Source organism: Equus caballus, chromosome 18, assembly GCF_041296265.1.
Source record: "Equus caballus isolate H_3958 breed thoroughbred chromosome 18, TB-T2T, whole genome shotgun sequence".
NCBI classification, from domain to species: domain Eukaryota; kingdom Metazoa; phylum Chordata; class Mammalia; order Perissodactyla; family Equidae; genus Equus; species Equus caballus.
In genome coordinates, this window is record NC_091701.1 from 11082702 (window position 1) to 11184618 (window position 101917).

Genomic DNA, 101917 nt, shown 5'->3' on the forward strand with positions numbered 1-101917 from the left:
ATCAGTTAGGGTGAGCCATGCTAGCTGCTGAGCTGCAGTAACAAGCAACCCCTCAAACCTCAGGGGCTTAACCCAATGAAAGGTTATTTCTCACTCATTCAAAGTCCAAGGCCATGTTGCTATTCCACACGGTCATTCAAGGACCCAGGCTCCTCCTCTCTGGTGTCTGCTCCATCCTCTGGGGAAGAGTGAGCATATGGGGAGTTGTGTGGGCAGCTTTATGGGCAGGCCTGGAAGTCATGCCCAACACTTCCACCCGCATTTCATTGGTCAGGCCCAGTTGCATAGGCACACCCAACAGGAAGCTAGAAAAAGTAGTCTAGCTGGGTGCCAGGAGGAAAAGGAAACAGGTTTTGATGGAAACATAGCCATTTCTGCCACAAGAGAGGGCTCCAATAAAGAAGAAAAGATTCCAATGATCCGGGTTCATGCATGCTAGCTGTAGGTGATGGGAAATGAGCTGCCCCTCACGCTTGGGTCTTCTCAGCAAATCTTTTGTAAAAACTCTGAAGATATTGAGTGTATCATTCTCCCTGGCCTGTCCTATACTTCTAACACGTGGACACAAAGCCTTTCTATACACTTGTGCCACGGGATGGCTCCACAGCTCCAGTTGGTTGTTGATCGGCACTGAAAATGTGCAGTATATGCAGCAAAATGTCTTTCATGATTCAAAGGAACGAAGCCCTAAGGATGGCATTTCAGATGTTCCTTCTAAGCCTGGAGTTCCACAGTCATTGCTGGGCATCACCCCATCTTCACCCCACCAGACATATCAAGAGAGGTCCTGCTGGCCCATCACAGCCAAAACAGCTCAGAAAGATACGTGTGTAAAGAAGGTCTTCTGAAGATCAATATATCTCAGCGAGATCTCAATATTTTTCCTTTGATTCTTGTTCTAGGAATTGGCTTTTTCAATAGGAACCCTAAGTTCCCCACACCTTCCTTTCATTACAAGCAAGGACATTGTCCTCCATTAAAAAAAAAAAAAAAAAAAAAAAAGAGCTTCCCAGGCCTGTTCCGAGAAGGTTGTGCAGCTCCATCCTATCCCACTCTGGGAAATCATAAATGCCTGTTTGCCCACAAGGCTGGCCATGTGAATGCTGTTAATAACCTGTTACTTTCATCTAGAAGCTTTGTCATACACAGCTGTTGAAAACCATCAGCGTTAAAGAAAGCAAAAGACACACTGGACTGAAAGATCTGGATGATCCAGGAGAGATGGATCCACGCACATGTGTTGTACAGATCTTGCAAAATCTGTAACTATGGGGAGAGCAGGGGAGAGAGAGAGCAAGAAAACAATTGAGGCCCAGAGGCATCTGGAAATGAATGCTAGACTGTGTCTGGGTGTTGCTCAACGGTGACCTACCTTCCCAGGGGCCTTGCCAGGCTCTGGTAAAGGATCAAGCCCTGCTGATGGCGCATTTCATCCCTGCTGGAAGGAACACAGGGAGCTGGTTCAGGGTTGCAGTGTCCTTTGAGCAGCAAAGATCCAGCAATGCCAGGGCATGAGAAGGGCATCTCTCTCAGGCAAGAGAGGTGAGCAGACAAGCATCTACCTGCACAAGGTGTGTTTACAGAAGGATAGAGAGGTGTCTACTTGCCTCCAACACCTGTGGTCAGGTTAGAGAACAGAAGCTCATTCATTCCTGATTTGCCCCAAAGGCTAACTCTTTTCCTTCAGTTGCCTGGAGTTGACTCCTGCCCAGGAAGGGTCAAGGAGCGGAGGGCTCTAGAGCAGACCCCTTTTGGCGCCGGCACCATTGCCCTGGACAGAGAAGGCGGGATCCTGGAGACGCTCCGAGAGCCCCCACTCGCTGCCACATTTCAGCAGTCTCTGACATTGGTCTGCAAAGTTCAACCAAAAACAGCCACCACCCATCATTCCTGCAGCCCAAGCAGAAGCTCACCAAGGGGAAATGGAAGAGGCTGGGTCAGAGCTGCAGTCACGCAGCCTGAGTTTTGGCAGGCCCAGGGGATCTAATGAGGCTGTAAACAGCAGGCCGGAGGTGTGCAGGAAACTGCTAACCACCCTGACGGCTTTGAACTCTTTGGACCTACTCAGAAGCAGTCACATAGACCCGGAACATGAACACTCTTCTTCATTGTGGTCAATAAAGACTGTAGGAAACGCTTCTGGTCCTGATGGCATTGTCAAAGTTGGCCAACATTCACTCAGCACCCAGCAAGAGCTGGACACCACGCCAGGTTGAGCCCGCATCCCCTCAGAGGTCACACGCTGGAGGAGGCAGGTCCAGCTGGGCTGTATGGTCACCAGGCCCCAGTCTGGCTTCGCCACTCACTGTCTCTGTGACTCTAGGAAACTTACTTTTCTATGGCTCAGTTTCTCCTCTCCAAATTGGAAACAATAATTAGGACCCAATGAGATGCAAACGTATGTAAAATGCCCGAAGCACCAGAGCTGCTGGTCACCATCCTAGTGAAGCCAAGTGACACGGTAACGTCGGAGAAGCAGACCAAGTCTAAGCCACTGTTCTTACTGTCCAGTCCTTTTGCCTCGCCATTCTCTACCCCAGCCCTCTTCTGCCACGCCCCGGCCACCAGAATACAGGTCTGAGCGGGACAATTCCTGGCCTGGAGGGGCTCAAAAGGAGCAGGCAGCACATGTCCACAGGCGCGAGAGGGTGGAGAAACCTCTCCCAGAGGGCGGAAGGCCCCAGAGGCGCTGCACAGCCCTGTGTCACGCTGGAACTGGCTCCCGAACGGCGGTCATTCCGCCCCCTTTAAGAAACCAATGCCCATCCCCCGAACTCCCCACAGACCTGCTGGCCTCCCATCGCTCCGCTTCCACGATCAACAGAAAATCAATCAGCCTTTGTTTGGCCACTTCTGTTTCCACACACCCCTCCCATTATATTTGAAAACAAAGTTTCCCATCTTTGCACTGATTTCTCAGCCTACTTTTAAGCACAATAACAATAAGCTCCCCCGGGGTGGAGTGGAGGGTATGTGCCAAGACTGGGGCTTGGCACGAAGCCCATCCCTTTCGGCCCAGGTTACTGGGCGAGAGGTCAGAGAGATGGCAGAGGAGGAGGCCAAGGAGCCGGACGTCTCCCCCGTTCTTCCCCCACCCGGCTCCCCACAGGTCATGACCCTCCTCCCCAGCTCCCAGGAGCCCCAACCTGGGATGCTCCCGGGTTCCTGAGCCTAACCGCTGCAGGTGCACTGAAGTTTTTATCCACCCCCGCTTCACCCCCACCACGCACACACACACACCATCCCACCCGACAGACCCACCTGACTTGCAGTCCCATTTCTGCTTCTGAGGGGTGTCGCTATGGAACCCCATATGGCAGGCCACACTGCGTGGGCGGGATCAATGTCAGGGCATTGGAGGAGTGTTCTGGGACTCAAATAGACCTGCATTCAAATCCCATCCCGGTGCCTTTCCTTGTGCAAACCATTTAACACCTTGAGCTTCGATTTCTCATCATCTCATCTTCACAGAGATTGTGCAAGAAATCAGCAGGTGACGCTTCTCCAGTGGTTGACACTGAGTAGGTATTTAGTAAATGGTTGCTATTTTTGCTGCGTTTATCAGGAGCCATCTGGAGATAAGCTTTAATTGCATTGATGAAGGAGAGGAAATTTCAATACCCTTGTTAGGGTCAATAGGGGAAGATATTCTGGTACTGGGCTGAGAGGGACCCTTCACCCCCCATGGAAGTGGTCACCTGCCAGGCAGGTGGGGCCTATTAAAGGCTCAAAGGCTCTGGGTGGTAGGTCAGGGGTTAGCCCTAGAGAAGAGGAAAGAACTGGGGCCGCATACGTTTAATTTAAAACATAGGGAAGGTGAAAGAAATGAGAGCTGCTGATGGGAGTTGCCAAGCTTGGGGCTCAGAGCCCAGAGTCTACAAAAGTTGCCTCCACTCATCACCTGAGGGCAGGGCTGGGTGACAGTCATCGTGGCCCCGCCAGTGCCCAGCCTGCACCTGGCTCACAGGGGCACTCACCACATATTTACTGACTTATGGAAGCAAGCCGTCTTTCCCAACCTCCTCCTGTAACTTAAGACTGCTTTCTTGGTAGAGGAGGATGAGAGACGGCACCATCTCATGCTTTGTTCAAGGCGGACCCTGGAAAAGAATGTCGAATTCACGTTGAATTCATATGAAGGGAGAGGGGTAAGAATAATGGAGCTAGAGAAAACAATTTTCAGTTCAAGGGGAAGCGAATGCCTGCTGTGGGACTAACGGAGCTCTGGATGAGGAACAACACCGTGAGGGAGGAGGGCGCCATGCTGGCTCTCTAAGAAAAGAGAAGGAGTGAGGCTGTCCCTTCCCTCTCCCCTCCCCCACTCCCTCCCCGACTTCCCACTGCCTGCCTCGTTGGTCCTGGAAAGTTTGGTTATTAACCAGCATGAGGGTGAGGAATGGTCTAGAGCAAGGTCAGCAAACTACAACCTATGGGCCAAACCTGGCCCACCACCTGTTTGTCTTAATAAAGTCTTATTGAAACATAGTGACACTTATTCCTTTATATACTGTCTAGGGCTGCTTTTGTACTTTGAGAAGTTGTGACGGAGACTGTATGGTCCCAAAACACCAAATTATTTACTCTCTGGCCATTTACAGAAAAAGTTTGCCAGCTCCTGGTTTGGAGAAAGGGAAGGTGGCGCATCCCACCCTCCCAGCCCGTGGTGAGCAGAGAAGAGCGAGCGGCAAAGCTCGTGTTTCTGACAGTGGGGTCCAGGAAGCACTGAATCAAGCCAGCGAGGGGCGAGTAAGGCATCTGTGCAGCGCTGGGCGCTGTGGGATGCAGAGAGAAGAGCCGGAGCCCCTGCTAGAGGGCTAGGGGAGGAAAGGGCGAGGGCTGTGTCAGGGAGAAGATACCGGCACGGAGGGCCCTTTGCAGCTGCCCCCCGTAGAGGGAGCCCCTGTAGGTCAGCTGAGTTAGCTAGAGGAAGGCCACATGCTTAGGCTTTTTGAAAAGGACAGTTTCCATTGGAAAGGACGAGTGGGGAGAGCAGGCAGGTGAGCCCACCGTGAGCTTCCGGCCCCGGCCTTGCCCCCTGCTCAGGCCCCTTGCTGTGCGCCCCTCCCCACCTGCTGCCATGACCTGGCCAATGCCCTGGGCTTCCACAACCGCTGATGGACCCAGGGTCAGGGAAGCCATGGAGTGTGTGTAGGTTTGATCCTGTGGTGCTATCAGGGCTGGAGGCTGCTCCAAGATAGCTGGGGGGGAGGGGTGGGGGCGGCGAGGCAGGGAGAGAGTCCATTCCAGAAGCCGGGCTGGAGGACAGCAAGGAAAGGAAACTTTCCTTTGGTTCCTATGGTTCAAAGGAAATGACATAATGATGGAGAACCAAGCTCTGTTATTCCGTGTGTGTGTGTGTGTGTGTGTGTGTGTGTGTGTGTTATGGGGGCAGGAAGCAAGTACCAACCAAGAGGGGTACCAAGAAGAAAGAATTACCATGAAGCATGAGGCGTGAAGAACGCTCAAGACAGAGATGGAAAAGGCTTGAGGACAAGGACAGGCACAGACTTTGGTCAGTTGTTTAAGGACAGAAAAAAAGTTGGGAAAACACTGCCCTGGGTTATTTGCCTCCTACACAACAGAGGTATTCTCCAAGGTTGGTGCGAGCTGCCCAGAGCCCCGGGAACTCTCGTTAGGTTAGCCACACCAGCTCACTCTGCTTTATTACCTTTACGTTGCCTCAGAAGAGCTCGCTCCATCTGGTTGTGGCTGTTAAAAATGTGCTTGGCTTTCTTCTTAAAAATAAAACCCCAATCAAGAGATGAAAGAAAGTGCTTTGGAGCTAGTCCAGGGAACCATCGCACACAGGTGGGGAAAGAGGAGGACTGGGAAGATGATTGGGGGGGCCGGGGGGGGCCTCGGAAGGCTGGAGCAGGCAATCCGGCTGACATAAGCACGTACGCTAATGAACAGGATCAGCCAAAAGATGTCTTTTGATGCTCAAACCCGGCAAGGATCTGTAATTTAGGGTGCACAGAAGGAGTGGTCCTGGAGCAAGGGAGAAGAGGTGTGAAAGTGTATGGCAAGAAGCACACAGCTACTTTTAGCTAGGTAACAAGAGACTGCTATTAAAAGTCTGCTTTGAAATTTAAAGCAGCATATGGTCCCAACTTCGTTATGTGCAAGTGGATTTCCTCTGCCTGCTCAGTCCTGGACAGCCAAAGGCAAGGCTGACCGGCTGGGTCTGGAAGGTCAGCCCATTTCCCAGGGCAAACCCCCCACTACTTTCAGGGGTGGCCTCCCACCTCGCAGCTCTGAGTCACACACGGGGCCCTAACATTGCACAAGAACAAAATGCACACGGCGCGGGATGGTTTCCTGTGACCTCCCACCCAACCAAGCAGCATGTTCAGAAAGCACGTGGGGTCAGAACTCCCTCTGACTGCCCGCGCACGGCAGTAATGTGTCCACCGCCCGGCTGCCTCCAACCTCTGAGGTCACTGTGTTTGGGCTGAGAGAAGCAGTCCTTGAAGTAAAGGCCGTGGCATGTGAGTATGGCCAACACCGCCCGCCGGGCAGCCACTCAGCAAGGCTGCTCTTACGCCCCAGGACTTTTCTCAGCCTCAAGGTCTGGCTGCTGTTTGGGGAAAGGCGAGAGAGCAGGACAGGGCAGGCCTTCCTGCTCCCGCGGCTGGGACGCTAGCGTGCCCATGTCACATGGAGGAAGACTTTACTGAGATCCTGGTGAGGGGTGAGGGCTCCCCTTCCCTTTGCAAGTCTTTTTCTCAGTAAACAAAACTCAGTGTGGGAACAGGATTCCTATAAATTACAATACAAATTGATTAATGCCGTAAAAATGCGATTGAAACCACCAGCCCTTACAAACAGTGGGGCTTATGTTGTCTGCTCCGCTCTCTAAAGGATCGTTTCCCTTAAGAGTTTGTGTATTGTTCACCCTTTTCTTGGCACACGCACAAAATCCAAAGCCTCTAATAACGCAGGTCATTAAACTAACAAGGGCACTTGGACCTTTTTCAAGGGAGCGATCCAGGTAGCGCTCTCCGCAGGGAGTCGGTTTACCGCGAGCGTCGGAGGCTGCCCTCCGCTCAGCCGCGGCAAGAGCAGGCGCGGGCTTTCTTGGTAAAACGGGCTTTCCTGTGGCCACTAGGTGGAGCTAACTGTTTATTAAAAAGGGCAGTTTGGGCCTTGGTGCAGCTCAGGACATAGTAGAATGTCAGTCCTCTGTGCACAGAAATATAAACGGGAGGTGGGGGACTATATGATGAGAAGCACCGGGCAGTGTTGTACCGGGGGAAGCCCCCCAAATGTGGTCAGCAAGGAATCCATCTCTCACTTTATTTGAGGAGACGGGAGGGAGTGGGGCCTTCCAGACCCTCCCCTGCGTGTGGGTCCCGGGTCGCCCTCTGCCCTTCTCCGGACCTGAGCGTTTCTGGGACTCGGGAGGCCCATCCCAGCTCCAGCTCCACCGCTAACTTCACTGGCTGGCTTTGCGGGGTCACCGTGCCCGGTAGCCACGTACCCAGAAATGCTGCTGACGACGGCCCTGCCTCCCTATAGGGTTGCTGGGAGGATCCGACAAGCCAGTGAACGTGAAAGTATTCTGGAAAGATAAAACATTCTTCAAACATATAGTATGATTTTATTCGTTATCAGAAAGCAGACGGATAAGCTGAAGAGGGGGACATAAGGCACTGGCTGTGCAAGATGAGTTATTTTTAGGCTATCTGATGCTTTTTAACATACGAAAGAATGATCCAATGCATTTCTGAGATAACTTTAAAAAATAAACCATGGCAAGAGGCGTATGCGGTAATCAAGTCCACAAGGTGAAAGCCTGTGTCCCAGGGTCGGGGCAGGGCCGGCGCCAGGGCAGAAGCAGCCGAGGGGTTTCTGTCTGCTGCTGGGCAAGAGGAAAGGCTAGATGACCTCAAAACAGCCTCCAGTTTAGGAATCTCTGGCTCAGTTTGTGGCACTCACGAACTGAAAGAGGAAAGCTAGTTAAGTTCCAAACAAGCCATGAAAACGTGAGAAATGAGGTTTATGAAAGCAGCATAGATATTTTTTACAAGCAGTGTAATTTTCCAGGAATCAGATCAATGGATCTGGGCAATAGCCTCCAGCTCCAGTGTCTTCCAGAATTAAGGTAAATGTTCAAAAGAAAGCGTTTCTGTGCAAATTGATAGCATTTGCAAAACTATGGTTCTGATATATAGGATGTTAATAAGTGTTTCACCTTTAAACTTTTTTAATTTAACAAAATAGTTCTTCCTGTTCCAATAAGTCCAGAAAATACTGGATTGAAAATAAAGTGTGCTAATGAGCACTTTAAACCTCCAAAAGGTGGATGCTAACGTGCAGCGTTTGATGGACATGTTCGGTCACAGAAGCCTTCTTCGCTGAAAAGCCAATGAGCATATCCGAGAATGGTATTTTGTGCAATATTTTTTCAGCAATACTATCCCAACTGAATGGAATAATCAGGTCGATGTCAGCTGGAAGTCAGGCTGGTACCAAAGACGTCCTGGCACTTGGGTAAAAACACCCACTAGAGTTTGGTTGAAACAATAGCACAAGTCAAAGTTGTGATGGAGATGAGGGAAGGTGCACGAATGTTCCATCCAAGGTATACAGTCCCGAGTGCAAAGACCCGAACTTTATAACATTTGTAAATGTGGTAACATTGCATATATATATAATCAACATCACAAAACATTTTTAATGACCTAGCTAGACGTCTGATCTAGGATTTACGTTTGACTCTCGCTTTACGGAATAGGTTTCTGAAAAGTCCTGGAGTGAAGCGTTATAAACAAACGTGTCTAGCACACTGGAGAGGAAACTCTACTGAAAAGAGCTGCAGCTCCACAGTGAAACTCTTTGCAGTGTGGCTGCAGCCCTGTGTGTGTTCGGGCAGCCAGCGCCTTCGCACGCTTCAGTCTTTGATCCTCACCACAAGCCTGGAGACGCGCAGGGCGGAGTTCAGAGCCCCAGAAACAGGCTTACCGCTGCCCTTGTTTTCCAGCTGAGGAAACTGAAGCGCAAAAAATGAAGGGATTTTTCTCTTTAAATTAGAGATACAAAGTTCTTATGTAATGTGTTCACTATTTTTGCCAAACTACTGTTAATTATGTACGTCAAAACTTTTTGGAGCTTCAGGAAACTGAGAATGCTGTTTTAAGAGGAGATGGAAAGAGAAAGCAGCAAGATACTGAAAAGTGGATTTAAGTGTTAAAACTCATATAGAAAAGTCAGTAAGTGTACTGTTTCCAGTCTTGAAGAGATGGAACATGAGAAAAGCTTAAAGAGCATCCAAAGAATGTCAATTTAAATCATTAAACAAACCGAAGTATCGACTTGCTAGAGGAAGGGAATCCTATGAGGAGCTTACAGATTTTACTGCTATGATTTTTGCTGCTGTGTGAGCTTGAGCAAATTCCTACCCTTCTCTGAGTCTCAGGTTACAGGCCGTGATGCTTTGACTCTGGAATGCCAGGGACCCTTTGGAGCAAGTGTCCAGAGGCACTTAGCTATAGAGGCCACCATGCTCTAAGCTGGGTGACCTTGCCCACTTTTGGCTAGAGCAACCTGGTTGAGAACTGACCCAAAGGAAGCCATCCTGGCCCATGAGGCCTGTCCTACTCTGGAGGGTGACTAGCCCACTGTGGTGACAGAGCCTAAGGTGGCCTCAGTGACCGTCTCCTGGTGTTCACATCTACTTTTGTGTGGTCCCCTCTCCTTGAGTGGACAGCACCTGTGACTTGCTTCTGACCCATAGAATACCATCGATGTGATGGGATGTCACGCCTGTGATACACTATGTGGCAATTTACATTCCATTACAACTTGCTGGCCTCGAAGGAGCCAGCTGTCATGTCGTGAACTGCCCATGGAGAGGTCCACATGGCAGGGAACCATGAGAGGCCCTGGAAACTGAGGGCAGCCTTTAGCCAACAGCCAACAAAAAGCTGGAACTTTTCACTTCTATAGCTGCAAGGAAATAAATTCTGCCAACAACCCAAGGAAGCTCAGAAGTGGATTCTTCCACTGTTGAGCCTCCAGATGAGAACACAGCCCAGCGGACACTTGACTCGGTTATGCTGCACCCAGACCCTGAAACGCAGAATATGTGAGATAACAAAAGTATGTTTTTTAAGCCACTAAGTTTGTGCAGCAATAGATAACTAATATACCCACCAATCAAGGGTGTCCAATGTTAGAGGCTGAACCTGAGATGCACAAAGAACCAGTCAGTGCTGGCAGCAACAGAGCAGATGCAGCAGACGCGAGCACAGAGGGACTGAGTCACAGAGAGGAGCTGGTAGCAGGGAAGGGAGCATGTGGTGTCTGGCCCTGAGGGGACTCATGACAGCTTGTTCACCATAGTCATGAGGCATTCTGGACAAGATTCCAGTTCTACACAGGCTGGCTTTCTCCTAATCCCCCCACCCCCACCCCCATTGACTTCCATCTTCCCCTGAGACCTGCTCATCTCCCTCTGGTCTCTGTCTCAGATGGTGTGCCATCAGCCTTCCAATCACCCACAGCAGAAACCTGGAAATCATCATGGATTCCTCCTCCTTCACCCCTATCCATCACAAAGACTTTCTGGTTTTACCTCTTAAAAGTATCTCAACTCCAAAAGGTTCTCTGTTTCTCCTCGGCCACTGCCGTAGTTCAAACTTTCACCTTCAAATGTCTCAACTAGTCAATTATGATCTCACTTCCTCCAGTCTTATACTCCTTTTAAAATATTGCTAATGGGGATATTATTGTGCACCATTTTACTCAGCATCTACTATAAGCCAATACTGTACCTATATTTATACACACACATGCTCATTAAAGACCCTAAAAAGGAAAGTGTCATTATCCCCATTTTAGAGATGAAAAAATGATGCTCAGAGAGATTTAGGAATTCATCAAAGGGCACAGAGCTTTGTTGCTAAGCCAAGACTTGAGGCCGCTCTACTCAAAACCCACCTTCTTTCCTCAAGCTGCCCCCTACATACAAACAATCCCGATAACTCGGCCTGGCGGGTTCTGTGGTCCTGCCCTAAGGATGAGGCCCTGCAGGCAGCAGGGGGCGAAGGAGGGATCTGACCAGAGGTTTCTTGGACCTCCTTGCACCATACCAGGCACAGCCACGGCCCCCGGTGCCATCTACTCCAAACCTGATCTGACAGGCCACTCCCCAAAGGCGCTTCAAGAACTGAATTGAGGCCCCGCTCCACGATGTGACCTCCAAGGGCTCGCCACCCCTGGCCTCCCCATTCTCCCATCAGGAAGATGGAACCTTTTGTAGTTCCCTAGACACAGCTAGCTGCTTCACTGCTCCTCCTCATTTCACTCAGATTCTCTCTTTGTCTTGAACAAACTTCCTCTTTTCTTTGCCTAGTTCTTTCCTTTTTCATCCTTCAAGAAATCTCATTATCACCTCCTCCAAGAAGGCTTCGTTCCTTTCCAGACAGGGTTATTTATTCCTCCACCATTCTGCATAACACCAAATGCGTACAGCTCACGCAGCATCTTATTGCATGATACTGCACGGCGATGCTAGCATAGCATGTTATGACACGATATGACTCTTGTCAGTGTATGTGTTGGTCCTCCCTCAGGGCTGTGTTCCATTTTGTATCCCCAGTGCTTAGCTGTGAGCTTGGGACAGAGTAGGATGTTGGTTGAAGTGATGCCTTCTGCCCATGAACTAACCAGCAGCAGCAAGAGCACTCATCGCCACAGCACTGGGAGTTTGTAAGCTGATGAGAGCCAAGGCTCATGTTATTTATCATTAAAGCCCTATCATTACCCACTTCCGCACCCACCCAGCACAGGAATTTCCACAAATACCTACTGGATAAATATCTGTCACATAACTGACTCTCCTTTACCTACCCAGGAGCTTGCTAGGCTCACGTCCTCCTACCAGGGAGGAAAGTCCACAATCGTCTCTGACAGCCCCGTTCACCCCCACGTACATTTACTGTAAATGCGCCTAGAGGACATCTAGAAGCCTCTGGATACAAACAAGCAAATCTGGGAGCATTTGGAGCACACCTGACAGAGGTGGAAGAATGACCTCTAGTGGTCCTCGCCGGCTTTGTTGGTCCAGGAAGCACTGGAACACAGAAGAGTATTTTCAGTGGGAAAAGATGCAGCAATTCAAAGACGCTACTGACTAGAAGAGCACGTAATGGTATATGAGGATTCTGGCAATCACAACAGAATAAACAGCCACAGAACTGCACGGTAAATATTAAATATACCTCTTTATTATTGGTAATACCCACCTAGTGTAGCAGTGAATAGTAAGTATTTTATAAAGGTTTTTTTAAACTCTATGAAATTTTCTTTAAAAAAAATCCTCCCTCCGAAGAACCATTATTCTGCAATAAGAGAATTTGAAAGAAATGTCTGTTAAAACCAGGGCTCCAATTCTACAAAAACCGTGCAGATGAACTGTACATAGCAGCACATACACTCTCCAAATATGAACGCTTGGCTTACCCCAACCTGCCATTTTCCCCAAAGCAATTTGTTATACTGGAAGTTCAGAAGTGATCGAATCAGTCTTATTTGGCTTATTTTCTGATTTGATTGTCTTTGTGGGTTTTTTTGGTGGAAGGAGGATGGCACTTGTTTTTTCTGTTGGTTTTTTTCCTTCCTTTTTCTCCCCAAAGCCCCCCAATACACAGTTGTGTACTGTTAGCTGTGGGTCTTCTAGTTGTGGCATGTGGGATGCCGCCTCAGCATGGCCTGATGAGCGGTGCCATGTCCGTGCCCACGATCCGATCCGGCAAAACCCTGGGCCACCGCAGCAGAGCGCGAGAACCCAACCACTCGGCCACGGGGCGGACCCCGCACTTGTTCTTTTGATGAACAGGTGGAGCAAAAAAACCCCTTTAGATCCTTTTGTTAAACAGAAGTTTCTGCCAGAATTATTTTCTCCCTGATTAAGCTCAGAAACAAAGTTCATGATGAACTTGCATGGCAACATTAAAACGTAAGCCAATTTCCTCTAGGTGTTTGCTGAACTGTGTGGTTATAAACCCCAGGCCCTCTGAAATATACTGAATGTTCTCTTCACCACAACCTAGAGACTCTCTTTCAGGTAACTAACGTGCTCAGTGCGACCTGGGCAGAGCGGCTCTACCACACACTCAGCCCACGATTCAATCCTGGACGCGCCATACGTAATACCTTAGGGAAGCTGCTCTGAGCCTTCGAGTGCAATCAAGGCACAGCAGAGCAAGCCCTACCTCCCTCTAGATTAGACACCTACAAAGTCTACATAATCAATGTAAAAGCAGTATAGCATGCCACGCCCACCAATAACTGTTATGAGTTTCAGGTTCACCAAGATGTGAGTTTCACATATCCAACCATCTTTCTTGCACACCTTATATGGGCAGGCACTCTGCTAGTTAACTCTTACGGTACATGTACATTACACACACATTTCAAGAAAGGACTTAGAAAGAAACGTCAATTTTTAAAACTTCTTTCCAGTCACAGTTGAGTGATCTCTTACGTCTCTGATATATAAAGTTCCTTCATCCCATAAAAGGGAAAGATTGCTAGAAAGTTGTTGTAAACCCAGCCAGGATATGGAACCCAGGGCTCTCTGTCACCACTTTAGTCAGTTTCCTGTAAAGGGACCTGTGGCATTGGTGTCTTCTTCCAAAGACAAAGCCCTAATGGGGCTTCTCTGTAGAACGCGCTGAGCCACGGGCCCCAAGGAAGCCCCACGGAGACCCTAACCCTGCCCAAGAGGGTGGTCGGTGGGAAAGAGGAGCACAGACAGCGAAGCCAGATGACAAGGAGGGTTCGAAGAAAGGCAAGATAGAGACGCTGAGGAAAGAGAGACAATATCCAGAGCAGGGGAACATGAAAAGCCTCTGAGGCTGGCACTCGGGGCGGTCATGATGGGCCCAGGGCTGCCGCGCCCCGTGTGGGCATCCACATGGGAGCATCTCTGTAGGGTGGTGGCCCGGAGAGCATGAGTAGAACTTTATCAAAAGTTGGAGGAGAAGATTGCAGACAGGATGAAGTGCATGAGAACAGGCACAGAGTGATGGGGGGACGCGCTTTGCAAAGTTTTGATTTTTACAATCACCTTGTGAGGGCGCTGTAACCATCTCCATTTTAGAGATGTGCCCAGTCACAAAACTAACACGGGGCAGAGCCAAAATTCAAACGTAGGTATGGCTGATTCCAAGGCTGGGCCAGTCTCCCCTACACCAAGCACGGGGACTGCCTGGGAAGAACGAGAGTGCTGGTGGGCCAGGGCACATGATGAGAGGACATCCAAGGTCGAGATGGGGTGAGGTCACGGTGGGGGGGGGGGGGTTGACAGGAGCAGTTCCAGAATTCCTACTGCTGGGGGGGGGGGGGCGGTAAGGGACTTACCTTAAAGGTGCATTTGCGTAGCACTGACGCACCAGGACTGTAACTCAGGTTACACGCTTATTTGAGGCCGTTCCATCAATTGTTTTGAACGCTGGCTAAATCATTTGTACTTACTTCTGCAGACAATGGGCAGGGACACGGTCTGGGGGGCTTTAAGCCAGCTGCTAAGGCAGGGTGCATCCAGTGGACTGGAACGGGGAGAGACCTGAGTGGGAAGACCGCTATGACCACCGGACCACCGATGGATGACTGGCTATCCCCAAAGTGCGTGAGGTCAGGAAAAAAAAACAGAAGTGACGGAGGAGAGGAAAGTTAAAAGTAAAAATTGAAAACCTGTACACTTTGGAGGCTTCCGGGGAGGAGGACAGAGAGGCAGCAAACATTAAGAAGAGGGACGGCTAGCGCATCAAGACAGAAGCTAAGGTGCGAGGATAAGCTGCGGATACTGGAGAAACACACCCTGGCCAGACTTGCCAAGACCCGCGCTCTAGCTCTTGTTTCACTCCGCCTCTTGCTGCTGGTCCTTAAAAGAGCCACCACTTTAAAAAAAACACTTTCAGGGCTCCATCAAGGCTACATGACTTTACATTGGAACTATTTAATTCAGTTTAGCAAACCCTTAAGACCCTCCAATGACTGATGTGCCTCAAAGGATCCCCGAATCGGCAGATTGAGCAGCAGGAGTATGGAGCGTGGCTGGAAACAGTGAGATTAACTAGAGGTCTGTCCAGGAAATAGTCCACCCCACTCCAGAGGCAAGCACATTTCAAAAGGCAGGACAGACAAGAAACTACTGCTTCACATAGCAGGTGGTAAACCCATCCCCCAAGAGATAAAAGACGAAAATACGCATGGGATCAAAACAGGCTGAGGGAAAATCCATGACTCCCTCAGCGTTAAAGTCGATGGCAGAAGACACCTGGCCAGAGCCAGGTCTGGCCCAAATGATGAGGTCTGCACTCCTGCAGAACAGGGATTGCCACAGTCCCCAAGCTCAAGATGACCGCTGCACCAGCTCAAATCCACGTTTCACTCCAACCTTTATTCAACATTACTGGGCGACTTGGCCCGTAAGAAGTTCATCAATTTATCCTTTTGCTTCCCGTGCTACACTCACCTTGAGATGCATTCGGTTTAACTACTAAAAGTAATTAAGTTTGTTTTAAAATATAAAGTTGATAGAAGCCAACTTTCCTAAGGATGTTGAAACTCAAAAATGGCCAGATACCTGGCCCTCCTAAATGCCACACGAGGAGACTGGTGCTGCAGTCAGAGAACGAGAGAAGGGCTGGACCATGGAAAAGCAACTCCGCCCAGGCAGGGCTTCACTCCCTGTCGGGGCTGAGCACGGGGCTGGCAGCACCTTCGCAGCCTGGGGGCGAGATCAGTCCTCAGCTCTGCCACGCTGCTGAGCTTCTGAGACACAGTCAAAGGCCACGTTCCACTGTAAGGAATTCCATGTGTGGCAGTAAATCACCCAGCAATACTTCCGACAACACTGTCAGGGTAACTGAGAACATCAAGTTTGGCGGCACACGGCGGAATGAGCGGAAATTACTAGTTAGCTACACTAGGTCAGAACACGCCCTGGTGTTTAAATTTGACAAAGATGCGGGAGGGGTGGTATTGGAGGAAGTATCCTTCACAGAGAAGACTAGCCATAAACCCAAGGGCCCACATCAGTTTTAAAATTTTTACTTCTTCCTTTCCAAAAGTATTCAAAAAGTGAAACTTATGTAGGAACTCGTAAAGAGAAGTAGCCTGTATCAGCAAGATGCATTTTAAAAAGCAGCATCGCCAGGGAGCAAGGCAACAGACTGGCTACAATTGGCAAGTAGGATACTCCTAAACCCGCTAACAGAAAAGTCTATAAACTCACTCACAGCACAGGCAAGTCAACTCAGGTGTCGTGACCCCACTCCTGTGGGCAGCACTGCATCTGTCACCGGGGCTCCTCTCTCTAAAGAAATGGAGTGCCCGGGGAGAACCAAGGAGGCCAGCCTGGCAGGTGCCCCCAGAGCACACCTCTGGTTTAGGCGTTAGGGCACTCCAGCGCCATGGCTGGTTTTCCACATTCACTCTACAGTCAAACCTGATGCTGTACAAGCCCCACTCACAGACAGGGAGCTCCTGGACCATCTCTCTATTTCCTCCTAAGTATACGGCTGGACAGCCAGGGATCACGAGAGGTTTGGGGGAAAGTGCAGCTTAAATAAGAATACAGAACAGAATAAAGAGGAAAACTGAACGAAAATTAAATAAAGGTCACTGTGGGACTAGAACGTTAAAAAGATCTAATATCTTTTGAAAGTCAAGATATTGAGTCCATGAGGCCAAGAAGAGTTGCCATGAAAAAGGAACAACTGGAGACAAAGGAAGCTTTTGTTCACACACACACATAAATAATAAGCTAGAAAATACAACTGATTCCACTAGCGTAAGCTTCACGAGGGCAAAGAATTTCGTCTGTTTTGGTCACTGCTGTATCTTCAGACCCTACACTAGAGCTTGGCAAACCACAGGGGACGAAAAGGGTGGGGCCAGGAGGACGACTGTGAGAGAAAATAAAGACGGAAAAGATGAGGCAGGTATGAAGCTGCAGGGCCAAAAGCTGGTAACAGGAGTTCTGCGAAGAAAGAACAGAAAACAGAAGAGAAGAATTAATCAAAGAAATTTCGGAAATCTGTTTCTAGAGCTGAAGAGATGTGTCTTCACTACAGACTCTACTGAGAGCCAGGCAGGATGACTATGAGAGACCCACATTCAGATCCATCGCCCCGTCACTTGAGACACCACAGAGAAAGAGAAGGTCCTCCCGACTCCAGAGCGAGGGGGAAAGCAGAGCCCCCAGCACAGAGGGCTGACAGTCAGAATAACGCCACCCTTATCAGCAACAACAGATGCCGGAAGACAAAGCCTCCCAAGCTCTGAGGAAAACCATTTTGAACCCATAATTCTATTCCAAGTCAAACTAGAACTAAACAAAGGCCAAAAGTAACAATACTTTCGTACATACTAAGAGACTCTCAAAGTCTCCCTCTAGTGCAGCCTTTCTGAAAATCTACTCTAGAAAAATGAGGGTGAAAACCAAGACAGGAAGATGCACGACTCAGGAAACCGGAATTAGCCCAAGTGTCCCAGGAAACAACACACAGGTCGCAGCAGCGCAGCAGCCCCAGGAAGCAGCCGGCAGCAGCGAGGAGAGCATCTTCGGAAGAAGGATGGACGCAGATCCCAAGCAACAGATGAAAGAGAGAGTGGCATCAGGGACAAGAGAGCACACAATTATTCTCTCCACCAGAAAAAACCAACCAAACCTCAGGAAAACTGGGAAGACGCGGGGGATAGATACCGCACGGGGACGAGTCCGAAGCCGAAGCGAGGGGAAGCGAGTGTGCTTCAGGCGACCGGCGGAAGAGCCTGCAGCCCGGACACCTCGTGCTCCTGTGTGTGGGGACGCCAGGACTGTGGAGAGAGAGACAGGGCCCACCGCACGGTGCAATGGGCCATGTTTACCTAAGTCACAAGAATCCAATCCCTGCAGACTGGTAGTCAACTTTTAGAACTAACCTATAGATAAGCAGGAAAGCTGGAATTATGGTCACAGATGGCACAGTCATGCCATCCACCTTGATAATGTAAAAGTAAAAGGTGTAACAGGAGGGAGAGTTGGCAGAAGGGGGTCAAGATGAAGGGCAGGAGTGTTAATATGCTCGCCTTTCAGAGTGGGGAGCTGAGAGACGCTATCAAGAGTCGATCGAATAATAAGCAGAAGTTTACATGCATAGTTTTAAAAGGTGCAACAGTCACCAAGAGAGGACTAAAACAGTGATATTACTGTCGAAAATGGGGATGGGGTGAGGGGAACAAGTGAGGCAAATCCTCATCTACTACAGCAAGGCATCACTGGGATTGTTAGAAGTTGAAAATCAAGAAATAAGGGCGTAAGAATAGTATTTAGAAATACAAATGATCTGAGAGTAGTTGGATCTGAGAGAATGGTTAACCAGGACTTTTGAGGAACAGACCTGGGCTGGGGAAGAGCAAGACTAAAGAGCTTCCATTACAAGCAATTCTAGACCATAAGAATTGTAAAGCACATGCAGTTACCCTTTCGATTAAATAATCGTAATGAATTTTAAAAATAAAAATATCAAAGTCAAGATTACTACTATAACATTAACTGGATACATTAGTATTTCCCCACTATTAATACTTATCTACCATTAAGCTTCTGTGGTATTTTATCATAATGTAGCTTCTAGACCAACACAGGTGAATTTTTTATTTCAGTAGTCACTTAATTTATATATCTTATTTCACCTAATCTAAGACATTCAGTTTTTCCCACATTTTTATGTCATTGAAATCAGGATGGATTCACTTATTTGGCAGGGTTTTTTTTCCTAGTAGTACATAAACTATGGTGTCCTACAATCAATGGTATCTCAGATTTGATGAAATAGGATGCTTGTAGGAAATTATACATCTAGGTATTTTCTCCCCATGTCACTTTATGAAATCACAGATTGTCACATCTTTTTCTCTTACTCTACCCCTCTCTCCTTATACTCCAGCCATATGCTGGTCTTTGGGGTCTTTTCCTGAACACCTTCGGGCCTCTGGACTAGCTGTCCTCTAGCCTAGAAAGCTCCCGGCGGCCACCTACTGGCTCCCCACGTGGCTGGCTCCCTCAGGTCACACAGTCCAGCTTCACGTCACTCCCTTGGAGAAGCTTGTTGACTACTGAACTGAAACCAGCTCTACCGCCCAGCAACATTTCCTACCACATTCCCCAGTTTTATTTTCATCACAGCACTTAACCCTGACATCGTCATGGAGTTGTCTGTTTCCTCACTCAAGCACAAGCACCAGGAGAGAGGAGCTCTGGCCCCTCATATTCAACACACACCCCAGCACCTGGAACACAGCCTGACACAGGAGGTACTCGAATGTTTCTAGAACAGGTACTTTAGAAAAAGAACCCTGGGCTGAGGGACACAATATCTAATCATTTAGCAAGTTAAATATGTTTCAAATTTATAAATAACATTGCTTTGTTATTTTTCTATGGAAAAGAACCTTATATGTATAAATTGGTTTGTTAGGAAGGTCCATTTCTGATTGCTATCCAGCTAACATAATTTTAGAAATATACTAATAGCATATACCAAGATAATTTCCATAGCATGAAACAAGTCACACCACCTTTAATTTATTTGTGCATATTCCAAATGCACTTGTTCTCGACTGGAACTGATATCAAACAGGTGGCAAACCAAAGTGAAAAGAAAAAGGTTGTTCCAAAAATTTCAGGAGCATGGTTACCTTCAACTTTTTCATTTTTAAGAAGAAAGAGAAGTCATCTCTCCCAAAGGATAGACGAAGTTAAAATTACCATTTGTACTTATAACTTTATTGCCACAGCCCAGTTCAAAGGATTAACTGAAATAAAGTTTGTCTGCTATTGCAGAACATCTAACAAGAAATGAATAATTTACTGTCAATTTCTTTAATCCCTGCATTTCACATGTATGACAAAAGGATAAAATAAAAAGGCTGAAATCCTGAAAAAGTGTATTTGTCTGCTTTTTTTTATTCAAAAAAGCCCATGATTCTTTGGGAGGAGATACAAGATTGCTTTCCAGTCAGACCATAATTTCTGCAATTTCTGTAATAACCTTAAATTCGAAAGGTTCCTGCTCTCCCCACCCCAGTTCACTTTTGGCACCTATAAGTGAAATGTCACTTCTGAAAAATGGGGGGACATGTGCTGAATACTGGGTTTTTATCACAGAACTCCTTTCCTGATGAAAAATTATCTGATTGCTGAATTTAGAATATTGATACAAGAAATAGTAACAATATCTCATCAATAAAAGTCTTTGACCAATTAACTATATGGCTGTCTCAGGAAAAAATTATATTCTAAACAGCAACCAATTCTCGGAGGTAAAGGGGCAACGGCTTATCGCATCCTTCCCCACTCCTAACCCTAAATTTAGAATTACGGGGCAATCCTACGAGAGGTAGCAGATGTCTGGCGCAGGCTCTGGCTTCAGGACTTTGGAACACAACTGTTACTCATCACATTCTTCAGAAGAACCCATGTCACACTGAAACAAACAGAGAAGAGGCCCTCTCAAGCTCCAGGTGCGGAGAGGGGCTGACGGGACCCTGATTTCTAGTGGAGAAGGAGGGCCTACCCACCTGAGGGACAGCTAGCAGAGGATTTAGCCAAAGAGTTTTTCTTTAAAAATTTGATTAGAAAAGCTTGTCACTTATATAGTATACTACTCGAGTCTTCACTTAATCTACTAAAAAGACACTCCTACACAAAAATCAGGATGCTACAGGAGAAAAATAGCCAACAAAGACTAAAATTGGCCAATACTTAAATATGAAGAATACAACTTTCATCTTTCATATGTGAGGAGGGATTGATGAGCTGGTTATTGACCTATCCGGCCCAATTCAAATTTATTTTATTAGCTGTGCTTCAGATCCACAGGGTGTTGCCAAGAAACTTATCAAAAAAAAAAATCTCTGAATTTCTCAGTGTCATTGGAGCTTAATGGGTTTTTCTGAGTTCCACTGTTAAACTGGATAAAGGCTGGGAGGGCCTAACCCCACCCCCTTCTCCCAAAACCTAATAAAATAAGTCATTTTGTATTTCAAAACAAAAGATGGTAATGTTAGAAAACCAGGGGAAAAAATAGCATGTTATGACAGTCCTTTTCCTTTTTAATGAGCACTTGACCATTTCCCACCTACAGCACTGGAAGCGTGAGTGAATTTCTGGCAGGGACGGAGGGAGGCGGGAGGGAGGAGGAAACGCTGAAGCCTCCCCACGGGGCAGCTGGGCCACTGCAAGGACAAGGGCTTCTTTCTTCTGCCAGCCGCTGATTCACAAACACTGTCCCCATTTAAAGAAGAACGCGTGAAGGAAGCTAGGGAGAGCAGGGGACACACCAAGGAGTTGTCTGTGGTCTCCTTGGAAGGAGCCCGCCCTATGTCCTTAGTGGAGACGACCTCATCCATCGCCTTGGCATTCACAGTAAGCAGCATCTCTCTTTAAAACTTTTCTTGTTCTTGCTGCTTTTCTTGCCATTCTTGTCCTTGTTTTCTGACATCTTCTTTGCTCTGATTTCTCTCATTAGGTCAAAGAACACCTGGGGTGGGAAGGAAGGAGTGAAAAACACAGGGAGGAAAAAGCCATTTAATGATTTGATGAAGCAATTCATCAAAGTAGGACATGTAGTTACATTTTAAAGTATAAAGCCCAACATATCTGTATTAACCACATGCCAAAATTTTTCTAAACCAAGTGCCATCAAAAACAAAAGGTGTAGAGCAAATAAAAATAATCAACATTAAAAACATATTATCAGGGCCAGCCCTGTGGCCAAATGGTTGAGTTTGTGTGCTCTGCTGTGGCAGCCCAGGATTTGCTGGTTTGGATCCTGGGCATGGACCTACACACTGCTCATCAAGCCATGCTGTGGCAGCGTCCCACATAGAAGAACTAGGATGACCTACAACTAGATATACAGCTACATCCTGGGCTTTAGGGAGAAGAAAAAAAACCAAAGCAGAAGATTGGCAACAGATGTTAGCTCTGGACCAATCTTCTTCACCAAAAAACAAACAAACAAACAAATATTCTAATTATGCAAAGTAAACATCTCTGCTCACATCACACTGTTGTCAGGTCAAGCTGAGGACAGAAGCATCACACAGTTACTGCCATTCAACAGCTTATTTCAGAATGATAAAATCTCTCGCTATGATAAGTATGATGAAGGCTAAAACATCATAGAACAGATCTCTAAGTGTGTGAAATTTGCAAATGTTGATACTGACAATAGTAATCAGACTTTCTAGTGCTTCCAACCACCAGAAAAGGTTGAGGATGATATGAGTATCTGCTACTGGGTGCTTTATTGTGTACCACTGTACCTTATTTAACTCTCCTATAGACCTGTAAAGGTAGGAACAGCATTCTGCACGACAGCTTGCCCAGCATCACTCCACAACAGTGGACTTGGGAACGAAGTGGGGTGGGGAGAAGAGGGGCGTAAACTAAGCATAACAGAGCATAAACTAAGGCTCCTGCACTATGAAATTGGGGAAATGGAGGAGAGACGTCCTGTCACGCCACCCCTCCCCATGTACACCCCCACTCTGATTCTCAGGAACTACCACTCCTCCCTTCCTTGCGATGTTAGCTGAAAGGAACTTTATCAAGAGCTGGTAAGACTTGTCCTTTGAATGCCAGTGTGTTATTTAGATAGGGATTATCATTTGTCACAATAGTTTGGGTTTTGCCCTCTACCACCAGCAATCATGCCAAAGTACTGATTATGCCCAAGCAGACAAAATATGCCTCCTACAAGGGAGCACTTCAGATTTCTCCTAGGGATGACGGAGATGGACAGCGTGAGACTGAGTGCAAGCTTTATCTTTGGATGTTCCCACGAAACCACAAGCTCCTTTTATTTTCATAGATTCACCTTTTTCCTGACGAAAAGCAAGATCAAGCTTTCTGAATGTGGGATTCCACACGCATTTACCACCAGTTCCAGGCACAGAGAAGGAAGCCATTCAAACTGACCTCAGCACCCCACCCACAACAGCAACAGTGAACAGCTTCAAATGTAACAGGTTTTCATTTTTGTTCTAACGCAAAAGGCAGGAGGGGAAGAATGGAGTGTGTCCAACTTCAAATGATGACAAAGTTGTCCATCAGCTGATCTTACCAACAGCTGCTTTTCGTGTAAATTGTTTACAAGGAATACAATGCTGCCAGTCATAAGATTCTGCTGGCTCCTGTTTGGCCGGTCAGGCTGGTCCAGTGGAGGAAGGGGAGAGGACAAGCTGTGTGCAGCCCCCCAGCCCCACTCCAGCCCACCAAAAATACACCTCGACAGCGCCATGCCCAGAAAGCCTTCCTGATGTTTTCGCAAGAAGTATGTCTGGATTCCCTGTGTTTTCTACAGCTAGGAATAGTGTGATAGAAAGAGAGAGATTTAGAATAGCACAGGAATCAATAGAAAGGTTGAGAAAGAATATGAAGAAAAAATAGCTAACACGTCAACCCACTTCGTGTTGCAGACTACAACTAAACAGACCGATGCTGCCGCAGGCGTGGCCTTGGGGTTCTAAAACAAAGCCCTTCTATACCAACAGTCCAAACGCGACGTCCTTCCAGCATCACGTCAGGCTGGAGTAAAGCTTGGTTACAAATCTCTCCCTCTTCGGGTAAGAAGTAATGGAGAATTATTTCTCCATAAGAAAGAGAAACATAAGCAACAATTTGGGGGACTCAGATGCTGATGCTGCGTAACACAAAGCAGACATATCCGGTGCGCGGTGGCCAGAGCGAGGTGTGTCTAGATCTTACCAGAGCATGGATGATGAGGTGAGAGCTAATGAACGAGGGGAAGCCAGAGGGGAAGCCTCATCTTTAAGGGTGTCTATTTTAGCTGTGTGGCAACCACTCTGAACCTTAATATTTTTTAAAAAGGCCTAACAATAGCAATCACTTGTAGGTGCATTTCCAAATTGTCTATGGTCATCATTGTCAAGGTCATCTTTTCCTTAGCTTCAGAGATTTGAATGAGAAAGTATGCTGGGGATGGTAAGAGAGAGAAAAGAGATCCCTAGAGTTGATTCCAGAGAGGAAACATTATTTAGAGACTAAGTTATAAAGACAGAACACCTTGGCTCTGCCACTGGATACTAAGGTGAAAAGAAATAATCGAACCAATAATTCAGTGAGAGCAAAATCAAGAAACACCATGTTTCTTTGGGGAACCTCCTAAGGACCAGCCCGACCCGGCCAGGCCTGCTCCTGCAGAGCAACAGGCTGTGGAAGATGAGCGAGCACAGGGAAGTACTTACCTCCATCCTCCCAGCTCAGCATTCACAAGCCAATGGCCTCATCCTGCCGTACTTCCAAGGGCCATGCCAACATTAAGCATGCTCTGACAAAGGCTCACGACACAGAGTGAAAGGATCCTGGGTTGTTTTAATCCAGGGTCATACACTGCTTCTCAGTACAATGGCTTAGACATCTGGGAAAATCAGTCCTCCCCTCGTTTCCATGAATGGTTCCCTCAAAACCAAATAGACGAGGCCTGTCTACATTCTCTGTGGAAACTCACAGAGAGCGCGTGCCCACCTTGTCCACGTTGGCCCGTGTTTTAGCCGACGTCTCCACGTACTGTACGCCCCACTCCTCCGCTTTACTCCTAGCCTCCTCGATGGGCACCTGCCTCCGCTCCTCTAAGTCAGACTTGTTTCCCACGACGAGCAATGGAATTTTATCTTCTTCAGCCTTAACGCGGAGGATCTGTTCCCTGAGGCATAACGTCAAAAACAAAGCAGCTAAGAAAGCAGGAATAAGAACGCAATTTGGTTGACTCATCTAAAATATAAGGCTTTCCTAAGGCAGAAGAAGAAACTGCTACACTTAGGGTATGTTCCAAGGAAGCATAAACTAGACCAGCCTTTTCAAAGTCTGGTTCTCGGCTGCCCACATCAGAATGACCTGGGGCGCTTGTTACAAACGCAAATTTCTGGGCCAGAGCAGCCCTACAGAAGTGAATGTCTGGATAGGAGCCCAGGATTCTGCATTTCAACAGGGTCCCCAATTTATGCTTAGGCACAAAAGAAAAGAACAGGAACCACCTGGAAACCTCTGAGACAAAAACAAGCTAAAAGAAGTATCTCCATACACAAAATGCTTCATCGTGGGATGACTTCTTTGTGAGAATAAAAGCTATGAAATCCAGTATTTTTCATATGGAAGGTGGCAGTCTAGCAGCAGACAATGAAATCGATTCAGTGACTCACAACCAGTAATTTTTTTTCCTCAGTGAAATAGAATATTACAGAATAATCAATAGATTATAGAAACATTAGAGGGAATCTCAAGTGGTAAAGGTAGGTATGGTTTTGTGAGACTTCTGTTTCGATTATCTCTGTCTGTGTGTATGCACCCGCCTCCCAAACACAGTTTCCATTTAGATGCAGCAGGTGTGACGCGCAACAGACTGGGCTCACTTACGTTCAGCAGTAATCGCATTTTAACGTGCGTTATTTTCCTACTACATAGTGAAAAAAAATCCAAGGCCTATGGAAAAGTACTTCAAAAACATATTCTCTGAAACAAACCATTACCTGTAGCACATTAAATTTTACCTCTACTAAAAATAATCAGCTATCTAAAATTATTACTCAAAACCAAATATTAAAAAAATTAAATATTCCACTTCCATTATTTTGGTCCAGTGGGAACATTTCTACTGCTACATTCCAATATATTCCAAAAAGAGACCCCTTCAAAAGTGAATTTTGTGGAGATCTGCATTGATTTTTACGATACAGGGTAACGTTCCATAAAAATAAAAATATTTTAAAATTTTTCCATACAGTCAATTTAAGTACCAGATGTCAAATATTTCCAGAAAAATTAATAAGAAGAAAAGAAAGTAGCTGCTTGCAAACAGCCTCTAAGTAGCTTTGCTATACCCTGCATTTCAACAGGGGTCAAAGATCTTGAAGTTATGTGATCAGTATAAGCTATGAACAAGAAAAACAGAGCTTTCTGCCTCATTACTCTTGCAGAGGCACGTAAAATTACCTCATTAACAAACATATTGACACAAAATGGAGTAGCGAGTTCCGGTCTCTTGTAACAAAACTACGTCTCTAGTTTATGGAATATTGTCCAGGAAAAGTTTCAAGGAAGATAGAGTGTATTAACGCTCGGCGTTATGTTGGGGCCTTTCCATAAATACAGAAATGCTGTTTCAAAACTGCTAATGGGCACAAAGTAAAGTGACTGAGTTTAACCACCAAGGCTCAGATCACCCACCTCCTTGCTTCTGGTCCCAGTGACATGAGAAACCTGGCCGGCTCTGGGCTTTCATCCAAACGTCCAGAGTTCAACAACGAACTGCCCTCGCTGCCCCTTTTAGGCAGTCATCTGCCCCTTTGCTTCTAAGCATCCCTGTTCTCACGTAACAACCAAAACCGTCCTCCGAAAATGAGATGAGACTCCGCTGCCATGAGACTCCCTGAGAACACATGAACATCATCTGTGGGCACGTGGTGAGCCGGGGCGAACGGACGAGGTGGCCTTGTCTCGTCTCTGCAGACGACTGTTCCCCTGCCCAACATTTCCTTTCTCAGTGAGTCATGGGCGATGGGAAATAAAAGGCTCAGGACAGAGAGGAAAAGAAGGTCGTGTGTCCATCTGTCCTCCCCTACGCGCAAGGAGGCACAGAAACAGGGTGGTGTAGATGCAAACACAGTTATGATGCACAGGCTCTAGCCACATACAGGACACTCTGTGTATGTCAGAAAAGTCTGAAAACCCACAGGACTTCTCATAAGGTGTCCTAGTCATTTAACTGATCGACACACACACGATCGAGCCAGAGAATTTCGACCTCCAACCGTCGAAGGCCTGACACTATGAAGCATAACAGCTGAGCACCACCTCGCTCCCTTCCACTCGCTCCCTTCCACTCGCTCCCTTCCACTCGCTCAGCCGGCCGAGTCCAGCCCTGGGCTTCCGTGGCGCACTCACTGCCGCCTCCTTCCACACCTCGGCAGGTATTTACCTTCTTCATCTTCACCTTTGGTTGATCATCTTAAATTCTGACCAGAACTTGCTAAAGAATGAAAAAGAATGACTGGTTTTTTTCCTTTTTAGTTCCCTGTTAGACCCTACATCTGGTTCTTAAAGTGAAAAAGTCATCTGGATAGATATGTTTATAAGGAGAGTAGATGAAGAAAGAAAACTGTGTAAGAGAAATGAGCCGGGCACGGGGTAAAAAGACAGACACCCTTCCCATTAGAACTCCCAGAAGGATGCCTAACGGCTTTCTTTATAACGAGATGAACTCAAGGTATCTTTAAGTATCGCATTTTAAAATGAATTATAGCAGTTATTATCTACTTGCTAAGTAATCACCTTGTGCCTACACTGTGAGAAGGCCTGGGGACACGACACTATGGGTAGCCACGTTCCTGCCCTTACAGAATTTACAGCCTAAAGCATCATTTTATTTCATTTCATCAACTGACAAGCGCATTTTCAGATAAAGAAACAGAATCTCCAAAGCTAAGTAAACTTGCCCAGGGTTACAAAACTGCTAAGTGGCAGGACAGGCATTCAGACCCAGCCTGTCTGATTCTAAAGCTGCCTTCTCTCCACTCAACTATGCCACAGTCCTTACGGGAGCAGCCAGTGGTCCCTCTGACTCACATCTTTCAATCTCCTGACGTTTCATAAACCTCAAAACAGATCAAAATTGTTACTTTTACAGCAAAATTATAAAAAAGATAAAGACAGTTAACTCAATCACTGTCTCTCAGGATTTACACAAAAACTAAATTACAGATTCCTGAGTATATGGAATGGCTTCATTCTCTTATGAGGGACAACAGACTCTTAAGATAATCTATATCCAGAAATGACAAAACAGGGAAGCCCTAAGAGATTATAACAAATGCTGTTATAATGTGCCAAGATTCAAAAAGCCCCAGAAACTTCTTTAGACAGAATTCTTCCTAATAACAAACACAACCCTCTACTGCTATGCTCAGCCCCCAACTCCCGCCAAGCCTGAGACACAGGACAGGAAGGCAAAACGCCTGGCGGGGGCTGGAGGCCCTCTCCCTCCAGACGCACCTGAATTCGGCAGTTGCTGTGAAGGACTCGTGCTCCGTGATGGAGAACACGAGGAGGAAGCCTTCGCCACTCCGGAAGTAGTTGTCGCGAATGGCTGCGTAGTCCTCCTGTCCCGCCGTGTCCAGAATGTCTATCTGCACTTCCTCTCCATCGAGAACCACTTTCTTCCTGTAACTGTCGGCTTTGGTAGGTTCATAGTCTTCTACAAACTGAGGAAGTAAAGAACATTGTCGGCAATTAATGCACTTTCAAGGGGAATAAAATCTGCCAAAAAATAAATTTCAACATATGGGTACTTTGCCTATCATCAACTGATTATTTATTGAGTGCCTATAATTATCACACTGTGTGTAAGGCACTATAAAATAAAAACAACTCCTTATATAATACTTCTGTTCTTTACTGCTCTCGGTTCTACTACTTTTTATTGTGTTTTTAAACAACAAGAGCAGATATTCCCATTTTACAGATGAGGAGCCCAAGCACAGAGCAGAACACCTGGCAAGATTATTGTCAGTATAAAATTTAATACAAACACCAGCAGGGGTGAGAAACAGGAGCTCTTATTCATAGTCAACAGAAGTACAAAATTCATCAGAAAAGTAATTTGGGATGACATACCAAGAGGCTCAAATAACTACAACATGATAAACTCCAAATGGGTTAAAGATTAAATGTAAAAAATAAACCCCTCAAGGACTAGAAGAAAATGTGGGTGAAATTCCTTCATTACCTTGAAGTAGGGAAGGCCTTTTTAACTATGACTCAAAATCCAGAAGCCATGTAAGAAAAAATTGATAAATTAGACTACATAAAAAATAAAAAAACTTCTGTTTGGCACAATACACTATAAACAAAGACAAATGACAAACAGGGAAGAAGTAGCTGAACTCATGTCACACAGAGCTATATATAAACAGTTCCTAAAAACAGGGAGGAAAAAAAAGATCAACAATCCAATGGGAAGAAGTGGCAAGAGACATAAACAATTCACAGAAAAATAAATACATATGATGTAAAACATATGAAAAGATGTTCATCCTCACTAATAAAGAAAATGAAAATTGTAACTGATACCATTTTCACCTACCAGACTGGCAAAAATCCCAAAGTCTGACAACACACTCTGGGGAAAAGGCACTCTTGTACATTGCTAGTGGGAGCAGGGAACAGCACAGTCCTTATGCAGAGGAACAGAGCAACATCTAACAGGACTAGAGAAGCTCTCTTCCTCTGTCCCAGCCATCCCGCTTCTAGGAACCTAAGCTACAGAAACACCTGCACGAGAACATACATGGTTATTCACTGTGGCACTGTGGGTATTAGGAAAAGACTAAAAACCACCCAAATGCCCAGGAGAGGGCTCCACATAACAGAATACTATGCAGCTATAAAAAATGAAGACGAGAACTATGTACAGATATGTAAAGATCTTCAGAATAAAATAGACTACCTTTTACACAAGGAAGGTAGGGAAAATAAAGAATGAGATATATTTTTTTTACTGCATAAATATATATATATATATATCTTCATACATATGTAACGTGTATATGTGTGTATATACACGTATGTATGCATTTGCCAAAACATACCCTGAAAAGACAAACAAAACAAATTTAAAAGCTGTTAAACAGAAAAACTGAAGCAAATGAACCTAAATGAATATTAAATTGGCAATGTAGCCACATGGAGAAAGGATTAATTCAAGAGAACAGAATATTTTGATAGAATGCATCCCACTAAAAGAGACTAAGGACAAAAAAATTTCAAAGAAATCCTAAACTTCCCTCAGTGTTTATATTATTTAGTAATAATGATATTAATATTTCTTTATATTGTATTTTCTTTCTTTCTATAAAGCTATTTTCTTTATATTGTATCAAACATCAAATAAGTAATATCTTGATACAAGAAGTCAAGATGTTCAGGAAAAAAGCAAAGTAACGACAGCAATGTACTGTTAAAATTGAATAGGTGCTAGTATAAGTTGATATCCACATGCAAAAGAATGAAGTTGAACCCCTAATTCACATCACATACAAAAATTAACTCAAAAAAAGATACCACATTACGCCAGTTAAAATGGCTATAATCACTAAGACAAAAAATAACAAAGGGTGGAGAGGGTGTGGAGAGAAGCGAACCCTCATACACTGCTGGTGGGAATGCAAACTGATGCAGCCACTATGGAAAACAGTATGGAGACTTCTCAGAAAACTGAAAACAGAAATACCATATGACCCAACTATCCTGCTACTGGTATCTACCCAAAGAACTTGAAATCAACAATACAAAGAGACTTATGCACCACTATGTTCACTGCAGCACTATTCACAATAGCCAAGACATGGAATCAATGCAAGTTCCCATCGACTGCTGATCGGATAAAGAAGATGTGATATACACATACAATAGAATACTACTCAGCCATCAAAAAAAGACAAAATCGTCCCATTCGTAACAACATGGATGCACCTGGAGGGTATTATGTTAAGCGAAATAAGCCAGACAGAGAAAAACAAACACTGCATGATTTCACTCATATGTGGAAGATAAACAAACAGACAGACAAAGAGAATAGTTGAGTGGTTACCAGGGGAATGAGGCTAGGAGGTGGGCACAGTGGGGGGAGGGGAGCACTTATATGGTGACAGGCAAGTAATAATGTACAACTGAAATTTCACAATGTTGTAAACTATTACGAACTCAATTAAAAAGAAAAATTAACTCAAAATGTATCAAAAACCTAAATGTAAGAACTAAAACTATAAACTCTTAGAAGAAAACATAGGTATAAATCTTTATGATCTTGGATTTGGCAATGCATTATCAGATATAACATCAAAAGCACAAGCAACAAAAGAAAAAATAGATCAACTAGACTTCATCAAAAGTTAAACCTTTCACGCTTCAAAGGGCACCATCAAGAAAGTGAAAAGACAAGCCACGGAATGGGAGAAAATATTTGTAAATCATATATCTAATAAGGGACATGTACCCAGAATATATAAAGAACACTTAAAACTCAACAATAAAAAGACAAATAACCCAATTAAAAAATAGGCAAAGGATCTGAACAGACATTTTTCCAAAGCAGACACACAAATGGCCAATGAGCATATGAAAAGATGCTTGACATCATTTGTCATTAGGGAAATGCAAATCAAAACCATAATCAGATACCACTTCACACCCACTAGGGTGCTCTAATCAAAGATGGACAATAACAAGTGTTATTGAGGATGTGGAGAAACTAGAACCCTCATACTTTGCTAGTGGGTTTGTAAAATCGGGGAGCTGCCATGGAAAACAGTTTTGCAAGTCCCAAAAAGTTATACATAGAGTTATCATATGACCCAGCAAATTTTATGCCTAGATATTTACCCAAGAAACTTGAAGACATATGTCTACACAAAAACTTGTACACGAATGTTGATAGCAACATTATTCATAATAGCCAAAAAGCAGAAACAATCTGAACATCTGTCAATTGATGAATGGACAAATAAAACATGGCATGTCCAGACAACGGGATATTATTCAGTCATAAAAGGGAATGAAGTACTGATTGATGCTACAACATGGATGAACCCTGACCAATTATGGTCCATAAAAGAAGCCGGACACAAAAGGTCACATATTACATAAGCCTATTTACACGAAATGTCCAGAACAGACAAATCTATGGAAATACAAAACAGATTTGTAGTTATCATGACTGGGGGAGGGGCAATGGAGAGTGACTGCTGACGGGTATGGGGTTTCTTTTTGGGTGATGAAAATGTTCTGGAATTAGATAGAGGTGATGGTTGTACAACTTTGTGAATACACTGAAAATCACTGAATTGTACACTTTACAAGGGTAAATTTTATGGCATACAAATTATATCTCAATTTTTTAAAAAAAAAAGAATGAGGTACTGATTCACGCTACCACATGGATGAACTTTCAAAACATTATGCATAGAGTTATCATATGACCCAGCAGAAAGAAGCCAGATACAAAGGTCACATATTGCATCATTCCACTTACAGGAAATGTCCAGAACAGGCAAATCTATACAAACAGAAAGTGGTTATCAGGGACAAGGGGTGGGAGCGGGGGAAGCAGATTTGAGGAATGACGCTAATACGTAGGGTTTGGGTTTCTTTCGGAGTGATGAAAATATACTAAAATTATATAATGGTGATGGTTGCACATCTGTGTGGATCTACTAAAAATCCTTGAATTATACACTTTAAAAGGGTGAATTTCATGGTATGTGACTTACATCTTAATAAAATTGTAATATAAATTTTTTAAAATTGAATTGAAAATATGGGCCCTTTGAAGAATACTCTGAAAAAGAGCTTTGTATTGCCAATTAACAGCTTCTAGTTCAAATGATTTTAAATCTAAAAATAAAAATACTAAAAGATTTTTAGTATTAGATCCTCATAAATTTGTACCAATAATAGACTTAAAATAGAGAAAATGTGAAAATTCGCTTATGCTTCACAAGTGTCCTTTTAACTCCTCAAAGAGACAAATATACGACTAAAATACCCCACCACCAAGTGCCAGTCTCTGAATACCACCAAAAAGCATCTCAATTGCACATGTCTGAGCTTTCAAGGTTAAAACCAGCAAGAGTTCGTTCCACCGTCTCCTTTGACACCAGAAGTCAGAACGTCCTGATCCGAGCATCTGTCGGTGCAGTGAACAGTGTGCTTATTATCAGAATATTAGATTACAACCCTGATGCGGACATTTTTCCACTAAAAACACAAGATCCCCAAAGTCTTGGTATCTGTTAGGATGAACCGTTCTCCCGGCCTCGCAGGGCTGGCGTGATTCAGTTTCAGATGCTCAAGACACACCAGTCCAAGATGGGCTTCCGCAGCCCCTTCTCACCGAGCCCCGCCCACGCTGACTCCAACGCGCCGCCCGTCTGAAGCCTTGCTGCCAGTCTCCCCATCACCAGCCTCACTTTCCCAGAAATGGCAAACAGTTTAAAAAGTCAAGTGTTTTACGCCAAGAACAAAAAGGTTAAAATCTCCCTCTGATTTTTCCCCAAGTCAGAACTTTGACAAAAATAGAGACTTTTGAGACCATGGCTCCTTCATAATCCAATTTTCATGACAATTCTACCATATAAGCTAATCTGTTTTAACTAAGGGTAAAGCCTTGGACCAGGGACAGTGTGAGTGGCCTGTGAGACTTGAGGCACCGGCACCCCTGGACGGGACTCATCTCCTTGTCCTTGAATCCGGCCGGACCAGCCGCCCTGTGAGGCAGGAGTTACCACACCTGGCCACACGTCAGAATCGCTGGGGGAGCTTCAGAAAATGAGATTCCCAGTTCTCAACTCCAGGAACCTTATTCAGAAGGGGTTTTTTAAAAGATTCCCCAGGAGATCCTACAATCAGCTAGGTTTGGAACCACTGCTAAGGGCTCTTCAAGCTCCAGAATGATGACTCTGGAACTATACTGTCCAATACGGCAGCCACGCTTCAAGCGCTAGGTAGACACAGATATTGGACAGCATAGACAGGGAACACTGTCATCATCACAGAAGGTTCTATCAGTCAGTGTTGTTTTAGAAAAACGGTCAAACACTTCCACAAACACACATCGCTCAGCGCCACTCTCTCCTTGCTCTGGTTTTACCGTACCCTTTCTTCAGGAACTGCTGCTCTCTCGTCCTCAAATACATCAGCTCACGAGAAAAACAGACTAAGATCAAACAGAGCTTTCCCTTGCAGCTCTGAAGGAACTAAGAAGAAGAGAAAAACTCTAGATTCTTCTGCATGCATCTCTCTCCCCTCCCTCTTATCATACACACACATAACAAACATGCACAATAAAAATGAAAACTCCCGACTGGACTCGCCGAGTCCCTCGCGGTGCCAGCAGCTGTGCTGAGCAGGACGGATCCCAGTCTGAAAGCTCTGCCTGCAGTCCAGGGCTTCTCGACAGCAGCACTGCTGACATTTTGCTCTGGATGACTCTCTGTTTTAGGGTCTCTCCTAGGCGCTCTTGGATGTTTAGCAGCACTCCTGGCCTCTACCCACTACGGGCTGGTAGCATCTGCCCCCAAAGCCGTAACAAACAAAAATACCTCAGACATTGACAACCATTCCCTGGGGGACAAAATGCCCTTGCCCGTCTCCACTAACAAACTGCCCCTCCAGTCCTATCTCCTCCATCTCAATCCCTCTCCTCACCCTCTGTTCTTCCCCAGCCTCTGTTATACAAGAAAAATAAGGAATTGTTAGTAAGTACATGTTATTAAATAAAAACAAACAGACTTCCAAAACAGATTACAAAACTTGCCTCTCTTCTTTTATAAAAAATGTTTTGGGTAAATTAAGCAGATTCTGCTCAATTTCCCCACTCCGGCTCCTAGTGTAAGATAAAGAAAAGCAAGCATCAAAAACAAAAGCTTCTCATTATAAGACATAGGGGTATGACCCAGGAGGAGATCAAGGTTTTGGTGTGCAGCTTGCTCATCTTGGGGTCCCTCTTTAAGAAAAGAACACAAAATTACCCATATAATATTGGATATAAAAGCGAATATCTTGGGGGCCAGCCCCGTGGCCGAGCGATTAAGTTCACGCACTCCGCTTCGGCGGCCCAGGGTTCCCCCCGTTCAGATCCTGGGCACAGACCTAGCACTGCTTATCAGGCTATAATGAGGCAGTGTCCCACACAGCACAACCAGAAGCAGTTACAACTAGAATATACAACTATGTACGTGCGGGGGGCCAGGGAGCGGTATTTGGGGAGAAGAAGCAAAAAAAGGAAGATTGGTAACAGATGTTAGCTCGGGTGCCAATCTTAAAAAAAACGAATATCCTTAATGAGAGAAGAAATCATAGTCCATTATAAATTTTGTGTGAGTGTGAGGAAGATTAGCCCTGAACTAACACTGGTTGCCAATCCTCCTCTTTCTGCTTGAGGAAGATTGTCACTGAGCTAACATCTGTGCCAATCACCCTCTACTTTATGTGGGATGCCACCACAGCGGGGCCTGACAAGTGGTGCTAGGATTGTGCCCGGGATCCAAACCTGCGAATCCTGGACTGCCAAAGCAGAGAATGAGAACCTAACCACTATGCCACCAGGCCAGCCCCATAAATTTTTTTTTTTAAAGATTGGCACGTGAGCTAACATCTATTGCCAATCTTTTTCTTCTTCTCTCCCCAAAGCCCCCCAGTACATAGTTGTATATTCTAGTTGTAGGCCCTTCTGGTTGTGCTATGTGGGACACCACCTCGAACCGGGGAAACCCTGGGCCACTGAAGCAGAGCGAGCGAACTTAACCACTGGGGCCAGCCCCCATAATTTTTTTAAATGGACAAATACTGTGGCAAACACACCTTCAGGTGACCTCAGTCATGCGCTTGTACAGTGCCCTCCCCTTGAATGCAGAGGAACCTGTGACTGGTTCCAACCAACAGAATATGGCAACGCTGAGGAGATGACCACATGATGACATTTCCTTGCGAAAGAATCTGTCTTAGCTAACCAGAGAGACTCTCCTGCTGCCTTGAAGAAGCAGGCTCCCACAGCATGAACTGCCTGGGGAGAGGGCCAGGAGCAGAGGCCTGTGGGTGAGCTCTAGGAGCTGTGGGCCTCCGTCCTCCACCCGCAAGGAACTCAACTCTGCCAGCAACCAGGGAGCCTGGAAGAGGACCCGAGCCCCCGCTGACCTTGCAGCCACAGCGACACCCTGCCTGCAACCTCGTGAAACCCTGAGCAGGAGCCCAGCTAAGCCGTGCCAGACTCCTGACCCCTGGAAACTGCAGATGACAAATGAGCGTTGTTTTAAGCTGCTAAATTTATAGTAATTTGTTACACAGCAATAGAAAACTAATACAAATAACCATTTAACAGCACAAAATCCAGCAAAATAACATATTTTTATTAATTAACTACCTGGTATCACTCGAGAATAGCTTCCTACCTTTGTCGGTCTGCTGTATACTCTTTGATTATCTTGTGATATGCCAAATGATTTTCAAATATTTCCTATAGAGAATTTTAAAAAATTGTGTTTCTTCAAGCATAGTTGATCTAAATTTCTCTTTATTGACAGAAAAGTTTTTTCAGCTTCACAACTACTTGACAGTAAAGAAACTTTTAGGACTATTGGCAAATTTAGGAAACTTCTATTGAGCTTCCCTGTAAGAAGCTGTAAAATCTGGAAGAACTTTCCAGATCCGTCTATAGCTCCATATGTTTTAACCCTTGTTTCTCCTCCACTGCGTGCACACTTTCAGCGCCAGGTGCCAAAGGCCACGTTCAGACCAGGATGCACCCCTGGCCCTACATTTCACATCACAGTGCCAGGCGAGTCAGCACAATGGGCAGTAGGACTATTCCTGGAAGCCATTCCTACACTGGGACAGCTGGTAATAACTTAACCATATGCCAAACTAACTCCAAACTACATAAATACATATCACTAATCCCCAGCTGAACACATCCTTAATTCAACTTCCCTCAGCCAGATCCCAAACATGCCCATGGCCACCCCACCACCACCCAACATAAGAAGAAGTTGGGCGGAGGGAAAGTCTAGTGAAAAGAGATAACAATCTTAACCAGTTGTGGTTACCATATCTTTCTTTCACAAATTTTGTAAGGCATGTGCCCACGGGAGCATGATGTAAGTAAGGGGCCCTGAAGTTTAAGCTCCAGTCGGAACACTCGGCCAGCCATGGCCATACCAGCAAATGGCCACCATGCAGGACACTTGTTGCCACAGGAATCAAGACTGTGTTGTCACAATGGACTCAGCACTGCTGCATTATCCACATTAAGTGATGTAAATTTTGAGCAAGGATGGTGCAAGCTTTACCTTGCTGCATGGGAGAGCTACAGAGAACCACATGTCTATCACTTTAGAAAAGATTAAGTCTCATGACAACTTAGCGCTCCCTTTCAATATCTCCCAAAATTGACTGTCACAAAGCTAAGTATCTGACTTGTTTTTTAGAAATATCTGTATAAAGGTCCCTCCCTCCTCCCCTGCTCCTTTCAGAAAGAAAGCTCTAAGTACAGTCATGTGTCACTTAACGATGGGGATATGTTCTGAGAAATGCATCACTAGGAGATTTCGTCGTTACGCAAACATCCCAGCGTGTACTTACACAAACTTAGACGGGATATCCTACTACACTCCTAGGCTACACGGTACTAATCTTATGGGACCACAGTCATATACGCAGCCCCTTGTTGACAGAAACGTTGTTATGCAGCACATGATTGTTTAACAATGGAGATAATGCAAGCAGGGACCCCTCACACGCTGTCGGAGTTGAAATTACTTATTGAAGATCAGCAATCCAAATCTTATGCTGGTTAGAACCCTATAAAGCTCTTCAGAAACCACCTTAACATAAATTAGTCCCGTGATGCTCTATGCACATGGGGGAATGGGCACGTGAACACAGCTGGGGAAGGGACACTGCTGCCACAGACTCGAGGCTGAAGGCAGCCTGTGCCCGGCGTGTCTTACCTCATCATACATGAACTGAAGCGTCAGGGCCGACTTGCCGACCCCTCCACTGCCGACCATGATCACCTTGTGCAGGGCCAAGGAGCTCTGGCTCTTACTCTTGTTTGTAGCCATCCTGCTGGTTTTCTGAGACTGTGACCCACAGACGAAGACCCAGTTGAAGAGCTGCCAACGAAAAAGACACACTTAGAAGGAGTTTGCTTTCTACCCAAGTGAAATCAAATGCACTCCTCATGCTCCAGAAAAGCCTAACCCAGACATTCCAACAGAGAAGGAATTCTTCTAGGCTCCAGGCAGAGATCAAAGCCCTCCAACAACGCCGAAGTCACTGACCACAGCAGAGCCAGAGCGAAGGCAAGACGAGAGAGAAGAGATGGGTGCAGGCATCCAACGCCCACCCACTGTCCTGGAGAACAACCCCCACTGAAAATCAATACCTCCTCAACGCTGCTTCTCTGAGGTGGAGTGAGCAAGGAGCTCCGAGTCCCAGCTTCCTACCCAGACCCCACGGCATCTGGTGCCACAGAGAACACCGGAGCTCCAAGAGCTCGGACTCCATCTGCCTATTCTCACCCCTCTCCTCCCCTTGTACCTCTGCCTCCCAGCACACACACACAGCCCTCCACGTGGACTATGGAGGCCATCTGAAAAAGGCTAAGTATGATGTGGATTAAGGCTGCCCCAGCTAGAGAAGCCCAAGGTGACCTGGCCTACATGCCAAACTATTCGACCCAGTGGACTTTTTTTATGGTATGAATTAGGACCACCCCAGGGAGAGAAGCCCGGGGCATCCTCAGCTATATGCCGATCTATATGGCCAGATTCGTATCTAAAGTTATATGATCGCACAATAACCAGACCCCATCTGCACTGAAATCATTTAACGACTTTTTACATCATCTTTTCTTTTCTCCAGTAAAAATAAGTCACGTACCCATGCCTTATAAAATTAGCCCTAACCCTCAACTCGGGGCAGCAGCAGGAGCTCTGACTGCCCGTGGGTCCTGTCCCCATGCACCAGCTCTGCCTGCCCATGGGTCCTGTCCCCATGCCAGTGGGGGCAGCAGCAGCTGCTCTGCCTGCCCATGGGCCCTGTCCCCATGCCAGCGGGGGCAGCAGAAGCGGCGGCAGCAGAAGGTCTGACTGCCCATGGGTCCTGTCCCCATGCTATTCCACACTATTCTCTAAATAAAAGAGCACTACTGCCAGATCTTGAGAGTCTAAGAAATCTTTCTTTCGACTCCTCGGCTCACCGACCCCGCATCAAGTACATGCGTTTTTTATAATAATGACACTTGACAGAGTTAAAAGGAGAACTAAATTATTTACTCCAAGAATATTTAAAGTGACGAACTAAAATGAGTTACACTTTTCTAAAATAACAATCTATTAGTCAAAATCAGTTGAACATCATCAGAAGTGAGACAAAATGAGTGGAGCACCCTGGAACTGTGAGAATTATTACAAATAAGTAAATTTAACAGATACCTGGAACTTATTCTAACCCAGGTGCCAATTTTTATTTTAACCGATTTGTATGGAAAAATCTACGTCACATATACCAGAGTAAGGAAAAAGGACATGGCTTGGGTGCCTCATGGGCCCGAGTCTGGCTCTGTCCTGTGAGCTGTGTGGCCTAGAGCTAGTTCAATTTCTCCAAGCCAGTTTTCTTATCCGCAAAAACAAGTAAACCACCTAGCTTGCAGGATTCTTCTGAGGACTGAATGAGACAGCATGTGTGAAAGGCCTAAGCACAGTGCCTAGGACACGGCAAGAACTTCATAAAGGTTGCTTTCCTTCCCATCAAATTTTAAAAGGATTTTTTTTCTAATTACAACGTGACAGGCTCCTATTTCCATTACTGCTGACAAAGTAACTTGAAAACACCCCCACTAGAAAGGTCAATAAATACACAAATCATTGGGCAAAATAAAACAGGCCTGTTCTAACTCAGTGGTTCCTGTCCTGGGCTGCACAATGGAGTCAGCTGGGGAGCTTTAAAAACATCCTGACGCCTGGGTCCCACCCCAGAGATTCTGATGGAATTGGTTTGGGATGCGGCCTGGGCTGAGCACTTCTAGAAGCTTCCCAGGTGATTATAGTGTACATCCAAGGTTGACGCACAGCTGAGCCCAAAAGAAAGTGAGAAATCCCCATGCTGGGGTGAAAAAAATCAGGGCAGTAGAGCTGACGTTGCTGCAGTTCCGGACAGCTGCTGCTCTCGGTAACGTAGGATTAACAAACACAGGGCTACGAGAGCAGGCACCCAAGCCAGGGGGGCGTTAGAACCAACTGAGAACTGAGAAGCCAAGACCCTTGGAGGAGCATACCTTCAGGAACAGAATGGACTGGAAAAATGTGTCTACCACCAAGGACGATGACAAGGAGGCATATCTGCCTGAGCCCCGGCTGTAGGGAAGTGCACCCTGAAAACCTGCAACCACAGTGCTCCTCCAAAGCCAAGAAATTAACATTTTTCATGTTAATGGAGTCCCCGGCTAGCCACATCGAGGCAGAGCGCCCAACAAAACCCCTCTCGGGCTATCACAGTTAAAGCCCACACCCAGGAGCCCCCAGCGCCACCCCATGAAACACCCGAGGAAAGCCCAGCATCCACAACGAGCGGGGCTTTCCCGACGGCTATCATAAAAAGTATTATTGGGTCATTTTTAACAAAAGCAGATCAAAATGTGAGAAAAACAACATGATCAAAAGACCGGAAGCTCAACAAGAACCACTCTCTGAATGTTTAAATCATTTTTTTAAGTATTTAAAATGAAAAGTAATAAAACCACAGGGGAGGGAAAACTACTGTTTTTTCTCTGCCCATCTTTGGTTCATTGGCCGGGGCCCTGCAAATTAGACCAAGAGAAAGATTAACACGAGAAAAACCAACGGAAGCCTATTAACACATGCATCTCACATATACACAGACCTCTGTCAGCAGCAACTCAAAGCAATGGTTAGAACTTGGGCTTATATAGCTTCTTAACAAAAGAACAATACGTTTCATCGAGAAGTGAGAAGACAAAGGAAAGGGCCTTTGAGCTTCCAGGGCGGCAAAGTGTGAGAAGGTAGATTTATGGGGTAAACTAATGGAACAGGAGGGCTGTTTAGCAAGATTCGCTCCGCAGATTCCTCTGGGGCTCCGGGCTGATGGGTGTCTGGAGTTGTCTCCGGTGATTAAGAACTGGCCACCCTTCCTGGGAGAGAGGCGGCGGGCAGAGAGCTTTTCTCGTGTCATCACCACGGAAATCAGTTCTGTGCACGGCCCTGGGCTGCCGTGAGTGGAATCCCGTGTCCGCCTGCTCTCCCCCCTTACAGGGGACCATCAGCTTATGCGCTTCTGCCAGGCTTTCTTTCCACACCCCCTTCTCTAATTATCTGCTTTTTAATAAGTGTTCTAAGCAATTAACTAGATAATTAAGCACATTTGAATTGTGACTAAAATAGAATAAATGGGATAAGGAGCAAGCCTCCCCAAAAGGCTTCAGTTTAGGAAAGTGAAACTGCTTTTGGCCTAATTTCTGGTCCACACTTTCACAGCGCTGAGGTTAGTGCCCGAGGTTAGACCTCCAGACCATCAACCTGTCACGCAATTCCTCTGAAGCAACTTTGTTTCTATGAATTATTAGTTCTATAAAAATGGAGAAATAATTTTCCAGGTGGGTGGAGCCCTTTCCAACACATGTAGAAATATCTAACTCGGAGCTATTATTTTCAAAAAATAAAGTCAATTCCTCTAGAAGAAACCAGAATAAATGAGTTGAAGACTATTCAACAAATCCACAGATATTTGCTTAAATATCTGTGCTCAAAGCTCAAAGACTGAAATAGCCTTGGTGGATATTTCCAATCCACATAACCGCTTCCATCAACTTGACTGGATGAAGGGAAAGACAGGAGACAGGCAGAAGGGCCAGCCAAGTCCCCGCCCCCCAACCAACCCTGGAACCTAGAAATGCCGACCTGCAGACTTCCATTGTTGGAGATAATAAACCCCTACTTGTTTAAGCCACTGTTAGTCTATTTATCATTGTTATTGTTTTTGTTTATACTTGTACTGAAAGCATCATATGAACCGAGATTTGAAGGAGTTAACTAGTTAAAGAGAGGAGGAGAAATACCAGGAAGAAAAAACAAACAGCAAGGCTTGGGAAGTTAGTGTTGATGATTTAACGTTTATAATAGATATGCCTAGCCATAAACGTGTTCTTAAAAAATAACACATATAACAATAAACGTGTTCTTAAAAAAATGTTTTCCCCGACATTTTGTTATGAAGAGTTTCAGACTTTCAGAAGAGCACAAAGAACTATACAGGGAGCCCACACGGCCACCACCTGCATTCTACAGGGAGCCTGTTGCTCCATGCGCTTTATCAGGAACCCTGGCATCTGGCATTCCTCTACCTACCCTCCAAGCCGTCTTATTTTTTGGTTCATCTCCATGTAAGCTGTAGACATCTGTATATTCACCCTGAACTGCGGCACAGACATCCCTTGTTTACAAAGCAACTATACGCCCCCCCACTGCCTCTGCTAACTATTTCAGAGCTCCCTCTAAGGTCTTGCAAACCTCCTAATCTCTTCAATGAACTGTGTGGGTTCACAGCCAATCACGAAAGCCACAACACAGACCTTCCAACTAGGGGAATTTGGGCCCATCACACCAAGTCCTGGCATGCCTCTCCCCTTAAGAGTCAGAAGTCTTTCACAGGGGACTGGAGAAACCTACCAACAGACCCTTTAATATGTCTCGACCTACTGATAGGAACGCTCTGTAGTTTCATTCATTTTTGTCCAAAAAACATTGAAGTACTACTTCATCATGCCAAGCTGTGGGTCTCTGCCCTTAGAAAACGCAGTCTCCTAAAGAAAGATATGTAAGTAAAACATTTTAAAATAATTTCTCACATGCAATGATAATGATGGCACAAGGTATAATGAAAAGCACAATGAACTCTAGGAAAAGAGAATTATGAAAGGCTTTAAAGTTGAATAAGAGTTCACTCAGCAGATGGGGGTGAAAGAGGGGAGCTTCCCACGCATAACAGAGAGCACGTGCAAAGCAACAAACGCATGAAACATCACAGTGGGTCCAGCTATCACATCTTATTGAAGCAAAAAGTATAGGCTGGGGAAATGACTGGGTGATGAGTCCCACAAAGATAGACACGTTCAAATAAAAATGGGCCTGACATGCCATCTCAAGAAACTTATCCTAGAGAAAATGGGGAGCCACTGCAGCCCAACTTAGCTTAGAAAGCATTGGACGGATAAGAATAAACATATACCCTCCAGTACAGAAAAACAAGACACTCCAAACTAAGAAAGCTTCTTAGATGGCATGGCAGAGAGGCAAGAGAGCTGGGAAATGCTTTTTCTATGTAACATTCTATGATACGCTAGTATTAGATAGGGCTCTCTATCACTCGGCATTAATTCAAGTACCAGGATGCATATCCATCTGAGAAGTAAAATTCAGAAAGCAAATCACGGTGTATAACCATGCAAGTGTGTGTTAGGAGAAGGGAGGTGGCCTCTACTGAACGACAGTCCCATAGGCTAATATCGCCATTAGTCCTTTGTCAAATTTCAGCTAGGAGAAAATGAGTTGGTAGGTAGAGTCCAAATGCCAGCTCTGTCTGTATCACAGGGGTGTAATGAAAATCAAACGAGAATTTGAAAATGCAGAGGAAAACTTACTCCTCCAGTCCCCTCATAAAATTCAAGCGTCCTAGTAATACGGTACACAAAAGCACATGGAAAACCATCAAATTCTATGCACCTGCAAAGAACTGCATTTCGCACTCTTTCTCCAGATAGTATGATCCGAAGGTAACCAATAGGCTATCACTAATAGGCCATAATCATAATATTTGAGTTTCTCAAAATATTATCCATGTTTTTAATCCTTTAAATAACAATCAAAAAGGAAAGCAATCCTAAATCTGGGACAATTTAAGCAAGCAAAATAATTAAAGACAGTAATGAAAACAGATCATTGAAATATTAGGAATTCATGAATCCATACCTACAATAAATATTAAACAAGGGAGCAGGGAGGCTCTCGCTTGCCGTAGAACACCCAAGGCAGACTGATAAACTTACAGGGTGCACCTAACTTGGAAAATCAACATTTTGCAATTATCTTTACTAGAAAATTGGTTCAGACAAGAATCATCAATAGATGCTAAAGAGGAGACCTGGGTCAGAAACAGGATATTTGCACAGTGTTAAAGTGTCTCCATTGATTACTTATGAATCAGAATCTGCATTTTATCAAGCAGCACCACACCAAGTGTCAAGGCAAATCCCAATTTTCATACCACTTGCTGTTACAATCCATATTAGGAACAACCCGACCTAAATTAGGGTCATGAGGGATGCTCCCCCAAAAAACAGCACTCTCAGATATGAAGTAACACAGGAAGCAGCAGATTGTAGGGACTGAAAATGCTGAATAATGAAAAAGTAAACTGCGGTGACACTGTCAACTGAGGACACGTCATTTCACTAGCATTGAAAACAACATGGAGTCTTATTTCTTAGCCAACACCAAATAATTATATGACAAAACAGACCAACTAAGGGACTGCATATATGAGTGTGCCAGTGCTTGTAAGAATACATGAGTTGACAGCACCTCCCTTCCTGCATTGACTCCCTACATCACTGTCATTTTAATGACACAATACAATCCCACGGTCATCTGTAAATAGTCTCACAGGCACTCCTTGGGCAAAGAGGTGGTGTCTCATTCACACATGTCTCTCCTGGACCTACAACTCTGACTCACATTGTGTCAGAGACCTAGAAATGCCCAGAGAATGAATAAAGGATGAACGAGTGAACAAAGGGTTTTAGGAAATAAAAATGAGGACACATTTTAAATAATTTTCCATAACATAAACCACGCCACATTTCTATCAATGGTGTTCTATTGTGAACACGGACTCTGGAAGGTAAACCATTAAAGCAGCAGCCATCCCCAGAGGTTCTTTTCATGGTTTAATAATAAATGCTATTAGCTATAAAAATACTAATAATTTTAAAATTCACATGCGCACACACACATGCTCAGGAGCCAATTTGAAGAGACTGGTAAAGATGGACAATTAAAGATCAATAAGATAACTGCCATGGATTGAAATACATCAAATTTGTTCACAACCATACTAAAATAGCACCTTCTTGGTCACCCTTGGAGAAGTAGTGAAACAACTCATTATTTTAAAAATTGGTAAATACAGGGAAAGAATTAAAAGTGCATCTTGCTTCTCCAATACAAACTGTACCACCAGGTGAACCAAATAACAGATGAAGCAAAGTTTCCCTTTACAAAATATTCTGAGAAATCAAACAATAGAATTTGGGCTATCATCATTTTGCAACTCCTCATGAATTAAAAAATTCAGGCACTGAGCATCAGCAGCTGCTAACATTACAAAAAAACGAGACAACCTGACATTCTAAGCATCTTGAAAAAGAAACATACCCATCAATGATGTAGTCTTGCCAAAACAGCTTCTAAATCTAGCTACCAATTTACCAGAGATACAGGAGACAGAGGAGTATGTTGGACGTCACCACAGAGACACACCATCAGCAATATACAAGCTGTAGGAAGCTCAATGGAATCTGCCACCCAGTTTCTTAAACAAATAAATTGCAAGAAAAAAGAGAGAATGAGAGGAAGCCTATAAATTATGAGACCTAAGAGATGTATCAACTGATTGAAACACACAGATCTTATTTGAATCATAATTTGAACACACACACACACGTAAGAAAATTGGGGAGAGTGACATCAGCATCTTGGTGGAGTGAGCTATACTGGTGATCTCTCCCCTCCACGACACAATAAAAAAGACATTCATGCTCCAACAGAGGACATCACACAACACAAAAGACGTCTGAGAGACCCATACAGCCACACGTCAGAGGGCAGAGAGGCTGGAGCCCCCCTCTGAGGAGGTGGAACGGAGTAAGAGAAAACTTCGCTCCCTCCCCAAAAGACTACAATCCAGGACTGCAGGAGGCCTCCAAGAGGGAAGGAAGCGGGAGGGAGTGCCTGTTAGCAGGAACATCAAAGATCCCCGAGGTCCCTTGCAGCCTAGGGGAAAGCCCCTACCGAAGTGAAAGATAAGGTGGGGGGTGACTTCATCAAGCCAATGCCCCAAGAGAGCAGATAGTAAGGGCAGAGCAAGAAAACCCTGAGAGCACACAGAAGAAAGCGCCCCTCCCCTCCACCCACCCACACCTGCTCCAGTGCCTGGGATCTTGGATGAAGGCAGAGGGCTCAGAATACATGGCTCTTGACCTCCACCCAGCGGTGACAGGCGGTAACTGGGACCAAATAATACCAGGATGTGAAAGAACACACCACGCCCTCTAGCAATATCAAAAATTATATTAAATCTCCAGACCAGAGAGAAAATGACAAGTACCCAGAAATCAGTCCTGAGGACACAGAAATATGTAACCTAAATGACAGAGAATTCAAAATAGCTATCATCAAAAAACTCAAGTTAAAAGAGAATGTAGAGAAACAATTCCACGAGTTCAGGAGCAGCTTCACCCAAGAGATTGAAACTGTAAAGAAGAACCAACCAGAAATATTGGAGATGAAAGACGCAATGGGAGAGATAAAACATGGATTCCCTGAATGCTCAAGCAGACACCATAGAGGAGCAAATCAGCAAAATCGAGGACAGACATGATGAAATGCTCCAGATAGAGGAGAGAGAACTAAGACTAAAAAGAAATGAAGAAAGTCTCTGAGAAATATCCAACTCAGTTAGGAAATGCAACATAAGAATTACAGGTATTCAAGAGGGGGAAGAGAACGAGAATGGAGCAGAAAGCTTGTTCAAAGAAGTAATAGCAGAGAACTTCCCAAACTGGGGAAAGGAGAAGGAAATCCATGTAGGAGAGGATATCAGACCTCCTAAATGTGCCAATGTAAAAAGACCTACTACAAGGCATATAGTAGTGAAACTGGCAAAAGAGAAGGAGAAAGAAAAAATACTAAGGTCAGCAAGGCAGAAGAAAATAACCTACAAAGGAACCTCTACCAGGCTTTCGGCGGATTTCTCTGCAGAAACCTTACAGGCTAGGAGAGATTGGAATGACATATTCAAATCTCTGAAGGACAAAAACTTTCAGCCAAGAATACTCTATCCTGCGAAAACATCCTTCAGATATGATGGAGAAATAAAAACTTTCCCAGATAAACAAAAGCTAGGGGAGTTTGTAGCCATGAGACCTCCCCCCACAAGAAATCCTCAAGAAGGCCCTCATACCTGGAAAAAAAAAAAAGGGAGAAAAGGGTTACAAAACACAGAGTAAGGAAATAAATAGGTAGACAAAATCAGAAAATTGTAGCTATACATCAGAACAGGTTAGCAAACACTCAAACGTAGCATTAAAGATAAAGGGAAGGAAAACACCAAAAACAAAGACAATCTTGTCATTTTATGCACAAACTCACAACACAAGATGGAGTAAGATGTGCCAAAAACAACTTAGGAGGAGAGGAGGAAAGGGACTGAATTGGTTTAGTCTAAGGAAATAAGAGGCCATCAGAAAATGGACTATCTTATCCACAAGATTTTGCATACAAACCTCAAGGTGCCCACTAAACAAAAAAGCAGAACAGAGACATAGAATAAATAAGAAAACAAACAACCCAACATAAAAAAGCAAACTGAGGATCTGCAAACATTGACTGGATTTGATAATATTGGGGAATTATTGTAAAAAAAATTTCCAGGGACTTCATTTAACCTTATTACAAACTAAGTTAACTGACATATGGGATCTGCTTCAAAGTTACCACGGGGAAAGAGAGTGAGTTTGGAGAGAGATGAAATAAGATCAGCCATAAATCGATAGTTGCTGAAGCTGACTGATGGGTATAAGGTAGTTCATACTATTCTCTGTGCATCTGTATATGTTTGACAATTTCCACACTAAACAGTTATAAAAAATAATAAAGACAAAAATATAGGTGCCTGGGTCCCACTGCCCTAGAGATTCCAACTTAGGAGCGTGGAGCCCTGGCACCTTGTTCCTAGGCTGTCCAGATGACTCCAATTCACGACTAGATTGAAAACCATTCCATTAAACTTTAAGCCCTTTGAGAACAGATTCTGTATTTTGTTGACCACTGTCCCACCCATTACCTATTGCATAAAACATACTTAAATATTAATTAAATGAATTAACTAAGGTTGGAGCCATTTTCGGACCTTAATTCTCTAAGAAGTGGAATACTCACCTGGAGAGGCCCATGAATCTACCTTCAAATGGAATGCTTATTTCCTAATAACTACTAGTTGACAGTCTCACAGTTAACAGTATGTCACCACCTTTGTTTTGGCAAGCGCCATGGTACGCTGCTATCCTATGAAAACTGACTCACTTTTCATAATCTGACTCAAAATTATTTTTGTGAGTTTTCTAGTATCCAGATGGAGATGATGAAATATCATCACTCAACCCTCTGACGTCGTCCCTAGAGACGGTCTCTTTATTTTTCACTCAGCCCATCAAGTGAATGCTTTTCCTCTTCACATTTCCCTCCTAACTAGAGAAACTTATTCATCATACAGTCCTCTGTTTATCTTCTGTTCTTCAAACTTAAGTACAATCATTTTCATATCTTCACTCTAGAAATAGGGGAGAACCCTGAGTAAATGAGAAAGAAATTTTTTAAAGGACTGGTTGTCTTGGAAAAGCATAGAATTTTACCAAAGATAGGACAAAATAATGAAGATTTAAAATGATATGCTCACTTCAAATAATGAAATAAATTTAAAGAAACAAAAAAAAGATTCTGATTTGAAAATGCAGTCTTAGATTTTCACAATTTAGAAGAGAACAGAAACTCTAAAGACCAGGAAACAGATTTTTAAAATACTTTATCAAATTCTATCAACACCTAAATTTTAATTTTTACTAAATCAGGTTTGGGAGATTGTTACTACATTTGTAGCAACTTTTTGCAATCCTACCTCAAATAATCCATAAAAAGAAATGGATAAGCCATGTTACATCTAAGTTCCAACTGAAACACTTGTTTTTTGTGGATACACTCACAGAACTGAACTATTAGTTTAGTTTCTTGAGGACAGTCCAGTCACCAATCTTTACATTGAGAAAAAAAGTACTAATTGCTCCATCTTCTCTCAATAAAACCTAGAAACTGAATTCAGGGCAATTTTTTAAAGATTTGCTTAAACACTCCATATCTTCCATATTACGTGGGGAGAGAAAGTATCTACGGCTGGATTCCGTATCTCCAGATCAAATGCTGTCAAACCCTATTTGTCACCCCTGTACAAGGATGGGCACGCATTTTCATACACTGTTTTATTTCTTGCCATAAATCACTAAAACTTCTCTGCAGCCCTCCCAACTCTCCTCCAAAAGAAAAAAGCAGAAGACTCCTGAAAGTAATAGACATTAAGAACGATAACAGCGAAATGAGTTTAAACAAGATTTCACTAAATAACAAGTTACAGTTTTTCCAAATAGGTAATTTAAGGTACTGTCTGCCGAGCAGCCCTCTCCTAGAAACTGCTCCCGTCTGGCATCCTCATGGTCATTACAGGAGACGGGGTAGGAGGCGGGAGAGAAGACACGCCAGGTTAGTATGCGGCTGCATCCCTCAGGGAACTGACCGGTCCCAAGGAGGACACGGGACCCACCCAGGGGCTACAGCCGGGGAGGGTGCCCCAGGCGGAGGGGAGAGCGTGGCGGCAGCACCGTGCATGGCTCTTTAGACAGCGCACTGCCCCGTCCAAAATGAAGGGCAGCTCCTCAGCACCAGCTGACTGCCGGGATTTAGGCATGTCAGACTTCTGATTTTTTTTAGGAGATGCCAGAAATTCGGATTTTTATGTGAAATCTCCCTTTTTAACTGTTCAGAACTAAATCGATTTTTAAAAGCACTGTGAGCAAACAAAGCATGTCTGCAGGCCACTCATTTTTACAAATTGACAGCTATGTGTTTTGCCAAGTAGTAAAAGCTGATCTACAGCAAGGAGGAGACAGAGCCAGCACATGGAGAGAAACATTCAATAGCCTTGGCAGCCTGAGGGGTGCTGGTTCCAGCTGCTCCTGAGTCCCCGCTGTATACTTGGCCTTCCTTGGCTTGGTTCCTCATTTCTCCTCTGAGTCAATGACATACGCTGGTACCCTCCCAGTAAATCCCCCTTTGTGGTGTGAGCTTGGTTACCTTACGTTTCTATCACTTCCAGCCAAGGGAGTCCCAAGTGACTGCACGTACGGCTTTGAAAATACACACAAAATTCACATCCCAGGAATCAGACCAAGACAGGGCCAGGGGAAAAAATATAATAACACAAAAATACTTCATTCTGAAAGGATAAAGCATGAACTCTACACCTAGCAACTCTAGCGGAGGGTGCCTCCAGGGAATTCAAATATTCTGCCCCCTTGTTTGGTTAGGACTTGTCCACAATGAAAGAAACCCCAGTTGAAAGTAGTAGCTTAAGCAAAAAAGTTATGGATTGGCTCACACATCCACATGTCCAGGAATACAGCGCGCTGCAGGGGCTCACATGAAGTCTCCCGAATGCAGGGTTTCTCTCCCCATCCCTAGTCTCTGCCTCTCCAACCTCATCTTCCCCACCCACTGTCGCCTCCCGACCCCAAGCCTCTTCACAGTCAACACTCACAAACTGAATTCCTTCTCTGGAGGGTTTCAGCTTCAGGGTCACTTCTTTTTTTCATTTTTTTTTTAAAGATTGGCACCTGAGCTAACATCTGTTGCCAATCTTTTTTTTTTTTCTGTTCTTCTCCTCCCCAAATCCCCCCAGTACATAGCTGTATATTCTAGTTGTGAGTGCCTCTGTGGCATGTGGGACACCACCTTAGCATGGCTTGATGAGTGGTGCTAGGTCTGCACCCGGGATCTGAACTGGTGAAACCCTTGGCTGCTGAAGCACAGTGCATGAACTTAACCATTCCGCCATGGGGCCAGCAGGGTCACTTCTTCAGAGAGGTCTTCCTGGACCTCTGCACCCCCACCAGGCCCCTCTCGAGTGGCTGCATCCAGACCTCTGCTTCTTTCACTGCGCTGATCATGCCTTGCAATTCCTTCCTTTTCTACTTACTGAATTTTTGCTTATTTTTTCCACTACAATCAAAGCTCCATGAGGCAGCTATCAGGTCTTCCTTTTTCCCTCTTGTATCCTTGAACTGTAGGAATATTTCCCTATATTATCATATAAATCAGGCTGCAACCTAAATAACATGAATTTTACCCAAACTATGGTCACCACAAAATCTAGAATAAAGTGTAAATTTAACACTTGGCTTCATCCATATCCTATTTCCATTACGTATGGTCAAAAGCCTAAAAAGTTTAAGCCACTATTTCCTTATCTCAAAAGCAAAGTCTGACAACTGGATAAGATTAATTTATATATATACTTATATATATACACATGTGCATATGTGTGTGTGTATGCGTGTGTATATATATATTTTGCTGAGGAAGATCTGTCCTGAGCTAACATCCACTGCAAATCTTCCTCTTTCTGTATGTGAGCCACCATCACAGCATGGCCACTGACAGAGGAGTGATGTCAGTCCCTGCCTGGTAACTGAACCCAGGCCACTGAAGCAGAGCACGCTGAACTTAACCACTAGACCACTGGGGCTGCCCCTAATGTATACTTTTTAAGCTTTGCAAATTTGTCACTAAAGAATCCGAATGTCTTAAAATTGTTAATATTTATCTGAACTTATGTGAGGTTATTGTTATTAGTTATGACATAGGCCCTTAAAACACACATTACCAGACCAACCAGCAAAGTAAGTATATTTATTAAGCAGGTCTCAGAGTAAACAAAAAACTGTAGCCTTCCTGGTTTGGTATTTCAATGAAATATGCAAAGTCCCTGCAGTTATACCAGAGATGTTTTTTTAAAATTAGAGCAACCTAGTATTTATAAGAATCTCATCATTTCACCCACCGATTTAAGTAAGGATCTCTGAGGGCTGGCTCCGTGGCAGACTGGCTAAGTTCGCACGCTCTGCTTCATCGGCCCAGGGTTTCACCAGTTCGGATGCTGGGCATGGACATGGCACTGCTCATCAGGCCATGGTGAGGCGGCGTCCCACATGCCACAACTAGAAGGACCCACAACTAAAATATACAACTATGCACGAGGGGGATGGGGGAGGAAGAAGATTGGCAACAGTTGTTAGCAGGTGCCAATCTTAAAATAAATAAATAAGGATCTCTGAGAGGATTTATGATCATTGGGTTAGTAGTCAAGCAGCAATGATTCTTCTGAACGACCATCTCCTGTGTGACTTCGCACTCTCAGAAAGGAGCACGGGCCCTTGCAGAGGACAGCAAATGGAATGGCCAGGTGACAGGAATAACATGCAAGTGGCTCTGGGTCCTGCTGGTGGCCGGGCGACGACTCCGTATCGGTTAGCTCAGTCTCTCAACAGACACATGCTCGCTAGGGCTGCTGCTGAGCCGCTGTTAAATCTATCTACTAAGTGAAGATCCTCCGGCCCGACGTCTCTATTTGGTAAATCTGTATTTTCTTACTGCTTTTCATTAAATGGAGCAGTCCAGTAGTCTCAGTCCTGGCAGGAAACAGCTTGAGTCATCACAGCTCTCCGAGTTTCTCTTTCTATACACTCAGCCTTTCCTACACACACCAACTCAAAGAGGGAAACTCCGTTTTCCCTTCCTCGGGCAGCTGCTATTGTCCTTAGCACCAGGGAATCGGATATTCTCACATTCTCATACGTGTATGACTCAGTTTCCAGGTCTACAAAAATAAGGAAGTTGAATTAAATGATCTAAGTTCCTTTCCAACTTTTTGCTGTTTTTTTCTGAAATCAGATCTGCAAAACAACTTAAATTAGCCCTCCCGTGTGCCTAAGGAAATTTGTTTTAGGTATTTCTGTTCCCTAACGAATATCTTTATCTATTCCCTGCCCCCCTAAAAAAAGTAAATTAACAAAAACAACCTAAATGATCTCAAACAAAAGACAGAAAGCTCTGAAGTCGCTCATCGCAAGCACCCTACCTCTGGTTGTACGTCTAGCACCGTTATTTCTTCTGCCAGGACTGCCCTTCCTCCTGATGCAGGCTCACCGTAATTAACCCTCACCTTCAACGTTTCCTCTCCCACCTTCCCAGATCCCCTCGCCACAGGCGACCCGCCCCGCCCAGTCTAAGTGGGCCCCCATGCCTGTCAACACTGCCCCTGGTGCACTGGGGTAAACCAGTGAATTCCTCCCAGGTGAGGCTCGTCGCTTCCACCACACTGAGAGTGGCCTGATCACCTTCGCGTGCCCAGCGTGCCTGGTGCTCAGGAGATGCTCAAACCTGGAGGATGAAAAACCAAGTTCTCCATTTGGGTTGGGAGGCCTCAAGAGAACAAGCGGTAACTGGTAAACTCTGAAAAGTTAATTCACTTATCTGATGACTTTCCTGATCTACAAAGCGATAAGAAATAGTGGGAGGTAATTTGCAAGCTCTGAATTTTTTTTTTCCATATATAGTTATTTCTGCAATAAAGTCCTTTCCCACCATAGCTCCCCTCCCAATGGCATCCGGCGATTTCACTGGCCTTGGAGAGGTCTACCAGCTTACAGACTCGTCCCCTCGACCCGCAAAGGCATCCGGCGATTTCACTGGCCTTGGAGAGGTCTACCAGCTTACAGACTCGTTCCCTCGACCCGCAAAGGCGGCCTGGGAGAGAGCAGAGCTACTGCATCTCTCGACAGCTGAAGTCAACTGGGAACTAACATGCATGTTCCTGTTCTGAACGACTTGTCCAAATAAAACCCTGTCTAAAGATGTGCCTCTACTATTTCTATTTCCACAGCATCTACTAGGACATCACGCACACTCAAACAGAGCTTGTATAACTTGCAAGGTCACTTAACTAGTCACTGGCAGGGCTGAGATTGGGACCCCAGCAGTCTGTCTTCAGCGTCCACACTCTGAGCCGCTACACTTGGCTGCTGCACTTGGGGATCTGAGTGGGGAAGACCTTCAAATATGGTGTTAAATACTGAAATTTATATCAATGACACAGAACTATGGGTCAGAAAGCTCATTAAAGAGACAGAAATGCATAGGCAACCACAGCACAAGTCCTCAAACAAAGACCCGGGAGGAAATGTACAACAAAAGCGGCTGTTATCTACCCAAAAGAACTGAAAGTGGGACTTAAATAGATATTTGCACACCCATGTTCATAGCAGCATTATTCACGACAGTCAAAAGGTAGAAGCAACCCAAGTGTCCGCTGAAAGACAGACACACAAAATACCACATATCCATATAATGGAATATTACTCAGCCCTAAAAAGGAGGGAAATTCTGATTTAAGCTCCAACATGGATGAACCTTGAGGACATTAGGCTAAGTGAAATAAGCCAGGCACAAAAGGACAAATACTATATGAGTCCACTTAGAAGAGGTACCTGGAATGGTCAAATTCATAGAGATGAAAAGAGGAACGGCGGTTGCCAGGGGCCAGGTTGGCAGAGGACAGGGAGCTAGTGTGTAATGGGCACAGAGTTTCAGAAGGTGATGATAAAAACGTTTTGGAGATGGATAGTGTGGTGATGACACAACAATGTGAATGTACTTAATGCCACTGAAAAGCACGCTTAAAAATGGTTAAAATGGTACATTTTATGTTCTATATTTTACCACAACTTTTTAAAAAAGTAATTATATACCAACTACAGTGTGGGAGAGAAGAAAAAACATTCAACTTGAAGTCTGTAGTCAGCCACTAGGAAGCTAACAACCTTGGGTAAGTTACTTTTCTTGGCCTCAGTGTGATCCATAAAATCCACAGGACATCGATATCCTCTAGGCAATTGTGAAGATTAAACGAGAAAAGTCCTCATACCTGGCTCTCAGTAAGTACTTAACAGGTTTTTGACTATCACTCTGATATTCGAGAAAGAAACTGGGCTGGGAGGCAAACCCAAGCTAAGGCAGGATGAGCTGCCAGCCCTTAAAGAAGGAAGAGATAAGGCAAGGGAGATTTCCTCGCTCAGACTCAGCCCCGGGACAGCCGTGGTGACACCTGTCCAGAGCACTGCATCAGGAAGGAAGAGGACTGGCTTCGGGACCTGGCTCAGCCACTCGATCACTTCATGTCTAGGCAAGTCCCTTCATCCCACTGGGCCTCGATCCTCCACCCGAAAAACAGCGACAATATTTGCCCAGCCTATCTCAAATAGCAACCGGGGAGGAACAAATGGGAAACACACACCAAAGGCTCAGAGAGAGCCTCAGAGAGCATCTTCAACATGGAGACAAAGGTAGGAGTATCATCATCATCAAGAAAGGTCCTTTAGACCCTTCTTTCTTCTCTATCACCCAAAAAGATGCATGGCTCGCCTTCAGAGCCATTACCAATGGGCACTTCAGGACCTGCCCTAACTCTCCCCCAGCAGCTCCTGAACTTTCTCCAACAGAAACGGTCTTTCATTCTCTTCTCTGCTGTGTCAGTGTATGAAGCCTTAGGAACCAGCACCAGGAAGCTGCCACCTCCCAGCCAAGATCTGAGAACCACAGCGCTAAAACAGGATCCACCCCTCCCAGAGAGGGCGGCATACTGCTGAATATCCCTCACCGAGTCACCACCGGAAGGGCGGGCGTCCCCACTTGTCCCTCAGTCCTAGGATCTCACCCCAGCAGAACAGCCTCCATCCCCCAAAATGACTGGCGAACACCAGGTAACTCTTCAAGACACTCCACTTCTTCTAAGACGGTTCCTCTACCTTCTGGCTTCCTCTGAGACTTGAGTGTACCCAGAGGGCACCACATTTTTACTCATGCCCTGTGCCTCAGGGCCAGGAAGAGATAAGTGTCCTTCCTCCCTCGCCACTGTCACTTTCAATCCAGCATTTCCCTCAGTCCAATTATCTCCTCCCTCCTCTTGCAAAAGCCCTATCTTTAAGGCTTGGGTAACACCCTCCTCCCACCTTGCTGCCATCATCTCTGGACCTCCTCACCACTTCCTTCATTTACTGATGGTACTTTCTTCCGGTTCACAGACTTCCTTTCTATCCCATCTTCTGTCATGCTCCTCAGTGACTTCGATGCTTATATGGATGATCTATCCAAGAGGTTGGCCTCTCTCAAGTCCCTGACCTTCTCTTCTCTGAAACCTTTTTCCTTCATTCCACCTAGTACTGCTATAGTCGTACCCTGAACTTGCTCATCCTCAGAAACAGCTATCTCCTCCAACCTTCCAGCCTCTGCCTCCAGCCTCCCCATTCACTTGCTCGAACACCTGCCTAGCGCAATGCTCTGCCTTCTGGAGACTTGCAAGCACAGGCCTTCAGCACTTTATCTCTGTGCATCAACGCCTCTGGGCTCCACTCCCTCCTCCACCTGCTTGGACCCCACAGTCCCACATTATAAGAGCCCTCTTGCAAATACAGTCACCCCCCCCTTGCTCCTTTCACTGTTCTTTTCGGCACCTGCACCGAGCAAGCGAATGTTGCTGGAGAGGGAAAGAAAATCATGCAACCAGCCTTATGAAACTTCACATTACATGCATTCACGATCACAAACTAGAAATGGGCATTCACCCTGCACTTCCTAGAAATCTCACTGCGCTCCTCCCCACGCCTTCCCTATGCTCACTCTCGACAGATGACCTTACCTCATTTTCCCAAACCGAAGCCATCAAGCACAAACTCCCTCACTGCTCCTCCTCCAGACCTACAAACCTACCAGCATCCATGCCCATCTCCTCCTCGAATCCAGGTACATGGGGAGCATGCTCCTGTTCTTAGCAAAGGCCAAGCCCGCCACACAGGTTTTGGACTCCACACCACCCACACCCCCAGCCCAAGAACATCATTCCAAGAACATTATTCTCTTTTTCCTGCATCATTAACCACTTTACCTTTCTACAGGATCATCCCCAACAGCATACAGACATGTTCTATTTAATCTTCATCCTAAACACACACACCCCTTTGATGCCCATACGTCTCTCTAGTTAGTCACACAATTTCTCTATAGCTCTGGTGGTTATCTACACCGGTGCTTCTCAAACTTTAATGTAGATACAAATTACCTGGGAATCTTGTTAAAATGCACTCTCTGATTCAGTAGGTCTGGCTTGGAGCCCAAGATTCTGGACGGCCAACCTACTCCCACATGATGCTCCTGGCCCAGAGACCCCACCCTGAGTAGCGAGGCCCTGGGTTTCCTTCCCTCACGTCTTCATTTATGAAATCATTCTAATCTGGCTTCCTCCCACAGCATAACTTCATGGAAACTGGTCTTGTCAAGGTCACCAATAAACTCCATGTTGCAAGCTCCAATAAAAACTTTTCTCTTTCTCCTCTCCCATGCCCTCCCCCTTCTAAAAATGAGAATGTAGCAACTGTGATAAAACTTTGCCTGCAAGGGGGAAGGCCCCTAGTAGGCCAATTCAAAGGTCACTCCCAGCATCTCCCTCCAGATACCGTCCCTCCTGGCACCCAGCACCACACTCTCCCACAGAGCTTGTTCTTTCTCCGGCAGCTCGCTCTCAGCGTCCTTGGCCAGGTCTTCCTCCTTTACCTGGCTTCTACCTGTCAGTACTCCTCAGAGCTCTAGCTTACGCCTTTCTCACCTCTATTACTCTCTCCCTCAGCGAGCTCATCCATTCCAGCAGCTTTTGATGCTGCTCCCAAACTTTTAAAACACAGCCCAGGTCACTCTCCTGACCTCCAGACTCATATTCCTCTACCTAATTGCCACTTCTCCCCATCTGGGTGTCCTGCAAGAATCTCGAACTTAACACTCCCAAAATAGAACTCTTGAGTCTTGCCCACTGAAAATCTGCTCCTTCTCCACTATTGCCCATCTAGCAGTTACTAAAGTAACTAGTCATATCCAAGTTACTACTGAAGCCAAAACCCTGGGAGTCACCTTTGATCCCATGCCTCTCTCTGGACTCAGTGTATGACCAATTCCACCAATTCTGTCTCCAAAACACATTTCAAATCCCTCCGCCTCTTCCATCTCCTCTGCCACACCCTAGTCCCAGCCACCAGCCACTGCACGGCCATGACTTCCCTGCCTTGTCATTGCCACTTTTGCCCCTCTTCAACCTATTTTCCACACAGTACTGAGAATTTTCTAAAAATGCAAGTCAAGTGCGCTTAAAGCCCTTTAATGGCTCACCACAAATATTCACCTGGCCTAGGAGACCCTACGCTGCCCTTTCCCCAGGCAGCTCTACCTTCTCTCAGTCCCGCGAATAGGCCAAGCGCTTTCCTACCTCGGATCCCTTTCACATGCTCTACTCTCTTCTCACATGAAGCAAGAGGAAGCAACCTATAGTCAACAAACTGAAGACCCTTGCGGCTGCCCGGAGCAGAAAGAAAGAGGTGGAGTCTAGTAAGAGATGAAACTAGGGAGGAAAGTAAGGGCCAGATCATTTAAGACCCAGGAGGCCCAGGAGCTTAGGGATTTTGGACTTTCTCACCGAGAGCACCAAAAAGCCATCAAAGCGTTTGAAGCAAATGGGTGACGTAACTAGACTTGCATGTTAAAAAGATCATTCCAGCTATAGTGTGGAAAAAGAGGGGCCCAGAGCAGATGTGGGAGACGCAGCAGGCCAGAGACAATGATGGCCTTAGGGGACAGCAGTGGACACGGGGAAAGTGACTAGATTTTAGAACTATTTGGGAGGTTGTGATACTGTGATTTATAAGAAAGATATATTTGGTCAGACAGATGACCAAAATACATTTCTCCTATGTATTTGGTTTTCGTCTATAGTTTCTGGCTCACAGATCCCAAAACCCTTAGAATTTCCTGGGTTTTTTTTTCGTTCTTCCTGAGTTCCTGAAAACACTTCAAAACCATAGAGGTGAAATAGGTGTCTTGTTGTTCATAACAAGCTCGTTCCACCACAACTGGATTTATGCTAAGGAGATGACTTTTGGAAAGCACCTAAGGGTGGGGGCTGGCTGCCAGGGCAACCAACCTTGAATAGAGGTTTGCACATTTCAGTCCCATCCCCGATTTCTGAGGAGGGGAGAGGGGCTGGAGGGGAGGGAAGAGAGGCTGGAGGTTGAATCAATCACCAGTGGCCAATGATTAATCAATCAAGGCCAGGTAATGAGGCCTCCATAAAAACCCAAAAGGAGGAGGTTCAGAGAGCTTGCAGGTTGGGGAACCAGAATACTTCCACGTGCCCCCATGCTGGGCCCCAAACTCCACAAGGACACATGCTCTTTTGTTCTGGACCTCGCCTACGTATCTCTTCATCTGGCTGTTGATGCAGATCCTTTAATATCCTTTGTAATAAATCGGTAATCTAGTGAATAAACAGGTTTCCTGAGTTCTGTGAGCCGCTCCAGCAAATTAAGCACCTAAGCAGGGGGTTGTGAGAAGCTCCAATTTACAGCCTGTCGGTCAGAAGTACAGGTAACAACCTGGTCTTGCAACTGGCGTCTGAAAACCAAGGAGAGGGTCATGGGAACCTCCAATCTGTAGCCGGTCAGTCAGAATCACGGGTAACAACCTGGGCTTGCGATTGGCATCCAAAGTGGAGGGCAGTCTTGTGGGACTGAGCCCTTAACCTGGGGATCTGAGGCTGGCTCCAGGTAGTCAGTGCCAGAATTGAGTTGAATTGTAGGACACCCAGCTGGTGTCAAAGAATTATTTGGTGGTATGGGGAAAACTCCCCCCACACACCCCCCCACACTGGAATTGGGTGTAGAACCTTTTTAGAAGTTAAAAAGTGGCAGAGGGGCCAGCCCAGTGGCATAGTGGTTAAGTTCGCGCACTCCACTTTGGCGGCCCAAGGTTCACCGGTTTGGATCCTGGGCACAGACCTACACACCACTCATCAAGCCATGCTGTGGTGGCAACCCACATAGAAGAACTAGAATGACCTACAACGAGGATATACAACTATATACCAGGACCTCGGAGAGAAAAAGAAAAAGAGGAAGATTAGCAACAGGTGTTAGCTCAGGGCCAATCTTCCTCACCAAAAAAAGCATACCTTAAAAAAAATGCAGTGGGATTTACTATAGTAGATACAAGCTCTAAAAAGTAAGTGCACCTGCATTTTAAAAAAATGGCAGAAATCACTGAATGAACAGATATAATTTGAGATTTTAAAAAGGCTTAATATGCAAGTAGGAGCAGAGGTACTATGTTGGCTAAAATTCACTCCTAATAACAGGATCAGCTAACCCGCAATAAATGACTGACCAGCAATCCCTTCCTGTTTTTATTGGCGGAGGGGTGTGGAAGGAAGGAGGGGGCTGATGGGAGAGGTAGGATGAAAGAAAAGAAAGAGGCTACCTCATAGATTAGGGCAGCGAACGGGAAAAGGGCCAGAAATAGGAAGAAAGGAAATGCAAATTGTGCTGACTCTAACAACCTTCAACTGGGTTGGGATGCAGAAAAGCGATTCTCAGAAGACTTCATTTTCTGACGTTACAATTTAACATGACTTATGAAATCTCTTGTTATCAATATGCTTGATTCAAAGGCTATCTGTTATATGAAAATACTAGAATCACAGAATTTTTAGAGATGGCAGGAAACTTAGAGGTCATTTAATCAGGCCTCAGGCTCAGGACTCCTCAACTCTTCTCTCCACCTATAGACACTTTAGAAAAAGTTCATCCGGAAGCTAAGAGAATAAAGCCCTTCTACCCAGGTGGATAATTAAAGTGTATTAGGGTTTCAAAAGAGAAACAAGGAATTGCTAGACAAATAAATATTGTTCAAGGACCTAAAATAATTCGGGGAGCGGGGAGGGCTTAGGTCCTCCAAGATTTTTTCAGCTACTTTGCCAATGAGTTTTCTTTTCAAAAATACACAGATGATTAATGACTATTTTTAAGCTGTTCATCAAGGAGATCATTTTGGCAATAAATTTTTACCAATTTGCTTTAGGGTTCAAAAAAAAAAAAAACTCAGCTGTTCCATTTGGTTTAGAGACCAGTGAGATTTGAATTTCTAATTTCCAAAGCTACTGCATATTTGGCTAATTAATTCTAGCATCTGACAATGAAGACCCAAAAGAAAGAACATAAAGTTTCAAGTATAATATTAAAAGTTCTAGAAAAGTAAAAACTCCAGCTGCATTTTAATCTCCTACACATACTTCAGTAAGTATATGAAACAAAGATTTTCTTAATAACATCTGGTCTAAACCTTAAAAAGCAGCTCCCCTCCTATAGTCCCCTCCCACATCGTACCAGGTTTGGTCTATGTGTCGGTGGAAGTGATGATATGTCACCAAGATAACACTGTTTCCATCTTGATCATCCTCTTTCTGTCTGTCTCTCTCAGATCACTTGCTCTGGGAGAAAGGTGGCTGCCATGTGAAGAGCCGTATGGACAGGCCCACGTGGTGAGGAACTGAGGCCAACAGCCATGTGAGTGCGCCATTTTGGAAGAAGATTCTCCAAACCCAGTCAAGCCTTCTGATGACTACAACCTCAGGAGAGACCCTGCACCAGGAGCACGCAGCCAAGCTGATCCCAGATACCTGAACTTCAGAAATGTATGATTAATAAATGTGTGTTGTTTTAAGATGCCAAGATTGGGGCGATTTATTGCACAGCAGTAGAAAATTCATTGAAAAGAGAAACTTTAGAGGTAGCCAGCCACAAAGGACCAAACTACTATATTTCCTTCAGCTCATGCCATATCTTAACTAAAATTAAATAGCTTAGAATATTTTGAATCAGACCTAACTTAATATTTTCTATGTCACTTCCCAATCTAGAGGGGCTAAAATGTACTACATATAAATTGCTCACAAAGCGTTAACAAAAGCAACAGCAACAATACACAGTCATGCCTTGCATAATGACATTTCAGTCAATGACAAACCACATACGACGGTGGTCCCACAAGATTAGCACCATAGAGCCTAGTGTACAGTAGGCAGTACCATCGAGGTTTGTGTAGGTACATTCTATGATGTTCGCACAAAGACGAAATCACCTAACGAAGCATTTCTCAGAACACATCCCCATCATTAAGCAACATGACTGTATTAGCAATTATCAATTAATAGCACCTTTTCCTGCATTTAGATTTCAATTTAAAAAAAAGCAAAAACTCCCCAAAGATACATCTACGACCATAACAGAGACCACTCAGGAAAATTACAAGCAGTTACCCTTTTTTTAGAGTATCATAAACTTGAAATTGAGAACTCGCTGGCATTTTGTAGTCGCTGTAGTAACCACACATACCTTTCCTCTTTGACACTCAGCTCCCACATTCTCTTCAGCTTTCTTTCTACTCTCACCCATCCAAAAGCTCATACCCTCTTGCCTACTGGCCTACTTTTTGGAAGATCTAAGAGTATGTACACGTATACACCCATATTTGTATTCCTAGGTGCCAAAAGAACTGAGGACCTAAAGGAAACACCTCATGTCAAATCTCCAAGGCCAGATACTTAGCTGGTATTCGCTGGATCAGCAGGTCTGTGCCAAGCAGACAGCTGATGCTCAATAAATGTTAGTTTCTCTCCACCTCCTTACCCACTCCACCTCCCTCTACTTGATTAGGGAAGAGTTCTATTTTCGCTGGTACTCTGATCTCTTTAATTCAGACATCTCAGCAATACGTATTCACTTTAAAAAAAAAATTCAAGTGTCTTGCATATCTACCAGCAGGGGCTATTTGTTTAGAAGTAACGGGAGCCAATGAAAAATGGGACTCTTTCACATCATCTTGAGAAAAGTTACACTGGAAACCTCAGAAGAGTTCACCAAGATCTCTTCCAACAGTGTAGTTCTGGGTTGTTATATTGTCTCCAAATTTAGCTTTCAGAAAAGGTCTCCAATGATGTTTCTAGCTTACATAAATTCCAGGAGTGGATAAGAATTTAGTAACTGAATGCAAAGAGGTATTGTGGGATTGGGTGATGTGGCACAAAGGATTATGTCAACTCTCTAGTTTAAAAATTTCCAGAGTCTGAAGCCATCTTCAGCCAAGGCAGGAACCTTGGAGAATTTAAGGCAAGAATTCAGAACTTTTCCACTGCTTCCACCTTCCACCAAGACCCATTTAGATCCCATTTAAGGCTCTCATCCTTGTTTTCCCATCTTGTGTGTCTAGGTCCCATATTCCCCAAATATAGCTAATAACTTATACCCCTGCTTTTTTCCCCACAAAATCCTGGGAAGGTTCCACTCCTCAGGCACAGGGAAATCTTGCTGAGATCTCAGATAAGAGCATTTACTGTTCCAATGGGAAAGGAAGGAAAGAGCAGATGTGGTCAGAAGAAAACAGACTAGCTGACACGACTAAAACCATACACCAGGGATGTGTAACCCTGGCCTTATTCCCACTCCTACCTCCATCCCACCCCAACTACTATAAAGAACACCTTAAACACTCCTTATTTAGTTTAATCCTGGCAAGTAGGATAACTATTATCCCCTTTTTACAGCTGTGGACTCCGCCGCACAGAGAGGTGAAAAGCCACGCTCTAAATCACCACTGATCATTTCAGAACCAGCATTAAACCTGGGTCTTCACACCCTGCCCTCCTGTTCTTCCCAATATTCAATGCCACCTTTCATGGTCACCCCATTTCTGAGAACTTCGATATTCTAATTGTATTGCTTCAGGTTTAAGGAACATTAACTTAACCTGTTTCGAGCTGCGACATCCAAGAATCCTGCTGCTTAGGACGTGGGTCATTTACCTATCTAAAAGACACACTACCCCTCTGATACTCAGTGCCCACTATCTATCCCTAAACCTTAACAAAAGGAAAGGAGGTTAGGAAACTAGGACAAAGCAGGAAGGTCACTGTTCTAGAGGGTTGCACTCAAGTCACAGATAACAACTGAACAATCAGCTATGTCTCTTCCATTGGCAATTCTCAATCAGTCCACCGACGCAAGAACTTCTCCCCAGAAGATTCACCTGATAACAACATCAAAGTTCCAACGTTTCCAGTATTCTCTTGAAAATTAGCACAGAAAGGACACTGCTCAAGCAGTCTGGGCACAGCTATGTCTGCCACTAGCAGTTCCGAAGCAACCACGGCAACTTTAGACTCGTCAGAGGGCAAGAGGAGAGGCGCTGCAGCCTGCGCCAGGCAAAGAGTTCAAGTCCACGGTGCTTTCCAGCAGAAGCCACCTTCGGCACCAGCCCCTATCAGAAAGGAACGGGGGCCGGGGAGCCAAAAAACTTTACGCTCATTTGCAAGACAGCACCGAAAACAATCAGACCAAACAACTTTTGGAACACGGCCCCCAGTTCAGCCCAAGTCCAAGTTCTTAAGGTACTAATAAGTTTTTGCAACACTTGTGGCCTTTACCCTGCCCACAGCGGCCACTCAGGGACTGAGGAAGTGGACCATCCTCGGGCTGGAGGCCCGAAAGGGCAGGAAGTGGAAGCAGAGGCCATTTGTGGGAAAAGGGAAGGAGCGGCGAGAAGGGAGAGGCTGGGGCGCCGCCCCCATCTCCTCAGCCCGGAGCCAGTCTGGGAGGCCCGGGGGCTTTCTCCAGAGGACCGCCCGGAGCCGGGAGGGGCCGCTGCCCCGGCGTCGCCCTCCGCCAGGTTTGGGCGCGACGTGTCCGGCCGCCGGCCACAGCACGGGGCGGCGCACCCTACTTCCCCAGCCCGCGCCCCACCCCGCCCGGGGGGGCCCTGCCAGGGCGCGGACACCCTTACCTGCGACCTGTCCCGCGCCGCCTTGGCCGTCCGCACCAGGCCCGCAGCTCTTAAGCCCGCCCCGCCTTCTCCTTCGCCTGCTCGCGGGGCCGGACCCCAGCCGTCCCCTGCCGATTTGTCATTGAGTAGCCCCGGCTCGCTTCCCCACCCCGAGCGCGCCCCCGGCGTCGCCTAGGCGACCCTGCCTCTCGAGAGCGCGCCCTCTCTTCCGCTCCCGCCCTTCCCTGGAGGCCACGCCCATCGAGAGCCTATTGGCCAATCCAAAGCGGAGCTTCCTGGCCTCGGGAGGCTGGGGGGGAGGCTTCGCCAATGAGAAGCCGCCTCGCGTGGGAGAGGCGGGCTCGGCGTGCCTGCCCCGCCCACCTCCGTTTCCTTCTTTTCTCGGCCGGACGCGCTGCACGTGACCGCTGGTGCAGTGGAGGAGGCTGGAGCTGGGCTGGGGACTCTGGGCGTGGGCGGGCGGAGGGCGCTTCCCGGGTGGATTTAGGTCAGGGCGAGGCCAGAGTAGTGGAAAGCAAAAGGGAAGGACGGACCTGATATAGAGAAACCTGGGAAAATCACGATATAGCACGCGGGTGTCGAAGGGTCCAGACGGCTGTCGGGACTCCGTCCAGGAGCTCCTAAAGCGGGAGCTCCGCCTGCCGCCACGACTCATTTGGCTAATAACATCCCATTAGCAGTAATGGAGTTACTTGACCAATGCCTAGAAACAACTTGACCCAGGTCACATACAACGGCCAGAATCCTAACCCCAACGGTAGCCTTGCGGCAGAAAGTGCAGTAGGCAAGCTCGTGGCCAACAGACAGGTTTTTCTCCCACAACCTGACTCTGTCATCGTCCTCCAAAGCCCAGAAACTTATTTTGTATCCAAATAGGGCTTCACCTTGGGTTGATTTTCCTAACTAATCACTCCTTCCTAGAACTGAATCCTCCCCCCGGCCCGCTGCTGTGCCTCCGCAGGATTTGTGGCCCCGTTGACCTCCTCACTCACGTTGTATCGCAATTAATGGTTTAAATGTCCACCTCTGTAATCTCTAGGGAAGGAAACTATCTCTTGTTCAATTTTCTATCCACAGCATCTAGCACCGTGTAATTAATTCTTTCCTTGTTGATAATTATACACTAGGATACATATGTATTATATGAGAGGCTTTGTGTCTTAATTAGATTGCTGTGTCTAGCAACTAACAGGTCCAGGCCCTCCACCAACAGGTGTATCAAAAAAGCACAGAAGCTTTACTTTAGTCTTAAGTAACTGGCTTAACAAAAAACATGTAATCAGAAGAATATCCTAGTGAATAAAGAGAGTGTCTTTTTTCCTATGGAGTAAGGATTAAGTGCACAGGTTTGGAATCAGGAAACATGGCTTCAAAGGAGGGCTCTGCCGTACAACTAGCAGTTAATTAGAAAGTCACTTAGCCTCTGTAGGCCTCAGTTTCCCCAGGCGCCCAATGGGAGCAGTACCTCCACACTGTAGGTGTCAAGATTTAAATGCGATTACCTGTAAAGCTCTCAGTACAGCACTAGGAGCTTGATGAGTTCTCAACAAATGTTAGCTTAAACTGTGATTGCCACCAGACACCAAGATGTACACTCAAGCGTGCTATAACCAACCCAGGGACAGCGTGCCCTCTCAAGGCCTGTTGTATCTGGGAGTGTGCAACACCACCATAGTGCAACCAGTGCTGTGTGCAGCCTGGTGGAAAGGGCCTGCTCTGGTGATGCTGTTTTATGAGTGCAAGTTTAGACAGGAAAGCTGCCTGCAGCGGCCCACCCAAGGGAAATGAGTAGTTCAGGGAACAGGATCAGGGTCACGGACAGACCAGGTTTCCTGTCCGCACAGCCCCAGGACCCACAGCAGGCACAGGAGGTTTTCTCACCTTTCCTGGGCTGTATAACTGCCATTCCTTTGTATTAGTTAACGGGATGTTACGCAGGATACACTGGGCTTTTTGAGAAATGCTACACTCATTCTCTGCCTCCAACCCCCACTGCCTGCCTCTAAACCTCAGCCCCTGTACACTGAGGGATTCTATGAGAACTCCACCAGTAAGATCATCCACTCAGCTCCTGGACATGCCAGGCCCTAGGTGAGTCTGGCAGATGCAGAGGGGAATGGCAGGACCCTTTAGGAGGGGCTGCCTCACCGAGGACACAAGCCCAGGAGCATGCCCCACCAGGGGAAGAGCAGTGGGAGGCCAGCGGCCACGGCTGCCACTGGGATTGCTCATACTAGGTCTCAGGGGATATTCTTGTCTGCTGAGCTTCTCCTGTGGGAATTCTGACTCCCGGCAGAGCCAGGGGCTTAAGCAGCAGGAATACAAAATCCCCAGCAGGACTCTGTAAGGTCCCTCTAACCCACTGCAGCTGTGGAAAGAACATTCTAGACACTCTGCCCTTCAAAAGTATGTACTGAGTATTGTGTGAGTCTGTAGTGCTGTTTGACAGATATTTCCACTTCTCTCTCCTGAGCACTGGGTAGGATTGAACTTCCTGGCTCCCTGTGGTTGTGTGAGGCTGTATGACTAGTTCTAACCAGAGACTTGTGAGCACAAGTGACACATGAATCATTCTTGGGCTGGAGAACTTGTTTGCTAATGCGAAACCCTCCAGAGCTCTTGTCTCTATGGGACAGTCACTGGAATGTTTGGGAGTGTGGCTGCTGCTTCAGCCTGTGACCCTACAATGAGCACAGAGTCCCTGTCAACCTGCGATGACATTTAGCACGACTGAGAAACAAACCTTTGTGGATTGAAGGCGCTAAGATTTGGGAGTTGTTCTTCTCTGCCACCTAGCTTAGCCTGCTCTGACTGCTACACGGCCCAAGTGCACCAAGCTGGGGACACAGTGGTGAACAACTCGGACAAGAGAATAGAAAATAACCCAAGGAACAAACAAGCAACTCAGTAATTACAAATTGTGTCATTACAAATTACTTGAGATGGAGTGGTCAAAAAAGGTCTCTCTTGGAGCTGGCCCTGTGGCGGCGTAGTGGTTAAGTTCACACACTCCGCTTCGGCTGCCAGGGTTCACCAGTTCGGACCCCAGGTGCGGACTTATGCACTGCTTCTCAAGCCATGCTGTGGCAGGCATCTCACATATAAAATGGAGGAAGATGGGCATGGATGTTAGCTAAGGGCCAATCTTCCTCAGCAAAAAGAGGAGGATTGGTGATGGATGTTAGCTCAGGGCTGATCTTCCTCAACAAAAAAAAAGTTCTAGTTAAAAAAAAAAGTTCTCTCTTAGGAGGTAGCATTTAAGCTAGGACCTGCAGGATGAAAAGGAGTCAATCTTGGAAAAAGCTGGCAGTGAGGGGAAAGAGAGGAGAGTCTTCCTGGCAGAGGAGAAGCATGCGCAAATTCCTAAGGTAGAAAAAAGCTTGGTATGCTTGAGAACAGATGGGAGGCTGGACAGTGCTATGAGCAGGAGGGGAGAGCGCGGCCACAGGAGGGTGGAGATGGGGGTGGGAACCAGACTATGTGGGGGCTTCTAGGTTATGATAAGGAGATCAGAATTTATTCCAAGTGTGACGGGAAGCTACTGAGAAGGTTCGAGCCAAGAGGGCCACATGCTTTGATTGAGGTTTTAAAAAGACCACTCGGGCTGTTGTGTGGAGAATGGGCTGCAAGGGGCAGATGTGCGAGTGGAGATCAGGAGACCGTCCCTGGAGTCCGAGAAAACGAGTCCACAGGGCCAAGGCTAGAGAGGGGAATCAGCCCTCGGTGACGGGAGATTTGGGGAGACTACAGGAGGAAGGGAACAAGAGAGCTGGTGACTAAACCAGCGGCCCTCCTGCCAGATCCCAGAGGAAGCAGAGGCAAAGCACCAGAGGTGCTGTGACCCCAGGGAGATGGGTGCTCAAGAGCCAGGCAGGAAAGGGGGTGGGTGTGGAGAAAACGGCTGACCAGTTCCTCGAACATCAGCCAGCCCTGGAGACGCGATCCCCTGAGCTGGCAGGTTTATCTAAATAGAGGGTATTATTAGAAAGAGTCTGACGAGCTCCGACATCCCTGTGGGCGTTTGATACTTGGTGACCACCTCGATTAGAAAAGAAAGGAGCTGCCGATCTACAGATGGAAAAATTTAAAAAGCCATTCTTGCCCACTGAAGGTTATGGGAAGAATCTCTTGTAAACAGCAGAACTAGATAGAGCTCATCTTCAGCGCTTTGGTCCTCTTTCTATTCTGTTTCCCCACACTCAGTGCCCAAATGGTCTCTGTCCACCTTCTGCCCTCTCATCCTGTTCTCAGGAACGGGTCTCATAGGCTCATTCACATGCAGGAATAAACAACTAATGACAGCTCAGAGGGAACCCACTTCTTCCTGGGCATTTGTATCATCCAGTTGATGAAAACCTAATCCTACACTAGGGGAAGTATGGGGGGTGGGGAGCAGAGATCTTGAATTCCTGCTACTAGAATGGAGTGATTTATCCCTCCTCAGGAGCAGGTTCAAACCCCCAAGTTCTCACTCAAGGCACCAGGTGGGGTAACACATTGCTGGAAACCTCCTCCAGACCCTGGGCAGCCCCATGCCTTCTTTTCCTTGCAGCCTTCTGCTGGCAGCTACCAAGAAAAGCCCCTGGTGTTTACTTACTCCCAAACATATCCAGAATCTTGACCATGGTGCTCAATTTAGTTATTGCCACTGAAAAAGACTTAGTGGGGTTTTGAAAACCACTTTTGCCATGTGTTTTATTGGGAGCTTCTCTTTCCCCACTACCATATTTCTGTGTGGGCACTACAGTCCCAGCCCGCGGGCGGAACTAAGCAGACGGTCCTGGAATTGCTCTGCTGGAAAGAAAGAGGCCCAAGTAAGTAGCTAGCAGATGAGCTTTCCTCTTCCAAAAGAAATTAATCTACCTGAGAAACACATTCGAAAAAAATGATTCATTTCTATTTTAAATTATTGAATTCGCTGGACTTATCTTTCTGCCATCACAGCTTACAAAGAGTTATCTCCCAGAAATAAAATCCAGTCTGTCTTGTCACTGAGTAATAAGTCCTCATCATTATCTCCAGTCCCCGCTCCATGCCGGCTCATGGTCTCCCCTTCCAGCTTTGTGGAACGGCGTGCAGCGTACTTCCGAAAATCTGCACGGTCAACAGCCGCCACAGACCTGGTACTGACCTCCAGATAACCAGATAAAGCCCCTGCACGGTGACAGCTGCAAAGCACTCGACTGTGAGATAAAATGAGATTCCAGTGTCTAGATTCCGTGCGGAGCTCTCCCCAACGTGAAATATTACCCACAGTCTCCTGGGAAGCCAGCCCCATCTGACAGCAAGCAAAGACCCTGTCAGCCCCCACTCCCTCCCCAGCCAGCGTGTCCTCCTGACCTCTCTGCAAGGTCTTCCCTGGACGCTGCCTCCACCACGAATGCAGCCACGCCTGGCCTCCACTACAGAACGCCTCCTCAGCCTCCTTGGTGACTCCGTCGCCCCTCAGACACTGGAGCTCCTAAGGGTCCAGTCCCAGCCACCCGCCCTTCCCTTGGGAACCGCATCTACACTTGCGTCTCACCCATCCAGATCCAGTCCCCAGCCCAGGTGTCGTCCTGATCCGTAGAGTCAGCAGTTCTGGGTGGCAAGGCAGAGACAAAGAGGACACAAAAACTTGAGTTGGGAAGAGGGATAAGGAAAGAAAGAGTATTGGCTGAAGGCCTGCTGCCTTCAGTGCCTGGCACTGTCGGACACTTGCCCTTTGCTCTCGCGTGAGCCCTCACAGCAGTCCCTCAGAGCTGCTATTCCTCACTTTATAGAGAAGGACCCAGGGCCTCAGGGGCCAACAGGTCACAGAGGACTAAGGAGGAGAGCCCAGAGTCAAACCCAGGCCTAGAGCTCAGCCTTGACTTGCTCTGCCCTTGGCCTTGTGCAGCCAGAGCATTCCGATGGCCTCCCACTGTGGTCCAGGGCTCCCAGACTCTATTCACGGCCTGCCTGCCTGGCACTTGAGACTGATTCCAGCTCCCCAGGGAGAGAGGCTGGGACTACATTTCAGCTCAGCCCTTCTCACTCCTCTCTCTGCCCATCTCTCAAGCCCACGCCCCTCCCACCTTCACCTCTGCCCCAGCAGGTAGGGAGGGGCAGCACCACCCACGATGGGAGCTGGTCCCTCAGCTGACCCCTGCGCAGCCTCTCTCACTCTGCCCTTCCCACCCACACCTGCCAAATCCCTCCCTGGTGATTTTTTTTATCAGCAACATTTTTTAAAATGTGGTGTTTTTTTATGGCCAGTCCATCTCTTCTCTGCATCTGCTCCAGAGAGCAGGCAAGGCCAAAGGGTCGGAGGTCTCAGGAATGCTGGGTGGCCCCTGGGGGATAAGGAAGCCCTGAGCCAGGAGACCCCTGCTTTGGAAAGAAAGCAAAACTGCTATCTGCAGAGTCACACACCCAGGCCCTAGGTCCTCTTCCTGAAGCAAGACCACCAAAACATTAAAATGCACATCTCCAGAGGGGCCGGGGCACAATTCCCTTTCCTGGAATACATTTTTCTGAGAGTGTTAATTCTTTAGAATGGCCGAGAAGACATTTGGCAGACAGGAGCAAAAACAAAGGAGCAGTGAGGTCCTTGTGGCATCTGGGGTGGGAAAGCAGCATCCTCTGCAGGTGCCCATGGAGGCTGGGCTGCCACCAGGAAAGCTCCAGAGGACAGGGTGGCCAAGGTCACACTCAGGCATGGGGCTGCATACAAAGCCTACTTGCACAACCTGTGCAGGTGACAAATCCAGCTTGACACGCAGGGCTGTGAATGGTAGGAAGCAATTTTCTCTCCAGGTAGTTGTGCAGGAGCAGACGCAGGGCGCAGCCCAATGGATAGGCCAGTGGCCAGTGGTCCATTCCTGCTCTCTGCTCCCCCAGGCCTGCTCCTCCCTGCCTGGCCCTCAGACAGGTATGAGGAGAGGCCCAGGGCTCAGGAGGCCCCAGGGACATGTTCGGGCCAGGTGAGGCCGTGGGGAGCCTCTCAGCTGAGACGGGGGTCCACCCCCCTCTGCAGTTCAGGCTGACACCATGCCAGGTCCTGTGCAAGCACTTTACAACATTGTTTCGGCATCCTTCATTGCTGCAGAGTCTAGAGGGAGGGGTGATTTCCCCTTTACAGATAGGTCAGTCAGAGTGGGAGGCAGCCCACGTGGGCCTCACAACAAAATTCAGGCTCTTTATCCCTGTTTCTGCTGCCTTTCCACCCATGGCTGCAAAGCTGTGTGACCTTGGACAAGTTACCACCCATCTCTGGGCCTCGGTTTTCTCTGTACAGTGAGTAAGTCTCAAGTCTACACTGAGCGCCTGCTATGGGCAGGAGCTGTGCCTGGCACCAGCTGTCAGGGAAGAGCACCTCTGAGATCCTGCACTCTCACCCCTCCTGGGGTGGGCACCTGACAAGATGGAGATCCCTTGGGACTCCTGGCCCCTCACTGTTCTTGCCCCCCAGCTCATCGCAGCCTGAAGCCATCTCCAGGAACTTCCTTGGAAGAGTGGCTGGTGTCTAAATGTCGAGGCTAGAGAATCTCTCCCCAGATCACCTGATGCTGAAACACAGGAGATCAGGTCCTTTGGGGAACCAGAAGCTACATTTGATGGCTGTTTTCAGCCACTCACACTTAAAAATGAATTCCTTTAATCCCTCCTAGCAACTGAGATGTTATACATCAAAGTACCTGCTACAATGTATGACCCATAATAAACCCCAACAAATACTTGTTAATGGATGGATGGATGAGTGGGTGGATGGGTAGATGGATAGATGGATGGATGGATGGATGGATGGATGGATGGGTGGGTGGGTGGATGGATGGATGGATGGGTGGGTGGGTGGGTGGATGGATGGATGGATGGATGGGTGGATGGGTGGATGGGTGGATGGATGGATGGATGAGTGGGTGGATGGATGGATGGATAGATGGATGGATGGACGAGTGGGTGGATAGATAGATGGATGGGTGGATGGGTGGATGGGTGGATGGGTGGATGGATGGATGGATGGATGGATGGATGGATGAGTGGGTGGATGGGTAGATGGATAGATGGATGGATGGATGGATGGATGGATGGGTGGGTGGATGGATGGATGGGTGGGTGGGTGGGTGGGTGGATGTGTGGATGGGTGGATGGATGGATGGATGAGTGGGTGGATGGATGGATGGATGGATGGATGGGTGGATGGATGGATGGGTGGATGGACGGATGGACGGATGGATGGATGGATGGATGGGTGGGTGGATGGGTGGATGAGTGGATGGATGGATGGATGGATGGATGGATGGATGGGTGGATGGGTGGATGGATGGATGGGTGGGTGGGTGGATGGGTGGATGGGTGGATGGGTGGATGGATGGATGAGTGGATGGATGAGTGGATGGATGGATGGGTGGATGGATGGATGGGTGGATGGGTGGATGGGTGGATGGATGGATGGGTGGATGGATGGGTGGATGGATGGGTGGATGGATGGATGGATGGGTGGATGGATGGATGGGTAGATGAACAAGGGAACAGTTGGAGGATTGTGACTAGGAGGCTCAAGGACAAGGGAATGTCATTCACAAACTGGGGATGCCCTGGTGAGGTAGGTGTGAAGTAGTGGACATAGGAGAAGGGGCCGGGCATCCAGAGAGCTGTCTGCCGGGGGGCTGGAGGAGGGTCTCCCCCAGTAGGAGATGGGGAAGGTGCACACAGAGAACAAGATGCCAAATCTGGGATGCAGATCCCAACATGTTGACAGTGCCAGTCTCCCACTGTCAACAGGGGAGGCTCTATAGGGCACACAGAGCAATGTCAGGCAAGCAGCCCATCTTACTCACACCTGGTAATTAGATCCCCTGTTGTCTGTCTGGTCAGCTTACCCTGGCTCAACCCAAGGCTGCCTTGGGTGTCTCAGAAAAGCTGTGATGGGCTGGGCCTGGGCCTTGATGACCAAAGTCTGTGGCAGGCCTGGCTTTGCCTGAGGCCAGCAGGTCCCTGACCTGGAACACCAAGAGCATCCATCCATCTGCCCACCTCTCAGTGGGCAAAGCCCCAGGGCTAGGATTGCCACATCAAATACAGATGCAATATGGTGGATACACCATACTACAAATTGTTCATTGTTGACCTGAAATTCAAATTTAACTGGACTTCTTGTATTTTTATTTGCAAAATCTGATGACCCTACCCAAGCCCAGGGATCTCTGGGTGGGCAAACTTCAGTGGCTCCCACCCTCTGACATCGTCAGATCCCCCAGCAGGCTTGCTGAGAGGGGACGGCTGAGTGGCAGGCCCAAGAACTGGCTCCCGGACAGAGGAGCTCCTCCCAAGGCATGCACGCATGCCCCCAACGAGAACAGCTGGGGGACTCAAGTGGGTGGTATGTGGCAGCGCTACCCCTCAGGGAGGGGGACGGAGGGAGTGCCCCTCCAAGCCCAGCTCCTCTGGACCTCACAGCCCCGCTCCTTCGCCACCGCTCCCTGCAGCCCCTCTCCTAAGGAAGCCTACCAGCCTGGACCCATTCATTCCCTCAGGGTATAAGGAAGGAGCACCTGTTAGGGGCTAGGGTGACAGTGGTGGATCAGCCATGGCCACCAGCTTTATCCAACGCCAGCTCCTCCTCTAAGAAGGCCTCTCGATGACTCAGGCCTCTCTGATCTGTCCATACATTTTCACAACCAGTCACACAGCTCTCTGTATTCTTCTGTTGTCTTGTGTGTATGAGGGCCCCCAGCTGAAATCCTAAGACCCCAGCAGACTGAGTGCCCAATGCTACAGTCCAGAATGACGCAGTGAAACCCCCTCTCACCCAGAACATAAAAATGATTAAATCCTGGCCTGCCATGTCCTAGCTGGGGAGCCTTGAGCAAGACGTGTCACACCTCTAAGCCTCAGTTTCCTTGTTTGCAAGGAGGGAGCCATCTCATGGAGGTTGATGGGGGGCATTAAATAACAAAATGCAGGGGCCAGCCCGGTGGCATAGTGGTTAGGTTCACATGCTCCACTTCAGTGGCCTGGGTTTGTAAGTTCAGATCCTGGGCATAGACCCAGGCACCACTCATCAGGCCATGCTGTGGCAGCATCCCACATACAAAATAGAGGAAGATTGGCAGAGATGTTAGCTCAGGGACAATCTTCCTCACAAAATAAATAAATAAATAATACAGCACAAAGAGCCTGGTGCCACCCTTGGCCTGTAGGAGACCCTTGGTCCGCGTCTGTTTCCTGTATTTTATTTTTTTATTATTTTTACCTGTGGTAAAATATACATAATATAAAATTCACCATCTCAACCACTTTTAAGTGTACAGTTCAGAGGCATTAGATACATTCACACTGTCATGCAACCACATTCCATCTCCAGAACTCTTTTCATCCTGCAAAATTGAAACTCCATACCCGTTAAACACTGACTCCCATCCCCTGTCCCCCAGCTCCTGGCAGCCACCGATCTCCTTTCTGTCTCAGTGAATTTGACTGCTCAGATGCCTCATATAAACGGAATCATGCAGTATTTGTCCACTTGTGACTGGCTCATCTCACTTAGCATAACGTCCTCAAGGCTCATCCACACTGTAGCAAGTGTCAGGATTTCCTTCTTTTTTAAGGCTGAATAATATTCCATTGTGTGTATATGCCACGTTTTGCTTATCCATTCCTCAGTCGATGGACACTTGGGTTGTTTCCACCTTTTGGCTGTTGTGAATAATGCTGCTGTGAACATGGGTGTGCAAATATCTCTTTGAGCCTCTGCTTTCAAAGCTTTTGGGTATATGCCCAGGATGGAACTGCTGGATCATATAGTAGTTCTATTTTTAATTTTTTGAGGAAGTTCCATACTGTTTCCCATAAAGGCTGCACCATTTTACATTCCCAGCAACATTCTCCACAACCTCCACACACTTATTTTCTGTTCTCTGACAGTAGCCACCCTGACGGATGTGGGGGATTGTGCCCTCTGTTTCTGGACCCTGCTCTCAGCAGGCACTATGTGGATGTTCATCCTGTGAACTGGATCCTGTCCTGGGCTTTCTCCGCTGGTCCTCTGGCTCCCTGGGAGGCAAACAAGGGCTGCTTCTCTCCCTGGGGGGGGGGGGGGGGGGGGGCGGGCAGGACCTCGGGTCTTGTGGCTCTCGGGGATTATATACAGCTAGGGCCACATTAGTCCACCCTCTGGGACAGGCTCAGGGAGTGGGGGGGAGAGTAGGCACATAACACGGGGTCCTCACCACTGGCTAATCACAGCTCCTGTGGATTTCTCTGCTGGTGTATCACAGCTGACATGCCCTGTGAGCTCTGACAGGGCCAAGGACAAACACAGCCCTGTGACTGATGGAGTCTGGGTCCTGCGGCTGCTGATTCCTTTCCAGCTTTCTGCTCTGACTTTACGCCCGCTCCTAGTTCCCAGCAGAGAGGCCTTCCCTCTTTCCCTGGAGCTCAGCTCTCATTGTCTCACCCAAGAGCAGAGTAGGTGGCAGCCTGAAATCTCACCGTGAGGGAGCCATCTCCAAAGGTCCCCAACACTCACCCATGGTGCCTGGAAGCCGACCTCCCACTGACTCAGCAGCACGCACAAGAGAAGGCACGACCAGAGAGGCTGGGACCTGAAGATGGCAAGCTCTGATGGAGGAAGATCTGGAATGACCTAGGACAAGACTGGGGATGGCAGGCCTCTGTATGACCTGCTGTTCCTCCCATTGAGGGGGATGCTTTAACATGGTTTTGGAGCTACAGAGACCTGGGTTCAAATCACAGCTCCATCAATACATGCTGTGTGACCTCAGGCAAACCTTTCACCTCTCTGAACTTCTTATACCACATCAGCATGACAACACCTGAAGCACAGAGTCACCCTGTGGCTTTTCAGGGCAATCTGGGCCCCACTTACTGCTGCAGGGGGATAACATCCACCTGATTGGCACTGTTTAATACAGAAACTCTCCTCCTTCCATCCCCACCCCCCAGCTGCTGAAATCCCACACACATTTAGACCATCAGTGGCAGGAGCAAAACATGAGATCAAAGGATAACAGCCTGCCTTCTTCTGACATGAGCTGGCTTGTTCTTAAGGGAAAAAACAGCCCCCTCTGCTGCCCCCTCCACTCCACCCTTCCTTTGTGTTTGGGCTTCCAGGGAAACAACCGGGCCATGGTGGTTTCCGTCCAGGATCCTGCCTCCCTCCAGAAATTCCCCAACGGCTGCCAAGCCCATTGATAAGAAAAGGGAACGATTTCCAGAAAGAGGTCAGCACATTTGAGAGACTTGTAATGGAGGCAATGCCTCTCCCATGTGCCGCATGCCCCCCCCCCCACCCCGCTGCATACACAGGCACAGGTCACCTGGCCCAGGCTCTCACTAGCACGTGACCTCCTAGAATGCACCGAGGGGCAGATAAACTTCAGTGAGGCTGAGATGGTCGCCTCCTCCCCTGCTTGTTGCTGCTGCCCCTGCCCCCATCCCTGGGCATCAGGACTATGGGGACTGGAGAGACAGGTATGAGGCACCCGCGATACACTCGGACTGGGAGACACAAAGATTCTGGCATTCGACAGCATTCATTTAACGATTACTTCTTGACCCCAAACCAGCTGCCAGGTTTGTGCCGGGTATTGGGATACAACACACCCTGTGGGGCGCAGGGATAGGAGCCTAGAGGAGTCTGAGGCCGTCTTTGCCCACCCTGCCCTCCTCCCAGACCCCATGCTGCTGGTGTTCAAACCCTCCACATGCTCTGCTCACCTGGAACTCAGCTGAGGGAGCAGCGGGAACCCGAACGGAAGAGCAAAGTCCGTGAAGGAGAAACGCCCAGTCGAGGACGAGCGAGGTGTTCAGCCTAGAACTTGATTACAACCACGAATGCGAGGAAGCAGGACCACACGGGGAAAGGAAAGCTGGGAGTTCTGGGGGGGGACCCAGCCATCTTCCTTAGTGGGGCCGAGTTCAAGACAACTCCAAAGAGCGAGTCAGAATTTTCCACCTTTTACTCCCAAAGGGCTCCATGAGGCTGCAGGGGGCAGGGAGGCCTGGACCAGCTCTCTAACTCAGTCAGGGCACCTGCACACAGCACCCCCAGGGTCAGCACCCTCCTCCACCTCCTCCCCTCCGGGATCTGCCTCTCCCCGCCCACTCCACACAGAATCAAGACCCGGCGTTGCCCCTTCACCACTTGCAGTGACTTTGCTGCCTCCGGATAAAGTCCAGCTCTCAGCCTGCCCACAAGGCCCAGGTCGCCAGCCTCCTCCAGCTGCTCAGAAGCCCAGCACCAGCCTCTTCCACCTGCTGCTCCCCCAGTCATTTCACGCCCTCCTCCTCCCACCCCACTGCCTCCCTCCGTGTGCTCTACTCTTTCTCTACTCATCCTTCAAACTCAACCAAGTAGAGGGCCTTCCCTGCCGCCCTACCCGCTCCCCGAGAGGTAAGGTGCCCTCCGGCTTCCTTCTGCCCCAGAGGATGGGGACTGCATCTCACTCTGTATCCCCATGCCTGGCGTAGAGAAGGGAAGGAGTGAAGCATTTATTGAGAAGCTACTGTGTGTGGCCACTTTCAGGAAGGTCATCTCAAATCATGTTCACAACAAATCCACAACACTGTATTGTCCCATTTTACAGGTAAGGAGAATGAGGCCTCAGAAGAAAAGCAGATTTCAGAGGACTTCAGAGCAAAGAGTCATCATAATAGAGTGAAGTAAGCACCCAGATGTGTCCCAGGAGAGGTGGCGCTTGAACTGAGCTTGAAAAATGAAGAGGATTCTGGCAAACACAAAGGAAAGGGAGAGACAAGGAAAAGGAGGGCATTCAAGGAGGGGTGCTGAGAGAAACGAAGGCCCAGAGGTGGCAAAGCCCAAGAAGTGATTGGCAAGGCTAAACAGGGCTGTTTAACAGAGGAATCGGGACATTCTTAGAAAACTCCATCAGCAGCAGAAAGCCTGGAGTGACAGGAAGACACCCGGCCTGCCAGGGAAACAGGGAAGTTTCTGCACAGGGCTGGGCAGCATTTTAGAGAATGGTAATGCTTGCTGACAACCTCCACATAGAGATCCCTTCCCAGGAGGCTGAGGGAGAGACCCCAGAACTCAGCTCCAGAGATGCTCTGGGATGCAAACCCACGGTTACCACCCGTCCACAACTCACCTCTCCTCCTCCTGGGAGCCCTCCAGTGCTGAGTGCTCCTTACCTCGGCTTCCCTCAGCCCCTGCTCTGGTCTCTCTGCGGCTGGGCTCACACACTCAGGGAAGTGTGTGTGTGTGTGTGTGTGTGTGTGTAGCTGTGTGCACACGTGCTTGTGCTGGGGCAAACCAAAGGTGGGGCCTGTCTGCCTCTTTCTCTGGGATCTGCACGCGGCTCTGGCTCCCAAAGCTCAGCTCCCGGACTGGCTGCAGCAAAAGGCCCCAGCTCCACAGTCAGCCGGGGGCACACGCCCCTGAATCTAGAGAGTGACACAGAAGTCTTCAAGGAAACAAGGCCCTGGGGAGCCCCGTGCCCCGGTACACCCCCACTGCACTCCAGGGAGGGCACGGCTAAGGGAGGAAGAGGTGTTGTGGGGGGCCCGTCCCCCTGGGCAGCAGCCAGCCCTGCGCTACAGTCACTGCACACAGCCTGGCTCTTCCGTCTTACAAGCGATTGAAGATTTGGCCAAACCACTGGTCAGACACATTTCCCCCCAAGCCCCATATTAATTGGTTTTTGGATTCTACAACCCAAACTGCCGAGCTGGAACTCCTGGGTGTCCCACAAGGGCTTAGATGTGGAGGCCATGACCCTAAAGCCAAAGCTGTCAGACACCTGGGCTGCACCTGCCCGTGCAATGAGCCTGGGAAAGCAGCTCTGCGGGCTGCGCCCGAGATGCCCGGGCTGGCGGGTTTCCGAGCCCAGGGAGACCCTGTGGGACGGGCACCCGGCCAGCTGCCCTGGTGGCCCCTAATGAGCGGATGTGTTCTGGTTACTGCACCTGAGCTGGAGATCCTGGGGCTGCCTGGGGCTCTGCAGCCTCTGCCCTCCCCCTGCGATGGTTGGGCCCAGCCTGGCCCCAACAGCTCCTTGTCTCATCGGCTCCAGCCTGACAGAAGCAGACAGAGGAGGGCAAAGCTGCTTGCTGCCCCCCTTCTCCATCCCTCCCTCTCTGATCTTCCTCGGGAGAAAGGAGTCGATCAGGGATTTTAGTTATGTATTCTGACATCATGCTTGAAGCATAGAACGTGTTCAGTAAATGGTCCTTTCTCCTCAGCTGGTGGTGGGAGGTCCTGTACTGATGGTTCAAAGCTGGACTCCGGAATCAGACCAGCTGTGCACCCCGGCTCTGCTGCTTTCCAGATGTCTGAGCTTGAGCAAGTCACTAACCATTCTGAGCCTCGTGGTCTTCCTGTGCAAACATGTGGACAATGATAGTAGCCACTTCACGGCCTGCGACAGTGCCTGGCTCACAGTATGTGCCACGTAGTGTTCAACATTATTTATCTTAAGCAAGGAATCCAGCCATGTCCAAACGAGGGACTGGGACAAAATAAAAGCTCAAATCCAGTCTTAGGGGCTGGAGACACTGCACCCCGATCACTGCCTCCACCTCTCATTTCCATCTAGAGATGGGATCCTGGCTCTGAGAAGCAGTAGACAGTCCCACGTGTGACTCCCAGTCCCTCCTCCCTGTGGACCGCGGCAGGAAGTGCCTCTGTCACCCAACGGGAGTTAGTCTTTAGCACAGACCCCAACAGGAAGTAACTTTTTTTTTTTTTTTAGGATTTTATTTTTCCTTTTTCTCCCCAAAGCCCCCGGGTACATAGCTGTGTATGTTTAGTTGTGAGCCCTTCTAGTTGTGGCATGTGGGACGCTGCCTCAGCGTGGCTCAATGAGCAGTGCCATGTCCGCGCCCAGGATTCGAACCAACGAAGCATTGGGCCGCCTGCAGCGGAGCGCGCGAACTTAACCACTCAGCCATGGGGCCAGCCCCAGGAAGTAACTTTTCCCACCAAAGAGGTAACAAAATCATACTCCCTTCTCCAAAGCTACATACAAAATGCTGATCTTGACAGAGGTTAGAATGCAGCTTCCAGAAGACCTCTGTCCAATCCCAGAGAGAAAGGGATGAGACTGGTGAGGAGGGCTAGCAGCCAGCAGGCAGCATTCCCCACACTCTGTCGAAGGGAAGCAGTGGATGAGACTGAAGACAGCAGACTGCTGTAATAATAGCCCTTCTCTAGACAGGAGAGCAGCTGCCTCTCCGTTACAGAAGTTTCGGAAGGCTTCCCACGCGAGAACTGGTCTGGCGCTTCCCCAGCCCACACTCAGCCAGTCCCCCAGCACAGTGGGTTCTAGCACCACCCCATTGTATAGTAAGAGAAAAGAGAGGTACAGTGGCCAAGCTGTTTGCCCAAGATCTCACAGCCAGGAAGCAGCAGAGGTGGGATCCAGAGCAGGGCTGCCCCGCATACAATCCAGGCTTTAAATTACAACTCTGCCCTGCAGACAGGCCAGAATCCACCCCCATGGGCGCCAGGCCAGGAAGCAGCCTCACCAGCGGACAGAGAGCAGGACGAGAAAACAGAGGCTGCACAGCCAGGTACGAAGGAGCTGGAAGAAGCAGTGCCTAAGACTATGCCCCTTGCCAGCTCTGCTGAGGGTATTTGCTTTTGGGGAGAAGGACATGAAGCCTAATGCCTGATATGTGCACCTAGAAGCCAGACTTCAGACGTGTGCCCGGGGAGCCAGACCCGACCTGGCTCTAACACCCCTGTTCTCTCCACCACGTCTCCTTTGATCCCCATGTCCAAGTGGGGCGATGCAGGAAAGAAATGAACGGGTGATTACATCCAGATGTTTATACTGAAAGATTTGGACAACACAGCAGCCGTTGCAGAACCCTGCTCATGGGAAGTCTGCAAAATCTGCTGGTTGTTTTTGTGCTATCCATGACAGAAACATGATGTCAGTGCTCAGACCAGGGTCACAAGAAAAGGAGAAAAGCCAGCTGCTTAGGAGGGGGTTACCCCTCACCTCTCTGTCGGCCTGGCCACTGGCCTTGTGCAACCTGCGCCTCCTGATTGCAGTGATCTGTGACGGGGGGAGCAGGGCCTCACAGCCACCGCCTGCTCTCCCAGCACCTTGCCACAATCTTACTCCCCTCACTGCCTAAATTGGTACACCAGAAAGGGGGTTCTGATCCTCACCTCCTTTCACTCAAGGGCAATACACACATTTTTTAATAGTTAGAAATTGGGGGGGCCTGCCTGGTGGCGCAGTGGTTAAGTGCGCACACTCCGCTTTGGTGTCCCAGGATTCACCAGTTCGGATCCCGGGTGCGGACATGGCACCGCTTCACACGCCATGCTGTGGTAGGTGTCCCACATATAAAGTAGAGGAAGATAGGCACGGATGTTAGCTCAGGGCCAGTCTTCCTCAGCAAAAAGAGGAGGATTGGCAGCAGATGTTATCTCAGAGCTAATCTTCCTCAAAAAATAAATTAATTAAATAAAAAGAAATTGGTAATTTAGGAAATAATTCTTTTAAAATAACTTCTAACCAGCCGTGTGGCAGACACCCTGTGGTGTTTTCTTAGTTGTTGTCCAAGCTGAGCATCAGCAGAGACATAATCCGTCTCATTCCCTGCGCCACTGGAGGGACGAGGTGGGAGCACAGGGACCTGGGTTCAAACCCTGGCTTGCAGAGTCGGGTGGGTGCTTGGCCTCTCTGAGCATCAGTCTCCTCCCTGGAAGGTGGGCAAACCCCTCCCCCCACACACCAGGCCAAGTAAAGGGTCGCTCTGCTCCCCCAATCACTGCCATCGTCATCATTCCACTAAACAGTGAAAACTGATTTGTCTCCCCCTTTTGAAGCCCCTTTCGGCCCAAAGGGGAAAACTGGGCCCTCTATTTACTTCTAAAGGTGTTCTGTTTGTTAATTAAAAAAAAAAAATCCTAGGTGTTCTTTGTACCTCTGCTCCCCACACACCATATGATTTATGACGACCCCTTTTGCTGATCCATCTGTTGTGGTGGTGCTGATGGCCGTAAACCATCTTTATGGAGTTTTTAATCACCCACTTAGAAACTGTAAAATAAAACCTCTTTCCTCAACCCCCTGCTCTGTAAAAGCACTCGGAGTTCAACAAATTACCTGTCTTCACGGGGGAAATCTAGTCATGCTGGGCTTGCAATCGGAATTCATTAGGTGAACAGTAATTCACCGCCCCGAAGGCCCCCTAGATAAAGCCGGGAAGTTTATAGCTGTTTTGGGCAATTTGGAAAGAAACCCAGCGACGGTAAATAATTTTTATGTTCTTATGAGAGAAAAGTGTAAGAGCAGCAGGAGCCCCGCAGAGTTCCACATTCTCGCCTGGGCAGGAAGCTGCTCTGTGAGAAGGAAGGGCCTGCTCTGTCTAGGTTTTAATCCTATAATGCATCCCCAGCCTCAGAGATGCATTTTCAGATTAGATTCAGCTGATACGTGGGGAGAAAGCATCCTGGTCTCAGAGGTTAGCTGTTTCCTCTCCTTGCAGACGACCTCAGGTGTGGGGCCCCGGAGGCAGCCCGAGATTTATTTCTAGACTTAGTGGTACCAGCTTGTGGTTTCGTCGCATGAGTCAGCACTGGAGAGACCTCGTATCTCTGATGAAAGCAAGAGATGAGCTCCGGACCAGACATACTGATACGACCTCCCACAGCGGCACAGGGCATTGGTTGGGGATAGAAACACAAACTGTGAGGGCTAAAAAGGCTTTTCAGGGGCCACCTGGCTGATGGTTCTGAAACCTGGCTGCATGCTGGAATCATGTGGGGAACTTCAGAAAAATGTGGATTCCAGGCCCCAGCCCCAGGCCTCTGACTTGGTAAGTCTGGGTTGAGGCCCCGGAATCTGCCTGGGTTTAACCAGCAGTACAGCATTCAGACTGCATTTGGAGACCCCTGACCCTTCAGGCCCCCGAACTTATAAGGCAGAACTGGGCCCAGGCTGGAGAGTGAATCAGATGCCAGTCACCTGGTCGTTTACTTTAGTTATATAACTGAAGTTCTCCTCTAGTTACACCCCACCTGACTCCAACACCGATCAGACAGGGACCCCACTTCCCTGCCGGGAATTCTCCTCTCCAGCAGCCGAACGGGGGAGAGGGAGAGAGCAGAGGAGCATGTCCATATGTTGATCACCTGCTAGACGTGCCAGGCCCTACAGCTCTATTACTCACCTCCATCCTGTGAAGCAGACATCACTATCCCCATTGTACAGATGAGAACCTAGCTTCAGAGAGCCTGACTCATTAGGTCAAGGACACACAGCTGGTGAAATGACAGAGCTGGATTTGAAGCCAGGTGGTCCCTTCTTGGGCTCATGCTCTAATAGACCCGGGGTCCTCTCAGCATTGGTCTGGTTCAGAGTTCTGTTACAGCCACAGCACAGCCTCCTCCCCTGATCACCCAGCTGGCCCAGTTGTCACCCTACAGCTTATTTTCAATGCTTCTTTTTTCTAGTTGACTTTTAATTGGTTTCAGCCCAGTGACCTCTGGTTTGCTCTCTGGCTCTTTCAGGGTTGTTCAGTGTTTCCTGTTTGTGCCCTTTGTGTGGCAGACTAATCAGGCCTCAGGGCCGGGGCCCAGGAGACATCTGCCTACAACAGCTGACCGATGAGCGAATGGCTGGACGCACATGTGTGGGCCCAGCATCTGCCCAGACACCCAAATCGATGATCGCCATTGATGCGGCAACGGGTCTGGGGGTTAGAAGAACAGAAAGAAGCTGCCATGGCCACAGGAGCCCAGGAAGCAATGAGCTGAGGCCAGAGAGAGGGGCCGGTCAACCTGGGCCTTGAAGGGCGTGGTGAGGCATTTGGAGTTTGTCCTGAGAAGTGAGAAGCCACTGAAGCTTTGATGCAGGGAGTGCGCACTCCTGTGGCCTGTGTCACCATGTGGTGCCGTGTGTCTCCTGTGCTGCTCAACCGACAGCCCCTTAAAGGCGAGAGCCGCACACTGTTCACAAGGTAACTCCAGGGTGTGGCTCTGAAGGACACTCAGAGACATTTACTTTATTTGTTTGTTTATTAGTGTTTCCTACTTTGTACCAGTCAATGAAAGAATGAAAGGCAACCCAGAGGAAAATTAGGATGAAAATTTCACAACTTGTTCTGCCCCAGTAAACCATCAATCATCCAGGTCGCACTGTCTCTGAATTTACCACAAATCCAGGTGCAAGCAGAACTGAGGATTACCTTTGTACAGAAAAAAAGCTTTTGTTGAGTAAATTAAGAGGGCAAACAAGAGTGGAAAGCTTAATTCACACGTGCAAACTGCTTAAAATATTTTAGTAGCGCCGACTTAAACACAAACCATTGATGCTTGAATTGCCTACAACCCGTTTAACGATATTCTGTAATTCAGGAAGCTTCCCGCCCATACCCCCAAAAAGAATAGTTTGAATTAATAATATTTGGATGCCTCAGTTTAGCAGGTCGTAACATTCTGAGGTGATTGTGATCAACCCCGAATAAACCACTGACCCCACGTGTGCACACTCACACACGTCAAAACCAGCCCGTTTTTAACTGACTTTTAATTTTATGCAGCCCTACACCTGAGAAAACTTGTGGTTTCAGCCTCTTTACCTCGTTAACGTTAATTCTCCACTTTTTTGGAGTTTTCCAGACTGAAATCGCTCGACCAGCTCTGCCAGTTAAAGGCAGATTCGTAGCCAACTTGTGGTGGCACTGACTGTTTCTACAAAAACACAGAAGAAAGAAAACAAATCAGCCTCTGAAAACACGGGCTTTATTATCAAGGGTCTTCAGAATTTTCATTCCTTCAACTGGTAATGTGATTCTGGGAATTAACCTAAAGAAAGCATCTGAAAGAGAAGGAAGCTGTGCGTACTAAGAAAGACCACAGTGCTGCTTATCTCAGCAAAGAGCAGCAATAATCCCAAGACAGCCACGGAAGGGGTGAGTGAAGCGTCAGACAACCCTGTGAGTAATATCGTGCAGCCATTAAAAAGACACTCGCAACGTGTTCGTGTTAATCTGAGAAATGTTTGTATTTCTAGAACTTCATCACATTTAAGACACTACTGATTATAAGACACGCCACTATTTCAAGAACCACAAAGGAAGAAAAAATACCCGGGATGGGTTGTCTAACAAGAGGCATCTAAGTAAAGCTGGGACCCCAAGGGCTATTCCCTCCATGTAGGGGGAATGATAACAGCCCCGTCAGGCAGAAATTGTGTGTCAGCCTTGGCCCCGGGTGCAGGGGGGGAAGAAAACCGTCCCTGCGAACACGAAGGAGCCCGAGCCCGTCCTCATACAGGATGGAGTCTGAATGTGCACTACAGACATGGTCTGAAAACACCTCAAGCAAATGTGTAACTGAATTTAAGTTTACTGTACAATCCTCTCAAGTGGGCAGTGCCCCCAGGTGACTGTCGGAAGCAAGTAAGACTCCCCTTTGGAAGAGCTGAATTTCAGCACAGGCTGACGGCACCTGTGAAACACCAGCAATCTTATGTGCAAGCTTGAGATGTCCAAATGTGAAAATAAGCAAGCCTCAGAATTAATGCTAAGCAAACAAGCAGAATAAAATGGCATGTGGGCAACAACATGTCTTTGCAGAGATGACCAACTGGAAGGGAATACACTAAAATGTTAACAGTGACTGTCTATAGGTGGAAAGGGCTTTTTTAAAAATGACTCTGCGTTTTACAGATTTTCCTAAAGCGAGCATGTATTTAGCGACCATATAAGAAATAGGAGAAATAAAACAGGGTGACATAAGTAGGGTCGGGGATGACTTCAAGTGGGGTGGTCAAGGAGGACTTCTTGGAGGAGGTGACAACTGAACTGAGACAGGTCCAGCATGGGAGAAGTTGTAGAAACTGTTCACTGTGGCATCCTATGTCAGAACAGGGCCTAGGTCACAAGGCAGATGCTTGGAACATATTTGTTAAATGAATACATGAGTTAAGGAAAAGCTGCTAAGTCTCAAGGGGTCCCAACCAGAGTCTGGCTCTTCAAGGAGGGGTCATTCTCACCGGACTGAGCCCATAAACAGGGCCAGGATACCAGCTGGACCAACAGGAGGGCTCAGTAGAAAGTCTGTAGCCTCCCGTTTAGCAGAGAACCATGGCCAGGGTGTTGGGCCTCATTCTATCCAGTCTCCCCATCTGTGACATGAGGTTAGTGCCTTTGCCACCACAGCCCCTGAAAGTCAGCTTCAGATGACACAGTGCAGCCTGAGGAGCTGGTGGGCTCCCGGAGGTCCTCACTCAGGCCCAGGAACACCTCCCTGCAAACCCGAGACAGACTGGCTTTAGACAGGCTGCCCTGTCTCACGGGGCTGACCTTGCTCCACTGTTCAGCACGGGGAAAAGATGCCACATCAGCTCCAGGCTTCCTGCCCGCCTGTGCTTTCCTGGATCCGCTTATTATGTAGAGGCCTGTGCTGGAAACTGTGGATCCAGAGTAGATGCGGCCCTGCCCTTGGCAGAGTCACAGTGCCCTGGGACAGTCAGATGAGCAAACACAGGATCCCCATCTCCTGTGGGGTAAGCCCTGGGCCGACCACACGGCAGCGAGGACAGGCCCACAGACGAAGGGACACCTCATCTGTGGCCAAGGCAGTAACAACAGCCACCAATGGGATGGGATAATTGAGCATAGTCCGGGTTTTTGTACACTGTTTCATTGTACCCTCACAATTTTCTGAGGTTATCTCCATTTCACAGATGGGGGCTGGCGCTCGGTCACTTGCCAAGGTCACAGAGCTTGGAGACAGCAGTGCCAGGATTCACACCCTGGCCTTGGGGTTCCAGAGTCCATGGGCACACTACCACACTGACGAGTGTGTGTGGGCAGCGGGGGAAGCACGGAGAGTGGGGAGGAGGCTATTGCAGGAAGAGGTGAGCGCCTGCTACGCTTAGGGACTGGGGGCCCAGGGGTAGTGGTGGGTGCTGAGGCTGATGCAAAGGGCCAGGAGCTGTGGCTTCCTCATGAAGAAGCTGATGTGAGCAAATCCATAAATGGGTCCTAAAGGGAAAATATCCCCTGGGCTTTCTGTACAGGTCATCCCCCTGCCCCAAGACCTACTCAGGACATTCAGCAAGGGGATCCCAGTGCTGTCCCCCTGGTCTGTGTATAGAGGGCACTGGGGCAAGGGCTCTCTTTGGAAACCCAGCTCTCCCAGAGCACTGGCCCCTCACGGTCAGGCTCTCCCCTTGCTTAGAGTAGGAGGAGCTGCGCTGGGCCTGACAGCTGGTACTGTGCAGGATTCTAAAGATGTCCAGCATTCCCACCCGTCCACCCTGGTTATTCAATCAAACACTAATCAAGGTACTGCTGTGAAGGGACTTTGCAGATGGCATTAAGGTTACTAATAGGCTGCCCTTAAAATAGAGATGATCCTGGATTATCTGGCTGGGCCCAATGTAATCACATGAGCTCTTAAAAACAGAGAAGGCAGAAGAGAGATGCAGCAAAGCGTCGAGTCTCGGAGAAATTCAACAGCCTGAGAAGGACTCGACCTACCGTTGGTGGCTCTGAAGGAGGCGACAAGCCAGGAGATGCAGGTGGCTGAGAATGACATCCACCTGACAGCTAGCAAGGAAATGGGAGCCTGAGTCCTACAAGCATGCAACTAAATTCTGCCAACAAACTTGGAAGCAGACTCAGCACCGGAGCCTCCGGAGGGAACGCAGCCCGGCCAACACCTTGACCTTGACCTGAGACCCAAGCAGAGCACCAGCCAAGCCACCCTACGCCCAGACCCTGAGTTAGAGAAACTGGGAGATCATAAAGGGGCATTGTCCTAAGTGGCTAAGTTTGTGGCAATTTGTTACACCAGCTATTGGAAACTAGGAACTGATACGTGAGCTATCTGAAAACAGACCACCTGGCTGGGGAGCGGACAGCACAGGGCCTGGGATGCTGGCCATGAGAGGACTGAGTCTAGCGCTGGTTCCACATTGCTCAGCGGAATGAGGAAGGAAGGGAACCAGTGGATCTGGACAAGAGTGTCACACTCATGAGTAGAGTCAAATTAACTCACTCATCCACTCGAGCGACATTTCTCAAGCACTTGCTATGACATAAGCACTGGCTGGGTGTCTGGAACACAAATCTCATGGGGAGAAAGATGGCCAGACTCAACCCAGTGACATGAGTCCCGTGATAGGAACAAAGCCCCTGATGCTGGGGAAGGTCAGAGAAGGGTCATCAGTCCACCGGGGGGTCAAGAAGGTTTCCCAGGGTCTGAAGCCCTGTCTTGGGTTTTGGCCATCCAGGAAGGAACGAGGGTCAGGGTGTGTGGGCCACCTCTGAGGAGAGAAGAGTAGGGCCATGGAACGCAGAGGCCACGCACAGCACATTCACGGGGAGGTCAGCAGATGGGCAGGAGACCCCAGGAAAGGGACAAGGGACTTGGCCAGCAGGTGGGCCAGGGAGAGCTCAGGAGGGCTCCCAGGTCAGAAAGGGGAGTTAGGAATGAGGATGCTAAGCAGTTGGGACATCTCAGGACCCTACGCACCATGACTCGGGAGAGGCAGGCCTGCCCTGGTGGGCGAGAGCACCCACACCACCACACGCCCTCCGTAAATGAATGAATTTACACTTTGTGTACCAGCCTCATGGGCAGCTCAGTCATCACACCTGGCACACAGCACACAGTCCATGTTAGCTTTCAAGGTAAATGTAAAGACATGAGCAGGTCCCTGAGAGACAGACCCCATCAGAGAAAACAGCAGAGGAGGGTGTCCGAGGTACAGACTGGGGGTCCAGCCTGCAGGCCCGGGAAAGCCAGCTGAGGGGACGGCAGACAGTGGCTCTAGCACAAACCTGGAAGCAGGCTCTGACCTCCCGCAGCAGTGGGGCAGCAGGGCCACAAGGCACCTCAAGACCCCCTTCCTGGATGAGGAGAACCAGGCGCTTGTCTTAAATGAGGAGCTCTAGAGCTGGGAAAACACGCTCTGCAAAGCTGGCAGCAGAGGCCCTGAGGTCATGTGGCCTCAGGGAGGAGACTGGGGAGGATTTCCGACTCTCTGCTCCTGCCTCCCTGCAGAGCTGCAGGCAGGCCCCTCCCCACCTCACCCTTTCCTCTCCCCAGTGTGGTAATATTAATAGCTCCCATTTCTTTAAATACAAAGTGCTTTCCAGGTATTGAGTCATCTAATCCTCAAAACAATCCTATGGGCTTTTATCAGCCCACTTCACAGTCAGACTGATACAGCGCTTTTGAATTTTCAATTTTGTCTTAGCTGAGAAATTCCCTCTTGAAAGGAAAGATTAGAGCAACGGTGAATGACGGAAAGGGGTTGAGGGAGAAAGGCTGGAGCCGCCCTTAGCTGACATTCCCCCACAGTGACTCCCCAGGGGGAGACCCAAGGGGCCCTGAAGGCACATCCTGCAAGATGAGGGTTCAGGGTTGAGCCCTGGGTAGCGGCAGGGCTCACTCAGCTGGGAGTCCCTCTCCCAGGACCACCCAATTGCCCCTCGCTGAGGTGGAAGCCGGTAAAGTCCTAGGGAGATCTTTGAGGGCTGGGACTGTCCACCCCACCCCACGTCTCATGAACATCCTGCTGATGCTGACCTGGGGACACCCAGCTCCTGGGTCTGGACCAGGGCCCTCACTTCTCTCCAAAGAAGCCCTTCCCTGTTACCCCATGGAGACCCTGACAGCAGACCCATTCCTCTGAGGGCCTCCCCTCCCAAAGCCCAGGGTTTGAGTGCCGGTACTCCATACCCACTGCAGGGGACTGTCCCGTGTAGGGCCGGTGGGAGCTGAAAGGCAAGAAGCTTGAGCAACCAGGGCTCTCCTGAGCAGAAGAGTGGAGAACAGAAGGAGGAGTCTTCCAGGGTCTGCCACCCTGGCGAGAGAGGGGCCCTGCTGACCTGCTGGCCCTCGGAGACCACTCAGGCCGGCCCCCAACTTAGCCCAGGAAGCTGAGGCAAAGACAGAAGAGGGTGAATTGACCCAGCTTTCTCAGCTGGTGGGTGGTAGGGCAGGGCCTGGACTAGAACCCCAATTTCTTTAACTCTGGTCCAGTGCCCTTTTCCCAACATTGTCCTGTGAGAATCAGACTGAGGCATTCAAAATGAGGATTAGGGGTTTAAAGTCTAGAGCCCTCAATCTGGGTGTCCATTCTGCGCCTAACCTGCCGGGTGAGCCGGGGCAGGAAGCACCTGCTCCCCGGGGCTTTGCCTAGGGGCTCTGCGGGGTCAACCACCCTCCCCAGCACCCGCCCGCCACTTTTGGGATGAAAGGGGCAGGTGTAAGACCGCCGCCGCGGCCTCAGAGCCTGAGAAGTGGCCGTCGCTCCACCAGGCGGAGTCTAGCCCTGGAAGCCATGTGTTCCAGGCAAAGCCCCCACTTCACCCCATACATCAGAGTACCGGCACCCACTCCCTCGCTCGCAAACTCCCACATTCGCCTGGCCCCGCCTTCGCTCGTGCCCACGCCGTCCTCCCACCGCGCTCACGGCGCTGCAGTCACCTCGGGAGCCAGAGCCCCTGGGTCGGTTGCCGGCGAGGGTGGAGCAACCGCGGCGGACCGCCCCGACCCCGCCCTCCCCCTGGGTCCCGCCCCCACCCGCCCCGGCCCCGCGCGCCTCCTGGGCCCCGCCCTCGGCCACGCCCCCAGCCCAGCCTCCCTCCTGGGCCCCTGGCCCCGCCCCAGCGAGGCCCCGCCCCTGGGCCGGCCAGGAGGATGTGAGCTCACTCCCGCCTCCCTGCCCCCGCCGCCGCCGCCAGGAAGCGTTCGCCGAGGTCGTGGCCCGCTCGCTTCCAACGGGCCGGCCAGGAAGTCAGCAGCGCGCCGGGCCCCGGGCCGGAGTCGCCCGCGCCGTCGCTCCCGGCGCCTCAAGCAGGAGCTGCCTTTCAGATGGGTACGGAGTGAAGGCGGGCGGCGGGGCCAAGGCAGCGCCGGGCCCTCGGTCATCGCACCGCCCGGGCCCGCGGGCCGCTGGGAGAGCGCGGGCGCGCACGCCACGCCCACCGCGCGTCCTACCGGGCCACGTGACCACGCACTCACGTGTTCCGGCTTTTGGCGCCGCGGTCGGACCCTCCTCCGGGCCGCCCTCGGCCGCTGCCCAGCGAGAGCCGACATAGGCCGCAGGCCAGGCGCGGGAGGCGGCGGAGACGCGGCGATCGCCGAGTAGGGCCGAGCAGCAGGCCCGGGCGCGCGGGCAGCAGCCTCGCCATGAACCCCAGGGGCCTGTTCCAGGACTTCAACCCGAGTAAGTTTCTCATCTACGCCTGCCTGCTGCTCTTCTCGGTGCTGCTGCCCCTCCGCCTGGACGGCATCATCCAGTGGAGCTACTGGGCTGTCTTCGCCCCCATATGGCTGTGGAAGCTCCTGGTCATCGCCGGTGCATCGGTGGGCGCGGGCGTTTGGGCCCGAAACCCTCGCTACCGCGCCGAGGGGGAGGCGTGCGTGGAGTTCAAAGCTATGTTGATCGCCGTGGGCATTCACCTGCTGCTGCTCATGTTCGAAGTCCTGGTCTGCGACAGGGTGGAGAGGGGGACCCACTTCTGGCTGCTCGTCTTCATGCCGCTCTTTTTCGTATCCCCCGTGTCCGTGGCCGCCTGCGTATGGGGCTTCCGACACGATAGATCGCTGGAGCTGGAGCTCTTGTGCTCTGTCAACATCCTGCAGTTCATTTTCATCGCCCTGCGGCTGGACAGGATTATCCACTGGCCGTGGCTAGTGGTGTTCGTGCCTCTGTGGATCCTCATGTCGTTCCTTTGCCTGGTCGTCCTCTATTACATCGTCTGGTCTCTCCTGTTCTTGCGGTCCCTGGATGTGGTTGCGGAACAGCGAAGAACACACGTGACCATGGCCATCAGCTGGATAACGATTGTCGTGCCCTTGCTCACTTTTGAGGTTCTGCTGGTTCACAGATTGGATGGGCACAATACGTTCTCTTATATCTCCATATTTGTCCCCCTTTGGCTTTCATTAATAACGTTAATGGCCACGACATTTAGGCGAAAAGGGGGCAACCATTGGTGGTTTGGTATTCGCAAAGATTTCTGTCAGTTTCTGCTTGAAATTTTCCCATTTTTAAGAGAATATGGGAACATTTCATATGATCTACATCATGAAGATAGTGAAGATGCCGAAGAAACATCGGTTCCAGAAGTTCCTAAAATCGCTCCAATGTTTGGAAAGAAGGCCAGGGTAGTTATAACCCAGAGCCCTGGGAAATATGTTCCCCCACCTCCCAAGCTTAATATTGATATGCCAGATTAAACTTATTTCCTAGAGAGTGCCCACAAGAGGAATAGAAACCACACGCACACACACTCCACCTTACTTCTGCCTCTGTTTGTCCGTCCCAAATCTAGAACTAAAAACAGGCTCTAAACAGGATCATCTCACGCCTCGTTTGAAATTGACGCCTATCGGTAACTCATCAGCATGTGCTGTAGCCGTAGGTTATTTTCATATATGGCTGTGTGTATGTGTGGTGCGTGCACATGTGTGAGAGAACTTGCTTTCCAGGTTGGTGCTTAAGGAGCTAGCTGGGAGCAGGAAGTTGAATTTGTTTTAGTAGGTCTTCAAATGGGATAACTACACAGCTGGAGGTTTTTTAAGGAGCACTATATATATCAAAAGTATTGTTTTAAAAAGTATTTTTATACACTGCTAGCCTAAAATTGTATTTCAGATTGTGCCTGTCGTGACATAATCAATAGCAAATGTAAAGAATTCTCTTTCCCACCACTTGTTTATAAACCTCATAGTTGTTATTTTTAGTGTTCCTACTGTTAAAATAGTTTTTCCTTGGGCTTTGTTGAGACTGGTCTTTAATAGCCTAATAGACGGGTTTTTCTAATGCAGTGACTCCATGCATACATGGTATTTATGTGAATATTTTAGCAATGTGATATGTTATGTTGAATTCTAGTTCTGTGCAGTACAATGCATTATGTTAAAGTATTTTTTTAAGTTTGTATGTGAAGCTGTATGTTTCCCGCAGATGTCCTTAAAGATTGCTTCGAACCTTAATATGTACCTGGTGTGGGATGATACCAAAGTACTAGGCATGAATATAGGGATTGAAAATCTCAAGGATCTTAACATTCAGGTGTTAAATGACTCGGTCAGCACAGTTTTAAGGTCTCTCTTAGAAGCAGCAGCCACCATCCTTTGGGAACAGGTGACGTGCTCCAGCGTGGTGCCAGGCCATAAAGTGACACTGTTATTTAGCACCTTGAATTTTTCCCACACAGGTAACCGTCTCTTCGGGAACAACCAAAATAAGCAACAAGTGGTTGTCCATTTCTAAGAATCTTAGAACATTAGTTGGCCATAATATAAATATTACTTGTCATTGGAAAGTTCGAGAGAGTGGCTTTAACCAAAAATGGCCCACAGGATCAGGTATTCTTTTAAGGTCCAAACTTTTTGATGTGTCAGCAACAGAGAAATAATAGTTCAGGTTATTTTCTAAATAAGTACAATGTTTCTTTAGGTACTGGAGAGGACAAAAACCAGATCCTGGAAGAAGAACGTTCCTCTGCCTGAGAACAAATAAATATTTTCAAAAGGAGGTTAAAATGAAAAAGAAGATTGGTATTACTGGGGAGAACAGTGGAGGGAATCCATTTTTATTATTAGCAACTTAGTAGAAATGATCTCTCTTGGACTCCATGTGAATTAAGTAAATAGTTTAATTTCCTTGGTGAGGGAGCGTGCCAGCAGCAGAATCCAGCCTTGGGCACCTGAAAGCCTAGGGGGGCTGCAGCTCAGTTTAAAGAGCCAGGACGAGCCAAATTCACACACACACACTGCCAGTTTACACCAGCCGTGAGCATGTGGGAAGCAGCCCTGAGCAGCAGTGGGTGTGACATTTATTTCTCAAAGAAGGATTCATTCATTGAGTCTCTCAGATATTTATTGAGGACCTACTCGGAGCCAGACATGGTGCTAGGAAGTGCGGTACATTAGAGAGCAACACAAATGTGGCCCCTGCCTGCATACACACAGTGGACAATTAAAAGTGCTCAGGACAGAGCCTACCTGGGGGAGGGAACAAGAGCAGGGTATGCAAAATGCCTGGAAGGAAGCTGCTGGCCTCAGGGTGACCTTCTCTGGGAACTTGAGGCCCCTCGGTTTTCAGGAGCCCGGTGCCCTGAGTCACCCCTCCACCCCCAAATAATATCTCAAAGACATTGACTTACGCTTGAGGAAGATGAGGAGTGGAGGCACAGGCTGCTGGAGGGGTTGAAGGGCGGGTTTCAGGGCAGCAGTGGGATCGCCAGCCTCTCCTGGCTACATTTTCAGGCCAGGGGGCTGTGGGCACCTGGAACAATCCTAACCTGATGGGTCGCTCTCCACGGTCACCCAACCCATCTTATCTCCTCTGCCCCAAGGATTTGGAGAGCCAGCGTCTGAATGTGATTACAAGCTTTCTCACCCAGACAGGTCATCCCCTGTCAGACCTCTTTCCTGCCCCAAGACCATTAAGGAAAAACAGCAGGAATGACAGGTTGTAGAATGTGGTTTAGTCTGTAAAAGTTAATATAAGCTCAGCTGTGCCTTGGGATTTACCTAATTGCCATGCAACTCTGACTGTCCACAGTGTTTAGCGCATGTCAAATTCTGTAACTAGTTTGTTCTATAAGATGATGTATTAGTTTTTGCTGCAAAGCAACCTCAAAAATCTCAGGGGCCTACAATTACAAACTCGCGCTTTGGGGTCTGCAGGTTGGCTGCGGTGACTGTACTCCAGGCCGTGGATCTGATCGAGGTCTGCTCCACAGTGCGTTCCTTAGTCTCTTTTGGGTCCCAGGTGAAGGCATAGCAATCCCTGAGGCCCTTTCTTTCTCATGGCAGAAGCACAAGAGGCCAAACCAAACGCTGCGAGCACAAATAGAACCCCTGCTCACGTGTGACATGTGAAATGTACCTGTTCTGTTGGCCAAAACACAAGGCCACGCCCACCCTCAGTGGGGTGAGCCAGTACACCGCCAAGGCACAGTGACACAGTCTGCACGCATGCTGCAAGGTAGTTTTAAAGCCTGGAAAGGAATCTCAAAACTTGTGGTAGATCATGAATTTTTCCCCCTCTGCTTTACAAACATTCCATCATTTTTAAAAGTTAATTGTTTAATATTGTAGTAATAATTAGAAGGGAATCTGTTGGGGGAGGCCGGGGGTCTGGAGTGAGATGGGGAAGAGTGTGTCTTGAGACGCATCTGTAAACTGAGGAGAGGCCAAGGAGGCTTCGCGTGGGACAGCTGTGTGACAGTGCCGTCCTCCAAGGCCTTCTCTGGGCAGCTCTGCAGGATGCTAGGAGAGCCCAAGCCTGGGCACAGGGAAACCAGCCAGGCAGGAGGAAGAAGCAGGGTCTAGATAGGCCTCGGCAGCACGCTAGATGAGGGAAGAAGCCGACCCTCCCAGCAAACGTGAGAAGGTGACATTCCTGGCTCAGTAAAGGGAACTTGGGGGATCCAGGGAGCTCGCAGACTGACGGGAAGGCTGACGTCAAGCTCAGCCGGCACGTAGGGGTCAAGAGAAGTTGTGCTGCCAGAAACTCAAGCAAGTTCGTACCGCAGGGACCATTTGGTGTGATGCTCCAGCTGGTTCCCCACCCCTGGCCACGTGACACTGCCACCAAAATAGAAAATGCTACCAGTGTTGCCCCTGCTGCCATGAGTAATTCCTCAACTGTCTCTGCCAGGAGCTCAAGATTAGAGTACCAGAAGGGGGGATATGACTGGGCAAACCTCAAATATGCATCCTTCTGCGGCTTCCAGAACAGGAGAGGAGACTTTGTCTGCCTCCCTTAGCTCTAGCAGGAGGAGGTAGGACTCTGCTAAAACTCACTCAGTAGAGGATTTGCCCGCAAAGGAAGGGTGTTCGGATGCTGGGTTACCAAAGATAATGACAAAGTCACTACACCAAGTCCCTTGGCCATCTGACGTACATTCTTCTTCCCACACTTAGACTTCAGAAGTACTGCTTCCATCCAGCATAATACAACTGGCCTTGCAACACAGGGTGGCTCCTCCCTTCCCAAAGGAGAGAGGAGATCATCCAAAGCTGCTTCATCGACCACTTCATCCGACTCTTAATTGAGGATATTTGGTGTCTCTTCCTCCTCTCGTTCTGTCGTGGTTCACTCTGTACGTTTTGGAATGTATGGATTAAAGTTCACCACCACAATGTGCCCCCAAAGTGTGGTCCAGGGGCCCCAGGCGTCCGCGAGGTCCTCCCTCCCCACCTGCACCTCCGGGAGAAGCCAATTCACTTGTCATTCTTGACTCAAGACTACGTGCCTGCAGCAGGTTGAACGCAGGAGCAGATGTGGGAAAGCAGCTGCCTTCTACGAAGCCAGACATTCAGAGGTTTGCAAAATGCAAAAGCAAGGCCACTCTTCTACTTCCAATTGTTTTTCTTTTGGAAAATATGGTTATTTTTCATTTAAAAAAAGTTAATATGTAATGGATTTATTGTTTTTAAATGAATTAATAAATATTTTTTAAAGTTATTGGCTTTAATTTCTACCATGGTAAGTGTTACTATAACTCACATAAACAAAGGCTTGCTGGGATCCTCAGCAATTTTTAAGAGTGTTAAATGGATCCCGTGGACCCCTTTGGACTTTGAGGACCGCTGTCCTGTGTCAGTGGGCGAAAGAGGGAGGAAGGCAAATTACAATTGAGTGAAATATAGTAAAGTCCCTATGACACAGAAAGGAAGGAAAAATAGGTCCTCTCCCTTCTGCGACAGATAGCGGGATGGCCTCTCTCCTCTGCGACTCCACGTTCCCGTTGCCCTCCGCTGGCACCTCCCTTACTTGGGTTATTTAACCCAGTGGGTCACTCACACCTTCATTCCTGGGGGCCTGAGCCCTTTGCTGGTCCTGCTGGCATCTTTCATTTAATTTCGGCTAGAGCTAGGAGGGGCCCAGGGAGCTCCTGCATCCTAGCCTTAAGCCTCTTCATCTGGCAGCAACGCCGTTCCCCCCTGACAGTCCATCAGAAGGGCAGCTGTGTTGGCTGGGGTGGTTGGTCCTGACCACCAGGAGGAAGTAGAGATGGACAGTCACTCCCCGAGAGCTCACAGGCCACCTTCTCTCTGTGTTTTCAGGATATCCTGTTTGTTAAACAGATTACTGAGGGGCAGGGCAGGGGGAAGTGGGTTTTGAAACCTCTCTCCACCACAGCAGCTCAGAGCTCTCTGGCTCCCCTCTTGGCCCCTCTGCCTCTGCCCCCACCCTATGTGGCACGGCCCCTCCCCCAGGCTCTCTGGCTCCCCTCTTTGGCCCCTCTGCCCCCACCCCATGTGACATATGCACACACGCACACCCAGGCCTGAGCCACAGCCAGACACCCGGGGGCCTCATGCTTCCTCCTACAACGTGAGCAACATTCTGATGCAGAGTCTGGGGCCACGTGGTCCATCACATCTCTTGTCCCACCCCACATCCTCGCTGGTTCCCTCACAGCCCTGTCACAGGGGCCTGCCCTCCTGGACAGGTGCCTCTCCCCACCCCCACAAGTGTCACCAGCCCTCATTCCTCTTCTCCACACCACGACCCTCCTCCTCTGTCCCCATGTCAGCATGAGCAACTCTAGAGCTGAAACATGCATGGCTGAGGTCTCATCTCTCGTGGCCACTCTGGCACTCTGACCTGGCCCTTCCAGGCTTTAAGCAAGGGCACTGAGTAGTATGGGAGGTTCAAAGACTCTCCCACCAGCCTGGGACTTTTCCGGGAAGCCAGTCCCCTCACACGCTGAGAACCAGCCACCAATGAGAACAATGGGCCCCCCTCCAGTCTGTGGCAGTGGCCGCAGGCCAGTGCTGATATCCAGTCAGGGCTGCCCCTGACCACCCTGCCAGGCTGCCCTGCCACTCCCTCTGCCACCGCCCCCACCTCCCACTATCCAGCATGTTTAATGACAGGATTCCCTGTTTTCAGAGGAGGGACCCCTGCTGTCCTGGTCGTTAAATATTTTTAACATCACTGAAGGCCCTTTCTCTACTCAAGGGCTGACTTGCCCTTCTCTTGGTTCCAGCTCTGCTTAGCCTCACACTCCACCCTCGACCCCTGACTGGCTCTTGTTCCCTTGCATGGGCCACTGCAGCCTGGTCTCCTGGCTGACCCTGAGGACCAGGCCAGACTCTGCCCGAGTGCAGAAGTGCGTGCTGTGACCCACAGGGGCTCTAGAACAGCAGGTGCACCTCCAAGAGCTGGGCGATCAGGCCACAGCCACCCAGCCCCAAGTCCCCGCCTCAGGAGGCCAAAGAGGGTCGGAACATCCAGTCTGGGACAGTCCCTGATGGCCACCATCCTCCCAAGAGGCTTCAGGCAGAAGTCATGGATGGGGAGGTGGGGTCTTGCCTGGGATGTCCCCGAGGCCCTGCCAACCCAGAGACTCTGCTTGAGGACCCTTGGCAGGTGAGAAGGGGGCATTTCAAAGCAGGCCATATGGGCCACCCAACGATCCACTGATGGCCTGGGCCAGCCCCAGGGGTCCATGGGAGGGAAAGGCCCAGAAAGGGAGAAGGTGCTGCCCTCTCCCTCAGGAGGACAGCATGCCCCCGCAGCACAAGGTCAAGTGACAGTCAGCCATGTGCCAAAAACATACTGTCTCAGTCAGCTCAGGCTGCCGTAACAAAATCCCATAGACTGGGGGACTTCAACAATACAAATTTATTCCTCACAGTTCTGGAGGCTGAAAGTCCAGGATTAGGGTGCCGGCATGGTCAGATTCTGGTGAGAGCTCTCCTCCTGGCTTGCAGACGACCACCTTCTTGCTGTGTCCTCACATGGCAGGGAGAGAGGACACAAGCTCTCTGGTGTCTCTTCTTCCGAGGGTCTTAATCACATCCTGGGGGCCCCACCCTCATGACTTCATCTAAACCTCATCACCTCCCAACGGCCTCATTTCCCAAAACTGTCACATTGAACGTAGGGCTTCAATTATGAATTTGGGGGGACACAATTCTGTCCATAGCATGCACTAAGCACAAAAGACCCAAAGGCAGGAAACCAAGCCTGACCTTCGCTCAACTCACATTCCCTGAGCTCCTACTGTGTACCGAGTGCGGTGGTGTGAGATAAGAGAAAATATATGTGTATTGCTCTCTGACCCCGGTTCCTGGCAGGAGCTCCTAAAACCCTTGTAAATTCCTAAGTGATAAGAGCACTGGGAGCATCTCTTGTTCTAATGAGGTGATGCCGAGTGGGCTCCTGGATGGGGGCTGGTCACCAGAAAGACCAAGCCATGATGAGAAGCTTGGAATTTTCAGCCCACCTCTCATTCTCCAGAGAGCGGGGAGAGGTGGGAAACAGAGTTAATAATTGATCATGCCTAAGTGAAGAAGCCTCCATAAAACCCCATAGCACAGGGGTCAGAGAGCTTCCAGGCAGGTGAACACATCCACGCCAGGAGGGTGACGCACCCCAGCTCCACAGGGACAGCAGCTCCTGCACTCAGGACCCTCCCAGACCTCCCTATGCATCTCGTCATCGGGCTGTCCATCGTACCCTTGATCACACCATTTAGTAAACTGGGAAAGTGTTTCCCTGAGTTCTGTGAGCCTCTTTAGCAAATTAACCAAACCCAAGGAGGGGAGTCGTGGGAACCTCTGATCTACTGCCAGCTGGTCAGAAGCACACGTGATTTGTGATTGGCGTCTGAAGTGGGGAGGGGCGCAGTCTTGTGGGGCTGAGCCCTTAGCTTGCGGGGTCTGATGCTATCTCCGGATAGTAGTATCAGAATTGAGTCGAATTGTAGGACACCCAGCTGGTGTCACAGAGAATTGCTTGGTGTGAGGAAAAGCCTCCACACATTTGGTGACCAGAGCGTCAGGAATGAAGTATCCTGTGTGAGGAGTGAAGGAGACTCAGAGGGAAGAAAGACACGGGTGGACTCAACTGAGGTTTTCCAATACAGGCGCGCTCACCACAAAGGAGACATGGCCACGGCCCTTGAGAAATTCCCAGGCACCCACAGGCCTCCTAGGCATGGGAGGTGATACAAACGCAATGACATGGGTGCTGGGGGAGCGGGGAGGAACTCCCTTAAAGCCAGCAGGGCCTTGGGAGGGCTGCCCCGGGTCGGGGGTATGGGGCAGTGCTTGAGCGTGATTGGGGCCAGCCTGGTGCAGACACAGAGGTGTCCCAGCATGCGCTGGCCCAGGACTGTGGAGAAAGGAGGAGAGCTCAGTCAGGATGCCTGGGCGATAATTAATAGTGACTTAAGCAATAAGCACAGTGCCAGAAATACAGAGGCAGAGTGACCGGTGAGCAGGTCACAATGCATCAAGGAAGGCTGGCCTCCCACCCTCTCTCCTGCCGTTCCCATCCTCAACTGTTGCCGATATCTGCCCAAGGGTCCCCCAACACAGCCGCAGCTGTCACGTATGGATGAGGTGATGGGCAGCAGACAGAAGCAGTAGTTCCCCTGCGTGTCTCTTTTTATCAGGGAGGAAAACCCTTCCCAGAATCTCCAGGGACTCTTCCTTCATCTGACACTTAGAAATCCCACAGACATGGCTCTCAGAAGTCATCTCCACATCCTAGAGCCAAACACAAAACACAAGGGGTTCTGGGAAAAAGACCTCTGGTCAGGGGCTGGGGACCTGGCTGCCCCATAGGAGCCACGTGACCTGGGACAGGGCACTGACCTCTCTGAGCTTTGGGGGTCCACTTTGTAAGATCACCAAGGTCGTCACCACTGTGAGCAAGGATGACCTGAGACACAGGCAGCCAGTCCGCCTCCCGCGTCCCTGAGTGGGGTTGGACTGCCCTGTGAGTCTCCCACCAAGCACCCCCACTCAGTCCCGGGGCAGCCCCTCCAGTCACACTGGCCCTCAGGCTGCAGCTGCTCTGGCAGTCCGCGTGTGTCAGAGCCCCCTGCACTTTGTGGGCTGGCCGTGGAATGGGCCGTGACCCAGGCCGTGACCCTCACAGGCTTCCCCACACTCTCCGTCCCCTGGCGGGAGAGCAGCTGGCCCGTGCTTTGCTCATGTCCATACCCCGCTCTGCCCGGAGCCCAGCAGGCGATCAACACACTGTTCTGGAGTGAGAGAAGGAAACTTGGTGTGGGCCCTCACCTTGCCTCCCTAGGTGACTCACCAACAGACACACCCCCAAACCTTGGCTGCCAGGCCAAGGAATGGAGGCACAAGCCAGAGGCAGCTCACCTGGGACGTAAGTGTGTTAGTTTCCTGTAGCAGCCAGAACAAAGTACCCCAAACTGGGTGACTTAAAACAGAGATTTCTCCTCTCACACTTCTGGAGGCTGTGTCAAGAGGGCCATGCTTCCCCTGAAGGCTATCGGGAAAGTCTTTCCTTGTCTCTGTCCTAACTTTGGTGGCTTCCAGCCACCCTTGGCATTCTCTGACTTCTAGCTGCGTCACTCCAAGCTCTGTCATTACCTGACCTCCTTCCTTGTGTGTCGACACAGGGCGGCCACTGAGAGTGGCAAAGAGAGGGCAAAGGTTCCGAGGCCATGGGAGGAGATGGGCAAAGGCCAGCCAGAGCCACCAACACATATGTGCCAGGCACAACCAGGGGACCTCACTGTGTGTTTGACCCTGGGGTTGGAGGGCGCATGGAGCTGCAGCAGGCATAGCTCTAGACCCCCAGGGCTTACTGCTTCAACCTCCAAGAGGCCAGCCAGAGGCTGCAAGTTCTGTTCCAGGTCCCAGCAGAAGAACAAAGCCTGGAGCCCTCTCAGC

The 101917-nt window shown here is 48.2% G+C and overlaps 2 protein-coding genes across 6 annotated transcripts; one reads left to right on the forward strand and one right to left on the reverse strand.

Moving 5' to 3' along the window:
• Nucleotides 1-19943: 19943 nt before the first annotated feature.
• On the reverse strand, nt 19944-90758 carry RALB (RAS like proto-oncogene B). 5 transcript variants are annotated; one of them, XM_070240682.1, is made up of 6 exons: nt 90710-90758; nt 84841-84952; nt 37582-37746; nt 28073-28281; nt 24551-24728; nt 19944-21539 (listed from the first exon to the last, which is right to left on the reverse strand). In XM_070240682.1, exons 3-6 carry the CDS (start codon nt 37693-37695, stop codon nt 21420-21422), a joined length of 621 nt encoding a protein of 206 aa, XP_070096783.1. In that variant the 5' UTR covers nt 37696-37746; nt 84841-84952; nt 90710-90758; the 3' UTR covers nt 19944-21419. The 5 variants fall into 5 exon arrangements, with proteins under 5 accessions (XP_070096783.1, XP_070096781.1, XP_070096782.1 ...); XM_070240680.1 differs by lacking the exon at nt 90710-90758 and adding an exon at nt 89056-89221; XM_070240681.1 differs by lacking the exons at nt 84841-84952; nt 90710-90758 and adding an exon at nt 89056-89239.
• Nucleotides 90759-91414: 656 nt separating this feature from the next.
• TMEM185B (transmembrane protein 185B) lies at nt 91415-92733 on the forward strand. The gene has a single exon (NM_001242321.1). It carries the CDS (start codon nt 91415-91417, stop codon nt 92465-92467), a length of 1053 nt encoding a protein of 350 aa, NP_001229250.1. The 3' UTR covers nt 92468-92733.
• Nucleotides 92734-101917: the final 9184 nt, after the last annotated feature.

Excerpts from the sequence above, each read along its gene's own strand:
- RALB (XM_070240682.1), bottom strand. The coding sequence starts at position 37,695 with ATGGCTACAAACAAGAGTAAGAGCCAGAGCTCCTTGGCCCTGCACAAG. Across the intron at positions 28,282-37,581 it reads TTCAGTTCATGTATGATGAG|TTTGTAGAAGACTATGAACC; the intron begins GTAAGACACGCC and ends TTACTTCCTCAG. Across the intron at positions 24,729-28,072 it reads ACAGCAACTGCCGAATTCAG|GGAACAGATCCTCCGCGTTA; the intron begins GTGCGTCTGGAG and ends GTTATGCCTCAG.
- TMEM185B (NM_001242321.1), top strand. The coding sequence starts at position 91,415 with ATGAACCCCAGGGGCCTGTTCCAGGACTTCAACCCGAGTAAGTTTCTC.